This window comes from Pongo pygmaeus, chromosome 6, assembly GCF_028885625.2.
Source record: "Pongo pygmaeus isolate AG05252 chromosome 6, NHGRI_mPonPyg2-v2.0_pri, whole genome shotgun sequence".
Classification (NCBI taxonomy): domain Eukaryota; kingdom Metazoa; phylum Chordata; class Mammalia; order Primates; family Hominidae; genus Pongo; species Pongo pygmaeus.
The window spans coordinates 157,893,712-158,029,846 of NC_072379.2; the positions used below are offsets into that span (position 1 = coordinate 157,893,712).

A 136,135-nucleotide genomic window follows, 5' to 3' on the forward strand; every position below is an offset into this window, starting at 1 on the left:
TGAGCCGAGATCGCACCACTGCACTCCAGCCTGGGTGACAGCGCGAGATTCTGTCTCAAAAAAAAAAAAAAAGAAAAATATTGGAACTAAAACTCTGGAAGAACACACACTGAGTTGTAGTATCTGCGGTCCTTTGTGTTTAGAAAGACAGATACTGAAAGAGTTTAACCAATCAAATAATATAACCTACAGCTTCCAAACAGCAAAGGAAAAAATATATCGAACTCTATCAATCCAAATGTAGGAAAGAAGAGCAAGGAAGCAAAAGAAAAGGTGAAAATAAAACATCAACTAAGATCATAGAAATAAGTGTAAATATGCCACTAATCATCACTAATGTAGAAAGATTAAATTCTTAATTTTAAAAAGAGATTAAATCGGATAACATAACAAATTCCAGCTATGTGTATCTTATTCAAGATATAATTAAAACAGGCTGGGCGCAGTGGCTCACACCTGTAATCCCGGCACTTCGGGAGGCCGAGGCGGGCGGATCACGAGGTCAGGAGATCAAGACCATCCTGGCTAACAGGGTGAAACCCCGTCTCTACTAAAAATACAAAAAAAAAAAAAAAGATATAATTAAAACAAAGCTACACAGAAAGGTTTAAAATAAAGGTGTGAAAAATACCATTTAAGTACTAATTAATGGAAAGCTGGTATGGTAATATTAATATTAGACAATATAGAATCCTAGGCAAAAATATCTGTAGAAAATAATGAAGGGATAATAGGTAATAAATGAAAAAATCCATCAGGAAGATATATTAATCATGAATCTGTAGGCCCTTTACAACCAAACCTTAAAAATATGAAATAAAATATGAAAAACTTACAAGGAGAAATAGATGAATTCTCAATCATCACAGCACCTTTTAACATATTGCAATCAGAAACTGAACTATGAAGCTACAAAAGATTAGTAAAGCTAAGGAAAAGATGAGTAACACAATTAGCTGGATTTAAAAAAAATTATAGGCCGAGTGAGGTGGCTCATGCCTGTAGTCCCAGGACTTTGGGAGGCCGAAGTGGGTGGATCATTTGAGGTCAAGAGTTTGAGACCAGCCAGACCAACATGGTAAAACCCTGTCTCTATGAAAAATACAAAAAAATTAGCTGGGCGTGGTGGTGCGTGCCTGTAATCCTAGCTACTCAGGAGGGTGAGGCAGGAGCATTGCTTGAACCCAGGTGGTGGAGCTTGCAGTGAGCTGAGATCACGCCATTGCACTCCAGCCTGGGTGACAGAGGGAGACTCCGTCTCAAAAAAAAAAAAAAAAGAAAAAAGAAAAAGAAACTTCCTCTTATCCAGAGATGGTGGCGCATACCTGTAGTCCCAGCTACTCAGGAGGCTGAGGCAGGAGAATCACTTGAACCTGTGAGGCAGAGGTTGCAGTGAGCTGAGATCGCGCCATTGTACTCCAGCCTGGGCGACAGAGCGAGACTCTGTCTCAAAAAATAATTTTTTTTTGAACATTAGGCATGGCAGTGTGTACTTGTAGTCCCAGCTACTCAAGAGGCTTAGGTGGGAGGATCCCTTGAGCCCAGGAAGTTAAGACTGCATGAAACTATGTTTGTGCAATGTGCACTTCAGCCTGAGTAACAGAGCAAGACTTTGTCTCAAAAAAAATCCATAGGAAATAAATGACAAAACTCTGATGACTGAAATCAAAGAAGAACTAAGTAAATGGAGAGACAGGATTGATGCTACCATCTTCAAGTATTACTATAAAGCTATAGTAGTAGCAGTGTAGTACTGGTAAATGAAAAGAGCAATTAGTGCAATGGAAGAGAGCCCAGAAATAGACCCAAATAAATACAACCGACTGACCTTGACAAAGGAGCACAGGCAATACAGTACAATGGATGAACGATAGTCTTTACAACAAATGGTGCTGGAACAACTAGACGTCCACATGCAAAAAGTGAGTCTAGACACAGATCTTATACCCCTCACAAAAATTAACTCAAAATGGATCATAGACCTAAATGTAAAATGCAAAACAATAAAACTCCTAGAAGAGAACACAGGAGAAAACCTAGATGACCTTGTGTATGGCGATGACCCAACAGAGGCATAATCCATAAAAGAAATCGTTTATAAGTTGGACTTCATTAAAATTTAAAACTTCTGCTCTGTGAAGGACAATATCTAGAGAAAGAGAAGACAAGGCACAGAGTAGATATTTGTAACAGACACATCTGATATAGGACTGTTATCCAAAATATACAAAAAACTCTGAAAACAATAAGAACACAAACAATCCAAATAAAAAATGAGCTAAAGATCTTAACAGGCCCCAAACCAAAGAAGATATACAGATGGCAAACAAACATATGAAAAGATGCTCCACATTATGTGTTCAGGAAAACACAAATAAAAACAGCGATGTTATACCACTGCACACCAACTAGAATGGCCAGTCTGGAACACTGACAACACCAAATGCTGGCAAGGAAGTGAGCAACAGGAACTCTCCTTCACTGCTGGTGGAAATGCAAAATGGTGCAGCCACTGTAGAGAACAGTTTCCTCCTCCTCCTCCTCCTCCTCTTCCTCCTCCTCCTTCTCCTCCTTCTTTTTCCTTCTTCTCCTCCTCCTTCTTCTCCTCCTTCTTCTTCCTTCTCCTCCTCCTTCTCCTCCTCCTCCTCCTCGTCCTTCTCCTCCTCCTTCTCCTTCTCCTCGTCCTTCTCCTCCTCCTTCTCCTCCTCCTCCTCCTCCTCCTTCTCCTCCTCCTCCTTCTTCTTCCTTCTCCTTCTCCTCCTTCTCCTCCTTCTTCTTCCTTCTTCTCCTCCTCCTCCTTCTTTTTTTTTAAAGGTCACTCTGTCACCAAGGCTGGAGTGCAGTGGCACTCCACTCAATATCGTCATAGCTCACTGCAGCCTCAACCTCCTTACTGGGCTCAAGCAATCCTCCCAACTCAATCTCCTGAGTAACTGAAACTACAGGCATGCCCCACTATGCCTGGCTAATTTTTAAATTTTCTGCAGAGACAGGGTCTTCCTATGTTGCCCAGGGTTTCTTACTCCTGGCCTCAAGTGATCTTCCTGCTTCCTTAAGCCTCTCAAATTGCTGGGATTACAGTCGCGAGACACCATGTTTGGCCCAGTCAGTGGTTTCTTACCAAATGAAATATATTCTTTTTTTTTTTTTCCAGACAGGGTCTTGGTCTGTTGCCCAGGCTGGAGTGCAGTGGCATAAACATAGCTCACTGCAGCCTCAACCTCCTGGGCTCAAGTGATCCTCCCACCTCAGCCTCCCAAAGTTCTGGGATTATAGGTGTGAGCCACCATGCCCAGCTCAAAATATACTCTTACCATATGACCCAACAATTGTGCTCCTTAGTATTTAACCAAAAGAGTTGAAAACTATGGCCATACAGAAAACTTGCACAGGGATGTTTATAGCAGCTTTATTTATAATTGCTCAAACTTGGAAGCAAATGAGCTGCCCTTTAGCAGGTGAGGTAGATAAGTAAACTGTGGCACATTCAGACAATGGAATATGATTCAGGACTAAAAAGAAATGAGCTATCAAGCTATGAAAAGACATGGAGGAGCTGTAAATGCATACTGCTAAGTGAAAGAAGCCAATCTGAAAAGGCCGTATACTGTGTGATTCCAACTATATGACATTTTGGAGAAGGCAAAACTATAAAGACAATGAAAAGATCACACACATGATGCACAGCCACACACGCACCTGAGCACAGACGCACGCACACATACACAGGCAGATGTATTTGGCCCATGAAGACAGACAGCTCCCCCGTCACTGCCGCGCAAACTGCCTCGTACATAGTAGGTGCGTGTTTCAATGTTGCTGAATGAATCAAGAGCACTAAACAGTATTTTGGTTCTATTTTATATTTTGAGAAAGTCAATGAGATGCTTCACAGGTTTACATTCTCAAAGCAAGGGAATATGAGTGGAGAACAAAAACTTCCTTCCTAGCCAAGCACAGTGGCACATGCCTGTAATTTCAGCACTTTGTGAGGCCAAGACAGGAGGTTGCTTGAGCCCAGGAGTTTGAGACCAGCCTGCACACATAGTGAAACACCCATCTCTACAAAAAATTAAAAAATTAGCCAGGCATGGTGGCGTGCACCTGTGGTCCCAGCTATTTGGGAGGCTGAGGTGGGAGGATGACTGGAGCCCAGGAGTCTGAGGCTGCAGCAAGCTGGAATTGTGCCACTGCTTTCCAACCTGGGCGATAGAGGGAGACCTTGTCTCAAAACAACAACAACAACAACAGCAGCAGCAGCAGCAAAATAACAATTCCCCAAAGCTGTTTCCTACACTTGACCAGAAAGAATGAAAAGACTTTACATAGCTGTTCTGCCTTACAAAACATATTTTATTAGCAACTGATGCTAGTATTTACATATTTAGAGAATTATGATGAGACACATCCAGCGCACTATCTCTGGGCAAATTTTTGTAAGAATTATTGCATAATAAGTGATCGAAGAAGCTTATTCTATTATGTTTTAAGTTAAAATATTCATCTAGAGATGGACATGGTAATGCACAACTATAGTTTCAGCCATGCTTCCTTTCGGCCGGAACTGCCATCTTCCAGTAATTTGCCAAAATGACGAACAGGAGGGGAAAGGGGAGAGTCTCCCAACAGATGTTCTCTGGCCTTTTAGAAAACATGGAGTTGTTCCTTTGGCCACGTATATGCGAGTCTATAAGAAAGGTGATACTGTAGACATCAAGGGAATAGATATTGTTCAAAAAGGAAGCTCCACAGGTGTGACCACGGCAAGGCTGGGAGTCTACAGAGTTCTCCAGCATGCTGTCGTAAACAAACAAGTTAAGGGCAACATTCCTGACGAGAGAATTATGTGCGTATTGAGCACACGGAGCACTCTAAGTGGCTTCCTGAAATGTGTGGAGGAAAATGATCAGAAAAAGAAAGAAGCCGAAGAGAAAGGTACCTGGTTCAACTGAAGCTCCAGCCTGCTCCACCCAGAGAAGCTCACTGTGCGAGAATCAGCGGGAAGGAGCCTGAGCTGCTCGCTGTGTGAGAACCAACGGGAAGGAGGCTGACCTGCTAGAAGCTATTCCCTGTGAATTCATGACATCATAGGTGTTAAAATAAAATAAAATCAAAGACCTCTGGACCGTAAAAATGTTTGTCTTCATTGAGTAGAAATGTGGCATCCTCTCCCCCACAAAAATATTTAAACCAAATTTTAATTGTGTCCTAATTATGTAATATCTTTACTATTCAAATTTAATAGATTAAAATCTACTCTTGAAAGTTGTGAGGTGGCTTATTGTGCAACAAATTACTCAATTGGTTAGAAAACAGCCAGATATTATTTATGAAACATTTGTACTGGTTGAAGATAGTTCCTCTAAATCATTATGGAAGGAATTAAATAATTTACTATATTATATATATATAGTTCCAGCTACTTGGGAGTCTGAGAGGGGAGGACTGCTTGAGCCCAGAAGCTTGAGGCTGTAGTGAATTATGATCATGCCTGTGAATAGCCATCACATCTCTTAAAAATAAATCATAAATAAAAAGCTTTCGCCTTTCAACTGAGGGTTGAAGAAGCTTGGAGAATCATGGACAAGTAGAAGGGAATCTTGAGCCAAACAAAGAGGTTGTTTAATAGTAAGCATTGTCAGAAAGGTTACAGAGAAGCAGAGTACCCATCCACTGACGGGGCTGCCTACAGGGAACAGAGGGCCCTAAGAGCCATACCTTTAGTTTGTTTAACTAGAGAAATGGTCATCAACAGCTCTCTTTCAGTGTAGAGACTGGAATTGAACTTTGTTGGCCCTGACTGTGTCTGTGTGGGCCACAGCGATCCTATGCACTTCTCTGTAAGTCTGAGTTAGCCCCGAGGCAGCGCCGTCATCCAGAACCCAGGCCATCTGGCCTGTGCTCCCCACTCAGGTTAGATTTAGATTCCAGGAAGCTGTGAGCATGTGCTGTGTGCATGTGTGTGGACTGTGTCGCGTGTTATACTATTGTGTGTGTTGTGTTGTGTGTCCTGTTATCATTGTTTTGTATGTATATTTTGTGTTGTGTTGTGTATATTGTGTTGTGTTGTCTGAGTGTGTGTAGTGTGTCTTGTGTGTTGTGTATATACTGTATGATGTATTGTTTTGTTGTATTTATGTGGTAGTGTGGTGTGTTATATGCTGTTTTATGAATGTGTGGTATGTGAATTGTGTATTGTGTGTATGTGTGTTGTGAGTATATTGTCTGTTGTGCACGTGTGTGGTGTGTGCTGTGTTGTCCGTGTGAATGTGTGTGAGGTGTATTTTGTTGTGTGTATTGTTTTGTGTGTATTGTGCAGTATGCATGCATGGTGTGTATATATCGTTTGTGTTCTGTGTTGTGTTCTGTATGAATAGGTGTGGTATGTGTTGTGTGCATATTGTGTGTTGTCATTGTCCATGCGTGTGGTGTGTGTGTGATGGTTCTCACGAGAGACTGGGAACTGAGACCAGCCTCTGCTGTGTCTGATCCAAGTGAGTTTCAGACGCCAGTCCCTGTCCCCATTGCAGGAAAGCCTGTGAACACTGGCATGGGGCTGCAGTGTCGCCTTGCCTGGTCTGTGGTGCCCTCATGGTTATGGAAATGGAAGGAGCCAGGCCTGAACGGGGGTGCCGTCCACCGGTGAACTGCGGAGCCCAAGTGTGCACGCTGGGTGCAGGTGAGGCCTCCGCTGTGGGCCTAGAAGTCCTTCCTGCCCACGGGCCTGGGCTTGCAGGCAGAAGACATGGATGCAGCTGTGGTCGTGGGTGTGGACTTAGAGGTGGGCTGGATGTGAAGCCAGAAGCTGGCCTGATTTGGGCCTCATCTGGTATCAATTCTTTGTTTCTGTATTAAGCTTCACTTACACCCAAGTCTTCAGTCAAACCTTGTTAAAAGGCACCATGTTGCCTCTCACAAACAAAATGTTGAATAAAAGCAGCCAGACACAGGAGAACCCACTGAACGTTTCCACTTACATCGAGCTCAGAATCTGACAAAACACATCCACGGGGCGAAGCGTCAGGAGCAGAGTGACCCCTGGCAGGGCAAGGGCAGAACCAGCAGGGGCACGAGAGGGTGCCTGGGGCTCTGACGTTGCTATTTCTTCTCGGCGCTGGTTACACGGGTGTGTTCAGCTTGGAAATTCATCAAGGCAGTGAAATAGGATTTGTGCACATTTCTGTCTGCGCTTATGCCACCATGAATAAAAGAAGAAACTGCACGGCCTCATTGCACTGTGGAGAATGAAGGAGGCCCCAAAAGGCCAAGTGGAGCCCTGGGGGAAGTCACTGGGGATACACAGGCGCAACAGACGCATGACCTTAAAAAGTGGGGGTAGCCAGGCACAGTGGCTCATGCCTGTAACCCCAGCACTGTGGAGGCCGAGGCGGGAAGATCACATGAGCCCAGGAGTCGAGATCAGCCTGGGCAACATGGCAAAGCCCCATCTCTACAAAATATTAAAAAATTAGCCAGGTGTGGTGGTGCATGTCTGTAGTCTCTGCTACTAGGGAGGTTGAGGTGGGAGGATCACTTGAGCCTGGGAGGTTGGGGCTACAGTGAGCTGTGTTTGTGCCACTGCATTCCAGCCTGGGCAACAGAGCAAGACTCTCTCAAATAAAAAAAAAAAAAAAAAAGGCAGGGGAGTGGAGGGCCTTGCTCTTGGACAAATGAGTGGCAAATGCTAGAAGATACTGAATAGCCAGGTATGTGGGGAAGGAATCTGAGGTTGGAGATGGGAGAGGCACCTCTGACAGTTAGGTCGGTGAAGGTTCATGCCTTAATGATTTGAGGATTCGAGTATAAGAGAAAGTGTAACACTGTTGTTGTCCTAACCTAGTGGACAAGGAAGGGAGGTTGCCGCATTATGATAGAAGTTGAGGACAGAGAGTGGACGTGATGGCTGACGATTGTCCAAAGCTGAGGACAGAGAGTGGATGTGGTGGCTGATGATCGCCCAATGCGACGAGCCAGTGCTGTCCTAAGTGCTTTCCAGGGTTGACCTCACTTTATTCTCAGTTCTGCCTTTGAGGTAAGGACTGCAGCGATTCCTGCTTTGCAGAGGAGAAAATGGAGGCAGAGAAGTTACTTGACTTGCTTCAGGTCCCGTGGGGCGGAAGCGGGGCTTGAACCTGGGGGGTCTGACTCCAGAGCCATGCTCTACCCCACTGGGCCTCCGTGTTTCCCAGACTTGAGGTCCTACAAAATGGAAACGTAGGCCATCTAGAGAGGTGTTTCTGTTTAGAGCCTGACATGTATGCAAAGACAAAAAATGACATTATCCTTAGTATTTCTTGCAGGGCACGCTGGCTCACAACAAGTTCTCTTTAAAAAAAAATCTGACCATGCCTTAATTTCTCCTTCACTGTAGACAGCTGTTGCCGACAGGATTCTTGGCTGATAGCCTCTGTGAGCACTTTGAATCCCTCATCCCTCTGCTTTGGCCTCCAGGGTTTCTGATGAGAACTCAGCAGTTCGTACTGCGGAGGCGATGAGTCTTTCTCTAGCTGCATTGTCTTTTCAAACAGTTTAACTAAGATGTGCCTGGGTGTGGCTCTTTCCAAATTAGGGAGTTTTTGCCCATTATTTCCTTCAATGTTTTTACGGGTGCTTCTCTCCCTCCTCCCCTCCTGGAACTCCCACTGCACATATGTCAGGTTCATTTTTCTTTATTCTTTTTGTTCCTCAGACTGGATAATCTCGACGGACCCATCTCCAAGTTTGCTGATTCTTTCTTGTCAGCTCAGATCCATGCGTGAGCTCCCCTAGTGAATTTCGCATTACTCTTATTTACTTTAAACCCCAGGCTTTCTGGTTACTGTTTTCGTAATTTCTCTATACTGATCTTCTCTGTTTTGGTGAGACATCATTTTCATACTTTCCTGTAATGGTTGACATGATTCCCTTATTCCTGTGAACACATTAAAAGTTGATTCTGGGTCTTGTCTTCGTTCACATGACGTCCAGCACCAGGACTTCCTTTGGGGCAGTTTATCTGACTACCTTTTTCCTGTGTGTGGCCCTTACTCTGCTGTTTCTTTGCATGCCTCATCCTTTTTTCATTGAATCTGGACATTTAAGATAATATACTCCAGCCTGGCCAACATGGTGAAACCCCGTCTCTACTAAAAATGCAAAAATTAGCAGGGCATGGTGGCGGGTGCCTATAATCCCAGTTACTCGGGAGGCTGAGGCAGGAGAATTGCTTGAACCCAGGAGGCGGAGGTTGTGGTGAGCCGAAATCGCGCCACTGCACTCCAGCCTGAAAAGAGTGTGAGACTCATCTAAATAAATAAATAAATAAATAAATAAAGATAATATAGTGTGGTAACTCTGTAGACAAGATCCCTCTTTCACTCCTGGCATTGTTGTTGGTGATGGTTGTCACTGTTGTTTCTTTGTGTTTAGTAACATACTTGGACTCTCTAGAAGCTGTGTTGTCACATGCTGCCTCTGAAGCCTCTGCTGGGTTAGCTCACGTGCCAGCTAAGGATTGGAAAGGACTTCTTTGAATACTTCAGACCAGTTGGTCTCCCACCTGCTGCCCTGCATATGTGCTGGATGCCTTCAACCTTCCAGCAGGCACCTCACAACTCTCTCTTAGTCTTCACTTCCTGCTTGCTCAGAGCCTCCATGCCAGCCAGAAATGAGAACTCTTGCAGGTCTTTCCTGGGGATGTGCACAGCCCAGCACATGCATGTGTCTAGCACCCCAGCAATGCTGGAGTTTTACAAAGCCCTCTGTGGACAGTCTCATCCCCTAGGTTCTCCTTTCAAAGTGTTTGGTTGGCCTCTTGTTTGTCCCAACTGCTACCACTGCTTCAGGCAGCTGCAATGTTAAACAACTGCCACCGATTCTTCTGGACCGACCAACCTGGAGATAGAGTTTTCCTGGGAGCCTGAGAGTTCAAATAGTGACAATTCCCTGGGGATGGAACTTTTGAAGAGCAATAAGCTCTTTCTTTCCCCTCCGGAGGCAGCATGGCTGCTGGTCATCTCTGCTATTGTGCTTCTAAGGCTGCTGCTGTATGATTTTTTCCGTATTTTCCAATAGCTATTGGCATTACCGTATACGACACAGAGATTTGTACATCCAAATATTTTCCACATTTTTTTTTTTTTTTTTTTTTAAGTGATGGAGTCTCTCTCTGTCGCCCAGGCTGGAGTGAGGTGGCACGATCTCGTCTCACTGCAGTCTCTGCCTCCCCCGGTTCAAGTGATTCTCCTGCCTCAGCCTTCTGAGTAGCTGGGATTACAGGTGCACACCACCATGCCCAGCCAATTTTTTGTATTTTTAGTGGAGATGGGGTTCACCATAATGGCCAAGGTGGTTTTGAACTCCTGACCTTAAGTGATCCACCTGCCTTGGCCTCCCAAAGTACTAGGATTACAGGCATGAGCCACCACGCCCGGCATCTAGATTTTTTTTTTTTTTTTGAGACTGAGTCTCGCTCTGTCGCCCAAGCTGGAGTGCAGTGGCATGATCTTGGCTCACTGCAAGCTCCGCCTCCTGGGTTCAAGCGATTCTCCTGTCTCACCCTCCCGAGTAGCTGGGACTACAGGCGTGTGCCACCACACCCAGCCGATTTTTTTTATTTTTAGTAGAGGCAGGGTTTCACCATGTTAGCCAGGATGGTCTCGATCTCCTGACCTCGTGATCCGCCTGCCTCAGCTTCCCAAAGTGTTGGGATTACAGGCGTGAGCCACTGCGCCCGGCCCAGATATTTTTTTTGAGACAGGGTCTTGCTGTCGCCCAGGCTGAAGTGCAGTGGCACAATCATAGCTCACTGCAGCCTCCCAACCTCCTGGGCTCAAGAGATCCTCCCACCTCAGCCTCCCAAGTAGCTGGAACTCTAAGTGTGCACCCACCATACCCAGCTAGTTTTTTTTTATTTTTATAGAGATGAGGTCTCACTCTGTTGCTCAGGCTGGTTTCAAACTCCTGGGCTCCACTGATCCTCCTGCTTCAGCCTCCCAAAGCGCTGGGCTTACAGGTGTGAGCCGCCATGCCCGGCCTCCCGAAGCACTGGGCTTACAGGTGTGAGCCGCCGTGCCCGGCCTCCCGAAGCGCTGGGCTTACAGGTGTGAGCCTCCGTGCCCGGCCTCCTGAAGCGCTGGGCTTACAGGTGTGAGCCGCCGTGCCCGGCCTTCCGAAGTGCTGGGCTTACAGGTGTGAGCCGCCATGCCTGGCCTTCTTTGCAGAGTATTATTATTGGGATTTCCAGGTAGACAATCTTGTATCTGAAAATGATTATCTCTTTGTAAAAATTTACAGATAATCTTTTTTCTTTTTATTATATTGCCCAGGAGGTTGGGAATAACAGTAAATAGTTAAAGGCAGACTTCCTGGTTGTTTCCAACTTTCATGTCTCAACTGTTTCTCAGATGAGGATGCCCTTGGCTTTTTCTCTCAATAGTATCCATCACGCTCAGCAGTATCTTCTCCTTAGTCGTCACTAAAAACTGTTAGTAGGTATATATCTTTTTTTGAATGGAAACTTGTTAGAAGAGATGAATTATATTTTGGTCTGCCAAACGTATTTATTTCTTGAGACAGGGTCTTGCTGTCTCACCCAGCCTGGAGTGCAGCAACGCAACCATGGCTCACTGCATCCTCGACTTCCTGGCTCCAGTGATCCTTCTGCTCAGCCTCCTGAATGGCTGGGACCATCAGCATGCGCCACCATGCCTGGCTAATTTTTGTATTTTTGGTAGAGACAGGGTTTTGCCATGTTGCCCAGGCTGCTCTTGAACTCCAGAGCTCAAGTGAACCACCTGCCTTGGCCTCCCAAAGTGCTGGGATTACAGGTGTGAGCCGTCTGCCAAACTTTATACATTTATTCAATAGATATTTGGTTTACCATGTGCCTGGAACAGTGATAGGCGACCAGGTAAAGATTTAAATAAAACTCACATAATCTCTGCCCTTGAAAGGTTACAGTCCATGTAGGAAAGTTTTAAATAAAACTAAATTGTGATTACGTTAAATTTGGTGAATCAAAGTAACACAGGCTGGGATGGTGGCATAGGCCTGTAATTCCAATACTTTGGGAGGCTGAGGTGGGGGGATCCCTTGATCCCCTACTGCACTCCAGCCTGGGCAACAGAGCAAGAACCTGTCTCAAAAAAAAAAAAAAAAGAAAAAGAAAAAGAAAAAAACAAAACAAAACACACGTGACGCTAAGAAAATTCACAGGACACTGAGATCAACTTTCAACTGAGAAGTGACGGGGAGTGGATGTGAGCTGGGCCAGTCATGGTAAGAGCCCGCGTGGAGGTGCTGGTGGGGGGGGCAAGAGTGGAGGTGCTGGGGGAGGCGCAAGTGTGGATGTGCTGGGGGAGGAGCAAGTGTGGATGTGCTGGGGGAGGAGCAAGTGTGGATGTGCTGGCGGAGAAGCAAGCGTGGAGGTGGGGGGGTTGGAGCAGGTGTGGGGGCTGGAGCAGGTGTGGAGGTGCTGGGGGGAGGAGCAAGTGTGGATGTGCTGGGGGAGGAGCAAGCGTGGAGGTGTTGGGGGGAGGAGCAAATATGGATGTGTTGCGGGGGGAGAAGCAAGCGTGGAGGTGTGGGGGCTGGAGCAGGTGTGGAGGTGCTGGGGGGAGGAGCAAGTGTGGATGTGCTGGGGGAGGAGCAAGCGTGGAGGTGTTGGGGGGAGGAGCAAATATGGATGTGTTGCGGGGGGAGAAGCAAGCGTGGAGGTGTGGGGGCTGGAGCAGGTGTGGAGGTGCTGGGGGGAGGAGCAAGTGTGGATGTGCTGGGGGAGGAGCAAGTGTGGATGTGCTGGGGGAGGAGCAAGTGTGGATGTGCTGGGGGAGGAGCAAGTGTGGATGTGCTGGGGGAGGAGCAAGTGTGGAGGTGTTGGGGGGAGGAGCAAATATGGATGTGTTGCGGGGGGAGAAGCAAGCGTGGAGGTGGGGGGGTTGGAGCAGGTGTGGGGGCTGGAACAGGTGTGGAGGTGCTGGGGGGAGGAGCAAGTGTGGATGTGCTGGGGGAGCAGTGTGGAGGTGTTGGGGGGTTCCGAGCAGGTGTGGAGGCGCTTGCGGGGAGAAGCATGCCTGGGGGTGTTGAGTGGGAATGTGTAGGGACCGTCCGTGGAACTGAGAGGCATTGGTTGAGGTACGGTGGGTGAGGGTCCCAGCGGAAGAAGAAACACTCAGCCGTAGAGGCCAGGAAACGCTCTTGGTCTTGAGCAGTGGAACACAGCTGAGTGGGAGTGATTTGTGTCTGAAAGATTCTCCTGACTGTTGTATGGAAAATGGGGCAGGCAGGGGAGAAAAGACTGAGAAATGGAGAGGGACGGTGGCTTGGACTGAGGGGACAGAGTTGAGGTGGATGCATTCTCCAGTTAGAGCTCAAGGACTTGTTGTCTGCACATGGGCTGAGGCAGTGGGAGGTGGCTGGTGCTGTCCAGATCTCAGCTCCAGCACCAAGACAGATGATGGCCAGACAGACGGACAAAGGGTGTGCCTTGAGGTGTCCATGTGACACAGAGGACGGGGATGCAGTGGGATGAACCAGCCCTGAGCTCAGAGAACATCTGTGTCAGTGACATCTGGAAACCAGGGTACTGACGGTATTAAGAAGACCACATAAAAATAAAGTGATCAGAACCAAAACCCACGTTATGCCAGTTATTGAGTCTGGTTGGAGGTGAAGACAGTGTTGGGAAATGGCCAATAATGTGCAAGGAAAATACAGAGGAAGGCGCTACAGAGGCCAAGAAGGATGGCCCAGTCAAGGAGAAAGGAAGTGCCCGGTGTGAAATGCCGAGGGGCTACGAGGAAAAGCGCAAGGGCTCCACTCAAGTCGATCCCGACCACCAGTAACGAACGCAACAGGAAGGGATATTCCAGTATCACCCTCAGTGTTCCAGCGTTCAGGTGTCTTGGCAGTCCCCGCTGCACTTCTCAGCGCCCTAGTTAAAAACACATTTGAAGTCTATTTTTTCTACCCATGATTATCCTTTAGAAGAGCTGTTTTCGACATGCAGAGTGTAATGTGCTGGGCAGAGGAGAGTCAAACTGAGCTGGGAACAACAGGAAGGATGTCAGCTGCTCTGACATAGCTGCTGGGAAAACGCGAGTACAGACAGCAAATGAAACAGTGCACGACGTCTCCTTTCAGATTATCTGACTGTACACTTAACACCTCCCTTCAAAAGACAGAGATAAAACAAATCGCGAGTGAGCTAACATAAAAGTTTTATTGAATACATGCACTGTCATGTGAAATTAGTTGAACAGAAAGGACATTCTCTACTTTTTAACCCCCACCCCCCACCGTTCTCTATTTGCAGTGGGGGGTCCAGCTGGAGGTGGAATAAATGCAGCAACCACAGAAAAAACACACAGCTACACAGAGGCCTGCATTTGGCTTACGTGCCTGAAAAAGAAGAGCCGACCTCTTGATAAAGAATGTCTGTAAAAGGAATTCTTACTGTGCAGAATATATTATCATGGTAAATACAGTTACAAGGCTGCTTCTATTTTATTTATTTTTTGAGACGGAGTCTCACTCTGTCGCCCAGGCTGGAGTGCAGTGGTGCGATCTTGGCTCACTGCAACCTCCGCCTCCTGGGTTCAAGCGATTCTCCTGCCTCAGCCTCCTGAATAGTAGCTGGGACTACAGGCGTGCGCTCCACCACCACGCCCGGCTAATTTTTGTATTTTTAGTAAAGACGGGGTTTCTCCACGTTGGCCAGACTGGTCTTGAACTCCTGACCTCAGGTTATCCGCCCGCCTTGGCCTCCCAAAGTGCTGGGATTACAGGCATAAGCCACCGCACCCGGCCAGCTGCTTCTATTTTAATCTGAACTTGGTAACACCTTCCTACTTTAAGGCACAGGATCAGGATAAGAACCCACATGTACGAGCTAACAGAGCTGCACTTCAAATTTACTAAGTTAATTAATTTTCCCTTCATTGGCTTGGCTCAAGGTAGAAAAGTTAAAATTCCCTTTTCTTAGATAAACTGATTATTTAAAACTGAAAATTAACATTTTGAGAACTCAAGAGCGTCTGACATCGCTGGGATCCTGGAGTGCTGAGTGTGGCCTCGATGGTGGCTTCACTTCTCCACATCTGGGAGGTACTTCAGTGCCTCAGAATCACCACCTTTTTTAAAAGAGAATGGAGACGGCTACTGGAGGCCAAGAACTTCCAGGCACTCAAGGCCCTGGAGACAGCGCTATGGACTCCACTGCCTCAGGGCAGGCACGGTGCTGCTCAACCACTTCCTCTGGGCTTTGTACCTTTAATTGTGTCTACTCTGCCTAAGTGCTTAAATAAAGCATTCCATTAAGCAAAATACACATGGAGCGGATTACACACTGGACTGCAGAACTCAGAGGTGTGGGATGTTGGTAAAAATTACTGGCATGCTACAATTTCCATGAGTGCTGCTGCTTTATAGATAATGACAGAAGACTTTCAACAGACCTGATTTTTAAAAAACCCTCAACAAATCTAATACTATGGGAAAGCAACTAGATTTAATGTTGTTACCTGTCTTCCATAAATACCATAGTTAAATGTTTTGTGTGCATACACATTCATATGTGTCTATAAAGGTATTGATACGCTTCCCAAATAATCCTATATTACTACCATCGGAAATGGTTTATAAAGAGGCTTTACAGTCACATGCCATTCAGCAGGAGAGAATATACTGGTCTTTATGATTACATGAAATATGCTGTGAAGCTACAGACTCCATTATAAGTAAACCCATGGTTCAAAGTGTAAGTTATAAATTGAAACAAAATCAAAATCTGCTAGAAGGGAGGGTAGGTAGACAGCCACGGGCCTCGTTTATAATTTAAACAAAATCAAAATCTGCTAGAAGGCCGGGTGGGTAGACAGCCACCAGCCTCCTTTGTAAATTGAAACAAAATAAAAATGTGCTAGAAGGGAGGGTGGGTAGACAGCCACCAGCCTCGTTTATAAATTCAAACAAAATAAGAATCTGCTAGAACGGAGGGTGGGTAGACGCCACCCGCCCCGTCACAGGCACTTTGGTTTGTTTGGTCACGTGAGTTACCCACAAGTTGTGTAGTTCCATGAAACAAGCTAAGAGCTCCAATTTAAATTACAAAGCTATACTTTCCTTAATATATTTATACATAGTTTTAAGATGTTCTCATGGCTATGGAAGCCATTTTCAGCATACAGCTTATAATATACACTTAATCGTCTACATACATGCATTCTTTCTTTAGACACACACAGCCTATGACACTGCAACAGAGCCTCACCTCACAGGAGGTCTGGGGGACTCTTAAGTACAGAAACCTGCTTTTAATAGTCTAAACAAAATAAAAATTGCATAACAATATCCCAATATTAAGGTTAGTCATGGCATAAAGTGAGGCAGCCTGGGAAGTGGCTGCTGAGAACAGCAGGGGCCGGGCTCGCAGCTGTGGTGCCCCCAACCCTGGTGGCGGCCAGTGCACATCGGCTCAAAGGTCCCACATCCTATGTGTGAGGTCACGCTGGGGGTTCCTGATGATAATGAGATCGAGCTTTCAATTTTTAATGCAATATCCTGTCTACTCATCCCAATCTACCTCACAACCTTTAAAAGGACAACGTGTACCTTCCTTTTTTTATAGGCTGGGAAAACATTGAAAATTAACAAAGCTCATGACTGATTATTTGACAACAGCTTAATTGCTAACATTGAAAGTCTGTTCTTACAGTTTAGGAAAAGTACAAGGTGTCTGTATACTGTTTCATGAGTAAGTTACAACAGCAATTAAAATGAACATAAGACATTTCATTTTTATGTAAGAAATTTCAGATTAGTACAATGTGATTTATGAACCATGACAATTCTCTTAATATCTTATATTACTCAGTTATAGAACATTTTTCCTTATAAGCCCTTCAACTTACTTCTCAATAATACATCCTTATATTTATGAAAATGTTAATATTTTGAATACTTTATTTCATCTTTCATAATGGGCAGAAACATACTAACATTTAATAATCTTTCAGCTTTTCTTTTCAAAAAGAAACACCACAAAATAGGTCACTGAGAACTTTTTGCTGCAAAGATGAAAATGATTATTTGTCACAAGAATTTAATAAGTTTTAGAAGAAAATATATATATTTCCTTGATCTATTTCCTTCTGAATTTAAACCAGCATGTAAAGATTATAAAAAATAGAGTCTATTTACATGGCATAGTATACCTCAGTGATATATAAACAAGGCCATAATAAAGCACAGACACATCCGACTCCTACGGACACAGCTGAGCAGAGTCCACAGACACAAGAGCTACTGCTACCCTATTGCACGTTGTAGGAACTGGCGAAATCCTAGAGGAAATCCAACATAGAAAATTTAATGATAATATTGGCCAAATTTGCCTAAAATGTCAACAATTTTATAAAACTTTTAAGGTATGTATAACTAAATCCATGAAATTATAAAAATAACATTGGTACGTCTGTGAGAGGGTGTGTTCTGGGTAGAGGTGGAGAGCTACGCTGAAGAGCACCCCTCCTGCCTGGTGCGGCTATGTCATCGCCTGAGGCCTCGTCCCGTCTTCCGTGAGGTCATACCTGAGAAAGACAGTGACAGGAAGGTGGTGACTGATACAGGACCAAGTAGGAAAAGCCTATCAGATACGTGAGGGGTTCCGCCACTGTCTGTGGGGGACACTACCCACCGGGCGGGGAAAGCGTTTTTAGCTACACACGGGTTCTCTGCAGCAGGGACACTCACCACTGGGTCCAGCCTTTGGCAAGTTCTTCAGATGCCAGAGCAACCAACACCTGTGGGTTTTTAAAAAAGCAGTTAAAGTAGGCTGGGCTGGGGGCACTGACTCCCGCCTATAATCCCAGCACTTTGGGAGGCCAAGATGGGAGGATCACTTAAGCCCAAGAGTTTGAGACCAGCCTGGGCAAGATAGTGAAACCTTGTCTCTACTAAAAATAAAACAAATTTATCTGGGCGTGCTGACACGCACCTTGGTCCCAGCAACTCGGGAGGCTGAGACAGCAATTGCTGGAGCCCAGGCATTCGAAGCTACAGTGAGCCACAATCGCGCCACTGGACTTCAGCCTGTGCTTCTACAGACCCTGTTTCTAAATAAATAAACAAATACATAAAGTAGGCTAAGGCAATGTCTTTTAGATCTTTTACCACTTCTTCTCATCTCTCTAATCTTCTGTTTTCATCTAGGAATATGTACTCTCCTTTTTTGAAGGCTCTTATTTTTTCAATCTTTTCTACCCCTGTGAGCACCTGTTAAGCTATATCGCTGAGTACATCTAAGAAATCCTTCATGCAACCAGCAGTCTTAAAATTCAGCTATGACGGAATATCAGCGGAGACAACTCACAGGAGTGTTGGCCCACGTGCCCTCCATAGCAGCACAGCTGACGAAATGATGCCTGTGACTCAAATCTCCTCCTCCCCAACTGAACCCTACTTTCATTCTTAAATAACATACACCCACATGCCAAAGTGAAATGTGAATATGGACAAAGACTAGAAGAAATTCAGATAAATAAAGCCAATGAATTTTAGAAAAAGAGCAGAACCGTCAGTTGAGGAGATGGAATTGTAAGAGATTATTTTCCTTCAATGTGATACTTGAACAAAAATTTGAAGACTTAACTTAAAATATCTTCAGAAAGCACAGATGTTTTATTGACTATCTTTACAGCCCATGATTTATAAACAAGCATCGACCTCGTAAGTTCACCCTTTCCGCTTACACAGATATGGTCTAAACACTGCACTGCAGGTAAATGTTCAATTTTACAAAGTGCAGGAACTGATCGAGGATTCGTTTGGCACTTACTTTGCCAAGGAGCCCTTTGTCTTTGGACAGGAAGCCGCCGCTGTTCTTCACGGCAACGTCGAGTGTTCTCCTCTGCACCTCTGGTAACGAAACACTGAAATCAAAGCTGAAATAGGAAACGAGAGCCTTACTTAACTTTATCCATCATTCTGCTGTATTTTCTTATAACTAAAAATGGCATTTCTGCTCATGAGATCATTCCAAATGTCATGTTTGTTTTTTATTATAAAACTGAGTTCTTCTACCTAATGTTTTAATCTATTTCAGGAAGACTCAAAAACCAGCATTTTTTTCATTTCCCACACATAAGAGAAGGCTCTGGCATCCCATAGATGTCTGGGTCCCAAGGTCCCTGGCTCGCTCATGGGTGGGTGAGGAGCGTCTCTGAACATGTCTGACTCCTCCTGGGGGTTAAAATATGGGATAATGTTGACAAAACAGCAATTCCAGAGCAGTCCACTCACTCAGGCTTTCCACTCAGTCTTGTTTAGTCTTCAGGCCCCATTCCCACTATCTCCAATAAAAAAAAGTATGTGCTTGCAGCTTCGCAGGAGGGAGAAGGCCTCCAAAGCACTCCTGATGCTCAGCCGGGGGCTGCACTAAAGCACCTGCAGAGTGTCTCTCCTCGGGGCTGGGGGGTGCCTGCCCCAGGCCACAGAGCTGGAAACCCAGATAGGCATATGGAGTCTCCAGATGTTTAAATGCCTCGGATGGGTAGGAGCACTCTGCACAACCTCATCAGGGGTTGATGCACGCCTGCCAGTTTCTGATGTGTGTTTTACATAAAGCTACTTGTATGAAAGTACAATGAATGAGGAGGATGTTTAAAGATGAAATGTAAACTGAATTAGCAGATAGCGACACCATACAACTGTATTATTATCATTTCCCAAAACACAGGTGGGTTTTGAAGCACTAGGGGACAATTACGTAAGATACCAAAATGGTACAGATTGGCAGCTCTTTAAAAGTGGGGGCCAATTACCCCTGGGGGTGTCTCTGAGACCATCCTGGGAGGTCACCAAATCACCCTGACCACAGAAGCAGACTCCAGCCTCTCTTGAGCCAGACCACTAAAGAGATGAGCAAAAATGCAGAACAATAATACCATTCTTTTCATTATTATGTTTTTTATTTTTGGAAATACAGTTGTTTTTCCAATATGTCATACATTAAGATGTTTGGGGCTTACTGTTATTTTAAAATAAAATTAAAAATATATGTAACCTTAAATTCTCAGTTTTAATTGATAACATAGTTAAGTGTCAACAGATATAACCCCCAAAATGTCAACAGATATAACCCCGAAAAATGAGTTCTTCAGAGCCATCAACAACCTGATCTTTATTTAATCACTAGTCTCCACGTCCACAGGGTTGTCACTTGAATTTACTATATTTAGAGCTGCTACATGAAGGTCAAAATGCTTATTTGTTTTGAGAAGTATGTTTGCTAACATTTGGTTTCTGACTGAACTTCTCAACAGCTGATTTATGTGCTTTGGCCATTCAAAGGCACCCTTTAGGGCCTTCTTAATCCGTCACTTCAACCAGGCAGTATCCTCAGCTGGATACAACACCGTACCTTTGGTCAAACACTGGATTTAATGTTTTCTTTGACACGTGGGTTTTCCTCCTTCCTGATCGCCTCTTGTCTGGTAATAAATACACGCGGACATAGGGGTCAGAGCCGTCTTCAGAGAAGGCAATGAGGTTTCTTACAACACAAACCAGAGAAGACGAGGTATTAGGATCGAGAAAAAGAGAATTAGCAGCACATTCAGAGGTGCTTTAACAAGCTTTGATTTCATGTTTATCTACAAACCGAGAAGCAACAAGGAACAGAATGCGTGAGGCGCTTTTGCCTCCCCCGACGGCTACCTGGTGGCATCTCCCAAACTCCTTTCTTAGTGGCTTTCTCAGCAGCAACTTTGGCCTTCATTTCTCAAGCCCAGAGTTTGGAGGACGTTCTAAGTCCTTGGTCTCTGCTTGTAACAGAGTGACAGTTGTCTTTCCATAATGCTTCTGCCATTTTCCCTCTCACAGCCAAGAAAGCCAGGCCCCCACCCCACAGTACCTACCCCTCCAGACGGGGGCTGCTCCTTTGCAACAAACGCGGTCAAGTGCCCAGCTGCACGGGCCCCCACATTCTTCACTTGCTGACTGACCACAAAGTCTAGGAGGGACTGTTTTGCTAGACTCCTCTACAACAGTATCCCCCATGGTCATTACCTTAGTGGCAAGAATATATGAACTTCTCGAGAGTGATGTATTGAACTCTACAGTTTTATCATCTTTCCAAACGGTGCTAATTTTATTTTCCTATGTTTTCAACAGCTACTTATAAGCACCAAATTTTTATATCATATTTTAAACCACTAATAGGACAGAGAAAATTGCATAAAAGGAAAATAGTTCGTAAGCCCACAGTATCATTGTTAACCAAATGCAATTAAAGCAACAGTCACCTGACTTTATACTTATTAATATAACGAACAAGTTAAAATAAATTTTTCCTGATTAGGCCAGTCATGGTGGCTCATGTCTATAATCCCAGTGCTTTGGGAGGCTAGGAATTAGAGACCAGCGTCTCCATAAAAAAATTAAAAATTAGCCAAGCCTGGTGGCTTCCACCTACAGTCCCAGCTACTCAGGAGGCCTGGCCAACATGGTGAAACCCAGTGTCTACTAAAAATACAAGTTAGTCGGACGAGGTAGTGCACGCCTGTAATCCCACCTACTCGGGTGGCTGAGGCAGGAGAATTGCTTGAACCCAGGAAGTGGAAGTTGCAGTAAGACGAGATTGTGCCACTGCACTTCAGCCTGGAGGACAAAGTAAAACTCTATCTCCAAAAAAAAAAAAAAAAAAATACACACACACACACATTCCTCCTGCTCTAGGCTACACAATTGTACAGTATGCTACTGTGCCGAATACTGCAGGCAATTGTGACATATTTGTGTATTTTTTTTTTTTCTTTTTGAGACAGAGTTTTGCTCTTGTTGCCCAGGCTGGAGTGCAATGGCATGATCTTGGCTCACAGCAACCTCTGCCTCCTGGGTTCAAGTGATTCTCCTGCATCAGCCTCCCTAGTAGCTGGGATTACAGGCATGCACCACCACACCTGGCTAATTTTGTATTTTTAGTAGAGACAGGGTTTCTCCATTTTGGTCAGGCTGGTCTCGAACTCCAGACCTCAGGTGATCCGCCCACCTCAGCCTCCCAAAGTGCTGGGATTACAGGCGTGAGCCACCACGCCAAGCCATATTTGTGTATTTAAACACATAAAAGGTACAGTAAAAATACAGTATGATCTTGGGGACCGTTGTACTTCGGTGACCAAAACGTTGTCATGTGACATACGCAGTGGTGACACCCTTTACAAGCACCGTCTCTAGAAGTTTAATTGCTTTGTCCTTTCTAAATGAAACATAAATGGATGTTTGGAAATCCTAAAGGCAGTGTCTACATCATCCTATCCAGCATCCACACTCAGCAGCACAGCAGCGGGCGCGTGGCGACCCCGGCCCCCACCTGCAGGCATGCACGACCACGATAAGCTTGTTTCTCTGCGAGCTGTGCCGGATGGTCAGCTGGATCTGCCCCAGTGGAGACTGTCCCAGGGTCGTCCCGCTGTGGGAAAAGAGCAGAAAGTCACCAGCTTGCCTGAGACTGGAGAACGTTGTGATTCATTGGTCTACTGTATACAATAAGATAATTTCCATTCATTTAGACAAAAAGAAGTCAAATTACCCATGAACTTAAACATAATTTGAAACTTCTGGGTACAAGTCAAACAGATGAATATTTTACTTGAAGGCTCAATATAAATTAATTATGCAAAACTGACTTTTTTTTTTTTTTTTGAGACGGAGTTTCACTCTTGTTGCCTAGGCTGGAGTGCAATGGCGCAATCTTGGCTCACTGTAACCTCCACCTCCTGAGTTCAAGCGATTCTCCTGCCTCAGCCTCCCGAGTAGCTGGGATTACAGGTACCCGCCACCATGCCCAGCTAATTTTTTGTATTTTTAGTAGAGACAGGGTTTCACCATGTTGGCCAGGCTGGTCTCAAATTCCTGACCTCAGGTGATCCACCTGCCTCGGCCTCCCAAAGTGCTGGGATTACAGGCGTGAGCCATCGCGTCCAGCCAACTGACAGTTTTTTAGTTAGGGCCCTGAGAACTAAAAATAAAATCCTAAGCCCCCATCCCACTCCCACACGAGTAGACCCAGGGAACCCCAGAGAAACCTTAAACACTGAGGTCCTGACCACAACAGGATGGGAGTTTATTTATACCCCTCCCTTAGCAGTTCAGACGCAACAACTGACTGGCATTAATGCTGCAGCAGAGATCCTAAGACTGAAGGAACAGATTCCTTGTGGCAATAAGATACCAAGCTACAAAGAAGACCTGGGGCCATGCCAGGCAAGGGTAAGCCTCATACCCAACACTTAACAGAATAAACTGGGTTCTACCGGCCGCCAGGTGTTTCTTTCTCCAGCAGCTAAATAAGCACTGGCCTCGAGAGCAGCAGTGTTAAAGCAATCCCAGCTTGTCCTGATCCAGATGCTGACTCACTGACCCCTGCTCCACCAGCGCTAACTGCAGCTTTGACTGACGAGAGGCTGATTTCAGAACTTCCTCCTGATAGCAGACCCTGACCACGGACTGCTGCTGGCTGTTCTAGAGAGGCTGGGCACTCTGCGGCATTCACAGCTCCTCCTGGAACCTGCTGAGGACGCGTGCTCCGCACAAAGCTCCTGCCCTACCCTTCCTCCTCTGAGGTGCTTCTGGGCCTGTCAGGCTGGCTGGCCTGCAGGCTGCAACCCTATAAGGAATAGTCTCCTTTCTAAATGTGCAGATCTTATGATTCACCAATTGAGCACCTGAGGTTAAAACCACACAGTGTCCTTATTACAAGCATCAGCACTGTGGTCCTTGTTAAGCAGTTTCTAGCCTGTCCTACCCGAATTTGCATGTCCCGTCTCAAAGCCTCATGCAAGCCACGTGCTCTCCTCCCATCTGATGAGACTGCAGCACCCTTCCTTCCATTTCTCTGCTCAAGGATGGAACACAGACCCCCAAAATGACAACTGGTCTTGTTCAGTGGCCCCTAAGATCATTTCTACTTCCCAAATTGAGCTCCTGAGAAATAGCGGTTCCTTGTTTAAAATTCTATTTCCTTCTGGAGCAAGAGAGAAGGAATGTTTTCTTCTTTCCAAAATAGTGAACATGAGAAAGCATGAAAGAAAAAAGTGAGTGTGGCTCAGAGGAGGGCGGCTGTGCAAGCTCCACAGTCTGCGTGTGCTTTTTCTAATGGCTCAGAAGCACCTTTGCCTCCGTTTCTGTTACTATTTTCTTATTACTCAACACACCTCTCATAACACCACACAGGAAGAATTATTTCAAAGGTCAATTTTGTTTCTTCCACCAAGAGGAAAAGGTTAACATCTGAAGCTTGTGATAACTACAGACAACTTTTTCCTCCTTATCTAAAGAAACCCTTAACACACACCTATGAGTCATGGGGCTTAAATAAGGAGCCAACACAGACATCCGAAGACAAACAAAAGAGACTGGGCAACAGTGACGGGATCTGACTACGCGAAAGAGCAGGTCTGTCCTCACACAATGGGGAGTCTAGGGCTTCTCCGGCGGCCGCAGAGAGGCCCGCAGGCCAGCTCTGAGTCTGTCTTCCTGGCGGAGGCCCAGGCACACAGCAGCATCCCGGCGCTGCCTCCTGTCTTTCCTCCTGTGAAACCTATTACTCCATCACGTTCTAATCTTTAATGACTAAATCCTAGAAAATGGCAGGTTTTATTTCCAAAGTCCGAGATGCAGTGAGCAAAACAGCAACACAACCTGAAGTGCTTTCAGTTAACCTAAGATTACGCCTCCCTCCCCAAAGCATGCCGGCCTCATGCTCTGCTGCGTTTAAACGACTCTCCCCCACCGTGGGGTGGGGGGCGCTTGCTCTGCTGGTGAGAAACAACATGGTGGCACTTAGTTACTTTTCCAGCTGCCTCAGCCTTTGCCGCAGCTCCTGGGTGGCAATGGGCAGTGAGATGTCCGAGGCGATGCTGGGGGTGGGCTCCTTGACCAAGATATGGCCTGGGGAGGCCAGGAGGCTGGAGGAGCTTCTGCCCAGGTCGTGCAGCCCCTGAGGGCCAGCCTCAGGGGGCTGGGCCTTTTCTTCCATACCAGCCTTATCACTGCCCCCAATGACTGGTGTGGATGGAGCTGTGTTGCTGCCGCCAGGGCCTGGAGACCCAGACATATGAGATTTGATGGATGTTTTCCTCCCCTCTTTGGACACAGAGGGACGTTTGACTTGAGCTGAGTGTTGGTGATCTGGAGGCCTTTCTCGCTTTTCGAGATGGAGTACCTAGAGGTGGACATAAATATAAAAATTAAACTTGGTGACACTGGTAACATCCTAATACTGGAACAGCCTGGGATATCTTTACTTGCAAAAATTTCTTTAAAACTTAGCTCAGAACTTTTTTTTTTTTAAAGGAAAGTTTAGGTAACCAAAATATCACTTCTGTGATACAAACACCACTTTTTCCCCTAGAGATGGGGACCTGCTAAGCTGCACAGGCCAGAGTGCTGTAGCTCTCCACAGGGGTAACCATTGCACACTACACCCCAAGCTCCCGGCCTCAAGAGATCCTCCCGCCTCAGCCTGCCAAGTAGCTGGGGCATCGCCGATGCCTGCGTCTTCAGGCTCTGGTGGCAGCAACAGGGCGGTGGCAGTGATACGCCTGGTGTGGAAGGGCAGGCCACCCCCCTGAAGCTGACCCTCTGGTGCCACACAACCTGGGCAGAAGCTCCTCCATCCTCCCCAGGCCACGTCTCAGGCAAGGAGCCCCCCATGGCACTTCTGCGTATTCCTCTAGCCTCTTCTGTTTGCACGTACTTCTACACAATTGTGGGACAACGTTTTTACGTCAAGAGCCCAGAGTCGCGTTTCCTCGACACAAGACCAAATGCCGTATTCTACATAGGGGGTTTCCACCTGGCGTCCCCAGAGGGAGGAAGAAAGTCCAGAACCCCTGCTATCCAGCAAGATCACCCCAACAACCTGGCATGAGTGCAGGAGCAGGGGGTTCCCGCAGGGCCTGGGGTCTCCCAGTTGTGTGAGTACACGAGCTGGTCCCTGGGCTGGCTTGAGCAGAGTCTACACCTTGTAAATCGCTCCACTCACGTGACAGCTTAAAGATTTTTTTCTGGTTTTAGGAAATAACGCTGTGGTGAACATCTTTATGTTCCTGGTCTCCCCACACTTTATATCACCAAACAGAAGTCCGGTTTCTAGAAGAAAGGCCAAGGAGCCTTCAGATGACTGGCTCAGGGTTGCCGCAGCTCCCTCTGGAGAGGTGTGCGACACCTCCAGTCTCTGCTGGGGGCAAGGAGGCTGTTCCCATTGCCCCCTCAATAGAAGACATTTGTAATTTTCTAAAAAAGCTGGCTCTTCATTTTAATTTGCATTTCTTTGATTCATGAGTTTTAGTGTTTCCCCATATGTTTGCCAGTTTTACTTTCAATATTTCCTTAGCTATTTACAAATGAATCGTGATTTTAGACAAAAAATATTTTTTTCCTGTAAGTTCTACTGTCTCGTGGAGTTTTATTAAATTCTCTCTTCTGAACAACCTTTGAAAAGTTAGACTTAGGAGAAAACCTTGTTGATACCAACAGTAACACTTTCCGGGCCAAAGGATAACGGTAAGGTTGCTGGGTTCACAGGAAAGCACTGTGAGTAGCTGTGGGCCTGCTCAGGCAACCTGGAAACGTGGCCTGTTCTATGGCTGAGTCCCAGCCTTTGTCTTCTCCCCAGAGCCCTCTGATACCCAGCAACAATATCTCCTCCCTGCACCGGCGCCCTCCTGCGGCCCAGAGCTGCACCCGACACAGAGCTTCCTTCACCAGCCTCATGCCCGGGGCCCGTGAGTACCCCTGCCAGCACCCGCCTCCCCATCTCCTATGGTGTTCACTGCAGGATGACACGATACCCGCAGTGCAATCTTCATCTTGATGGTGCTGTTTGGACCCGAGTTACTGAGCTGGAAGCGCTGGCTCACGGTCATGTCCTCACTGGTGAGCAGCTGGCTGAGGGGGACCTTCAGGTTCCCCAGGGAACACTGGTGCTGCTCATCTCTGACCTGCAAAACACAGGGTGGAAACACTGGCATAACTAGGATCATGTCTGCAGAACCTTTCTACGTTTTCTAAGCTCCTGACCCTTTGTCCTCAGAGATAGGAACTTAGAAAATGTAGAAAGGGGCCAGGTGGGGTGGCTCACGCCTGTAATTTCAGCACTTTGGGAGGCTCAGATCACCTGAGGCCAGGGGTTCAAGACCAGCCTTGCCAACATGGTGAAACCTCGTCTCTACTAAAAATACAAAAAATTAGTTGGGCATGGTGGTGCGCACCTGTAGTCCCAGCTACTCAAGAGGCTGAGGCATGAGAATCGCTTGAACCCGGGAGGAGGAGGCTGCAGTGAGCCGATATCGCACCACTGCACTCCAGCCTGGGTGACAAAACTGTTTCAAAAACAAACAAACAAATGTAGAAAGGTCCACAGACAATATTAGTCTGTAAGAAAGATATTTTTAAAAACCCAAACATATTTCCGCCATATTCTCTTAAGTAGTGTTTCCATAATGATTAACATGGTACGAAATCTCCTAAGAAAGACACAAAACACTGTTAACAAGCAAAAGATCTGCTATTTCCTCATTATAGATTACAAAGAACGCAGAAAGAAATGATGTAATAATGACAAATGAGAAAAGCAGTAACGACAATAATGACCAATCGGTTGGGAGAACCCTGGGTTAATAGGCAATAGTCTACCTGTCTTTTAACCCCTGGGAAAATGGTGGCAATACACATTCATAATGATGTATACAGTTTCTACTCATGACATTTATGGAGACAATACATTTCTAAGTACCTTTTAAGCCTTCTCTATTCAAAATCCACATTAAAGAAAATTTACAGCAAGGCATTTAAAAATTTATTTAAAAACAGAGGCGGATCTCACTATGTTGCCCAGGCTGGTCTCAAACTCTTGGCTTCAAGTGATCCTCTCATCTCAGCCTCCCAAAGTGCTGAGATTACAGGTATGAGCCACTATGCCCAGCCTGTTTTTCCTGTATAATAACCTTCCGCATTAACTCTGCAACAGGAATTATTCCTGTTAGATGGCTGTAATATAAAATAATTTAATCAAATAGAGTAAGAACTCTGAAGGTTTCTCAGTCTATACAAAAATGGTCAGAGAAATTAACATATAACTACTCAGGAAAACCTAAAAGCTTGATTGTGTATTTCTTTTTAAACTAAACTATAATCACAAAAGCAGCTTTAAATGAAATAACTATGACAATGTTTGTGGAACTTTAAAAATTTTTAAAATCCAAGGTCCAGTAAGCATAGATTATTTTGAGAATATAGAAGTATAAAACAGAATGTAAAAAAGTATCAGGTTGGGGCAAAAGTAATTGCAGTTTCAATGGCAAAAACTCCAATTACTTTTGCAGCAACCTTATAAAACAACCAACACAGAACAATGAGCCAGGGCTGGGCAAGCGGCATGACCAGTCTCCTAGGCCTGGCTGTTCACACACACCTATCAAAAGAGGTTCAAGATACAAGAAGCAAAAACAGAGGCTGAGGAAAAAACATAAATTCAGAGATTTAAACACCATGCTCGGCCGGGCGCGGTGGCTCACGCCTGTAATCCCAGCACTTTGGGAGGCCGAGGCGGGCGGATCACGAGGTCAGGATCGAGACCATCCTGGCTCACACGGTGAAAACCCCATTTCTACTAAAAATACAAAAAATTAGCTGGGCTGGTGGCGGGCACCTGTAGTCCCAGCTACTCGGGAGGCTGAGGCAGGAGAATGGCTTGAACCCGGGAGGCGGAGCTTGCAGTGAGCCGAGATGGCGCCACTGCACTCCAGCCTGGGTGACAGAGCGAGACTCCGTCTCAAAATACAAAACAAAACAAAACAAAACAAAAAACACCATGCTCTTCATACCTGATATAAGAAGTAGTCTGAGAACTAGTAAGGCCCCAGAGGGCCTGAGCAATGCTATCAACCACCCTGACCTACTGACATCCATGAGACACTCTCCAACACCAGGAAGGCACACAGCCTACAGGTGCACGTGGAGCGTGTCCCAGGACAGGCAGTGCTCGGGGCCATAAAGCCGGTCTCAAACATAAAAGGGCTCATGTCATACAAAGTATGTACTCTGACCACTATAGAATGAAATTGGAATCAATAATAGAAAGATTAAAAAAAAAAATCCCCAAACATATGGAAACTAAATAACAGACCAAAATAACCCATACATGGGTCAAAGGAAAAAACTGAAAGGGAAATTAAAGAAATAATAATCATCAAAAGGAGACATCAACCACAAGTCAAAATTTGTGAGATGTAGCTACAGCAGAATTTAAAGTGAAATTTATTGGAGTAAATGCCTACATTATAAAAACAGAAATGTCTCAAGCTTCTTCTTTAAGAAACTAGAAAAAGAGAAGGAAAGACCCAAAGTAAGTGGGACTGAAATAATAATGATCATAGTAGAAATCAATGAAATAGTAAAAGAAAAGCAATAATGACAATTAAACAAAAAATTGGTTCTTTAAGAAAATAAAATCAATAAACACCTTGTAAGACTTATTAGGAAGAAGAAGAGAGAAGACAGGCCAGGCATGATGGCTCACGTCTGTAATCCCAGCACTTTGGGAGGCCAAGGTGGTTGGATGGCTTGAGCTCAGGAGTTCGAGACCAGACTGGGCAATGTGGTGAAAATGCATCTTTACATACATAAATACATACATACACACACACACACACACACACACACACACACACGCCCCTCCAAAACACAAAAATTAGCTGGGTATGGTGGCATGCACACGTAGTCCCAGCCACTTGGGAGGCCGAGGCACACATACACACACAACCAAAACACAAAAATTAGCTGGGTATGGTGGCATGCACATGTAGTCCCAGCCACTTGGGAGGCTGAGGCGGGAGGACTGCTTGAGCCTAAGAGGTCAAGGCTGCAGTGAGCCATGACTGCACCACTGCACTCCAGCCTGGGTGACAAAGTGAGACCCTGCCTCAAGAAAAAAAAAAAAAAAAAAAAAAAAAAGATTAATAAAGCACCAATAATAAAGACAGTGTGATACTGGCATAAAGACAGACATATAGAACAATGGAACAGAAGGAATTCCAGAAATAGACCCATACACATGGGCAACTGAATTTCTAGAAAGTTGCTAAGCTAATAAATTAGGGCAAATAATAATCTTTTTAACAAAGACTAAACAACTGTACAAATGCTGAACAACTACACAGCCATATTAAGAAAAAGAGGCTGGGCACTGTGGCTCACAACTGTAATCCCAGCACCTGGGGAAGCAGAAGTGGGAACATTGCTGCTTGAGCCCAGGAGTCTGCGACCAGTCTGGGCAACACTGTGAGATCCCGTCTCTACAAAAAATAAAAAAATTAGCCAGGCATGGTGGTGTCTGCCTGTAGTCCCAGCTACTCCGGAGGCTGAGGCAAGGGAATCACTTGAACCCAGGAGGTGGAGGCTGCAGTGATCTGTGATTACGCCACTGTACTCCAGCCTGGGTAACAGGGTGAAACTCTGTTCTCAAAAACAAAGAGGCAGGGTGCGGTGGCTCACGCCTGTAATCCCAGCATGTTGGGAGGCCAAAGTGGGCAGATCACCTGAGGTCAGGAGTTCAAGACAGCCTGGCCAACATGGTGAAACCCCAACTCTACTAAAAATAGAAAAAAATTAGCTGGGTGTGGTGGCGTGCGCCTGTAATCCCACGTACTCAGGAGGCTGAGGCAGGGGAATTGCTTGAACCTGGGAGGTGGAGGCTGCAGTGACTGAGATCGCACCACTGCACTCCAGCCTCGGTGACAGAGTGAGACTTCGTCTCAAAAAGAATGAAACATTAAAAAAAGAAAACCCCCCCGAACGGCTTACAAATTCAGTATTAAGAAGACAAATAACCTAATAAAAAAGACAGGCAAAAAAACTGAATAGACATTTCACCACAGAAGATACACAGACTGTAAAAAAGCATAAAAAGGTGCTCAACGTCATCAGTAATGCCACTGAAACCACCCGGAAATACTCCTATCTACCCACTAACACCACAGCACTGGCGAGATGTGGCGCCAGCTCGACTCACATGCACTTCGGTGGGAATGTGACACGGCACAATCTCTTTGGAAAACAATTTGGCAGTTTATTAAGAAGCTAAACATGAAACTGGCAACCTGCTCCTGGGCATTTTACCCAACAGAATGAAGGCATATGTACACACAGTCTTGTATGTGATATTCACAGCAGATTTATATGTAATAGGTCTAAACCGGAAAGAACCCAATCTTTTATCAATGTCTTACTCACAGGTAAATGGATAAGCAAATTGTGGTATATCCATAAATACTACTCAACAATAAAAAAAGACAAACTGTGGGTATCTGCAACAACACAGGTAAACCTCAGAATAATTATCACCAGAGAATACAGACAACTAGAGTACATACCGCATAATTCTCTTTGTATAAAATTCTGGAAAATGTGAACAGTAATCTATAGTGACCAAAGGCAGGTCTGTGTTTGCCTGGGGCTGGGGGAGGTCCGGGTTACAGAGAAAACAAGGGAGCTTGGTGGACGGATCTACCAATTGTCCTGATTCTGGCGATGGATCCCCAGGTGTATACACGGGTCACAACTCAGCAAATTGTATACTTTAAAAAGTCAATTATGTTTCAGTAAATTGGTTAAAAAATGCAAATAAAATACCTCAACTTCAAGGTCCTGGCGCTTGGGATTGTGAATGAAGAAAGTGAAGTTTTCCTCCCACACAGGTTCATTGGTTTTGTATCGAATCTGGAAGAAATATCCAAATTATTAGCTCTGATATTTTCTGTGGAAAAGGGCTACTCATTTTACATGTTTAGAAGCTTAGAATGAAAAATAAAAAGAAAATAAATAAAACAAAAAACCAGAAGCTTAGGTTGACCTTAATTAAATTCCAAGACATGTATTTGCAAGTATGCACTATTATATATCGATTGTGGACGTGTTGAAAAGATAACGACACGGTCTAAAGCCTTTAGAGTGTGTCATGAGGCCCCAACCTGTGCACCCACAGATAAAGGCTTCGTGTGCTTGGCCTGGCCTCGGTTCTGTAATGACTTTTGCACCAACATAATAACTCCTCCGAACTGAGGAGGGTGTGCACTTGGGCACGTCTCTTAAACCGTTAACAATTCAGTGAGTGACGGCCTGTAACTTTGGGCAATTTCTTTCTTATTTTATTTTTATTTTTATTTTTTTTTGGTAGGGGGGACGGAGTCTTGCTCTGTTGCCAGGCTGGAGTGCAGTGCGCAATCTCAGCTCACTGCAACCTCCGCCTCCTGGGTTCAAGCAATTCCCCTGCCGCAGCCTCCCAAGTAGCTGGGATTACAGGCAAGTGCCACCAGGCCCAGCTAATTTTTTTTCTCCTGTAAGGAAAGTAGAACATATTACAGCAATATGTAACAGCAATACCCTCTTTTCAAGTCGTAATTCTAACTGTATTGGTTGAATTTTAAGCACTGTTGGTTTTCTTTTAAACGATATTTATAGAGTGCTCAAGACAAACTGAGGAATTGTTCCCATGTGTCTACTCATAAAATCAAGCAAAAACATATTCATCTATTACTTTCTAATGTTATTTTTGTTTTGTTTTTTGAGACGGAGTCTTGCTCTGTCGCCCAGGCTGAAGTGCAGTAGTGCAATCTCGGCTCACTGCAACCTCTGCCTCCCGGGTTCAAGTGATTCTCCTGCCTCAGCCACCCAAGTAGCTGGGATTACAGGCGCCCGGCACCGCATCCGGCACCATGCCCGGCTAAGTTTTGTATTATTAGTAGAGACAAGGTTTCACCATATTGGCCAGGCTGGTCTCGAACTCCTGACCTCAAGGGATCTCCCCGCCTCGGCCTCCCAAATTGTTGGGATTACAGGTAGGAGCCACCACACCTAGCCACTGAAGTTATTTTTAAAAATGAACAGTATATTTCTTGCTATTTCAAGTAGCTGGTTATCTATATCAAATGACTGATTTAAGAAAAAATAGATCTGAAAAGCCCTTGTCTCGATGCCCACGCTATCACACAACTGAATGCATTTGCAACCCGGCATCCCCAGGTGAGACGGCAACACGGACAGCGCCCGCACGACAGGCACCAAGGCTGAGTCCGGGGCCAGCGCCTTACCTTGCTCTCCTGGGCCTTGTGCCCAACTGACATCTGGACAACAGGATTTGGGTTGCTGCTTATTTTCTTCCCTGACTACCCAAAACAAACAGAAAACAGACAAAATAAACAAACACATTTTAAACGGGTCTTAACTAAAAATGAAATTACTGGCTTATATTAGTAATCATTTTTATTTATCTCTGATATTTAAGGGAATATCTGGGAACAATTTAATGGGAAAACATATGCTACACACACCCCAAACTATAACTACAAAACTTTCATTTGCACACAAATTTTAAAGGTTAGGGTCTGGTATTTTTAAAGCCAACTACTTTGGAAAACTGAATCTTCTAAAAATTCTTAATGTTAATTACCGTTTTCGAGAGTTCTTTTATTTACAAGGATAACAAAAATGAATAAAGTGCAATTAATGAAAACCAAAAACCATGAAAAAAGACAAATGTAAAAGAACGTAAAATTCAGAATATTTCTCTGGTGGGAATAAAAATAGTAGAGTGTCAGATATATGGTTTTATGTTCTCAACTTAGCGTCTTCTGTTTGAGCATTTTTAAGCTTTCATATATCAAATCTTGCTTACCAGCTGCTAAATAATTTTGACTGGAAGAATAAACATCAGTTTAGAATCATATTAAATTAAGCAGATATAAATATGAAGAAAAAATTCAGGACTAGGAAAAACGGTAAGAAGTATACATCAGCACAGATAGTTGATAGGAGAAAATAGTAAAACAGCAGATACGTGTGACATGAGGTTTATTTATAACTTAGCCCCACAAGAAGATGCAGTTAAATATCTGTGTTAGTGGAAATTAATTAGAAGGTCACAAAAATGTTTTTGAGTTAAATAATTTTAGAGTCAAGACTCAACAATACAGCAATGTCAGAAATAGGTGTCAAAATCCTATCATTATTGGAAGAAATATTATTAGCTCAAACCTACTGCAATAATCTATTTCTTGGTTCATCTTTCTGATGTGAATGAATTCTGCAAAATGAAATAAGTACTGTTAAAAAAAGTTTCCAAGGCTACAGATTACTGTGGCAGAGAATACTAATTTTCCCCCTAATTTTCTTTTTCCTTTAATATTAGAACTCCCAAGTTTTAACTGAGCACAAGTCCTCTGTAAATATTTTGTTGGCAAACCTCCCTTGCAGTCAGTAACTAAGTTCTGGCCTCACAGGAGGCTGTGTTCCCTCGGGCTCGGGCTGGAGCCACAGGTAGCTCGTGGCAGACCCCCAGGCCAGAACCCCCGGACTTTAGAGGGAGATCAACTACTGCTACTTCTAAGTCAGTTCTATTATTAGATACAGAAACCAAGGTTGCTCCTTAACTAATATAAACATTTCATCTCTGAAAAAGTGGTCACCTGTTCCTAGAGATTGACTGCATCTTGTCAATTTTAAAACATATACTTTTTTTCCCCAATTTTCTAACATCCCTGAAAACAGAATGAATCTTAAATCGATAATATATACCTCTTTGGGGGAGGTTGGCAGTAGTGAGAGTTGTCACTGCCCTAACCAATTTATTTTGCTTCTATTTTCTGTTTAGGTATACCTGTCAGTGACATGATAAAACTGTTTATCCTAAGTCTAAAATTCTCTAAGTATAAAATAAACACTGTCAAGACTTAGCAGCATTTAAAATCTTAGTGGTTCATAAAATAATGATGTATCTTAAAATGGATGATGTTTTCAATCCTATGAAATAAGGTTAAATCATTAAGTTTTCTACTATGATGCAATATTCAAAATCCATCAGCACAAGTCAAAGGGACAAAGTATAATAAAAATATAAGTGTAAGTCAGATTGTCTCGAACTTAAACCTCAGCTCTATTTATCCCTTGATTATTGAGACCTAAATATTGCATCTATCCGAACCTCAGTTTGCATGCTTACAAAATGGGCATTTTTGGAACCTAGATGAGCTAATTTAATAACATAACAATTATAATATATATTATCCTAGCTACACTGGGCACTTTCATATGTATTATTTTATTTAATGTATTCGATAATTTCATGAAGAGGATACTACTCCTTCCATTCTACAAATAACACAACAGAGTGGACGCAGTGTCTTGCTGGAGGTCACACTGGTTGCTGAGTAGTTGGGTTGCAATTTAAACACAGTCTGATTTCAGGGCCTTCAGCCTTAACGTTATGTTCTCAGGTAGCAAAGAAGAGTGTTGATGTAATTCCTTTCAATGTTCTGGAGGGCACAGTTATTTCAACTACTGTGCTAACTAGTACTCCACAGGAGGAACCCCTAGTAACCCATACCTTATCTCCTTGGTGCAGGACAAAGTGGGGGGTTCGCAAACACCACAATACAAAGCAGACTCTGCCAGTCTCCTGCACTTTTGAAATCTAACTCATTTTTTCCAGATGAGACTGGTTAAAAACAGTTCCTCTTTCTTTAGGATAGATAGAATTTTCTTTAAATAATTACATTTAAAATTCCCCACCTCCCCCTAAAATTTAAGCCTAAAATATTCAAAGAAATTAAAGAAAAAATAATAAAACATTGTCATAAGAAAACTTTTTAACAATTTGCCAGAGCACACACGTGGATCTCACATTTTAGGGAGTGGAGCTTAGTTTTCAATAGACCTCATTAATGAAATTGAAAGCTTCTCAAAAGATCTATCACCCAAACCCAGCAGCACCAAAAGCCATGAAGTTGTTGACTCAGAGATGACCCTAACTCAACATATTGGAAGAGGTGATATTTAAATGTATATTCACAGTTCACAAGGCATACCTTTAAGTCATGATTTAAACATCAGTTAAGATTTTAAGTAGAACTTCTATGTCACAATTTTCACAAATTCAAATCCAATTAAAAAAGATATTTAAATCACCTTAGAGAGAGTTGCCTAAAGCCAACAGGAAAATAATCTAATTTATCATACTAGTACTTTATAAAATTTACCTTCAAAGTTGACTTTGATTGTTCTAACTACTAATTATTAGATAACAAAAGTAGGGTCTCTTCCACTAGACAATTAATTACTATATAAATATGGGAGGTAATTTGCCAATAAACTTATGAGACAAAGTATCATCTCTTTCAATATGTTTTCATTAACTCTGTGACCTGAAGGGAAAACAGTTTACCTTTAAAGCTCTCTGAACTGCAGTCTTCTTCAAGACATCGGGGTTAAATTCTAATGGGTTACTCTTTCAAGTCAGAAGAAAACGAATATGCCAAGGGTTAATAAAACATGCAATGAAGTTTATGTAAGGTTAAAGACATGAAAATTTATGGGAATAAACAAAAAATCTTTAAACAAAACCACCAGAGTTACACAAACAACCAAAATGCCACCTATAAAATTCTTTATGCCCAAGACTTCATCTTAGAATGAACCTTTAATCTATGAATATCAAAAGACAGCTCCTTATCCCCTATGATTAATATTCTTTTACTACTCCACCCTCTTGATCCTTTGTGATTTCACAAATACAAGAGTGGGACTTTAGGAAAGGGTTCTATTTACTATTCTCTGCTGAATAAACCCCTAAAATACCAATCATAATTAAAGGTTTTATTTGAAGCACAATGAATGGGCCACAGCCGCCCAAGTCCCTCTCAGGCCAGGTCAGGTCCTGGAACAGCTGCTGAGACGCACCTTCCCACCCAGCACCCAGCAGAGGAGCTGCTCCTCTCTGCTCCTCATCCTTTTCCGGGGTAGGAGTCAGGCTGGCTGGATCCCCACAGAAGCTTCTTGGGCTCTAAATATAGTCCTATGATTATGGGTTTTATGTTTACTTTTATTGATTTTTTTCCAATTCATTCGTTTCTTGCCCTCAAAAAGGCAAGACTGAGTTGTTCTGCAAGCTCCTTCTAGGACTAGTATTCAAGATTAAATAATTTATCATTTTAGTTGTAATTAACTTCAAACTTGTGACAAGCTGAACTAAAATTTTTTTTTTTTTTTTTTTCTAAGCAAAAGATTTTATAATGAAGAAAGATGAATAACTAGACTCTCAATCTTCCATGACTGGCAGGCTGGGCCAGGAGAGAAGATGGAACATGCGGCCAGGCAGGAATTCACATGTCCCTAAAGCTGCCGGTGGAGCTCTCAAAAGTCCCTGGATCCACTGCATCCGTCTCTAGGTGGAGCCTGGACAAGGGCATCCTTCACACACTTCCCAGGGGCTCATATACAATGAGGATGGGAACTCTGCTGCCCGGAAGGACTGACATTCTTCAGATATCCTACAAACCCTTCCTGAAGCTCACTTTTGGATAGATATGGCCTGTACCAAAGACACTTATTATTCTAACATGCATCAAGTAAAGTAAAACAAGGAGAGAGGCTGTGGTGTGTGAGTAGGGGATGCAGGAGAAGCTGTGTAAGGTAGTGGACAGCTGTGTGGCTCTGTGGATGAGACAGACTAGACCATGCAAGTGCTTCAGGCAGGTCCCCTGTCGGGAGGCCTCTGGAGTTACTCATCTTGCAGCCTTGGGCTACTCACCGTCAGGAGGCAGTGGGAGCCACCTGTGTTTTTTATTTATTTATTATTTATATTTTTGAGACGGAGTCTTGCTCTGTCACCAGGCTGGAGTGCAGTGGTGCCATCTCAGCTCACTGCAACCTCCACCTCCTGGGTTCAAGCAATTCTCCTCCCTCAGCCTCCCGAATAGCTGGGACTACAGGCATGCGCCACCACACCCGGCTAATTTTTTGTATTTTTTTTAGTACAGATGGGGTTTCGCCATGTTGGCCAGGATGGTCTTGATCTCTTGACCTTGTGATCCACTCACCTCAGCCTCCCAAAGTGCTGGGATTACAGGCGTGAGCCACCGCGCCCGGCCTTTTTTTTTTTTTTTTTTTTAAATGACAGCCAAAATAACTTGCACAAAGCTCCTAGCATCATTAGGCCTAAGGGCCTCCACAGTGGTGGCTATTATCCAGCTAGCACTGTTATGTTTAAGGCATTAGTGCAAATACCACTTATCTCAGATGAATTCCACATACAGACTGATGAATCTATAAACTTAATAAAGTGACAATAAATTCACTTTGCACTAGGGTCGAGTGGACAGGAGGCACCAAGCACCCCGACTCTGGGCCCACGCTGAGTTCCAATTCCAGCTCTGCCACGCACTGAAGCTGTGCCTGGGAATCTCTAGTCTGCGTCATCTGGGTTCTTGGTGTTGTCTTAATTTCCTTATCTGTAAAGTGATAATGAGGGTCTGGGCATTAAACATGTAGCACCCTGAGACCCCTGCCTGGTTCCTGGAAAGTGCTCAGTAAGTATGCTGTCATATCAGGCTTAAGATGTCAAAGCTGGCCACCATGAGTCAGGGAAAGTCCTTCTTGTTCCAGCCTGAAATTAAAGCCCAGAATTTCATCAAAAGAAGGAGGGCAAAGTTCTAAGAATCCACATTATGAAGAGGTCGTTTCCAGCCTAGGAGAATTCCTATTGTCCTAAGTTTGCAGGTGGGGATCGCTGGTGGCAATGCACTCCTGGAACTGGAATTCAAGGTGCTTTTGAGTGGGTAGAAAGTAAGAGAGCACTGGGTTGGCAGTCGTCAAAGCCTTCACCAGTGACAGCAAGGGTCTCAGCCCTCTGGGGAAAACTGGGGAAGCACTGATCTGGCTTCATGTTGAAAACCAATGGGTGGGGAAAAAGTTCAAATTTGTTTTACAGAACATCTTAGGTGATGCATATGTTCTAATAAGGAAGTACAGTGTGCAACTTCGATAATGCTGCAGGAAGGCTGATTTTGGTAACCCTCCTGATACGAGGTCAGAGATATTTCCTTTCTGCAAAAGGAAGCAGTTGTAGAATGGGAAAAAGCAACTTGGAAAAGCTATTGGAGATAAACTAACAGTTTACACAGGGGAGCTATCTAGTCACATTTATACTAGTCTATGATGAAATTTTCTGCTAACAATCATCAGAAGCAAAAAATTATTTTCTTGAAAGTAACAGAATATGCTGCTATTATGTACTGCTGACCTCATTTTGACTTTAAAAAGGCTTTAGACATATATGAGGAGACAGCCAGAGAGACCATGGTTACCACTTACTATTGCTATGCCTCTGAACAGCTCACCTAACCCTTCAGGGTCTTGATTTTCCTCATCTGTAAGATAGGGCAAAATACCTGTTCTTCCAATAGGATCACTTGGACACGGGGCAGGGACATCACACACTGGGGGCTCTCAGGGGGAGGGGGGAGGGACAGCATTAGGAGAAACACCTAAGGTAAATGACGAGTTGGTGTGTGCAGCAAACCAACATGGCGCATGCACACCTATGTAACAAACCTGCACGTTGTGCACATGTACCCTAGAACTTAAAAGTATAATTTAAAATAAATAAGTAAATAAATAAAATACCCGCTCTTCAAGTTTTGCCCCCTACCCTCCCCCTATTTAAAAAAATAAGAATAAACTGAGAATGCATAGGGAAATCCTTTGGAAATAGAAATGAAAACTCTACAAAAATGCAAAGCGCTATCACTACTCTATTAAGGGACAACTGGGCCGTAAAAATCTCACTACTATCAATTGGATGAAGTCTGACTTTCTAGGCTAATGACTAAGACGCTGTGGCCCCCTGTGGCCCTGAAGCAGGTGAAAACGGCTCTCTACTGAAAGCACAGAGAACAGCACAGGTATCCAGTGCCAGACATACAGACCACGGGCAACATATGATGAGATGGGAACAAAGGCATGCTCAATTATCCACTCCAGGAAGGTCTTTAAGTGTCTTAAAAGAAAGTGAATCACAAACTTAATATAGTTTTCTTCTCCCTTAGGAGCTCTGGGTAAATCATGTGAGTGAAGGCAAATTTTTATTAAAAAATGGGTGAATTTCTATCTTCATGTGACCATCCCCCAAGTGACTGAGAGTTGATTACACAGCAGGGTTTTCAAAGAAGGCCCTAGTGCTGACTCTTGCCTGTTTCATCAGGAAGGGACAGTAGGCTGCGCATGGTGGCTCACACCTGTAATCCCAGCACTTTGGGAGGCCGAGGTGGGTGCATTGCCTGAGGTCAGGAGTTGGAGACCAGCCTGGTCAACATGGTGAAACCCCGTCTCTACTAAAAATACAAAAATTAGCCAGGCGTGGTGGTGGGTGCCTGTAATCCCAGCTACTCGGGAGGCTGAGGCAGGAGAATCGCTTGAACATGGGAGGTGGATGTTGCAATGAACTGAGATCGCGCCATTGCACTCCAGCCTGGGCAAGAAGAGCAAAACTCCATCTCAAATTAAAAAAAAAAAAAGGGGGATAGATTTTAAAACAGTTTTGTGAAAGTTTACAAAAAAATTTACATCTCACATTGAGATGAACCACAAGAAAATGAATTTTAATCATTATGGCTTTATTTCTCCTCAGGAGAGGTTTTTTTAAAGAGCCCGTAGCAGTTGAGGAATGGAGGGCCACTTCTCCACTCACCAGGGTTGTTCATCTCATGGTAAGATGTTCTCCAATGTTACAACAGTGTTACATTTCACAAAACAAGCACAAAATAAATACACAATAATTAAAATCATGCAAGAAAATAAGAGCATGCAACATCAGTCCACCTCCAGCCAACTGCGTTAGAAGTTCCAGTCCACATTCTGGCAGTTTCCAAACAGACAAAGGAAGAAAGAACCCCGGAGGACTCACAAATAGTGCTCTATAGACTGAGGCGGTATTTTCACAAAACACTAGTCCCGACGCTCGCCTCTCTTTTAAGTAGCCACACCCAAAGTTTCCCTCGTAGATGCTCTTAGGGCAGTGGAGCCAGGGGAGAAAGCAGAGAACGGTGGATTGTGGTCAATGAGCGCACCAGGAGCACCACAGACAGTGAGAGGCAGAGCCAAAGGATCCCAGAGCTCGCGGGACGCCCCTTAATCCAGCGCCAAAGGATCCCAGAGCTCGCGGGATGCCCCTTAATCCCGCGTCGGGCACGCCGTGGCTCTGCAAAGATCCTTTGCCTCTAATGGCAACAGCACATTCCATGTACAAAGTGCCCTTTTAACAGAAGATCAATACATTCTCTCTGGGTTTTTTTTTTTTTATGTGACATTATTCAAATTTCAATTTAATGTGACAACACACACAGTTCTAAAGAGGCCTAATCCTTTGTAGTCAATTCACTGATACTATTCTCTCTACCCTAAAATAGAAAACAAATTCACTTCCATCAGGCATTATGGAAGGCTTTACAACAAACATTACCATGGCTAAAAGCAAACAATTCTACTGTATAGAAATTCTGTGGAAAGATTAAATACTTAATGAAATAACTTTCTAAATTGAAATTGTAATGGGTAAAGTCACAGACTTTAGCCTGGAAGACTGATCAAAGGCTAAGGTAAATAAGAGAAATGTAAGAATTCTTTCAAGAAGTTAAAATCGGTCAAGAAAGCTTCATTGAAATAAACAGTGCAATTATATACAATTACATACAACAAAGAGTACAATCACATCCTCCCAGTATGAAATATAAGTGATCAATCATATCTTAATTGTAGATAACTTTAAATAAAATGCACCGGTGCACAAATATTTACTTCATTTCTGTGCAAAGCTCAAGGAAATGCACAGTTCTCAGAACGTGGAAGGTGCTGGAGGAAGCCAAGGGTGTGCATCTCGTGTACTATGAAGCGTAGTCTGACCATGGCAAGGCAAGACTACAGGGGATTGAGAGGCCGATAACTGAGGTCCAGGATGTGTGTCGACAAGTGAGTTAAACGCTTCTTTGCCTTCTTGTCTATCTCCCTGGTAAACACTGACAAAGGGAGAAAAGACACAGGAAGACGATTTATGTACAAATGCACTTGGGTGGATGAATATTTACTGTGGAGGAGGAATTATGCAATGAACAACTTGGGGAGGAAAGAAACTTCTGCAACGGGCGGCAGCAGTCTTTCTTCCAACAAAAGCGGCTGTGGACACGATGAAATAAAGACTGAGTGCCTAGTCAACAAGTGTATGAGCACTCTAAAATCATCAAACAAGATGACATGACTAAGGACCACACCACTATCCTCACTAGCAGGGTTTAAGGTAGGATGAGGGGAGAGCACACTATGCCTCACAAGATTGAATTAGTAAGATCTTCCTTTTCTATGGTTACAGTTATTACCTATAAAACAACATCTTACATTTTTTTTCTACGAATGAACAATTCTGATACAAACAAAAGTATATGCTTCTAGGCACAGAGCGTCTTGTATCTGGCAGTACGTCATTCCCAGACATGGCTTCCTTTTGTTCTGCGAGAAACATCCCAGGCACTTGGAGGCCAGCTCGCTTGTGCAGCAGCACCGTTCAGCCATCTGATGCCCGAGGGATCGCCAAGGCCCAGCAGCTCATGCACGGCCCTGCGACAGCCAGGATGAATCTGGATTTTGTAATCAGAGCTGCTTCATTTTATTCCCATTCCAAATAGAGACAATTTCCATCCTTACAACTAAGTTTTAATACTTAGTGATTTTCTAGAGAGTTAACTTCTTCTCCTAACCACTATTCATCTTCTTTTCCTATGTACTGCACAAATCCAGCTAAATGTGTAAATAGAAATGTATGCACTCCCAGAGCAAACATTCTCCACTGCCACTCTCCTGCACTCTCTCTGTGCAGGAGAACAGGAGAACCCACAAGAAGAAGAGAACAGGTGATGCAGAGTGCTGCACAAAGCAGTGGTTACAAGCAAGAGCAGCTGCTAGGAAATACGCACCCACAGGTGTTACCACTGTGTTACCTACCGGAAGGTTCCTTGCTGAATCCAAGTACAAGATCAGCAATGCAGAAGAAAGACCATCGTTGGCTTGGTCTTTGTCAGCTTTGATGTCTGTTAGCACCTAAAAGGAAAGGAAAAAGCCCTTAGCAGCCATGTTTCCACAGGATTAGATACTATTTCTATCTGATTGTATCATGTTGATTACACTAAAAATAAGAAAGGTGAGAAACCACCCAATCCATGCAATAGAGACAGAACTAAAACAATAAATGCCTTTTAAATAACAAGACTACTATTCCATATATAAGTCAATTAAATGAAGCACTCAGGTGATTTCTGGCTCTACAAATCCCTGCACCTTAACAAGCTCAAAACTGAAGATCTGATAAAACAGGTATGAAGGACCTATACATTTCATTTTAAAAACTCCATTATCTTAAATTTATCCCTGATGCTACTGTAGTGACTTATTACACAATAATGAAAATTACTGCTATAATTGTTAAAAAATCAAGTAGCAACACAACTGAGAGACCAATCTCAGTTATCAGGAGTAGTTGGTTAGGTAGTTTTCAAGAGCACATGCTTCACAACACCTTATCGAGGTTTGACGCATTTGGCATTAACGTGAGCCACTCCAGTCTCAAGTGTAGCTTCCCCTTGGGAACCTCGTCCAGAGTGAACCACTGAAGAGAAAAAATGTTTACATTCAGCAAAAGTTCTTCTGAATCAAAAATCCAAATTAAACCCAGTCTCTACAAATGTTCCATGCTGCTCACTAACCGCGAGGCATCAACAGTTCTCAGTAACGCGAAGGCTGAGCCTCACCATATCCAGCCCTACGCTCTGTGGATGCCAGTCACCTCACGTTTGGAGGCGATGGCAGCAACAGGGGTGAGCGACCATTCTAAGTGCTTTACACACACCAACCCTGTGACCCCGACAGAAACCCTAAGCAAGTACTAGTATCATTCCTACTTTACACATAAGAATTCAAATGTTTTCTAGTACTACCTAGAGACAGTAAAGTCTTCTATGAATAGACTTCTTTTTTTTGAGATAGGGGTCTTGCTATGTTGCCCAGGCTGGGCTCAAGCAATCCTCCTGCCTCAGCCTCCCCAGCAGCTGGGACCACAGGCGCAGGCAAGCATGCTCCACCAAATGGCCTTTAATGGAATGTACAGGACAAGAGATAATACAACATTGATTCCAAATACTGAATTTCAGTATCAAACGATTTAATCTGTTTGTTCTAATTCATCACTCTATACTAATAAAATAGTATACAGTTGTATCAGCTTAAAAGTCACAGAATAATTAATCAAAGATGCCCTTCAAACACTATATGATAGAAGCCAAGGGCAGGACTGTCCATCCAGTGCCTGGCACACCCAGGAAAACGAGATGTCCCAGCCAGTGAATGCTGAACACTCAAGGGAGGGAAACGCGTGATTATGAAAGCAGCAGAATTCAACACTTTTGTTTAATTTTGCTTCATTTATCTAAATCTTACCCTTCTTTTAGAAGCCACCACAAATGTTTCCTTTTTGATACTTTTTATTCTGATAGCAATAAAATGGTAGAAGTCGAGTCTCCTTGCCATGAGTTCCCATTGTCTCTACAGGCATCTCTCACGTGAGACACCTCACTGGCCGCACTGTGCCTTCTCCACCATTCCCTCCAACCACCTGAAAATCTCCATCACTAGGGGGTGTCTCGCACAGCCCTGCCCTTACTCTTGCAGGGGATCGCATATTTGTCTGCAATGACGTCAGTTTATGCTTTATATCCGTAAGGATTCCCAGCATATGGTAGGGACTCAACATGCACCTGAATGGACTCTTAAATTTATTTCTTTTCATTTGCTATTTCTAAAAGGCCTAAATTCTTAGTATATGTGAAGTAAATGTTGTTCATGCCATACTAATTAGGATTCCTGCACTGTGTGATGGTGAAGGGGTGGTTCGTGGCTCCTCCGGCACAGGGCAGGGACTCAGTCAACAACTGTAAATAGACCCACGCTCCAGGGAAACTTACTTCATCTAAAAGGCGCTCCTTTTCAACTTCAATGAGGTCAATCATAAGACTATAAAAATAACAATACGACAACTTTAGAACATAGAAACACATTTCTTACCGAAACAACTTTAAAACATAGAAAACACATTTCTTCCTGAAACAACCTTAAGCATTTGTCTATGAACAAGCACTCCAGAAATGCAACAAAACGCTAATAATTTATCAAGGAACAGACTATTCTTCCACAAGCTTCCTCCAGCTCATCCCCAGGGTCAGGAGAGTAAGGAAGAATGAGGTGGAGTTTCTGTGAGCTCAGAATACTGAGTTTGGCCCAGCTGAGGTTAGAGCTGTAAAACAAAAACAAAAACAACTCATCTTCCCTACAATGTTATATGCATCAAAGAATGTTTAAAAGCATCTGAACCGTCTTATTTTATACGTCCTCTTGGAACATCTTATTTTATACGTTCACTCACAACTCCAGTAGGGTTGTGCGTTGCTGTGGATTCCTCACTTGCACAGTGAACGCTAACCTCACCTTCCCCCACCCTTGCTCCCAGGCTCCAGACCCACGCTGCATCCAGCCCGATGGACGCCCTTACTCGGTGCATCTGAGAGGAGGCCCATTCCAGTTCCCCTAAACCTCCCGTACTTCCAAGATTGGCACCACCCCCAGATGCAGATACAACTAGATGGGATGATTATACTCCCACTTCTTCTTGTAGCCTCTTCTGCCCCCCACAATCTATGTCTACACCACCTTCTCTCTGTCCTGGTCTATGACACACTCTCCTATTTGGTCTGCCAGTCTCTAAGCTCAGCCACCAACAATCCAATCCACACAGCGATTTTCCTAGAATGAGCACCTGATCTATCCCTGTCTGGCTTAGAATCTCTCAATTGTTCCTAGGAGTCCTAGGAAGTCTCATGAACTCTGAAGTCAGGCCACAACATGCCATTCTTGATGAGAGATGAACCTCTCCAACGTATTCTATCCCTACATCTTTTTTACCACAATTAATTCAGTCAAATAACTTAATTAGGTTAAATTAATTAGAAATAATTGATATTAACAAATGGTCAAACAATAACCATTTTAAAAGTTTATTTTTAAAGCTATACTAGTTGTTCAATTGAAGTGAACAAATCAGTATTTATTTTCCCAATGTGAATTACTATATCCTGACAAAAATTAACCCAGCAACTCAAAAACCTTAAAAAACCCATTTTTGCCATCTGGAATAGAACTGTCCACTAGAACTCAGTATGGGGGCAGGTTCTGCATGTAGCTTTAAGCCTTGTAAACAAAGAGAGTGCCACTCAGATAGAGTTTTTAATTTATTTAACTTTAATTAACTTAAGGCTAGTGGCTGCTGTAATAGACAGCACAGATCTAGAAGACTCACTTCTCTTAAATGTGAAACTTTTAGGAATAAAAATGTTTTAAGAAATCCAAGGTGAAACAATTGTTATATCTAAGAACCATTTAATGAAAATATATAGCAAGTATACAAATGTATTTTAAAACATATTTTTGATTATTAAAAAAAAAGACTGACCCCATGCCCTCCTCCAATAACCACAAAGGGTTTTATTTACCTTCCTAAAAAGTCATCCTTGTCTGGGTCTTCATCGAAGAGCTCAATCTCTAATTCTTGTCCAGGATGTTCATACACTAAAGCCTAAAACATCAATGATTAGTAGTTAAGTGCTTTTTTACTAATATAGTCATACACTGAGTATGATGATATGATGATTGTAGTAAATAAGACCAGGTACTTTTCTCTGGTGGTAAATCCTTTTTATTTATTTATTTATTTATTTATATATTTATTTATTTTTGGAGATGGAGTCTTGCTCTGTCTCCCAGGTTGGAGTGCAGTGGCGCAATCTTGGCTCACTGCAACCTCCGCCTCCTGGGTTCAAGTGATTCTCCTGCCTCAGCCTCCTGAGTAGCTGGGATTACAGGCATGCGCCACCACGCCCGGCTAATTTTTGTATTTTTAGTAGAGATGGGGTTTCACCATGTTGGCCAGGCTGGTCTCAAACTCCTGATCTTAAATGATCCACCCACCTCGGCCTCCCAAAGCGTTGGGATTACCGGTGTGAGCCACCGCACCCAGCCGGTAAATTCTTTCAGAACACTTATTTTTTTATTGTCAAGTCACACACACCTCTTGATGACGGGAGGTCACTGAAACACCTGCCACATAGTAACAGTCTACCGTGCCTGTTTCTAGGGATCCTGGATTGCGTCTCAATAGATCAAGTTCAATCACTCCAAAACAAGGTCATGGTACGTCACCCACAAGCTTGGTGCAAGGCATGAGACAGACCAAAGATCCAGGACACATCCCTCTAGTCCTGAAGTGGCTCCACTCAGATGCTATCTTGGAATAACCACAAGTTATCTGCTTAGCACCACTCAGGGTAAGAAACTGGCAAGAGACCAGACTGACAAAGGAGTGGGGCAGAGGAGATTGGTGGAGTATAAACCATACGACTGTCCTGAAGGGCAATTCTACAGATACGTCAGTCCTTTCAAACTGGTGGAGTATAAACCGTACGACTGTTCTGAAGGACAATTCTACAGATATGTCAGTCCTTTAAAAACTGGTGGAGTATAAATCACACAACTACCCTGAAGGGTAATTCTACAAAGATATTTCAGTCCTTTAAAAATGTGTAACTTTTGATCCAGCAATTTCACTTTAAAGAGCTTTATCTGGGGAAAACTTGGCTGAGTGAAGAAAGAGACACTCACATTCTACTTGTACAGCACTGTTTGTAATGCCGACCTGAATAGCCTAGGCCTCTCTGGGTAAACAGATGAAGGCGTCTATTCGATGGAATGGTTATTAAAAATCATGCAGATCTCTATTCATTGACATGTGAAGATGTCCTAATTTAAAAAAAAGCTTGCAAGGCGGTATATAACTAACCTCATTTTTGTGTTTACTGCATTAATAACCACACGTAACATTTTATACTTAGAAAGACAAGCTACTCACATTATGAAAAATATTTTGCTGATCATTTAGTATGATAGCATTATGTAATTAAGGTTTAAAACATTACTTGTTGGCATGACAAGAATGTTGTGTAGTAAGGAGAGAAGGTACGACACTTTTTAAAGATGGGAAATTAAACAAGGAACATTTAAATGATGGCCTAAATTAGCCACACTCCCACGTGACTGTGCTGGAATGAGAGCTCGGCCATCCCGCTCAGGGTTCAGCCCACCACCCCAGCAACACAGCAGACATGACACCCCACCTCATAGACTTCATTCCACTTTGGACTGAGGTTCTCCTTGATGACTCTGCTTTGGAAGATTTGGTTGCCAACTCTAATGATTCCATAGGGGTCTGACTTTCCCTTGACAAGTCCCTTAAGGTAAGTGTCTTTCCCCTGAAGATCCTGAGCTTCAATAAAATGTATCCTTAGAACACCCTGAAAAGAAGAACAAACTGAAGTTTAGACCCTTGGCTGGCTTGTTTAACTAGCATGGAAGATAGCTACGCGCCTGACCCCATCTTGAGAATTGGGAGTGCTGAGGGAATAAAGACCCTCTTCTGGTGCCCAGTACATCCCAGCAGCGGGGAAATGCAAGTGTGTACAGGAGAAGCAGGTGCTGAGAAAAACAAGAGCAGGGCAAGGCAGCAGTGCCTGGGTGAGGCTGGCTCAGAGGAGAACAGATGGGCTTCTGGAGGGACAACCCCTCCACAGAGACACAAGGACAGACAGCCCCACGCAGCCCCAGAGCGCGCTCCTGGCAGAGGGACGCTGAGTGCAGAGGACCCAGCACAGTACCATGCTTATCTCAAGGAGGCTGGTGACACAGGCCACCAAGCTGTACTAGATCCTGCTGCTACAGTGTGTAATAACATGAGAGGTTGTATGAGACCTGTCATTAAGCATTAGACATGTAGTAACTATGCTGTTCCATTTTCAGAATAATTCTATGAAATATTGTCATTAAACTTATTTTAGAGAGGAGAAAACTGCAACTTTGAAATATGTATTATTCATAGACTTTAAACACAGTCTTGGCCAGGCGTGGTGCCTCATGCCTGTAATCCCAGCACTTTGGAAGACCGAGGTGGGTAGATCACTTGAGGCCAGGAGTTCAAGACCAGCCTGGCCAACATGGCAAAACCCCATCTCTACTAAAATTACAAAAAATTTAGCCAGGCATGGTGGCGCATGTCTGTAGTCCCAGTTACTCAGGAGGCTGGGGTGTGAGAATCACTTGAACCCAGGAGGCAGAGCTTGTAATGAGCTGAGATGGCGCCACTGCACTCCAGTCTGAGTGACAGAGCAAGACCCTGTCTCAAAATAAATAAATAAACGAACAAAAAAACCAAATATAGTCCTTTCCCGAAAATATTGTTTTATTGATAAAATAAAAAAAAATTCACTCTTATTTCTTCCAAGGCAAACAAAGATGCTCAAGTCACCTTTTGGTAGGAAGCATTCTGCCCCCACACATCCTTTTTTAAAATTACAGAGTGATGGCCAGGTGCAGTGACTCACGCCTGTAATACCAGCACTTTGGGAGGCCGAGGTGGGCGGATCATGAGGTCAGGAGATCGAGACCATCTTGGCTAACACAGTGAAACCTCATCTCTACTAAAAAACAAAAATTAGCCGGGTGTGGTGGTGGCTGAGGTGGAAGAATGGTGTGAATTTGGGAGGCGGAGCTTGCAGTGAGCCGAGATTGTGCTACTGCACTCCAGCCTGGGCGACAGAGCAAGACTCCATCTCAAAAAAAAAAAAAAAAAGAAAAAGAAAAAAAAGAAAAAAAATTACAGAGTGATATTCCTCATTCAATCAGCACAGGAATGCATGTCCCCCAACAGAAGAACACACTTCGAAAACTTGAAGCAGCTCTTGTTTATATTTTCACATGTCTAAAGTTGAGATAATCTGGCCACATCTATTGACAGCACTGGCTGGTAAGCCCATAGCTAAGGGCAGCCAGATCCAGGCTCAGGTGCTCACCTGTACTCAGAGCATAAGAGGCTTAGGTGCAGAGGAGCACGAGGATTTCTACATGTAAAGGGATTCCTGCATTTCCAGAGGTGAGAGTCAGAAGTTAAAGAAAAAAGACATTCTTTTCTAATATACAGCATCTCATTAAAGCTGTTGAATGCCAACGATATAACCAATTTGAGCACCAAATTAACTGGCATATTGTTACTCTTAAAAAATATAAGGATACCTCTGCATGTCTGTTAAATTTGTGCACCATTATTTAGATCTAATTAAACCAGAAAAAGGAAAAAGGCATCAGGAGAAAGCGATCTACTTCTACTTCAGCGAACAAAAATAAAAACAATATATCCACTGAAACAGGACCAACTTACCACGCCCTGTTTCAGTAAAAATAACGTGGTGTGCACTGCTTACTACAGACACCACCACGGTGGTAACGCTCACTGGCTTCTGGAGTCCAAAGTCCAGACAGACTAAACAGACATGGGATCCAACACTTGAGTGACTGAAAAGCTCCTTAGCCCATGAGAGATCCTTCACTCCACCCACCCCTCCCATAGTCAGCAGAAGGATTCTCACGTTCTTGACTACTTTGCAGTTACTTATTTAGTTTGCTCAAATGAAGGTGACATCAGTATCTGCAACCAGCTCTGTGTGCTGGGTACTGTCCCATTTTACAGATGACAAAACTGTGGCCCAGCCACACCAAATAATATGCCCGTAAAAGCAAAGCTACAGCTAAACTCAAGAGCTGCGACGAAAATCTAGTTTTGTTCTTTCCATTTTATCCAGGTCATCTGTTGTATAAGTGCTTCTTCTACCAGGTTACTCATTAAATGGCTTCAGAGGCAACGGAATTCTAACATCTGAGAGAAAACATACAAATTATTACATGAAGCTCTCATCATGACTGCCAGGAAAACTGGTGCCTGTTGCTGAGGGCTGTCCATTTTAATAAAAACAAATGCAGTATGTGCTTTCTGAGGTAACTAAGATGTCTGTGCCATGTACCTCTGCAGATTTAAATCCCTATCGGCCCCTCTGAGGAACACAGCTATGGGGTGAGAATCATCCTGCTGACTCCATGACAAGCTTTAGGGTCAGCGCACATCAGTCAAGTCTCTTAAGGAAAGTGACGGACAACCAATAGTCAATGCATCAAGACCTGTGTGGCAAGCCGGCTGCTGGGGAGAGACAAAGAGTCACAGCACCCAATGTCACACCCACAGGCAGGCAGGTCTCCAAGATCTGTTTTTAAATGTGAATGGATGCCGGGACATGCTTACCTTTGGTACAGGAAACCGCAACTGAGCTATTTGAACTTCACTGACAAGTGGAACGGTGATTCGATTGGGAAGCACCAGATAGTTTGATATTATATCCAAAATGATAGTATCTGATAAACCACTGTTAGTTGGGAGACAAAAAGAGCAAATGGACTCTCAGACATGTGAATGCTTCTCTCACCTTTGACAACAGACTTATCACGAATATGATGTAATGTCCCATTTATTTACAGAGTAGGAGTTATCTCATTCCTCCAGTGCAATATTTACAACCCGCATTTCAATTCTTTAGCTATGATACCACTATGGTGACTATGATACGGAATTTATTTATAGAATACAAGGAAAAATTCTAGTTATTGCACAAGTAATGTGGTTTTTGCAATTAAAATGGCAAAAACTGCAAATACTTTTGCACCAACCTAATACACTTCATAATTTCCTAAATAACATTTAATGTATTCCTACTTCATCATAGATTTTATACTTATTTACTAAAATACACCTCATTGACTTTTTTAACATAAAATATTTCAAACATACATATAAGTACAGAGAATAACATTCATTGGCCCATTCATGTTTATATACACATCCCATTTCTCCGTTGTTGTACACCAGTCCCCACTGAAGGAGAACTTACTTTGTTCTCTCTTATCCATTATCCAACACTTTGAGTATTGGACACATTAATAATTTTTGAAATACTATACATCACTGCACAGCAAACTAAGTAAAGTGAATAAAATTGCTTAGGCTAAAGGAAAAAATATACTTGATTTTTTAATGAAGCAGAGTTTTGCTCTTGTTGCCCAGGATGGAGTACAACAGCATGATCTCAGCTCACTGCAACCTCCGACTCCTGGGTTTAAGCAATTCTCCTGCCTCAGCCTCCGAAGTAGCTGGGATTACAGGCACGCACCACCACGCCTGGCTAATATTGTATTTTTAGTAGAGACAGGGTTCACCATGTTGGCGAGGCTGGTCTCGAACTCTTGACCTCAGTTAACCCACCTACCTTGGCCTCCGAAAGTGCTGGGATTACAGGCGTAAGCCACCACGCCTGGTCAAAGATGTACTTTTAATACATCTTTTTTGGCTGGGCATGGTGCCTCACGCCTGTAATCCCTATACTTTGGGGAGGCTAACGTGGGAGGATTGCTTGAGCCCAGGAGCTAGAGACTAGCCTGGGCAACATAGAGCGAGACCCCTCATCTCTATTTAAACAAACAAACATATATATGTCCTATTTTTTAGGGTAAACGTGAGAATTAAATAATGCGTATGTGGCAGCACTTTTAAACACATTTATAAACCTAAGTTTCATTGCTGTATAACACCTTTACCTGAACTGTGAAGTTGCGAAAGTACTTTGCTTCTCACCAGTAATGTTTTAGATGCTAAAATTATTAACATACATAATTACAAACAAAAATATCCAATGAGACCGTGATAATCATCAGCATTCAACAAATAATGTCCAAGCACCCACTGCAAGACAGTATCCACGTGTGATGACCCAGCACCTCAAGGACTTTTCAGTTTAATATGGGAAAAAATTTTTTAAAATCCCCAAAAGAAAAATCATATGTAACACTACTCTACTTATGAACAGATCAGTTATTCAGACAGTTAATACTTCCACAGAGATTCGGAGGGCTTCAGCCAGCAGACACTGGCTGTGTGTTCACCACGCAGAGGCAGGACCCACCCACCTTTCTCACACACAGACTCCTGGCCTCGGAGGCCACAGCAGCTCTGACGGAGCTCCCTGGCGGGGCTCTCCTCGCTGCGCCTCCTCACCCCACTATGCCCCGCATGTCCCCGAACTGTGGATGTGGATGCTGCTCCCCTAGGTCTCCACAGAAGCATCTCTCGAAGTGGTTACTTTCTTGGGAGTCACTATTTCCGTGTGTGTCCTTTGGAACCACGACTGCTCATCACCCGTATTTTGTTTCCACCATAATCTTCACCCTTCTTACACCTTCAACACTCAGCTTAGAGCCGCTTATCAAAACACAATGGATATTTAATAGGGATAGCCCAAAGTTATGGTGTAGTGAAGGAATTCAGGCATTATTCTTACTCTATAATGTCTGGGGTTGCTTTTTGTAATCAATTAATACAGCATGTGGATGCTCATTTTATAAAGCTTGGGACAAGATTTCATTATGTTAAGTTCATGGTTATTTATTTATTATTATTTTTTAATTAATTTATTTTTTTTGAGACAGAGTCTCATTCTGTTGCCCAGGCTGGAGTGCAATGGCATGATCCTGGCTCATTGCAACCTCCACCTCCCAAGTAGCTGGGATTACAGGCGTGTGCCCACCCCCAACTAATTTTTGTATTTTTAGTAGAAATGGGATTTCACTATGTTGCCTAGGCTGGTCTCAAACTCCCGACCTCAGGCAATCCACCCGCCTCAGCCTCCCAAAGTGCTGGGATTACAGGTGTGAGTCACCGCGTTCAGCCTCATAGTTATTTAATATTCACTTCTATAACCTAAGGGTTGCTATAGCTGTGATTTATCTGATAGAAAGACTGAGTGAGAACTAGTAGCCCCAATTTTATGTACATATCTATTAAATTTCAGTACATAACATTTATGTAAACATAATTATATAAAATCTACATAATTGTGTATAAATTATATATACCTATATATATAAACTTAGAAGAGATATTTTTACATTTACCTTTTATACAACAGCCTGTTTTTTGAATGGTGTTTGTGTATTTATCTGTTAGATAAGTATATATTTTTAATGACATAATTATACATATATGATTATATATATATATATATTTTTTTGTTTGTTTGTTTTTGTTTTTTTTTTTTTTTCTGAGACGGAGTCTCACTGTCGCCCAGGCTGGAGTGCAGGGGCGCGATCTTTGCTCAGTGCAAGCTCCGCCTCCTGGGTTCACGCCATTCTCCTGCCTCAGCCTCCCGAGTAGCTGGGACTACAGGTGCCTGCCACCACGCCCGGCTAATTTTTTTGTATTTTCAGTAGAGACAGGGTTTCACTGTGTTAGCCAGGATGGTCTCCATCTCCTGACATCATGATCCACCTGCCTCGGCCTCCCAAAGTGCTGGGATTACAGGTGTGAGCCACTGCGCCTGGCCTTATGATTATATTTTTGTATTACGTATATAAAATCTACATATAAAACAAGAGAAGCTGGGTGCAGTGGTACAAGTCTATAGTTCAGCTACTTGGGAGGCTGAGGCAGGAAGATCCCTTGAGCCCAGGGGGTTGACACCAGCCTGAGAAACATAGTGAGATCTATCTCTGAAAACAAAATGAAAAATAAAAATAAAATAGCTAGAAATGACTACTGTATAAAAAGAGCCTACATATAAATTATTAAATAGAATGGAGCTATACATGTATATTTATCTCTGTATTTACCGTGTATGTGTGAATGACTTTTAAATAAAATGAATCAGGGGATCAACTTCCCCAAACTGTAGGCTTGCCGGGGCAGAACACATTCTCTGACTCTGCCCTTTCAGGTGGCCAGTATTAATACAACGTTATTTACAGAGTAGATGCTCATAATGCTGTTTTATTTCAGTCCTCCTATGATACTGAAGGGAGGCAAAATCAAATACTTTTTTCTACACTGATGTGTGTGGATGTTTGTTCCATTTGGCTAAACAGTATCTCCTCCCCCTATTTCTAGAGAAAGTTTTTGCTTTGGGGGATGCCCCCATTCACTGGAATTTCCATTTCTTTGCCTTCTGTAGGGGTGTGTGTGAGACTGAAACCTGATCATCGGAGTCGCAGGAATCTGACCAAGGGTGGCCCTTGCACACACAAGTCGGGCGGGGACCTAGCGGGAAAGGCGACTAAGTCCGCAGACTAAATGCTTGTAGCTGCAGGCACAGCAAGAGCCTGCCTGAAAACAAGCCCACGAAGGACACGCTCACCCTGCATGGGTGGGGAGCTGGCAAGAGAGCTCTTATGTTGCCCAACACCAGCTCCATCTGAAACCCCTCAGAGGACACGCCAGCTTTCCAGCTGCTGAGCAGGAAACAAGCACAGCTGTGTCCCATGCACAAGCGGCTGTGGCTAGCTCAGAGCAGGCAGTGGGCACCCATTGTTGGAAGAGTGAATAAACTGCTTTTTGAAAATACTATTTACTGGCCGGATGCAGTGTCTCATGCCTGTAATCCCAGCACTTTGGGAGGCCAAGGCAGGTGGATCACCTGAGGTCAGGAGTTCAAGACCAGCCTGGCCAACATGGCGAAACCCCATCTCTATTAAAAAAATACAAAAATTATCCAGGTGTGGCAGCGCACGCCTGTAATCCCAGCTACTTGGGAGGCTGAGGCAGGGAGAATTGCTTGAACCTGGGAGGTGGTGCTTGCAGTGAGCTGAGATTGCACCACTGCACTCCAGCCTGGGCAACAGAGTGAGATTCCATCTCAAAAAAAAAAAAAAAAAGAAACTTACTTATTTACCTACTTAAGACCACTTGAGTCAGGTTTGTTGCTTGCAACCAGAATCTTACGAACTCTTTAACCAATCTTTTAAAGTTGTGCTTTCTTTCCGCAGATCTTTTAAAGATCACAGCATTTTTCTGTATCCAGTAAACCACAGCACCTAAAAAGGACTTTTATTATGACTGTGCTTCAGATAATTAAAGTCCTAATTTTTCCCTAATAATGAAACAAAACTCTTTAGAAAGGCCATTTCAGAGGCATAAACAAATATATGAGAATAAAAAAATAGTCTGAAACCAAGTTTCATAATTTTCTAAACTATTTTAGGAAAAACAAATCACACTAGAAAATATCCACTAGAAACATATAACTTTAACCCACAGGTGATATGTTTTAACTTTCAAATAAAACGGTAAAGCCAGCAAAAGCATTTAGAGGCTGTAATTTCGAAACTTCCTATTTGGAGGCGACCAACAGGTCTGCCACCCACAGCCCCATGCACTGTTTCAGGTAATGGCACCATGGCAACTAGAATGACTCCTTGTCTCTGAGCAGGGATGCACCCTCTAGGGCCTCAGATGCTTGTTATGGAACATTTTTCTCCTGTTTTAGACACTAGATCGCTACGGAATAATGAAGGGACTCCCAGTGAAATGATACGGAACTTCAAGTTCCTCATCTCTCACACTCAAGAGTCCTGGCGAAGTCCACACTGTCCCCAACCCATTTCAAAAAGGAATGGAATAAAGGTTAAAAAAAAAAAAAAGGCGGAAAGGGTGGGGTAGCCATAGGCTGGAGAGACCTTGGAAAGCATTTCCTTTTAAAGTTTCCTTTATTGTTTCCGAGAAGATAAAAAAAAAAAATTTGCAAACTGGTTTACAAAATATTAAAAGGCCTCTACTTTTCTAACACACCAAGGCCAGGAGGATACCGTGTGGTGAACAAACGCAAATGAAGACCGAGTGCTCAGCTGGCACTCCGGAGCCCTCCCACCCTGGCCCATCGCCTCCCAGCAGCTCCCGGCGGGCAGAACAAAGCCCCTGTACCCTCTGCTTGTTTCTCACGACAGCCTGTGGAGAAGGCACCCATTCACCTGGCAGACGCAGGTCTTAACCATTCTCACACTATTGTCAAGACATCCAAAATGCACAACACGCCGTTGAACGCTAAGCCTCCGGGACCAGACACGAGACTTACTTCAATCCAGGGATATCCAGAAGATTCGTCAGTCCTGTCCAGTTAATTTCTAAAAGCTGTTTTAAAACAAGGGCAAAATATTAAGTTCCAAACAATTTCCAATTATTGAATCAGGTGCACACAGGCTTCTTTCTTTATAGACAAAATGAGTTAGTACACAACACAGACCCACACCCTTCATCCTTTGTAATATACCAAGGACATTTTTCTTTGGTGGTACATGGAGACCTGCCTCTTTTTGTTTTTTGATAATGTCACAGTTTTCGCTAGTAAAATCATAAAATAATTTATTTACCCACTCTCCTATGGATGGATACTTAGAATTTTGACAATTTCTCTTTACTGTAATTACAAATAATGAGTCAGGGAATGTCTTTTTACATACATGTTCTTGTATACATATGCAGACTAGCATTCAAAAAGTGAGATTTTGGGATCAAAGGCTTATGTTCATCTTTAATGTCAATAGATGGTACCTACCTGCCCTCCAAAAATACTGGACCCCATTTACATTCCCACCCAATGTGTATGAAAATGTCCTTTTCACATACCTCACCAAAAACAATACTAAAACCCAGCCTATCTGGCAGTTAAATAATGGCCTTTATCATTGTTTTACTTTGTATTTTCCAATTAGCAGACCATGCTCTACCCACTCATTCGACATCTGTGTTTACCTTAGAATAATTCCCATACAGTTAGCTAACATTCCATTAAGTAGATGTGGGTTAGTGAAAACTATTGATTAGAAATACTGCTTTTCCTAACAAAACAGCACATAATAAAATTATTTGTGTTCTATATTTGTAGAAGAAATTCTAAGTAAAATCACATGATCTCAATCACCCATATAGTTGAGTAACAAAACTGCTTTTTGGTTGCAATCCCTTTTTGGTTGCGAGCAAATATAAAGTGGAAGAGTCAAGATTCTTATAAATAGAACAAAACTTAAAAACAAACAAACAAACAAAAAACAATTTTTAAGATCCTGAAAGGCTAAGATTTCTCAGTGTAACAGAAATGAGATATAAATATAAAATATTAGGAAGGAAAAAATAGGCAACTAATCTTCAAACTGGATTGCAAACATCAGTATCAACCTATGCTTTACCTCCCCCTTAAAATAAATGTTTTTGCCTAGTCCACCCACTGAACCACCTAGTTAAACCTCTACATTCTAAATCATATGAATATATTTATAAACACTGACTTAAGAGCTCATTTTCCTTTCTCTTTTCTCTTACACAACTTAAAAAGGAACAGGTACTCCCTGCCACAACAAAATATTCTGGTCATACAAAAATACCTGTTATGAGGAAACTAAGATTTAAAAGGGCATCACAACAGGATTCTATCATTTAGTTCTGAAGGTTGTTACTTCTGATCACAAATCTACATCAGGAAATAACATATCAAAGATACAGCACAGAATCTTGCATTTGACTCAGGTTAAAATGCAAGCACCTCGCACAGCGCACCATCAGAGGACACCCAATGGTGACTGCTCCATCCAGAGCCATGACACAGGAGCCACATGAACTTCAGGAAAGGATGGCTGTGTCACGGAAAGTGGCAGGTAAGCTTCTGAATAAAATCAGATGAGGCCATTGTAGTTAAAAGAACAGTGAAGAGAATATAATTCAAAGATGCTATTTAATAAAGAAATAAAGAATTTTTCCTATACAGGCATGCCTCAGAGATATTGTGGGCTGGGTTCTAGAGCAGTGCAGTAAAGGGAATATTGCAACACGTGAGTCACACACATTTTTTGGTTTCCCAAGGCATACAAAAGTTATGTTTAAACTATAGTCTATTAAGTGTGCAATAGATTATATCTTTTAAAAAATGTATGTACCTTTATTTTAAAACACTTTATTGCTAAAAAATGCTAACGATCACCTAAGCCTTCAGCGCGTCATAATTTGGCTGGTAGAGGGTTTTGCCTCAGTGCTGATGGTTGCTGACTGACTGGGGTAGTGGTTGCTGAAGGTTAGAGTGATTGTGACAACATCTTAAAATAAGACAACAGTGAAGTTTGCTGCATTGACTGACTCTTCCTTTCAAAAAAGATTTCTCTGTAGCATGCCATACTGTTTGATAGCATTTTACCCACAGAACAGCTTTCAAAATCGGAGTCATCCTCTCAAACCCTGCTACTCCTTTATCAACTAAATTTATGTGATATTCTAAATCGCTTATTGTCATTTCAACAATGTTTGCAGCATCTTCATCATGAGTAGATTCCATCTCAGGAAACCACTTTCTTTGTTAATCATAAGAAACAATTTCTCGTCCTTAAACTTTGATCCTGAGACTGCAGCAATTTAGTCCCCTCTTCAGGCTCCACTTCTACCTACAGTTCTCTCACTATTTCCCTTCCACCTGCACTTCCTTCTTCCACTGAAGTCTTAAACCCCTCAAAGTCATCCATGAGAGTTGGAATCGACTTTTTCCAAATTCCTGTTAATATTCATATTTTGTCTCCTCATGAATCACTAGTGTTTTCAATAGCATCTAGGATGGTGAATCCTTTCCGGAGGTTTTCAACTTACTTTGCCCAGATCCATCAGAGGAATCACTGTCTGTGGCAGCTATCGTCTTACAAAAAGTATTCCTTAAATAATAAGACTTGAAAGTTGAAATTTCCCCTTGATCCATGGGCTGGAGAATGGATGAGGTGTCAGCAGGCAAGAAAACAGCATTCACCTCCTTGTACATCTGCATCAGAGCTCCTGGGTGACCAGGTGCACTGCTGATGAGCAGTTATATTTTGAGGGACTCTTTTTTTTCTGAGCAGCAGGTCTCAACAGTGGGCTTAAAATATTTGGTAAACCAGGGCGTAAAAAGGTGTGCTGTCATCCAGGCTTTGTTTTTCCAGGTATAGAGCACAGGCAGCATAGATTTAGCATGATTCTTAAGGGCCCAAGGGTTTGCAGAATGGGAAATGAGTGCTTACTTCAACTTAAAGTCACCATCTGCATTAGCTGTGACAAGACAGTTAGCTTGTCCTTTGAAGCCTTGAAGTCCGGCACTGACCTCCCCTCTCTAGCTGGAAAAGTTCCAGATGGCATCTTCTTCCAGCAGAAGGATGTTTAATATACACTGAAAATCTGTTGTGTAGTGGAGCCACCTTTATCAATGATCTTAGCTAGATCTTCTGGATAACTTGCTATTTTACCTTGCACTTTTATATTATGGAGATGGCTTCTTTCCATGAACCTCATAAACCAACCTCTTCAAACTTTTCTTCTGCAACTTCCTCACCTCTGTCAGTCTTCAGAGAAGTGAAGATAGTTAGGACTTTGCTGTGGATTAGGCTCTGGCTTAAGGAAATATAATGTATGGGCTGATCATCTCTCTAGGCACTAAAACTTTCTCCCTATAAGCAAGAAGGCTGTTTCCATATCATTGGTGTGTTCACTGGAGCAGCACTTTTATTTTCCTTCGAACATTTCCTTTGCATTTACAATTTGGCTATTTGGCACAAGAGGCTTAGCTTTCAGCCTGTGCTGGCTTTCAACATGGCTTCTTCACTAAGCTTAATCATTTCTAGCTTCGCTTTTTTTTTTTTGAGACAGAGTCTTGCTCTGTCGCCCAGGCTGGAGTGCAATGGCGCCATCTTAGCTCACTACAACCTCCGCCTCCCAGGTTCAAGTGATTCTCCTGCCTCAGCCTCCCAAGTAGCTGGGACTACAGGCACACACTACCACGCCCAGCTAATTTTTGTATTTTTTTTTTTTTTTTTAAGTACAGAGGGGTTTTCACTATGTTGACCAGGCTGGTCTTGAACTCCTGACCTCAAGTGATCCGCCCCACTTGGCCTCCGAAAGTGCTGGGATTACAGGCGTGAGCCACCTAGCTTCTGACTGAAAGTGAGAGGCGTGCAACTCTGTCTTTCACTTGAATACATAAAGGCCACTGCAGGGTTGTGAATTGGCCTAAAATTTCAATATTGTTGTGTCTCAGGGAATAGGGAGATCCAGGAGAGGGAGAGAGAGGAGAACAGTCAGTCAGTGGAGCAGTCAGAAGATACAACATTTACCAATTAACCTGGCCATTTGATATGGTTTGGCTCTGTGTCCCTACCCAAACCTCTTGTCGAACTGTAATCTCCATGTGTCGAGGGAGGGACCTGGTAGGAGGTGATTGGCGTGGGCACAGTTTCTCCCATACTATTCTCATGATAGTGAGGGAGTTCTCACGAGTTCTGATAGTTCTAAAAGTGGCTGTTTCTCCTGCACACTCTTTGTCCTGCCACCATGTAAGACGTGCCTCAATTCCCCTTCACCTTCTGCCATGACTGCAAGTTTCCTGAGGCCTCCCCAGCCATGAAGAACCTTGAGTCAATTAACCCTCCTTTCTTTATAAAATGCCCAGTCTCAGGTAGTATCTTTACAACCCTCCTTTCTTTATAAAATGCCCAGTCTCAGGTAGTATCTTTACAACCCTCCTTTCTTTATAAAATGCCCAGTCTCAGGTAGTATCTTTATAACCCTCCTTTCTTTATAAAATGCCCAGTCTCAGGTAGTATCTTTATAGCGGTGTGAGAATGGACTACTCCGCCATCTTACACGGGCATGGTTTGTAATGCCCCAAAACAATTACATTAGAAACAACAAAGATCACTGACCACAGATCACAGTCACAGATATAATAATAATGAAAAAGTGTGAAATACTGCGAGAATTGCCGAAACATGACACAGAGCCATGAAGTGAGCACACGCCGTTCGCTTCACAGCACGGACAGGCTAATTTTTCACAGGGCTGCCATAAACTTTCAACTAGTGAAAACACAGTATCTACGAAGTGCAATAAAGCAAAGCACAATAAAGCGAGGTGTGCTCACGAACACTTTCATCTTAAATGTCGCGTTCATATTTTACACGTCAGTCTTGTTACTTAAAGAAAAAAACCACCTAGCATAGTCTTAATAGCATTAAGGTAGAATTGTTTCATCCAGGAAGTTTTGGGAAACAGAATTAACAACTCTTTTAAGAGCATTTTTCAATGTCATCTTTCAAGGGGAAGTCTACAACATAGAATACCTGAAATTTATGTTATAATGAGATTTTAATATGGCTCCAAGTAGCTATGTGGTATTTTTGGACTTGTTAAAATATTTGGGTGAGACACGGGACTGACTTTAGAAAAAGTCAGTATAAAGCTAATTTTAGTTGGTGATTTTGGACCTGTTAATATATTTACATGAAACAGACACTGGCTTTAGTCAAGTTACTTGTATTATGGATAAAAATGTAAAAAAACAAAAATATAAATGTAACTAGTTGCAGGCTATTAAAAAAATGTACAAAGTGGAAGGAGGAAAATAATAAAAGAATCTCCTCCTATTCCTGAAATTTCACGTTCTATACTATTATTCCATGTGGCAATCTGAAAACCATTTCCATCTGCAGTGTTAACATCCTACTTACTTCACTAGAACTGCAACCCAGAATGATGGCACTGTCTCTCCAGCTAACTGACTCATCAGCCTTTTGTGGGATGCAATGCTCTTCCTCACCAAGATTCCGATCCACAGAGTACAAAACATGTTTGCAGTTGATGCAAAAAACCTACTTTTTTATGTCGTGTATAAAGGTGCTATGTAAAAACGACATCACACCGTGTGACTGGCTTCACCTTTTTTTTTTTTAACATGCTCCCAAGAAAAGTATCCACTTGTTTAGATTAAAAGTTATGTTTCTGTTTGAAGGAACAGAAGATGTAACTTTACAGCTGACAAAACCGCTAGCCTCCTGTTACATGAAGACTTTAAAGGCCTGGGAGGGTACTGACATAAATGTTTTGCTAGACTTTAAATGATAAAAACTGCCCAAATTTGGCAAGTAAAACCTCCGTAAATGGGTGGTATTAATGCTCCTCTTGTAGGCAAACTATCTAGATAAAACTTCCTTAAGGCTATCTAGAAACCTGAAAGATGGCTTCTTGCCTATTAAAATAAAACATCAAAGGCATCAAACATAGGAAGAAGTTTCTATTTATAGCAAAGAGCATAAACGGTTATTGGAGTAAGCTCAAAAACAAAGCAAGAGAGCCAGGTGTAGTGGCACAAGGATTGCTTGAGCCCAGGAGTGTGAGGCTGTAGTCGTGTGCTCCACTCTATGATTCTTTCTGCGAATAGTCACTGCACTCTAGCCTGGGCAACACAGCAAGACTCCACCTCAAGAAAAAAAGAAGCCAAACAGACATACATTTTGAAAATTACATATAAAACTAGGCTAAAAAGTGGATCTTCAAATTCAGAGTTAGTCCTAGAACTGAGAAAATCATTTATTTCAGTTTCACAGTTAAGTAAACTGAGATCTAGAGGAAGTAATCTTATCTGTAACTTTTTGCCTTTCACTACTAGATAATCCAAGGACAGAATGAAATCCTCATCTTTTCACTGGACCCACATGGGAAGAAACGACTGATTTTTAAGGACGGCTGTGCAGACGGTGCTGCAGCCCCTTCTGCTCTAAACCATCCAATCTGCTCCTGTCTCTGATATGCCTCATCTTGCTCACTGACTTCTCACTTGCTTCTAAGTCTCTCTACGTGGAATGACCAGCAGACAGCCCCAGCCCATATTTGCTTCTAAGCCTAGCTACCTTGACTCGGGTATTTGCTTACAGAGGCTATGCAGAGCTTATGAACAGAGGGTTCTTGGCCCTGGGGTGGGGAGGGGCAGTCCTCTGCTACACAACACTGACAGGCACAAGACATTTAACTGGTCAGCATCCATGTTGGTTTCTGCCACTAAGGGCAATAGGGGCCCCAGCCCCCATTATTGTAACATCCTAAACATCCATTTCCGAATCTGTCACTGAGAATGACTACCTACAAAAGAGACCATTCAAGAACAAAGTTTCTAAACTGTAAAGTACAATTTGGGAGATTTTAGACAATAAATTTCAATACTAGAAGCATCCCTACCAAAGTTTCCATTTTAATGATAAACTGGCCTTTATTTTCCTCACCAGTAACACGGGAACAATCCCATCCTGTGAGGACTAAGTCATACAATGCACAGAAGCCACGCGCCTGGCTCCAAGTCCATTGCCTGCGTCCACAGTCATCACCTGAGGGCTTCCTTCCCTGGAAATCCCTTTGGGCAATTAAGATCTTTCTCACCACTATCAAGGACTACCACATGTGCCATGTAAGCATCACAGCAAACATTTACCCTTTTACTTTTGAAGTTCTGTCCCACTTTAATCTCAGATGAGGAACCATCTATAATCAAAGCACAACTGACCAAATATAAACCAAACAAGCAGAGACTATTTCTGACCACTTGTCTTAGAATCATTTCAGAAAAACAACTTCATTACTTTGTCTAAAACAAAACCTCAAAAAGAATATCAACTATCAACGCTGGAGTATTACAAACACAAAACAAGGAAGTTTTAGTATAAGCTTGTCAGGCAACAGAGGGCATGCCCACGTGGGCCTTGTTGAAAAGACTGAGATACATTTCAGTACTACTGAAGTTCAGAGAAACTAATCGTCAGGGAGGCAGGAGCAGGAATTGTGGAAGGAAAGGACTCAGCTGGCTTTTGAAAGGAAGAGATTTGAACGCAAGAAAGAAGGCACCAGACAAAGGGGTCCCTACGTTCAAGGCACTGAAAGGGCTGTCCCTGAGCACGGGGAACAGTGAAGCAGCAAGAGCCAAAGGCTGCAATGACGGAGGGAGCAAGTGGGAAGAGAGAAAGGAAACACGTGTGTATGAGTGAGAATATGTGTGAGAGGAAAAGAGTGTGAGAGGCTAGGTGTGAATCTGTGTGAGAAAGAGGGACAGAAAACTAATGTGAGAATGAGCATGAGAAAGAAAATAAGTGTGACAATGTGAGAAGGAGTGTGTGAGAACATAAGAGCAAGTGTGAGAACGAATGTGAGACAGTACATGTCAGAAGTACGAGAGAACAAGAGTGAGAACAAGTGTGAAACGAATGAGAACAAAATGTGAGAGGTGTGAGGAGTGTGAGAGAACAAGTGAGAACAAGAGTGAGAGTGAACAAGTGTGTGTGAGAACAAAGTGTGAGAGGTGTGAGTGTAAGAACGAGAACAAGTGAGTGAACAAGTGAGTGTGAGAACAAAGTGTGAGGTGTGAGTGTGAAAGAACAAGTGAGAACAAGTGTGAGTGTGAGAACAGTGTGAGGTGTGAGTGTAAGAACGAGTGAGAACAAGTGTGAGTGAATGAGTGTTGAGAACAAAGTGTGAGGTGAGTGTAAGAACGAGTGAGAACAAGTGTGAGCGTGAACAAGTGTGAGTGTGAGAAGTGTGAGGTGTGAGTGTGAAAGAACAAGTGTGAGTGAACGTCTGAGAACAAAGTGTGAGAGGTGTGAGTGTAAGAACGAGAACGAGTGAATGTGAGAACAAAGTGTGAGGTGTGTAAGAACGAGAACAAGTTTGAGAGTGAACGAGTGTGAGAACAAAGTGAGGTGTGTGAAAGAACAAGTGAGAACAAGTGTGAGTGAATGAGTGTGAGAACAAAGTGTGAGAGGTGAGTGTAAGAACGAGAACAAGTGAGTGAACGAGTGTGAGAACAAAGTGTGAGGTGTGTAAGAACGAGAACAAATGTGAGTGAACAAGTGTGAGAACAAAGTGTGAGAGGTGTGTGAAAGAACAAGTGAGAACAAGTGTGAGTGACTGTGAGAACAAAGTGTGAGAGGTGTGAGTGTAAGAATGAGAACAAGTGAGTGAACGTGTGAGAACAAAGTGTGAGGTGTGTAAGAACGAGAACAAGTGAATGAACGAGTGTGAGAACAGAGAGGTGTGTGAAAGAAGTGAGAACAAGTGTGAGTGAACGACTGTGAGAACAAAGTGTGAGAGGTGTGAGTGTAAGAACGAGAACAAGTGAACGAGTGTGAGAACAAAGTGTGAGGTGAGTGTAAGAACGAGAACAAGTGTGAGTGAACGAGTGTGAGAACAAAGTGTGAGGTATAAGTGTAAAAACGAGAACAAGTGTGAGTGAACGTGTGAACAAAGTGTGAGGTGTGTGTAAGAACAAGTGTGAGAGTGAACGACTGAGAACAAAGTGTGAGGTGTGAGTGTAAGAACGATGAGAACAAATGTGAGTGAACAAGTGAGTGAAAAAGTGTGAGGTGTAAGTGTGAAAGAACAAGTGAGAACAAGTGTGAGTGAACGAGTGTGAGAACAGTGTGAAGTGTGAGTGTAAGAACGAATGAGAACGTGTGAGTGAACAAGTGTGAGAGAACAAAGTGTGAGAGGTGTGAAAGAACAAGTGAGAACAAGTGTGAGTGGAACAGCAAGTGAGAAAATAAGAGAATGAGTGTGAGAACTCGCGTGAAAGTGGGAGCGTGAGAACAAAGAATGAGTGTGAAGGAACAAGTGTGTGACAAATGAGAACATGTGAAGTGGGTATGTGAGAACAAAGAAACGTATGAAAGAACAAGTGTGAGAACAAGTGTGAGAATGGGTGTGAAAACGAGTCTGCAAGAGAACAAGTGTGAGAACGAGTATGGAAGCTCAAGCATGTGTGAGAACAAGTGTGAAAACGTGTGTCCATGAGAACAAATGTGTGAGAATGAAACCGTGTGAGAACAAGTCTGTGAGAGTGAGTGCGGACAAGTGTGAAACAAGTGTGAGAGAAAACGAGTGTGTGGGAAGGACAAAATGGGTGTGTGAGACAGGAGGCTCCAAAGCCCAGTCTGAGGTCCACATGGGGGCACCATGGAGAAGCCACCAGCAGGGCCTGATAAAGGCCTGGCTTTAGAAGGCACCTTTGGAAAAGCAACTAAAATTAGCGTGCCCCGCCTTCCCCACGGACACGTGCCTGAGGACGCTGGGAGCCTCGCCTCTGGAGGACTGAGCTATTTCAGGAAACTGAAAAGCCAGTTACACAGGCATTTCCAAAGGACAGGAAGTCACCTCTGAGCTGTTGTGGCTCTTCTATGAGAAGCAGAACGTGTACGGCACTCCAAGATCGGAAAACAATGTCAGGTTTCAACTGGAACGACACAGATGTATCCACCTAGGCTGTAAGAATGGGCTTCAGGGAGCCCTGTTCAAACACTGCAACCCTCCTACCCCCAGCTGGTCCAGGGGTCGTATCCGACCCAGCTGGAATGGCTCACGAGCCTGTAATCTCAGTACTCTGGGAGGCCGAAGAGAGAGGCCAAGGATGCAGGAAGACGCAAGGCTTTCTCTGACGTGCTGGCAGGCATGCTATTCCACATGTGGACTGCAGAACCAGATGAAGCTAGTCTCAGAGGGAGAGGAGAGCGAGCAGAGGTGGAGACAGTCACGAAGGCTTTCGAATTCCTGGTTCCGTTCTGTTCCTGAGACTCAACTGCAGTCTCCTGTACACATCACGAGACATCAATATATGCTATTTTTATGTTTTAAATAAATTCCTCTCCCTTTTATGCCCATTTGCTTAAAGCACATCAATTTCCGGAGTCCTTGGCTAATAGGATTCAATTTCTTCTCATAACAGAAGACACTGTTTCCATTTTACAGAGGAAGAAATGGAACCTGCGGTTCAAAAGATGCCAGCAGCCAGCACCTCTGCATTGGGCTGGAAGACCCCGAACGTTGGTGGATGAACATGTTCGGAGTAAGCCTAGGACCATTTCTGAGGGAAGTTTTGGGAAAGACCTCCTGGATCCCCTCTAATCGAGGGATAAATCTCAACAAGACTAAGGACTCTGAAACACCCTAAAACTGTATGCTGCCCAACAACTACCAAGTGAGAAGGATTCCCTATGCATAGCCAATGGCAAACACCAATTGGTTGAGTTCTTACCAGAACATTTATCCAAACTTTTCTCCTTACTGATAATTCACCTCTAGTGGCCGGGCGCGGTGGCTCACGCCTGTAATCCCAGTACTCTGGGAGGCCAAGGTGGGTGGATCACCTGAGGTCATGAGTTCAAGACCATCCTGGCCGACATGGTGAAACCCCATCTCTACTAAAAATTGAAAAAAATTAGCCGGGCGTGGTGGTGGGCGCCTGTAATCTCAGCTGCTCAGGAGGCTGAGGCAGCAGAATCACTTGAACCCGGGAGGTGGAGGTTGCGGTGAGCCGAGATTGCGCCACTGCACTCCAGCCTGGGTGACAAGAGTGCAACTCCGTCTCAAAATAAATAAATAAATAAATAATCACCTCCAGTGTCAGGACTAAACCTACATTGTAGGAGAAATATTTAATTTCTTAAAATATGAAGACTACTATCTGTTAGGTATTATACTAAGTAGTTTACATTCATTGGCATTTAATTTTCAGATTTAATTGTGTGAGGTAGGTATTACTGTCCTCCCATGTTACAGATGGGAAAACTGAGGCTTAGAGAAGTAAGTTGTTCAAAGGCTACAGTAAGAGAAAGAACTAGGAGTGGAAAACCAGGCTGTCCAACACACATGTCTGTCACTTAACCACGGCACTGTGCTGCCTTCTTCACCTACACTCCAACTTCATCAATTCAGCAATATTTAGGGTTTTTTTCCTTCAACAAGTTCTACATTATAAAAACTAAACAAGCCAACAAGTAGAAAAACGTATAAAGGTTTCGTACGGGTTTCTAAATCATCCAAATAGTGAAAAGAAATTTTAAAAACCCACACAATAAAAACCCTTCTAGAAATATCTTTCACCAGGATGAGGAGGAATTACTTGGCAGCCAGCAGTAACTCTGTTCTCATATTTTCCAGTAAAAGAAACAGAAAAATTTCCTTTTCACTGGAGTACATGTTTGATGACTTTACTCACCATATAAGGAAATGAGTGACTCTGAACTTCTCAGCCCTATCCTTCTTTTCTGAGCACTAAATTTCATTTGGAAGTTAATATGTTATTTTAAAAGTAAAGTCATTGATGGAAGATCCAAACTAAGTAACAGCACTATTAAATTTTGAAGAAGATTTAAAGATATGGATTTCGTTACATTCTGAAATGAACTTTTTAAAAAGGTCTTTCTCTAAATTGTTAAAAATGTCCCTGGCTAAAGATGGGTAAGTTAAAAATACTTAGCAATTTGTTAAGATTACTGAGGTTTTTTTGGTCACTAATGAAGTTCGTTTCTTAAACATACAGGACTTTTAATGACTGGTATGGGAAAAAAACACATTAATTTTAAATCTTACGAATCTCTTAACTTCCTGAATAGTAAAATTTAATTTTAACAGTAAAATTGGACAGAGATGACCTAGGAGTTTTTGGATGTTCCCATGTTTCGTGTACTTAAAATCGATTCAAAATAAGCCCATTATTTCAGTAATAAAATCAGAACAATTATTTTATTCATAACAGAAAGTGATGACACTTAATTCTTTTGTTTTTATACAGAAAAAGTACAAGCTGTAGTAAACTTAGTTTATGACAGGTGTAAATAAACCCGTATTTTAACAGCCAAATGACAATTTTTAATAAGTTATTTGAATCAAATTATATGAATTAATATTCCTACTTTAAATTACAAATGATGTTGAAGGTACTTCCATAAAGGACTCATCAATGGCACATCTTGCATGATTCATTTGCCAAACTCTAAGGAGACAGTTATGATCCTTGCTTTCAAAGAGCTAACAATAACTGCGCAGAAATTGCTGAAACAAAAGGGGCGAAGAAAGTTTCACAAAAGTGAAACAAAAGGGGCAAAGAAAGCTTTCTGCGGCAAAGAAAAAGGCACAGGGAGGTAGTAGTGAGGTGTGGGTTGATACAGACAACCATATGGGCAGTGTGCACGGACCAGGAGCACAATGAACATGGAGGGCAGCAAAGGGAGACGCTGGACAGAGGCTGCAGGAGCCCAGGGAAGGAGGAAGGAGTTTGTCTGGTCGGAGTAACAGTTCTGTTGTCTTGGTTTTGTGGGAAATAACAAATAGTATTAACTACTTTAAAACAGCAACAACAACAATACAGTATAGGTTCAGCAACCCTAATCTAAAAATCCAAAATGCTTCAATATCAGAAACTTTTTGAGTACTAGCATCATGCTCAAAGGAAATACTCACTGGAGTCTAATGCAAATATTATAAAACCTGAAACAAATCTGGTCCCAAGCATCTCCGATAATATTCAACCTGTATAGAACTGTAGGTACAGTTCTTTAAACACACCCCAAACGAGGAAGGAGATGCATGCTAATGACAGCAGCCCTTATCTCTGGAGGGGAGAAGAGGGAGGTTTACAGATGAGTCTTCTCAACAAAGTGTTCAGGAACATGAGCGCTGTATCAGACTAAACTGGATCTGTATACAGGCTCTTATTAATTGTGTGACTTGGAAAAACAAGACTTTCAAAATCTCAGTTTCTGAACAGTAAGAGAAAACAATGTTAATATTTAGCTATAGAGTCATGAGGATTAAATGAGCAAATATGTATAAATCATATTCAGTGAGGTGGTGAATAAAATGTGAGCTAAGACCCACCCTTCTGAAGAAGTCCATGTTTCCAAATTTTTGTAACATTTTTATAATCAGGAAAGAGAGCTGTTTATCAAGAGATAAGCTCTCAGTTAAGGCACAAAGAAATACAGAAAACTCCCACAGGATTCACACAACAGTAAGGGACAACAGTGAGTTGATAAAATTTTGTTTCTCCACTTTATATATTCTTCCATGGGTATGTATTTTTGTCACCAAATGGGAAAATAAAAATGAAATAAATATTGACTTACTGGTTTCCTAAGGAAGAAGATAGACAAAGCTCCAACTAAGGGCATATCTCCAATCAACGGTTCCAGGATCACCCGCATGGTGCCATGAATCTAAACTCAAAGAGGAAACCAAAATATGTAATAGAAAACATTCTGCAGGGCCGCTTAACGCAAGGAGTTTGCATGCGAATCTTAGTAACTTTTGAGCATGTGACTTCTTATTTATCTCAACTATGACCTACAGCTAAAAACTGAACGTCAAAAAAATTCCAAGCTAAAAAAACTTCCTAATTTTATTTCTGAATACAGCTTAGAGAACTTTAGAAAACTGTAAAATTAAAACAAAAAACTTACCTGGATACTTTTCACACCAGCTCTACAAAAATATCGTTTGATCTCCAAATCAATCTCACAATTTCCTACAAAACTAACAAAGAAAAAATTCTGCATTACATGATGTGAGTGAAATGAACCATTCTCTTAATCATTATAGACCTGCAAGATGTATAATCTGAATAAAATGATAGTAAAGCAACCAAATCAGATTGTAGGTAAAAACCCTAAAATGTGGCCCATCAGATTATAGTATTTTACTGCTCCAGGTGTGCAGGCTGTTATCAGATCCAACACTGCTATGACATTGGGAGGAATACTCTCAATCAATCAATCAATGGCTGTGGTTGTTGTTGGTCTTATATATAAAAAACTTCACTAAATATAAATGTCCATGTTCAAAAGAAGATGCAAATAACAAACTGCAACTTCTGAAGCAGTCTTTTGATGCAATGTAGTTTTCTTACCTTATAAATCTGATGTTTAAACATTAAAAAGTTTAATTCTATTTCACACAAATAAATTTCACACCTTGCTTCCCAATCATGAAAAATCTCACAGTGCCCTAGGCCTCTATAACATCAAAGACTAGGAACAGTGTATCTGTTTGGGGCCTCAATTTTACTCAATGATTAAGTCATTTCAAATATTAATATGAAACAAACATAATGCTAAAGGCAAGATTTGCATCATTTTTAATATAAACATGAAATGTCAAATACTTTTTCCATGGGTTAGTGTAGGACCTGACCCCAACCCTTGGCTCCTGGAGGTAGGATGTCACACTCCTACCTGACAATATTTGTTGTTAAGTTTGATAAATGCTAGAAAGTGAATGTCTAAGCAGATAAGCAAAATAGTAACAAAAGGAATCTGGGATAAGTTTCTTCCAATATTTATTGCCCTGGTGTTAAAGCCAATACCTACAGATTCCTCTCACTGAGAATTACTCTCCACCTAGTTGGTAAAATCACCAATAACCTCTTGCGAAACTATTAAAAAAACTTTCCTTTTCTTCATTCTATGACTTGACCATTTTCTTTTCTTTTTTTTGAGATGGAGTTTCCCTCTGTTGCCGAGGCTGGAGTACAGTGGTGCAACGATGACTCACTGCAACGGCCGGTATCTGGGTTCAGGTGATTCTCCTGCCTCAGCCTTCCGAGTAGCTGGGATTACAGGTGTGTGCCACTACAAGCACTAATTTTTGTATTTTTAGTAGAGTTTAGTAGGGTTTCACCGTGTTGGCCAGGCTGGTCTTGAAATCCTAACCTCAAGGGATCCACCCACCTGGGCCTTTCAAACCGCTGGAATTAACAGGCATGAGCCACCGCACCTGGCCTTGATCATTTTATTTTCTAATACTTTTCAATTACTCCTTCCCCATCTCTACTGCCTGCCAATTTAGTTAAAGTGCTTGTCTGGAACTCACAACAAAGCAGAATGCATATTTGTTCAGAGACATAAATCTGAGCAGGATACTTGGCATATGTTATGGCAACTAACCATGCAGCCAGACTGCACCTTCAAAATGGCATCCACTGACTGATGAACTCAAACTCGCTCGGTGCTGGGGACACTGGACAACAGCACAAGGCTGCTACCCTCAACGAAGCCTGGTATCAGCCCAGTGGACCGTCCTCCTGGGGCACAGCCTGACCTGAGACATACGTGGGCCTCCTCCTTTATTCCACTGATGACAATGGTGTTTGCCCTAGCACCAAATATTTTAAAGAGGCAGATTTTTCCATATTAAAGAAAGTCTATGCTTCTTTCTGAAATAAAGGTAACTTGGTACCAACTTTGTACATTCACTATATTTAAATACTTTGTAAACTCAAAGATGATCATTTTAATAAAATGATCCTTAGTAAAGGATCAAAAACAGCACACAACTCTGAGCTGCTAGACACCACATGGTTGTTCTGAGTGCACAGTACTCACTGGGCACCACACACAGTGTGTTGTGAGGCCCCACGTGGAGCAGGAAGCCCTGAGCAAGCTCAAGAAGAATGAGAATGAAGGACAAGAGAAGCCCACTTCTGAGCCACAGCTGCGTCATTGCCCTCCAGCCTGGGTGACAGAGCGAGACCCTATGAGGGGTGTGGGGGGAAGGAAGCCCATTTTTATTATGCTAGGCATGGTAGTTGGCAGATCTTCAATTTCTATTTTTTTCCAATGTAAAACACTGTATTAAAATACACAAAAATTTGGCTGGGCATGGTGGCTCACGCCTGTAATCCTAGCACTTTGGGAGGCCGAGGCAGGCGGATCACTTGAGGTCAGGAGTTTTAGACCAGCCTGGCCAACAAGGTGGAAACCTTGTCTCTACTAAAAATATAAAAATTAGTCAGGCGTGGTGGCATGTGCCTGTAATCCCAGCTACTCAGGAGGCTGAGGCAGGAGAATTGCTTGAATCCAGGAGGCAGAGGTTGCAGTGAGCCAAGATCGTGCCATTGCACTCCAGCCTGGGCAACGGAGTGAGACTCCGTCTCAAAATAAATAAATGAATTAATTAATACCCAAAAAATCTCCCCTCATAATCAATTTTTAAGTGCACAACTCAGTGGTATTAAATACCCCAAAAAATCTCCCCTCAATCATTTTTAAGTGTACAACTCGGTGGTATTAAATACCCCAAAAAATCTCCCCTCAATCATTTTTAAGTGTACAACTCGGTGGTACTAAACACATCCATAATGTGCAACCATCACCATCCGTCTCCAGAACATTTTTCAACTTGGAAAATGAACACTCTTCCCCCATTAAACACTAACTCCCCATTCCTTCTGCCCCCAGGCCCTGGCAACCACCATTCTGCTTCTGTCTATGAGTTTGAACCTCACACAAGTGCAATTATGCAGACGCAGTCCCTTTGTGTCTGGCTTGTTTCCTTCAGCATAAGGTCCTCAAGGTCCAGCATGTGGCGGCCTGGAGCAGGAGTCCCGTGTTTCTAAGGCGTATAGGCCACATTCTGCTTATCCATTCATCGGCTCACGCATCCTTGGGCTGCTTCCGCCTTGTAGCTATTGTAAAAAATGCTGCTAAGAATGTGGGTGTGCAAATATCTGCTCAAGTCCCGGCTTTCAGTTCTTTCGGGTATGCACGCAGAAGCGGGATTTCTGGATCACCTGGTAATTTTATGTTTAAGGTTTTGAGGAACTGTTTCCACAGCAGCTGTTAACATTTCACATTTCTACCAACAGGGCACAAAGGTTCCAATTTCTCCACATCTCACCAACACCTGTTATTTTCTGGGTTTCTTTTGACAGTAGCCTTTCTAATAGGTGTTAGGTGGTATTTCATTACGGTCTAGATTTGCATTTTCCTAATGGTTAGTGATGGTCAGTATCTTTCCATGTGCTTACTGGCCATTTGTGTATCTTCCCTGGAGAAATGTCTATTCAAATTCTTTCCACATTTTTGAATACGGCTGTTTGGTTGTTCTGTCGTTGAATTTCAGGAGTTCTCCATATATCCTGGATGATGACTGCTTATCAGATTCATGATTACAGGGACTGCATTAAACCGGGGATTGCTTTAGGTAGTAGTAACATCTTAACAATATTAAGTTTTCTAATCCATTAAGAGAGAATGTTTTTCTATTTATTTGTATCTTCTTTGATTTCTTTCAGCAATATTTTAGTTTTCAGTGTGCAAGTCTTTCTCCTCCTTAGTTTATTCCTAAGTATTTTATTCTTTTTGATTCTATTACAAATGAAACTGTTTCCTTCATTTTCTTTTGGGATTGTTAATTGTTAGTGTACAAAAATGCAATCGATTTTAGTGTGTTCACTTTGTATCCTGCTACTTTGCTGAATTTATTTCTTAGTTCCAAGAGTTCTTTTTTTGGTGGGATCTTTAGGGTTTTCTACATATGAGATCATCTCAACTGTAAACAGAAAGATTAATTCCTTCCCCTGGGTGCAGTCGCTCACGCCTGTGATCCCAGAGCTTCGGGAGGCCAAGGTGAGTGGATCGCTTGAGCCCAGGAGTTCAAGACTAGCCTGGGAAACATGGTGAAACCTCATCTCTACAAAAAAATACAAAAATTAGCCACATGTGGTGGCATGCACCTGTAGTCTCAGCTACTCGGCAGACAGGCTGAGGTGGGAGGATCGCTTGATTCTGGGAGGTCGAAGCTGCAGTGAGCCAAGACTGTGCCACTGCACTCCAGCCTGAGTGACAAGGCAAGACCCTGTGTCAAAAACAAAAACAAAAAAAACCAAACAAAAACATACATACATATATATAAATATATATATATATATATAATGTCTTTCTTCCTTTCCAGCCTGGGTACCCTTTATTTCTTTCTCTTGCCTAACTGCTCCAACTAGAACTCACAATAACGTGTTGAAGAGAAGTAGTGAAAGAGGGCATTCTTGCAGTGTTCCTGATTTTGAAGAAAAAGCTTTCAGTTTTTTACCACTGAGTATAACATGGGTTTTTTTTTTTTTTTTTTTTGAGACGGAGTCTCACTCTGTCCCCCAGGCTGGAGTGCAGTGGCATGATCTCGGCTCACTGCAAGCTCCACCTCCCGGGTTCACACCACTCTCCTGCCTCAGCCTCCCGAGTAGCTGGGACTACAGGCACCCACCACCATGCCTGGCTAATTTTTTGTACTTTTAGTAGAGACGGGGTTTCACTATGTTAGCCAGGATGGTCTTGATCTCCTGACCTCGTGATCCACCCGCCTCGGCCTTCCAAATTGCTGGGATTACAGGCATGAGCCACCGCGCCCGGCCCACTGAGTATAATGTTAACTGTGGGGTTTTCTTATATGGTTTTTATTATGTTGAGTTAGTTTCCTTCTATTCCTAGTTCATTCAGTGTTTTTATCATGAAAGGGTATTGAATTTTGTTAAATGCTTTTTCTCCATCAACTGAGATAATCACATGATTTGTTTTTTTCCTTCCTTTTAATGTGGTGTATTACATCGACAAATTTTTGTATGCTGAATCATCTTTGCATTCTGGGAATAAATCCTACTTGGTCATGGTGTAAAATCTTTTTAATATGCTGCTGAATTCAGTTTGCTAGTATTTTGTTAAGGATTTTTTTAAATCAATGTTCATAAAGAATATTGGTCCACAGTTTTCTTTCTTTGCATTGTCTTTAACTTCTTATTTAACACATTTTATGAATGGCAATTATCAAGGCTGTTAGAAACTGATACCCAGAAGGTAAATAATATTTGGATGTCTAACAAGAATTTAGCCGAATTCCAATCAACAGCAGGTAAGACATGTGCTCACTGTATCCTCCACCTTACAGGTACAGCTAAGTGACATTACACGCCATTAACCATGACACAAATATTAACAAATAAAAACTTACCTAATCTGAAGGTCCAAAATAATTTGCCTTTTGTCTACATTTTCAGTGTATACCTTAACACCATTGATCCTGAGGGGCTGAAATAAGAAGTAGCTTATTTTAAAATACAGAGGTTAAAAAAAAAAATCAAACCATGTAACATACCATAGAGACAAACAGAACAAGCTTTAAATTTCAGACTACAACAGGAATTAAAATTCTGCCTTCATAACAGAGTGTGGCTTGATTTTTGGCTATTTAACCTGTTCCTCAGCTTCCTCCCCTGTGAGCTGCAGAAAACAATGGCCTCTGTTTCATGCGATTACTGTGAAATTAGGTGACAAAATAAATGTCAAGACAGCAGTGCATGCCTTGCCCACAGCAGTTAATAAGCACTGGGTATGATTGCTGTTGTCAGCACGTGTAACAATACGTATGTGCTCTTTTCAAGCTTCTTACTCTCGTCTCTTCGCATCTAACTTGACCCTTTCCCTCTACTCCATCCTTACTACCATGTTTGAAACATAACTTCATTTATTCTTTATGTCTCATAATTTTTCATTTCTTAGGACTTTCAAGCCCAGGCGTGGCCGCTCAGGTCTGTAATTCCAACAGTTTGGGATACCAAGGCAGAGGACTGCTTGAAGCCAGAAGATTTAAACCAGCCTGGGCAACATGGTTAAAACCCTATCTCTACAAAAAGTAAAAAAATTAGCTAAGATGATAGCGCACGCCTGTGGTTCTAGCTACTTAGGAGGCTGAGGTGGGGCGGTTGCTTGAGCACAGGAGTTTGAGGATGCAGTGAGCTAAGATTGTGCCACTGCACTCCTGACTAGGCAACAGAGTGAACCCCCATCTCTTAAAAAAAAAAAAAAACTGGGCACAATGGCTCAAAGCTGTAATCCCCGCACTTCAGCAGGTGGAGGCGGAAGAATCACTTGAGCCTAAGAGTTTGAGACCAGCCTGAGTGGAGACCCCCATCTCTACAAAAACTCCCCAGGCATGGTGCCGTGCACCTGTAGTCCCAGCTACTCAGGAGGCTGTGGTAGGGGGAATCCACTGAGCCCGGCGGGGTGAGGTTGCAGTCAGTGGTGATCACGCCACTGTACTCCAGCCTGGGTGACAGAGTGAGACCCTGGCTCAAAAATGAAAGAAGCACCTTACCTTTAGAGTACTACTGCTTACTTTGACAAGCATGAGTGTATTAAAATCACACCTCTCGACGAGCTGTCGAATCAAACTCTAAGCCTTTACTTGAAAGTCTAGCCACCTCCTATGCTCCCAAGTTCCCAGGCTTTTTCTTTATGGTACTAGCTAAGCCATGTACAGACTGCACTAAAAAACACAATCAACACACTATGCTAATAAGTGAAAATGGGGCAGGCATGATGTGCATCAGATAACACACTCCCCAAATGACGTGGAGATGAAGGGACCAATCCCACTCCAGATGACTGGGCATTACCTAATGAAGGACAAACACCAGAAGGCAACATTGCCCAGGTGCCGGGGGTCTTGGTCAGCACACGGTCTGGCCAAGGACCCTGCACAGGACTCCACATGCCATTCTATCCATCCCTTCACCAGAAAGCCTGGGTTTGCCACTTGTAAGACATTGGTACAGTAGATGAAAATGCCAACACTATCTTTATTGAATCAGCACTCCTCTTAATACTCTTGCTATTCTCCAAGGATCTTATTCAGCTGGTATCAAACTTAAAGTGTGTGATGGAATTCGAACATAATTAAATTATTCCTAAAACAAACCCAGCTGAGATTGGAATTTTAAATATCCACAAACATGAACATGCTGTAACTTAGGACATAACAGGCTAAATGTGGCCTTTGGCCTGACTCTACAGCCCTGGAGCTAGTATGGTTTTCACCTGGCTAAAGGGTTGTAGAAGAAGGGAGGGAGAGACAGCAGGACAATGTGCCACAGAGACTTAAGGTGGAGTCAGAGCTAAAACATGTATGACCTGGCCATATACAGAAAGAGCATGCAGCCCCTGCTTTACAGCATTTAACTTGTCACTGGGATTTTAACCTGCACTCACACGGCACTTTAACTTGTAATGGTGTTTTTTCCCATCTGTGGTTACCATTTTAGGTGTTGAAGGTAAAGTCAACACTGAAAGTGTCCTACAGGTGTCCTGTGTAGAGACATGGACTCTTGCACAGGATGGCCACGCCTCAGGCATGTCACAGGAAAAGCGGCAGCACATACAGGCAGGTGTCACACTTAAGGCTGCACAGGAGGCACTGGGTCTGGAGTAACTGCTTCTGAGACAGAGCATTCTCTGCACACAGAAAGTCAGCTCTGATGGAGAAAGGCGGCCAGCAGCCTGGAGATCATGGGGTGTACACTGGTGTCCACTAACAGGTGGCAAATACACAGTGGCCATGCCAGACCCTCCCACAGCCACATCTATCACAACCCTGAACCGCACTGTACGGGGATGTCTGTGTGCTGACTCTGCTGTGCGTGCAACAATGTGTGCGGACTGTGTGTGTGTTTACAAGAACTATCACGTTCTGAGTCTTTAGGCATAGAAAACAATGTTACCTTGGACTGTTGCTACTTATTTAAACACTGATTTAAAAATAGAAAAAGAAAAACTTCCCATGATCAACTAAGTGTACTCTTGAGGCTTTTACGAAAGGTGATATTAGGAAGTATCAGCTTTCCTTTTTATATGTGACTCCATTAACAAAATCCATCTTTCCTTCCACCTACATAATGAATGTTGTACCTAACATACCAGCATTAGAGTCATTAGTAGTTTTGTTTTTTAACATACCGAGAGGGGTAAACACCTTAAACTTGTCAATTACTGCACATTTAGCATGAATTCACATATCAAACTCGCTCACAGGAGACTACTTAAAACTAGTGCTTCCGAAAAGGGCGTGCTGACAGAAGAACATGGAGTAGAAAGACACGTGGTGGAGAAAAAGTCAGTGTTAAAGAGAAGCCATGAGACGGAGGCTGACATGGCCAAGACGGCACCGCAGACAAGAAGGCAGCAGGACGGCCTCCCGGCAGATGGGAAGGGGCAGTGCGGGTGAGAGGGAAGCAGGACGGTCTCCCGGCAGAGACGGCAAAAAGGCACCGCAGCGGGAGGCAGAACCTGAGTGACAGACGGGAAGGGGCACTGCAGGCGAGAGGGCAACAAGACAGCCTCCCAACAGACAGGAAAGGGCACTGCAGGCGAGTAGGCAGTGGGAAGGCCTCCCGACAGAGACGGGAAAAGGCACCATGGCTGGAGGCAGAGCCTGAGTGACAGAGACAGGAAGGGGCACCACGGGCGAGAGGGCAGCAGGACAGCCTCCCAACAGACGGGAAAGGGCACTGCAGGCGAGAGGGCAGCAGGAAGGCCTCCCGACAGATGGGAAAAGGCACCGTTGGCTGGAGGCAGAGCCTGAGTGGGAAATGCAGGGGCACCCAGTAGACCCTGGTGAACAATTTTCTTCAGAACATAATTTGAAGCTGTCTGTTTTTTGAAATAGGGTCTCGCTCTGTCACTCAGGCTGGAATGCCGTAGTGCGATCATGGCTCACCGCAGTCTCGACCTCCTGAGGCTCAAGTGATCCTCCTGCCTCAGCCTTCTACGTAGTTCCGACCATACACGTGCACCACCACACCCAGCTAACTTTTATATTTTTTTGTAGAGACGGAGTCCCACTTTGTTGCCCAGGCTGGTCTCAAACTCTTAAGCTCAGGACTCCCAAAGTGCTAGGAAACACAAGCATGAGCCACCGCTCCCAGTTGAAGTTGTTTAAAAAACATATACCCAGCTAGTTGAGAGGCTGAGGCAGGAAGATCACTTGAGCCTAAGAGTCTGAGGCCAGGGAGGGCAACATAGTAAGGCCCCGTCTGAAAAAAAAAATTTTAAAAGAAAATATGTTTCTCGGCCGGGCGCGGTGGCTCACACCTGTAGTCCCAACACTTTGGGAGGCTGAGGCGGGCAGATCACGAGGTCAGGAGATCGAGACCATTCTGGTAATATGGTGAAACCCCGTCTCTACTAAAAATACAAAGAATTAGCCGGGCGTGGTGGAGGACGCCTGTAGTCCCAGCTACTCGGGAGGCTGAGGCAGGAAAATGGCGTGAACCCGGGAGGCAGAGTTTGCAGTGAGCCAAGATAGTGCCACTGCACACCAGCCTGGGCAACAGAGCGAGACTCCGTCTCAAGAAAAAAAAAAAGAAAATGTGTTTTTTGTGTTTTCACAGCAATCTGACTGTGTGCACATGTGAGGATACTTAAGAGAGCACTGACCTGCTGGCCCACGTCGACCTTTGTGAAACTAAAGGTGCTAAGGTGGGTGTTTGCTCCCCGCACGGCTGGTTCTACAGTTTCTCGAAACAACTTCTCTATAAATTGGCAAATGAAAGGCCACATGTGTTTTACAGTCTGGAAAGGAAGAAGAACTCAGTTTAAACAAAATGCTATAATGCATGACACACACGAGTGCTCATGAGAAACTCTCACAACAGACCAAACCTGGTTGTGAAAATAAAGGGCAGGAGGATCTTCTTGTTATGCAAAATCAACATGATCTAAATTCTAAAAAGTTATTAGAAAAACCAACTACTGATTAACCAATATGTTGCAGGAACTAGTTATTCTGGTTAAATACTCTGTTTAAGTATGTCAGCACATTTAAAGATTTCTAAAAGTCCTGTGGTTTCAACTTGGTGCTGAAAACAACAATAATATTTATATAGTTCTTCAACTGTAATCCCAGCATTTGGGAGGCTGAGGTGGGTGGATCATCTGAGGTAGGAAGTTTGAGATCAGCCTGACCAAGATGGAGAAATTCCATCTCTACTAAAAATACAAAATTAGCCAGGCGTGGTGGCGTGTGCCTGTAATCCCAGCTACTCGGGAGGCTGAGGCAGGAGAATCACTTGAACCCAGGAGGTGGAGGTTGTGGTGAGCTGAGATCATGCCATTGCACTCCAGCCTGGGCAACAAGAGTAAAGCTCCGTCTCAAAAAAAAAAAAAAAAAAAAAGATTGTTATTGATTATTGAGTTTCCTGTAAGTTATTTCTTTCTTTGTCATGTTTTTTAAAACTTATGATTGTTATAAAATAGACTTGAGCCCTGGCTGTTCAGAAAAGACGACACATGGCCAGAGACACAAATATGCACATGCCTATACTTTTCTCAAGTCAAAGAGACAGTTCTCATTCTCTGGAAAGGAAAGAAATGCATGAGGTCTTTGGGGACCAGAAGCCAACCCACTAAAGTCAAAACGAGCTCAAATGTTACCAACATGCAAATTCCCAAATATGGAAAGATGGTATCTCATCCTCCAATTCCACTGATAGATGGTAGCTGGTATACTCTAATCTTACCTTATTTAGCCATTCTGCTCTTTCAGTGTCTGGAAAATGAACCTAGGAGGAAAATACACACATATGACTTATTAACTCCCAACAACTGTAAATAAAATGTCAAGCAGGCAATTTCATATTCTCATCATATGTCCAATTTCATATTCTCATCATATGTCCTATGTTTACATGATGCTTCTTCAAAACACTCTGCTCTAAAGCTTTGGAAACTGGTCTCCAAGGAGGGAAAGTGAGATGCATGGCACCCCAGCTCTTTACATTCTGAGAACACAACGAGCAGAAAAGTTGAGTTTGGAAAATGCCATCAGAGTCTTCTCTGCACCCCACTGTCCAGAGGAAATTCACTGGAATCTGAAACATCATAAATTATACAAAACTGACCTCTACCTTTTTAAAAAAACATGTTTCTAATTTGTCAGTAGTATTATCATCATGTCCTGGCAATCTAGGCTCAGAGCCCTTACCCTTCCCAGGCCAGCCGTGGTGGCCCAAACCTGCAAGTCCCAGGTACTCAGGAGGCTGAGGCGGGAGGATCCCTTGAGCCCAGGAGCTTGTCTGCAATGTGCTACAATCATGCTTGTGATTAGTGCTGCACCCTAGTCTGGACAACATAATGAGACTCCATAAAATAAAGTAACAAAATATAAACGAAAATAAAATTCACTCTTCCATTTCGCTTTTCTCTTTTGGCCCAAACCAGCCAAGAGACACTTTTCCTTACTTGGCTCCTCTCCATACCATCATCTCCCACCTTCACCCAGATGGGGATCCCTCTTACAATTCTCCAGGTAGGGCCTGGATACTGGAGAAGGGTTTGTACAGGAGAAAAGAAACCTATTTAGGGCCAGGCATGGTGGCTCATGCCCGTAACCCCAACACTTTGGGAGGCTGAGGTGGGTGGATTACTTAAAGCCAGCAGTTCAAGACCAGCCTGGCCAACATATTCTTGCAAACCTCTTTTCTATGCATTTATAAGCATGTATAACTTACATTAGAACATGTTTCTATACACACTTGCATATATGTACGATATTTTTAAGACTATGTGGCCTCTTAATTTTTTTTTTTTTTTGAGACAGAGTCTCATTCTGTCGCCAGGCTGGAGTGCAGTGGCGCGATCTCGGCTCACTGCAACCTCCGCCTCCCGAGTTCAAGTGTTTCTCCTACCTCAGCCTCCTGAGTAGCTGGGATTGCAGGCGCCTGCCACCACGCCCGGCTAATTTTTGTATTTTTGGTAGAGACGGGATTTCACCATGTTGGCCAGGATGGTCTCGATCTCTTGACCTCGTGATCCACCTGCCTCTGCCTCCCAAAGTGCTGAGATTACAGGCGTGAGCTACCGAGCACGGCCAAGGATATTTTACTTTAGCCCCAATGGCAGAGAAAATATTTTCTTTCTCTTTTTTTTAATCCACAGACAGGGTCTCACTCTGTCACTCAGGCTGGAGAGCAGTAGTTCAAACATGGCTCACTGTAGCCTGGAACTCCTAAAGTGATCCTCCCACCTCAGCTTCCTGAGTAGCTGGGACTGGGACTACAGGTGTGTGCCAACTGGCTAATTTTTAAAATTTTTTAGAGACAGGATCTCACTATGTTGTCTAGGCTTGTCTTGAACATCTGGTCTCAAGCAATCCTCCTGCCTCAGCCTCCCCGTGTTGGAATTACAAGTGTGAGCCACTGTGCCCAGTCCACTTTTTTTTTTAATAGGTTTCTTTTCTTTTTTTTTTTTTTTTTTGAGACAGACTCTCCCTCTGCCATCCAGGCTGGAGTGCAGAGGCACGATCTCGACTTGCCACAACCTCCACCTCCCAGGTTCAAGCGATTCTCCTGCCTCAGCCTCCCGAGTAGCTGGGATTACAGGTGGGTACCGCCACACCCTGCTAATTTTTGTATTTTTAGTAGAGATGGGGTTTCACCATGTTGTCCATCACTGCCTCACTGTAGGCATGGGTGCCGATCCTTGCCTGTGTGGTGACATCAGCACCCCCCGAGTGGCACAGAAAGCACATGCAGTGAGGCAGTGATGGACAGGAGCACGGGAGGAGGCGGCACCCACGCCTGCAGTGAGGCAGTGATGGACAGGGGCACGGGGGAGGCGGCACCCACGCCTGCAGTGAGGCACTGATGGACAGGAGCACGGGAGGAGCTGCCTGTAGTGCCCCATTCTATTCTGGAATGAATAGAGAAACCCTCTGCCCAAATAAGCTTTGAATACAAGTGAACTGGCTTGTATTAGAATTTAACTGGTTAACTGGCTTGTATTAGAATTTACACAAAGTGGCTTTGAAAATCGAGCTGTCTCTTAGTAGTGTTATCCCAAGGCATTCAACAGTTCTGAGGTTTTTCATCTATGAGTGATTATTCCAACGTGCTAAAGAAAAAGAGAAAGAGAATATATCAGATTTGAACAAAGCAAATCTGTTATGAAATTTTAAATTCTGTTCACTAAGTCAAAAATCTGCTTCTCACTAATACATATTCATAAACATTTGCTTATTTTGCATAAAACAGAATCTAAAGTAGCAAAAACATCACAGAGAAAGACTGGGACATACAGGGATCACAGAAAACACAGTCCTCAATCACACAGGAACACAGGAACACAGATTCGGTTTTAAATCTTATCTTTCAACTTAAAAAAAAGACTCAAATCTCTTTTAAGTTCTAATTATAAAACAAATTTCTATATTTATATTATCTCTATGAACTAGAAATAATCATTGTACGATTATTCACGCTTCTATTATATTTGAGTTGACATCACCCGCAAAAATCTCTTTAATGTTATCTTTTAAAAGAACAAAGGCGTATTTTAGATTCTAATACGCTGCTGCTATTACCAAAGTTGTTTTGTTTAGAAAAATTAAACCAAATATACAAAGATAGAACATTTAACTGTGCTCCAGGAACTCTACATACAATATTTTGTTTAATCCTCACCAGAACCTTTGAACAATTCGTGGCTCCATCTAACAGATAACAAAATGCCTCGGGGGAACAGGTAGAATAAAGAGATCCAGACCCAAAGGACTCCAGAGTCCTTCCTGTTATGCCCTGCTGAAGTATACAGGATGGAATTGACATAACTGGTCAAAATTTTCCTGCCAATTAAATCATATTCTTCCTATATCCAAACACAAAAAAATTAACAGCTAACATTTAAAACAAAAATTAAATAAAAGGAATGTCTTTCTTCAAACAACATTCCCCTTGAAGTCCAGTATTAACAATCAGAACTTGCATAGGATTTTACTGTTCATAAATTCCATGTCCTATGCACGATATAAGCATTTTTTTTTTTTGAGATGGAGTCTAACTCTGTCACTCAGGCTGGACTGCAGTGGCACGATCTCAGCTCACTACAACCTCCTCCTCCCAGGTTCAAGCAATTCTCCTGCCTAGGCCTCTTGAGTAGCTGGGACTACAGGTGCCCGCCACCACAAGTGGCTAATTTTTGTAGTTTTAGTAGAGACGGGGTTTTGCCATGTTGGCCACGCTGGTCTCAAACTCCTGGCCTCAAGTGATCCGTCTGCCTCTGGCTCTAAAAGCGCTGGGATTACAGGCATGAGCCACCACACCAGGCTGATATAAGCTTTTTTAATTACAAAAAAAAGTACAGCAGGCACTTGACAGGGAATGTAGAGGAGTTATTTTAAAATTCCATTAACATTAGTAACACTGAAACATGCAGTATCAATTCTGCTGACTCATTCCTTTCTAAAAATTAAAAACCTAGAATAAGTTTAGATAGGTAATGTCTGAGAAAATATGAAGAAAGATGCTATACCTGAGGCATTGCTGATTTAATACCTTTAAATAAAATTTGAAAGATAAATGGATAAAATGATTCTTTTAGAAACAAAATGCCACTAAACATGAAATCATGAACTTGCCAATCAAGTTCATTTATTCAAGATTCTTCCTCATTCCAAGAAGAATTTGAGCTTTGCTCAATGCTGCGTAACCCTTTAGGCACTATTTTAAAAAGAAAAAAACAAAACACTCAAAATTCTTACTGGAAGCAATGGCTGGTTGCAGGGAAGAATTCTCTCCCTCTCTTAGACCACAACTAAAGGGGAAGGAAGAAGGAATCTGAGTCCCTGGCACAGCAATCGAGAGTGTGCCCTGGGGCAGGCCCCACCAGCATAGGTGGGGGCCAACCTGCCGTTCCCGGAGCACACCTAAGTGAGAGGGTCACCCATTCACTGGCCATCTGAAAACACCAACCTTCCTACACCACATGGCTAGTTCTACGTTAAGCCTATAAAATAAACACCATCTAAGCAGGTAGCTTTGTTTCCTTGTCTAAAATCAACACAGTCTCAAAAATGGAACAGGTAAGGCAAAAAGGACCAGAGAACCTAGGTTCTACAAGAACATGAGACACCTCTTCTTTATCAGTTACATCACAAGAGGAATCGGAAACTCTGGTTTCTATAAGCCTTTAGGCAAGCAATACACCTTTACTTGGAAACACTCAGCATACTACAGGTTTACTTAAACAGATGTGGCCTGCGTTCAAATACTTCAGTCTGGAGAAATACTAAAAACGTTAAATATTTAAAATGTTTTATATTGTTCTCTCTGAATATGAATTAAAGTCAGCACAAATGGTCAAAAAGACTTGCAGAAAGTTAAAACTGCCCAGAAAATTTTGGTTCACACACAGCACAACAAAAGGGAGTCCAAGGTTCTAACACACACAGAATACCTTCTTGGAGCAGCCAGGACTTGGGGACTGCTGAGAAAGGTGAGGCGCGTGAAAAACCCAAACTGCCGAGAAAGGTGACGCGCGTGACAAACCCAAACTGCGGAGAAAGGTGAGGCGCGTGACAAACCCAAACTGCCGAGAAAGGTGAGGCGCGTGACAAACCCAAACTGCCGAGAAAGGTGAGGCGCGTGACAAACCCAAACTGCCGAGAAAGGTGAGGCGCGTGACAAACCCAAACTGCCGAGAAACGTGAGGCGCGTGACAAACCCAAACTGCCGAGAAAGGTGAGGCGCGTGACAAACCCAAACTGCCGAGAAAGGTGAGGCGCGTGACAAACCCAAACTGCCGAGAAAGGTGAGGCGCGTGACAAACCCGAACTGCCGAGAAAGGTGAGGCGAGTGACAAACCCGAACTGCCGAGAAAGGTGAGGCGCTTGACAAACCCGAACTGCCGAGAAAGGTGAGGCGAGTGACAAACCCGAACTGCCGAGAAAGGTGAGGCGCGTGACAAACCCGAACTGCCGAGAAAGGTGAGGCGAGTGACAAACCCGAACTGCCGAGAAAGGTGAGGCGCTTGACAAACCCAAACTGTTGAGAAAGTTGAGGCGCTTGACAAACCCGAACTGCCGAGAAAGGTGAGGCGCTTGACAAACCCAAACTGTTGAGAAAGTTGAGGCGCGTGACAAACCCAAACTGTTGAGAAAGGTGAGATACGTGAAAAACACAAGCTGCCGAGAAAGCTGAGGTGCGTGAAAAACCCAAGGCCCCATTCAGTGCTTTCCAAGAAAGCTGGTGTCCTGCACTGGAGGGAAGAGAAGCCCTTCTGTGGGGCCTGGGGAAAAGCAACTCAGAGCCACCTCTTCATATTATCAGATTATCATGAGAAAAAGTATTAGGGACAGTATTGCTGACAGTGGACGAGACTTCCACGCACACGGCGCTTAAATGTTTAGAACTGTAAGGCACGAGGATCTGATGGAGTACTTGTTAGCTCTCCACATCAGTGGGGATCTCTGCTCATCTCCACAGCTGGGCTGCTGAACTTAGCAGTAGAGTGACTTAAATATAATTTGGTACCAACACAAATTTGTGCCTTCTGATCTTTGTATAATCAAATGTCTTTACTAATCTCCCAAACTATCTGTCCCTCCTCAAGATCCTCAAATCCTATCTGCCCGTCGAGACTTTGGTCAGTATTCATGGGAACAGAAAAAGCAGGTCAGAAATCTTAATTAAATGGTATTTTTTTCAAAGATATTAGGATGTTTTATCCAAATAGTTGCTTCTACAAAGAAAGCAGTCAAGGTTAAAAAGGTAGAGAGGAATCTAAAAACATCTGTCAACCCTATAATAAACTGTCACAATATGGTCAAATTACTACCTCCAATAGTAAAAGGAAATTGCACAAGATAACCATTTTTATCTATTTCTAGTCTACATAAAAAGCAGGCCATCAATTAATTCACACAGTAAATAAAGCAATTGATCTTTTCCAAAATCCACAAGCTTGTAATTTTCTCTGTGGTTTATGGGCTTTGATTACTGCAACAGAGTAACTGGATACCCCAATGCTTTGGTGCAATGACACTGCTTTAAAATCCATCTGTTTGAGGTCATTTCTTAACAGAAAACATTTTCAAAATTCTCCCCAGGTGCTTTTTACATTAATGAGAAATTTCACTAGGAAATCCGAAAAGACACTAATATCCCTGAAGTTTTTAACTGAGACCACAGGTAGTGATCACGGTCACTCCTTGACTTTCTCACCACAAATCAAATGGTGTTGTCTACCAGAGCTATGGCAAATTGTTGCTTTCTTATGTCACCTAAAACTCTTAACAGTTTAAAATAAAGACTCTTGCCACGAAAGGAATGACGGCTGAGTCACAGCTGTGGCCACCATGGGCCCCAGGGACACAGGGTTCTTTTGGCCTGAAGGAGGACAGTGGCAGCAGAGCCGGCGCTGATGCACACTGCGTAGGAGGCACTGGCCTAGAGAGGGCTTCCTCACTGTTTGCAACACTTCATCACTATTTCTTCATTATACAAGTGACCATTATCTATTCTGGTAGATCAGAAAACAGAGTAAAAGAAAAACTTAAAAACTAGGTTCATCCCAGCATACCTTTCATAACAAAGCTGTCTAAGTCACTTGAAATCCAAGTCTTAAATTCCTAAGAGAACATACCCTGAATTTCATGTTATATCTGACATATACTCTTCCTCTATCCATTTATTTTTTAAAGGGGTTAAGCCCCCTTTTAGTGCATGCGTGAAATATTAGGAGAATTTAAACCAGGACTAATATTCAACGGCAGAGTCAAAATAGGGATGCCTCACAGCTTCTACTCAGGAGAACAGGGTATCCCTTCATGGAAACACTAACGTCAACAGACTTATTTACATATAAACACATGTCCGTGAAGAATATTTTTCAAAGATTTGAAGCATATTCTCACAAAATTCTGAAGTCCTTTAGACATTTTCCTGTCTCTGCTAAAAGAAAGAAAAGTCACAGAATTATTTGATAATCGTGATTTAAGCTGAAGTTCTGGCATGAGTTACATCAATATCACAAATTAAAATGAGTCCAAGAATAGGAAATCTGTCTTCTCATCTCCTTCACTAAAACACCTAAGACAATCCGGTTGTTTTTATTTTAAATTTAACTCAAATGAATATTAATTCAAATATACACGCTTATGTTTTGACTGGAATGGATTAAAAGATGGGCAATTGTAGCACTGAATTAACTGCATATATTCTGTATACTATTTAAATGAATCCAGCTTTGTGTGACTATATACATAGTATATATAGTTTATTCTAATATATATATGAGAAACTACATGAGATTGTAAAAACAGGGTTATCTGAAACCCCGTCTCTACTAAAAATACAAAAAATTAGCCGAGCGTGGTGGCGGGCGCCTGTAGTCCCAGCTACTCGGGAGGCTGAGGCAGGAGAATGGCGTGAACCTGGGAGGCAGGATTTGTAGTGAGCTGATATCGCACCACTGCACTCCAGCCTGGGCGACAGAGCAAGACTCCGTCTGAAGAAAAAAAAAAAGAATTACAGAAGTGACTGGAATACTAAAAATCTATCTACATGGATTCAGAATTAACATCGGATTTAAAATTTATCTGTGAATTTTACATTTTCAAGAAATAAGTTTATATATCTCCTAGGAGCTTAACTTTATTCGCATGCAGATAGTAAATTATAGCGATTTATGAGAAGGAGGTCGGAAATTTACCACCCTAAAACTTACTGTTTCCTTTTTAATTATTTATTTGCACACAATGAAGAAACAGTAAATAATCAGACATGTGAAAACACTAGTACTTTTTTCCTGAATATGATCATTACCTTCACTGGATGTTTGATACCAAGGTTCCAGAACATCTTTCCCAATTACAGCCTGTGTGCCTCACTGCTGTTTGCTGTTACACATTCCCCATTAAGGGTCAGACAGGAAATATCTGGGGCACTTACGGGCCATGAGGTCTCTGTCACTACTACTCAACCACAGTTGGTGTATGAACTAATGAGCACAGCTGTGTTCCAATAGAACTTTAATATGGTCACTGAAATTTGAATTTCATAACATTTTCACCTCCTACAAATTACTTTCTTCCAGCCATTAAAAAATGTAAAAGCTGTTCACTGGCCACAAAAACAAACAGGGGGCCAGGCCATGAGCTGAGGCTTGCTGCCCGCTGAGAGGGATGCGCACACGTGCAAAAGGATGGCGCCACGGGTAGGGCCGTCCAGCCTCTCTCTCCAGAGAGCAGGCCCCACAGCTCAGGCGCAGCAAAATGTCTGCCAAACATTCCTTTTTTTATTAGAAATACCCCCCAAATCTTAAAATTGGGGTAACTAAAGTGTTTGAAAACTGAACCCACTGACCTCCAATTTGTTACCTATTACAGAAATCCCCTACTTATCGGCAGTTCCACTGTCTGTGATTTCAATTACCCATAGTCAACCAAAGTCAGAAAATATTAAATGTAAACTCCAGAAACAAACAATTCGTCAGTTTTAAACTGCATGCTCTTCTGAGTAAGGTGATGAAATCTCACTCTGTCCAGCTCGAGACACGAGCCCCGTCCGGCACGTTCGCGCCGAGCATGCTCCCGCCCACTCACCTGTGCTGTCTTGATCGTCAGCTCAAGTGTCGTGGGATCGACGTGCTCATTTCAACTCACCTTTATTTTACTTAATGGCCCAAAACACACCAATAGTGATGTTGGCCATTCAGATATGCCAAAGAGAAGCCATCAAGTGCTTCCTTTAAGTGAAAAGGTGAAAGTTCTCAACTTACTAAGTATCATACACTGAGGTTGCTAAGATGTAAGAACAAATCTTCCATCTGTGAAACTGAAGAACGAAAATAATTTCATGCTAGTTTTGCTGTCACATGTCAAACTTTAAGATGGAAAAGGCATTAAATTTGTGGCTGGGGCCTGGCACGGGGCTCACATCTGTAACCCCAGCACTTTGGGAGGCTGAGGCCGGCAGATCACTTGAGGTCAGGAGTTCAAGACCAGGCTGGCCAACATGCGAAATCCCGTCTCTACTAAAAAAAAAAAAAAATTAACGAGGTGTGGTGGTGGGCACCTGTAGTCCCAGCTACTCGGGTGGGGCTGAGCCACGAGAATTGCTTGAACTCGGGAGGCGGAGGTTACAGTGAGCCGAGACTGCGCCATTACACTCCAGCCTGGGTGACAGTGAGATTCTAACTCAGAAAAAACAAAACAAAACAAAACCAATAAATAAACAAATAAGTTTGTGGGTAGAAGACAAAACAGATGTTCTGATTGACAGCAACTGGGTTTGGAACTATCCTGTTTCACTGGGGGTCTTGGAAAATGTCCTCCACAGATAAGGGGGGCTACTGTAGTAAACTCTGGATCACATTAAGCCAATTAAAAAATGGGCAAAAGTGGCTGGGCGTGGCGCGTGGTGGCTCACGCCTGTAATCTCAGCGCTTTGGGAGGCCAAGGCGGGCGGATCACGACGTCAAGAGATCAAGACCATCCTGGCCAACATGGTGAAACCCCATCTCTACTAAAAATACAAAAAGTACCTGTGCGTAGTGGCGTGCGTCTGTAGTCCCCGCTACTCGGGAGGCTGAAGCAGGAGAATCACTTGAACCTGGGAGGCGAAGGTTGCAGGGAGCCGAGATTGCACCATTGCACTCCAGCCTGGCTACAGAGCGAGACTCCATCTCAAAAAAACAAAAACAAAAACAAAAACAAAAACAAAAAACCAGGGGGGATGAGGGGGGCAAAAGTATTTGTATAAACGCTTCTCCAAAGAAGATATAAAAATGGCCATGAAGCACATGAAAAGATGCTTAACATTATGAGTTAGAGAAATACAAATCAAAATCACAATGAGGTATCACTTCATGCCCTCTAGGATGGTTAAAATATAGACAGTGTTAAGTTTAGCTTAAAGCTGTCTCCTTAACATATTTTAAGTTTCAGCCTGAAGGTTTCCTAACTGGATGTGTGAAGAGACCGTAGCGTACTCTTAGGCCAATCACCAGGTTTTGGCCAATCACAGGCAGCCAGCTGTTCAAACCACGTCCAAATAAGGCAAATGCAGAACTATAACTTGGCTGTTTCTGTAGCTCACTTTCTTTTTTCTCCTCATAAATCTTCTTCCACTACATGGATGCACTGGAGCCTCTTTGAACCTATTCTGGTTCAGGGACTGCCCAATTTGTGAAGAATTCTTTCCTCAATTAAACTATGTAAAGTCTGAGATTTTCCTTTTAACAACAAGTTTTGGTGAAGACGTAGGGAAATCGGAACTCTCATTTGTTGCCAGTGGTAATGTAAAATGATGTAGCCCCTTTGAAATCAATTTAGCAGATCCTCAAAATATGTAAACATAGAGGTACCATATGACCCACTCTACCCACACATATATATGCAACAGAAAGGAAAACACACATCCACACAAAAACCTGTAAATGAATGCTCATAGCAGCATGATTTATATTTGCCTAAAAGTCAAAACAGCTCAAAGGATCATTACTTGATAAATGGCTAAACAAAATATAGCCTTTTCATACAACAGAATTATTTGTCAATACAAGGAAATGAAACACTAATATATGTTACACTATCTAGTAAGTGAAAGAAGTGGGCCGGGCATGGTGTGTCTCACATCTGTAATCCCAGCACTGTGGAGGAAAGCTAAGAGGCAGGAGAATCACTTGAGTCCAGAAGTTCAAGACCAGCCCAACACAGTGAAGCCCCATCTCTACAAAACATCTGAAAATTAGATGGGCATGGTGGCACATGCCTGTGGTCCCAGCTGCTCAGGAGGCTGAGATGGGAGGATCACTTGAGCCTGGGAGGTGGAGGCTGCAATGGGCCGTGATTGCATCACTGCACTCCAGCCTGGGTGATAGAGTGAGACCCTGTCTTGGAAAAAAAAAAAAAAAGAAAAAAAAAGGCTCATCACAAAGACTACATATTGTAATATTTCATTTACATGGGATGTCCAGAAGGTGTCTTCCTATAGAGACAAAGCGAATTACTGGGTGGCTAGGGTGGGTGTGACAGGGAGAGCAGTGGAGGGGTCTGAGGATTGAGGGCTGATGGGTATAGATAGGGTATACATAAAAGGTTCTACTAAGAGATTTTGGTGATGGTTGCACAATCCTGAGAATATACTGAAAAACAGTTAATTGTGTAGTTTAAATGGCTGGATTGTATGGTATGTGAATTATAGCTCAATACAGCTGTTAAAAAAAACAAAAGGGGTAAGGCACAGTAGCTCAAGCCTGTAATCCCAGCACTCTGGGACGCCAAGGTGGGAGGATCACTTGAGCCCAGGAGGTCAAGACTGTGGTGAGCCAGTTGCACCACTGCACTCCAGCATGGCAACAGAATGAGACTGTCTCTTAAAAAATAAAAAATAAAAAATTAAAATTAAGAAAAAAGAAATGAATATCTCCATCTATAAAACACATACTGCTTTTACCATGGCCCATTTATTTTAATCAGATACTTCGCCAAATCATAACAGAACCAAGTAAGTAGAGCCAGAGGACCCAAAGTAAATCAGTAGCCTAATTCAGAGCTCCTTGTTCGTGGCTTAATCAACCAACAAAGGTACCCAGTGAGCTATCTGGTCCTTAAAGAGCACATGGCTCAGCTCAGTGATAAATGAGGGGCAAAGCCATTCCATTGTGGGTCCCAAATTATCTGCCAAACTAGTTAATCACTGAGAAATACATCAGAACTGAAATATTTGGTGAGACCATAAAGATGAACCATGCGCATTCACAGGAACACACAGGCACATGAACACAAGCTCCCGCACATGTGCACAGGCCGCCACAGCTCACACACACACCTGGAAACACTGGAAACGTTGCAGGATTCAGGGGAGGTGGAGACTACAGTGTGGTGAGTCAACTTTCTATGGCTGTTCTCCTTCAAGGTTGTGCTACAAGAGGTTGAGAAATCCAGAGAAATGTGGCTGAGATTCAAAGAAGCCAACAGGGTTTATGGACGTCTCAGGAGATCCGCAGGAGAAGAACTGGAGTCTGGGTCAGCTAAACAACCAGAACCTGAGGGGCCAAGATCCCTGAAAGAGGAAAGTGGGAAGAAGGGTACAGTCTCTTTCAAGGGGAATTTGCTAAATTCCTAAGCTACCTAGGGCAAGAAGCTAGCCTTGAAGGAGCAAAACAGAGCTTTTGGCAACATGTTGTACTGAGAAAGCACAAACTGGACTTTGGGACTGACCAGGCACTTAGGAAACACTGCAGACTCCCAGTCACAACATCTGGAGGACTGGGCCTTACAGCAGAGAGTATCAGAGGCAGCCAGAGCTTCCCCCTGCCACACAGCCACAGGCCGGCTCAGAACCACCCTGGAGAGGGCAGCCTGTGCCCACTCGGCCTTCCAGAGGATGGGGGAGCCTCTCTGGAGGAGTACACGCTTCAGAGCAGGGATGGGCTTGGGCTGGCTCCTGCTCACAGCCACTTCACTGAGACTGCTAACTTCTGAGGTGTGAATATTCCCACCATGGCCAATTTCAAGCTACCGAACGACCTAACTGAATGTGGACGTGGAAGAAATGCACGAAATCATGTAAAGGTGGTACTAGTCAGTCATCAGGTAGATGTAAGTCAGAGCCACAGTGACTCCCACTTTACAACCACTAGGACAGCAATAACAATAAAAACAGAAAAACACAAGTGTTGGCAAGGATGTGGAGGAATTCAACATTTATATGTTGCTGGTGAGAATGTAAAATGGTACAGACATTGTGAAAACAGTTTGGCATTCCTCAAAATGTTAAACATAGACCCAACAATTCTATTCCTAGGTATATACTCAAAAGAATTGAAAATGGATATTCAAACAAAAACATGTACATGAATGTTCATCCCAGGACCATTCACAACAGCCAAAAGGTGGAAACAACTCGAATGGCCACTGTGGATGAATGGATAATCAAACTGTGGTACTGGAATATTCAGCCTTAAAGAGATGATACACTGGTATACGCTACAATGCAAATTAACCTCAAAACTAAGCTAACTGAAAGAAGCCACACATAAAAGATCACACACATATTACATGCCTCCGTTTACAGGAAATATCTAGAACAGGTAAACCCACAGATACAAAGCAGATGTGGTTGCCATGGATTGGGGGAGGGGAAACAGGGTGTGACCACGAATGGGCACAAAACAGGGTTCCTTTTGGGGCAGAGAAAATGTTTTGGAACCAGAGAGAGGTGATGATTACACTACATGTAAAGGTACTAAATGGCACTGAATTGTGTCCTTTAAAATGGTTTTATGTTATATGAATTAATTGCAATAAAACTGAAACAAATGAGCTATCAAGCAATGAAAAGACACAGAAGAACCTAAAATGCATATTTCTAGGTGAAATAAACCAATCTGAAAAGGCTAATACTTTATAATTCCAATATATGACATTCTAGAAAGGGCAAAACTGTGTAAAAAGATCAGTAAGCACAGGCAGATGGAGAGGAAGAGTTGAATTGAAGCACAGAAGATTTTAGGGCAGCGAAACTATTTCGTATAACATTGTAATAGCTGATACATGCCATTATCCATTTGTCAAGATCCACGGAATGTACAACACTGAGAATGAGCCGTACTGTAAACTGTGGGCTTCAGGCTAGTATTAAATATATCAACGCGGGCTCATTAGTTGTGACAGACATAGCAAAGGAAGTATTAAGAAGGGATGTGGGGGCTCTGTATTATCTGCTCAATTTTTCTGGAAATCCAGAATTGTTCTAAAAAATGAAGTCTATTAATTTAAGTAAGTGAAACGGAAATAAATACCTTTCCAGACAAAAATTGAGAAAATCCATTGCTAGTAGACTTGCAGTAAAAGAAATACTAAAGTAAGCTTTTCAGGCAGGAGGAAAATCATCCCAGACAAAACGTGTTAACAGTAAGAAGGAAACAAAGACCAAGGGAGAGCACCTCTGTTCCTCGTCCCGATGACTCTCACAGATCAAAAACGTTTTAAAAATTTTAAAAATATACGTTCCTCATCCCGATGACTCTCACAGATCAAAAACATTTTAAAAATATATGTTACTCAGGCCAGGCGCAGTGGCTAACACTGTAATCCCAGCACTTTGGGAGGCCGAGGCAGGCGGATCATGAGGTCAGGAGATCGAGATCATCCTGGCCAACATGGTGAAACTCTGTCTCTACTAAAAAATACAAAAAATTAGCCGGGCGTGGTGGCGGGCGCCTGTTAGTCCCAGCTACTCGGGAGGCTGAGGCAGGAGAAAGGCGTGAACCCAGGAGGCGGAGCTTGCAGTGAGCCAAGATCGCGCCACTGCACTCCAGCCTGGGGGACAGAGCGAGATTCCATCTCAAAAAAAAAAAAAAAAAAAAAAAATATATATATATATACACACACACACACATATATGTTACTCATCCAGATGACTCTCATAAATCAAAAACGTTTTAAAAATGTTACTCGTCCCGATTACTCTCACAGATCAAAAACGTTTTAAAAATATACATTACTCGTCCCGATTACCCTCACAGATCTAAAACATTTAAAAATATACGTTACTCGTCCCGATTACTCTCACAGATGTGAAACATTTAAAAATATACCACAGTCTGGCTGTCACCTCCTAATGTATTTAAGAATGCTAACAGTATATAAACTTAAAACGCCCAGAGAAGCTCCCACTGGCTAACAAGGTGGTGGCTCATTCACTTGCGCTGGTTTTGCTCTTCTGGAAACAGTAACCTGCCACCACCCTGGTGTCTCTGGTGCCTTCTGCAAAGCACAGGTTTTATGGGCTGGGCCCAGCTCCCAGGGCACTGAGTATGGCCAGGCGGGTACACCTGACTTGTACTGGGGTGACTGCAGAGTCTCTCAGACCTTAGCTCCTCCTCTGAAAAGCGGAAATGACAAACAATTCTCTTGGGGTTGTAAAAATGACTAGATTAGATAGTGCCAAATTCCCATTTCCTCCCCTACCGCCATCGAGAGAGGAGACAGCAGAGAATGCACGGCAATGCACAGACCTCACAGGTCAAGGGCTGCCTGTGCTCACCTCTGACATTAGCAGAGCTTGTTTCCTTACCTGTAAAACAAAGGTGGCGGGTTAGCTGTGAGGTTTAAATGACTTCCATGTAAAGAGTTAGAAGAGAGCCTGCAATGAGTGCTAAGCACATTCACCATTTGTTTTCTCACGAGTTTTCTGTTACACTCCTCCGAGTGTAGAGAGGCAGCCTTTGTGAAGCTATCCACACAATCTTCCTCCTCTCGCTTGCCTGTCTCCTGTCTCTCCAGGGAGGTGCTGGCTGCTGTTGGGCTGAGTCCTCTTGGAACTTCCTTGGGTTTCTTACACCAACATTAAAGACTGAAGTAATCTCCCACCCCAGCCCCAGCCTCAAACTACTGCTCCTATTGTTCCAGCATCATTTTTACACCCTGGGGTTGTAGTTCACATTCCTGGCTCACTCATCTATCTTCCTTCCTCCCCAAAGCTATTCCCCTGACATTCAGGCACTCCTTCCCCCTCATGCTTAGATCTGTGTCCCCAGTGCCTCTGGATATCCCTGTCAAATGTATCTTGCTAAACCCCCCTTTTAAATTGGGACACATCCCTCTAGTGGATATCTGGATGCTGCCCTGTGTCTAGGGATCAAGCCCAACACTTCCACTTGTGTAACTGACGGTGCTGCTTCCTGTGGTCATCTCAGTTCCCACAGTTCCTAACCCTTCTTTCCACTGCACAGCTCCTCCTCATCCCATCTCTGAAAGACCACATCCAACCTCAGACACCAGGACTACAGCCAAAAATGGAAAAAAAACCTTAGTATTGAATCCAAGATGTGATCAATTATAAGCTGCACCATCACTTTATGTGCCACTAAGAGCACAGTCCATTAACAATGATACACCCCTGTAAAATAAATCTGATTTCTGAGATGTTACGGCACGGGGAAAGTGCTGGAACTAAGCCTTCCTGGCTCCTGAATACTCCAAGAAACAGGGTAGTGTGGGAAGCTGAGTAACAGCCCTCAAAAGATGGTCACGTCCTAATCTCTGGAATTTGTGAGTGTCGCTTTATATGGCAAAAAGAACGTTGCAGATGTGACAAAATGGAGGATCTTCGGTGGTGGAGGATTATCCATAGAGGCCTAAATGCCATCTCCAGTATCCTTAAAAAGGGAGGAAGTCCAGCCTGGGCAACACAGTGAGACTCCATCTCTACAAAAAATTTTTAAAATTAGCTAATTAGCTAGGTGTGGTGGTGCAGGCCTGTAGTCCCAGATACTCGAGAGGCTGAAGTGGAAGGGTTGCTCGAGTCCAGGAGGTCGAGACTGCAGTAAGCTATGATCACACAACTACACTCCAGCCTAGGTGCAAACAGCTCACTGTAGCCTCAACCCTTGTCTAAGGAAAAGAAAGAAAATAGGGAGGAACAGAGATTTGACAAAACAGAAAGCAGAATGGCCCCATGAGGATGAAAGCAGCTGCCAGCTCTGAAGGGAGAAGGGCCTGCAGCCATGGAATGTGGCTGAGAAGCAAGAAAAGCAGGAAAAGCTTCTCCCCAGGAGCCTCCAGAGTGCACACTCTGCCCATCCCTCAGTTCTAGCCCAGAGGAACTGATTTCCAACTGCTAGCCTCCAGAACCCTTAAAAGATAAGAGTGTTGTTTGAAGCCACCAAGTTGATGGCACTTCGTCACAGGCGCCCTAATGCACCAACCATGTCATCCTTTCCCTCCTGCTCCAGTAATGACATTGACATCTACAGAGCATTTCTTTTAAAACTTTGCTTCACACACAGCACCATTTGTGATTAAGTAAAATCAATTCTTTCTACTAGTTACCGGATAAATTCCAAGATCTTTATATGTGCGAAAAAATAAGTAGGAAGAGTATTGTTACTTTGTATTGGATTATATTTGGAGTTTTGGTTTCAAAATTCTAGCACTCAGATATTAAGGTAGACGGTGTTAACAAATTTTAGGTACGCACTTACTAGCCATTTAAAGATTTGTAGCACAAATGAAATAAATCAATGATCTCAGTAGGCAATTCACTTCTAATTGTGTATGAATATCAACACCAGCTTTATATAACATTTTACAAATTGGGTACAAAGTATAAACCAAAAATACAATTCTAAGCTCCTAACTATTTGAACGGCTCCTCCTCTCTGCCAGGGGCATTCCAAAGTTAACCTGTAAAACTACTTCAGGCCACAATGAGGGGGCGGGGCGACGGACACACCTCATTACCATGACACAGACCTTAAGACTGACAGGAAACATTAACCATCTATTCTCTCTGAAGCCTGCTACCTGGAGGCTTCATCTGTACAATAAAACTTTGGTCTCCACAAGGTAATCCAGACATTCCTTTCTATTGACTCCGGGTCTCTAGACAGTAACTTAACCAATTGCCAATCAGAAAAATCTTTGAGTCCAGCTATGATCTGGAGCACTCCCCACACCAACCTGCTTCCAGGTGTCCCACCTTGCTGAACGAATGTACCCACTTCCAGCTGTCCCACCTTTCTGAACCAATGTACCTGCTTCCAGGTGTCCCACCTTTCTGAACCAATGTACCCACTTCCAGGTGTCTCACCTATCTGAACCAATGTACAGCTTACATGTATTGATTGATGTCTTATGTATCCCTAAAACTTACAGGTCAACCTCCTTGGGCACATGTCTTGAGACTATGTCACCAGCATCCTTTAACCCTGGCAAAATAAAACACTAAATTGAGACTTGTCTCAAATACTTTTGGTTTACAGATTAAACTAAATGCTTTAACAAATATGTAACAAAGTTTCATAAGAAAATGGAAGGTGACAGTATCATTCAGATTAATAATTTTAGCAATTTGATACTGGTTCTCGAAATATGAGCAGCATAATAAAAAACTAGCATATAATAGGTACTCCAGTATAATACTTATGGCATGAAGTTAGATAATGTTCTCCCAAATCACTGGATTTATTTTCTACAGATCTACCTTCCTCTGGGAAACTTAAAACATATTAATCCCTCAGACATAAAAAGAAGGAAACAACTCCACATATAATACACGTTAAAATTAAACTATTACAAGTGACCCCGAAATAGGATGTGCACTTTCAAATTCCCAATTTTTAGTCACTAACCAGCACTTATTCACAAAAGGAAGTTAATGAATATTAGAATAATTAAATGTTATATGTACAAAATGTAAAATTAACTATCATTATCTATGGCATCAGGGTGACTCCTGGAAGCGGAGTCAAGAAAGATTAGCCATGTCCTTGGAAAAATATTTGTTTTAAGGAAGATACACAGCAAATCAAGGCAAGGAAGAGGAGTGACACGGTAGGCTCCTTGGATATTATTTTAGATATATACAGAGAGGAAGAGAGAGAAAGTGAAATTTTAAGGCATACATACTTGCAAGTGTTAATAATAACAAAGCATTATGGTAGATAAATTCTTAGCAACAGCGTAAACAAACCACAGTGGAACAGAAACAAAGAAAAACCCCAGGGCTCATCTGTTCCATTTCAGCAGAGGTGGGGGAGGGAGGTGGCAAAGGCCACACCAGGACTTGCCTGCATGCAGAGCACTGGTCATAGCTGGGCATCTCCGGGCCTGTGACTCAGACGGCTGACCTGAGGACATGCCTCGCTGCCCGCCCATGTCCAGTGTGTTCACTGGCCTCTCCCCATTCCAGCCTCACAACCACAGCACAGAGTCAGGCTCAACCCCCCTCAAACCAAAGAGGAAACAAGGTTCTAAGAGTTGTACCTGACTCACCCAAGGGCAGGGAGTTAGGAAGGGGTGGGTCTCAGGGCGCAACCCACACCCACCAGAGCCAGAGCCTGAGCTGTGGGCTCTGCGAGACGGTGGGAGCCTCAAAGCTAACCAGAGGCCGGTGGCCACACCTCAGCACACCCCACAGAAGGGCAGCCCCACTCACACAGGCACTGGCCACATGACTGGTCATGTCCCGACAAGGACACACCAATTCAACAAATCATCACGGGAACCTTAAAGTAGCCATCACTCAATTGTGCTACACGAAACCACTGCAGTTAAAAATACTTGTAACTGTTAGCAAACTTTAATATACCAACACAGCACAGGGGAAGAAAAGCAATCTGAAGTTGTGACTCATTATGGAGGGAATGCTTTCTTCCAAAGGTTATTCAGACAAAAAGAAATAGGGATAAATCTTCTGTCTTTTAACATCATACCATGCAAAAACAAACACTGCCTTCCATGGCCAGACTTTTGCTTATAAAATTATCATGTCAGTCTAATGAGTTCAAAAATAATTCATATATCCTAGACACAGATCTAATAAATAGCTCAAGTAAATAAGTTTTCATAACTTAAAAAGAGCAGGAAATTAAATATCTCAAATTCTATTTTTAACTCTTCCCATTATATCACATCTCACAATCTAGTTTTCAAATGTCTATCAGACATAACTTAAATAAAGTCTGGTAGTTCCATAAGACAGATGATATTGCAATAGTCAAAGTCATATTTCTGAATAACAACATAATATCCATAATATAACATTTAAGAAAGGAGGATACTACACACACACACACATATCCAAACATATCATTAAAACATTAACAAAATCCACCGAAATGTTGCCAATGTAATGTTATCACTAGTTAGTAGAATTGCAGGTAACTTTTTTCTTCTTTATTCTTCTCCAAAGCTTATTCTTCAATGAGCATACTTTCTTCTTTAAATCAGAAAAAATGTTTTTGAAACCTGTCCAGCCATAACATAAGAAATGAAGAAAAATACAACTACATGTTCATTAAATATAGAAAGATAAAGGGGGACTTCACTGTGTAACTGAACAAATTAAAAAAAGAAACTCAGTTTCAATGACAATTTTACAAGTAATAAAGAAAGCATAATGAAAACCATCATATTAGTATTTCCACATCTGCTGTTGGTGTGGTTATCACTAATTCCAGCACGCAATCACCAAGCACAAAACTGAAGCTGTTATCCGAAAGGACACTGCTGCTGCGATACACAAGTGCACGTGGGATGTGCTTCTTACTTTGTACTGATACTTTCATTTAGACACTGCCGTAATCCATTAAACCCCATTCAATTTATACTTTTCTACCAACTACCATTATGGATGGTTTGGTATTATGGATGATCCTTTAAATATATTTTTTCTTGGATTTTAAAAAAGTGAACATGTATTATTTTTACTAAAAGAATGGGGGAGAGTCTAGAGAGATATTAACCAACGGATAAAACATTTCAATTATAAGGAATAAGTTCAAGAGATCTATTGTACAACACTGTAACTATAGTTAGCAACAATATAATATATTCTTGAAAAAGTCACTAAGAGTAGATTTTCTAGTGTTCCACCACAAAAAATGGTAAGCACGAGACACAATGCATTTGTTAATTAGCTTGATTTAGCACATTCTACAATGTATACATATTTCAAAACATGTTGAACACAATAAAAATAATACTTTTATCAGATAAAAAAATAACAATAGCCAGGTGCAGGGTGCAGTGGCTCACGCCTGTGTTCTCTCCCAGACCTTTGGGAAGTAGAGGCGGGAGGATCGCTTGAGCCCAGGAGTTCAAGACCAGCCTGGGTAACAGGGAGAAACCTCCCTTCTACACAAAATTTTAAAAATTAGTGAGACGTGGTGGCGCATGCCTGTAGCCCAAGCTACTGGGGAGGCTGAGGGGGGAGCGGTGACTGAGCCCAGTAGGTTTGAGGCTGCAGTGAGCCATGATTGTGCCACTGCACTCCAGTCTGGGCAACTGAGCAAAACCTTGTGTCAAAAAATAAATAAATAAAAATAATTGAAAAAAACCCACCAATTCATACTATGACTAATGCTAGGATTAAACAGATTTGTTGTGTTGTTGCTGGCTAGTAAATTTCTGAGTTTAAGGCCTTGTCTTACACATATTTTGTGTCACTAGCACCTAGCATAGTACCTAGAACATAGCAAATGCCTAATAAATGTCCATAAATTCATCAAAACTCATTTTTAATCCTTACATAGAAATTGGACTAGTTTCTTAAAATGTGATCCAGGAAAAAATTCACAAAAATAAATAGTTTGCTTTAACAAACATTATAGAACTTTAAAAACAGTTAAGAAAAATAAATGAAGAAAAAAAATCAGTGACAGGGAGAAAGACTCTGGAAAAACCTCCATAAATAAAACATGCTTTATGGAAAAAATGATCCCATGCAAAAGACAACTACTAACATATTCACCATCTGTGTAAGAACTATGCCCCACCCAATTCCAAAAGAACAGGAGGTGACTCAGTGTTCAAAGAACAATAAGATCATTGAGAGTAAAAGAAGATCATCTATTTGAAGAAAAGTGCGATGGGTACTCCCGGCTATTACAGTAGTACAGGGCCCAACAATCCAGCAATAATTTTGGCTGTGAGTTTTCTGGTAGCTACAGCAAGAATAAAAGCATACTGCATTACACAGTAGCTTTCCTTTTCTGATTTCACAAGCTTAGATCTGAACACATCACTACTTTCACCCCCATCATGTCCAAACTCTGTCTTAAAAGCATGACAGTAATCACAGCCATGTCCCTGCATCCTGCAAATCAGAACTGCCCTGAGGGCCTGGGCCAGCCATCCAGAAGGAGCACTTCTACTCCTCCCAGGTCGTGGGGACCTGGGCTGCAGTCTAGTGGGACCACTTCCATTCCTCACTGCTGGGCCCAGAGTAAGTCCCAAGCTGAGTGCAGCCTTCTACCAGGTGGAGGAGTTACAACTCTATCAGAACTTCCGTGCATTTCCCTCCAGATGAGACAGCCCAGAAATCTGCCTTTGCAACTGTTCTCCACACGGCTGCTCGCGCTGTTGCCACTGAACATAAGGCCATGCCCTTCAATAAGAATAGAATCTCTTCCCTAACATGTCCGTAAATTTATAACACACCCCCTTACTTACCATCAAGCCCTCCCTGCTCCTTTCTTCTGAACCACCGTGACACTGGAGCCATCACCACAGCCCGCCTCCCAGGTGCTTGTTCTAACTACTCTGAGAAGAGTGTAAATATGAAGACAGGATGACTTCTTACACTTTTGTTGGCACAAATAATCTGCATATAGTGGATCCTTACATCTCTAAATGAAGAAATAAAATTCCTCCGAGACAGAACTGTCATGAAAACTAAAAAAAGATAATGACTTGCCAAACCATAACAAAACGCAAGAGATGACAAAAGACCACAATGTATTATATAATATATGATGAAATTATGTTCTGATAGAATGTACCCAGTATGAAACAAACCAATCCATAAGCTAAACTACTCAAACATATGTGATGATTATATACTGATACCTTGAATCACAGTTAAGACTTTGGAATAACTCACAGAAAAACAGATTTCGGTTTTTTATATTTTTGAAGCATGATTTCTATTGTTATGCAATTAAAATTAATATTTGTTTAAGCCAATATAGTATAGCATCAGTGTTTAAAGGACTATTATAGGCCTGATGTGGTGCCTCACACCTGTAATCAGAGCACTTCAGAAGTGCTGAGATGGGAGGATCACTTGAGCCCAGGAGTTTGAGACCAGCCTGGGCAACAACATAGCAAGACCTCGGCTCTACTACAAGTATAAAAAATGTTCAAATAAATTTATAAAATTAAAAAATAAATAAAAATAAAGTAATATTAGAGCTGAGTACAATGATTCACACCTGTAGTCCCAGCTACTCAGGAGGCTGAGGCAGGAGGATCCCTCAAGCCTAAGAGTTCGAGGCCAGCCTGGGGTAACACAGTGAGACTCCAGCTCAAAAAATAAATAAAGTACTGTTAGGTTTAAGTTAAAAATATTTACCTAGTTTTTAAAATTCATATACCTAACCCTTTCATTAACTATCCTTTAAAATGTAAATGCCCCCAAACTTAAGTTAGAACAACATTCCTTAAAAACTTTTACAGTTTTAGCTAGAATTCCGTAAGCAAAGGTGTACCTCACTTTCCACCATAACTGACCACCTTTTCATCCATTATTAAAAGAAATCCAGGCCAGGCGTGGTGGCTCACACCTGTAATCCTAGCACTTTGGGAGGCTGAGGCAGGCGGATTGCCTCAGCTCAGGAGTTCAAGACCAGCCTGGGCAACATGGTGAAACCCTGTCTCACTATAATACAAAAGAAATTAGCTGGATGTGGCGGTGTGTGCCTGTAGTCCCAGATACTTGGGAGGCTGAGGCAGGAGAACTGCTTGAACAGCAGTGCTATTGAGATATAATTCACATACTCGTCAATTCACTCATTTAAAGTATACAATTTGATGGTTTTTAGTATATTCACAATGTCTACTTCAAGGTTAAAGGCTGTGACCAATGTGGAAATCATGAAAGCCTACAGAAAAGATCACAGGTTCATTAGGTCTAACAACAACACTATTCCACAACTGATCTTCACAGGATGGAAGTTTACATTTATGAATATGTACTTATAAAATATATATTGTGTTTTAAGTGTATATATCCATATAAACTATTTATATTTCAGTCCTAGCTCTATATCCTCCCATCCTTAAATGTAGAATGATGGTAATATTAATCTTAAGTAGAAATTTTACTAAATCCACAACATATAGGCTGATGGATGCATATATCTTAAATTTAAATCTATTTTTTAGCTTAAACTAAAAACCAGATATTTACTGCTTTATTTTTAGCCATCTTGGGGCATTAATGTTCTAACTGAAGGAGGTTCTCAGACCACAGAACTGAAGCAACAACGGTCACATCCTTTCCCTACTGTGTGGCACCCGCAGTGTGGGTGTGAATAAGAAACCCAAGCAGCATCCTCATCCTATCTGCAGCTACGATAAGGACTCCAACACTTCCTCAACCACATGACCACTCGGATTCAGGTGCTAAAGAAACACTTGTTTAAAACAGCTAAATTTTGGCTCCTGAATTAGCTATGCCAACTATTTTCAGTTACAAGACTTCACAACATTTTATTAAAGTACTAAGTCAATGATTAACACTGAGAATAAAAAAATAAATATTTGCCCTTTCTTTACATGAGACCATAGTGCATTATTTTCTTCTGTTCATTGGTTCTTAGACTGTACATACCATATTTTTGCTAGAGTTAAATTTTCCTGAACTTCCCAGAAAGGCAATGGGAAGAAAGCTCTCCCCAGAGAAAGTTTGTATACAAAAGTACAGAACAACATAACCAAGGAAGCTAATATGCTTTAATTCTCAATAATCCAAGTATGAGGGTAATAAAAGACCAACTGTCAGAACAGTTAAGTAGTATTATCCATGACAGTATTATCCATGGCAGCCATACAATCAGCATTTATTGGCAATAGTAAAAGCAGGATAGAGTCAGACTTTATCCTATGAAGAGATAATATTTTCAAATAAATAAAAATATTAATGAAAAATTGCCCTTATTCATCTCTATAAAAACTCTTCAAGAATCTTCTTCACAGCCCTGAGCATGGTGGCATGCAACTGTAATCCCAGCTACTTGGAAGGCTCACGTAGGTGGTTCGCTTGAGCCCAAGAGTTCAAGACCAGCCTGGGGAACACAGCGAGAACCTCCTCTCTTTAAAAAACAAAAAAGGCTGGGCGCAGTGGTTCATGCCTGTAATCCCAGCACTTTGGGAGGCCGAGGCTGGTAGATCACCTGAGGTCAGGAGTTTGAGACTAGCCTGGCCAACATGGTGAAACCCTGTCTCTACTAAAAACACAAAAATTAGCCAGACGTAGTGACGGGCACCTGTACTCCCAGCTACTTGGGAGGCTGAGGCAGGAGAGTCGCTTGAACCCGGGAGGCAGAGGTTGCGGTGAGCTGAGACCATGCCACTGCCCTTCATCCTGGGCAACAGAGTGAGACTCCGTCTCAAAAATAAATAAATAAATGAAATAATAAATAAATAAATCTTCTCTTCTGCACCCAGAGTAGTCTAATTGTCCAGGGCCCATTAACACAGGGTAGACACTTAAACAACAAAAAGCCCTGTCCTCAATTCATCCAGCCTGCCAGGCCTTTCCCCTAAGCAGTTGGAACATAACTGTTCACGGGAAAATAAGTGAAGAATAACAACACTGTTTATATTAAAGCTGTAGGACCAAACTTACAGAATTATCACAGTTAAGTGAGAGCCATCTGTCACATCCTAATAGCCTCAATCAGGAACAGTACATATAGTTTGTCAAAGTATTAATACTCTTATCTCATTTCCATATCCAGCTTCAGTTTTTACTCAGTAAGAAGAAGAAAAGCTGTCAGTGAATATATACAAAGGTGAGGTGAGGAAATTAGTATCTCCTTAATTCATGTTTTCCTATGTTTCCACTCTGCCATGAATTCACGGTCGTCAACGACACACTATGAAAACGAGTACAGTCTTTGGGATGTACAAATACATCTTGTTCAAGGCAAAATACCAGTCCAAAGTTCAGAAACCCCAAGCATCAATGTATGTATGGTAAAAATCAAGGTACTAGTAATATTGGCCAGGCATGGTGGCTCACACCTGTAATCCCCAGGCTTTAGGAAGTCTAAGTGGGAGGATGCCTCGAGGCCAAAAGTTTGAGACCAGCCTGGACAACATGGTAAGAACTCATCTCTAGAAAAAATAAAAACAAAAACAAACTCAAAGTGCAAGTAATACTGAAATCTTAACTTTTCTTATTCATAGTTTCTTCTATTATTGATGTGCTTTGACCACCCCCACCACCCCTGCCGCACAGCAGAATTTCAGGCACACTTCGAGACCATGCAACCTGCTGGTTTTATTATGAAAATAAAGTATATTATACTTTTAATAAATATCACAAAACAGATACATAAGTATAATTTAAAAGATAGTTTTAAAATCTCTAAAACTGTGAACATAATCACTGTCAAGTTTCATGTGAATCCTTCAAGAAGTGTCTTAAGCAACCTAGGCACACTGAAGTTTATACATGTGGGATTATGAGCTCAAGTACAAATTTGGAATACACAAGTAAAACATTCTGGAGAAAATATAAATTCTTCATGAGGTGAACACCATGGTTCACCAGTTTAAGTCACACAGATTAAAAACTCGAAAAGAATCTTTGGCTAAATTACCTTTGTATTTTTTCAAAAAAAAAAGAATTTCAGGCTGGGTGAGGTGGCTCACACCTGTAATCCCAGCACTTTAGGAGGCTGAGGCAGGTGGATCACGAGGTCAAGAGATCGAGACCATCCTGGTGAAACCCAGTCTCTACTAAAAATACAAAATTAGCTGGGTGTGGTGGTGCACGCCTGTAGTCCCAGCTATTCGGGAGGCTGAGGCAGGAGAATGGCTTGAACCTGGGAGGCGAAGGTTGCAATGAGCTGAGATGGCGCCACTGCACTTCAGCCTGGCAACAGAGTGAGATTCCGTCTCAAAAAAAAAAAAAAAAGAAAAAAAAAAATTTCAGTTCTTCAATAGGGCAGCAATTTCATCTGTACAGTCTGTGTGGCCGGGCGCGGTGGCTCACGCCTGTAATCCCTGCACTTTGGGAGGCCAAGGAGGGCGGAACACAAGGTCAGGAGTTTGACACCAGCCTGGCCAACATGGTGAAACCCTGTTTCTACTAAAAATACAAAAATTAGCTGGGCGTGATGGCGCGCGCCTGTAATCCCAGCTACTCGGGAGGCTGAGGCGGGAGAATCGTTTGAACCCTGGAGGCGGAGGTTGTAGTGAGCCGAGATCATGCCATTGCACTCCAGCCTGGGCGATAGGGAGAGGCTCTGTCTCAAAAAAAAAAAAAAAGAAAATCTGTGTTTCACAAAGATTTTTAACAAGCAAATTTGATATTAGCCAATAACCAAGTTATCTATGAAAGTCAGCATCATCACTTCCTGCAAATTTCAGCATTGATTACGTTGCTGTTTTGGTAATGGATGCTAATGGACTCTATTTTTAGCTACTTTTTAGTATTATGCATCTTAGTGTAATATAGACACAAAACGTCACTTTAAAGTCCTTTTCCATTTCCAAAGTGCACCTCTTCTGTTCTTAGTTTTTCCCACCTCGGTTCCTCTTAACTTCCTTTTTCTACACACTCCTCGGTTTTTCCCGCTGCTAGCTAAAAGCTGTACCATGCCAGTTACCTTGGTTCTCCAAATATGACTGTCCCTCATGCTCACCACGCATCAGCAGAACTGTACATTCCCAAGCTCCTTACATTATATTCTTACTCCAATTGCAATCTGTCATCACAAAGTAGCATCTACTACCTTCTTCCTGTCTTGGGCACGCCTCCTTTCTAATTCTTGTTTGCCATCTGTGTCATGCCTTACTTCTCAGGTGTCTCATGACTGGAAACAGGGACCTTTTCTCCTCTAAGAGAAAATGACCCTTCCGAAACCCACTGCTGGTCACCTTCACCCCAAAGTTTATATTAAGCCTAATGGAAGCATCATTAAAATCCTTTCTTGCAGTGTGAAACTGTGACGCCAAGTCATGGCTAAGAAAGAATTAGGGAATGACCAGAAAAAGATTTGAAGCTAGCTCTTCGTGTCTATAGTCCATAAATATATGAGGTAGAGAAACGCCCGGTTAAAAATAAAATAATACCATGACTCTTGCTATTGCTGCAACTCTTCCAAAACTTCCTGCCACACACACACACACACACACACACACACACACATTCACACTGGATTCAGGTCGATCCCATATAAAAATGCTCAGTCTCCCAATTATACTTGCAAAAAACTGAAACAATCTTTCAATTATCTAATATCTCCACATCTTTCGAGAGACACTCACTGCCCTTGAAATGCGTCAGAAACAACCAAGACACGACTGCGTCTTCTCCCGGTGGAAGAAAAAGTTAACTTCTCCCCACCCCGATTTTCATTACGTTTTTTTAAAAACAGAGAGAAGGAAAAGCTGAAGCCACCCGGAGCATTTCCAGGCCGGCAGGGCGTTGGGAATGAGCACGAGAATCGCGCTGGGCGCTCTGAGAGCCGAACCGGCCGCTCAGGCCCCTAAGGAGACCCCGCGGGCGGCACCAGGAGGAAGCGCGCGCTCCGGGCAGGGCCGCGGCCGAAGAAGGGGCGCCAAGCCCGGTACCTGCCGCTGGCGCTCGGGGTCTGCAGGCCGGGGGAGGGAAGCGGGCTTTGTGAAGAGGGGTCTCCGGGAAAGCCGCGCGGGACGGCGAGGGGAGGCTTCGCAAGGGCAGACGCGCCCCGGACCCGGAGCCTGGGCGGGCGGGGAAGCGGAGAGGAGAACGCCCGACTTGGACGGCGGGAGGGCACGGAGCACTCAGGACTAGCGCGGGAGCGGCAAGCAGCGGGCGGCGGCCCCAGGCGGACAGGTTCGCAGGGACTGGGCCGGAGGCCGGGGTGGGGCTGGGGTCTGCACTCGCCCTAGCGGGCAGGTCGCGAGCAGGCTGGGAGTCGGGGCCGGGGGGCGGGGCGGGGTCTGCACTCACCTAGGCTGGCAGGTCGTAGGAACCGGCCCGGGGGCCGGGGCTGGGGTCTGCACTCGCCCAGGCGGGAGAGAAGCGCCTGCCTGGACCGGGGTGGGTGGGGGACTACGAAGGCGGGAGCCGGGACAGGGCTGGGGTCTGCCCTCACCCAGACGGCAGGTCGCGGGGAGAGGAGCGCCTGCCTGGACGAGGGGAGATCGGGACTGGGGGTCAGGGGTCGGGACGGGCAGGGGTCTGCACTCACCCAGGCAGGCAGGTCGCAGGCGCGCACCCCCAGGCGCACGGCGCGCTCCTCGTCTTCCAGCAGCGCCAACGCGCGGCACAGGCGCAGGGCCTTGAGGCCGCGGCTGCGGCGACACCAGGCGAGCAGCGCCAGCGCGAGGAGAACCCAGCTGAAGCTGAGCCCCAGGTAGCCCAGCGCATACACGGGCAGCAGCAGCGCGAAGCTCCGCGCCAGCTGCGCCAGCAGCCCGGGCAGCTCCACGCTCAGCACGCCCCTAGGGTTCTCAGGCGCCGCGCGGCCCCCAGCCTCGCCGGCGCCTGCCTCCGGGCCCTCGCCCCGGGCGCCGCTCATCGCCCCGCCGTGCCGCGCTGCCCTCCCGGCCGAGGCGGGCTGGGTGCTCGCGCTGATCCCGGGCGGCTCAGCCCCGCGCCAGCGCCCCTCTGAAGGGACGCGGCTCCGCCGCACGCCCGCCTCCGCCCGGGACGGCGACGTCATCACGCGGGGCGGGAGCGGCGTGGCCCTGGGGCTGGCACGTCACCGGGAGCGGGCGGGGTGGATACTGACGTCACCGCGCGGGGCGGGCTGTGGGCCGGGTCGGCGAGTACTGGAGTGGGCGGGGCAGGCGCATGACGTCATCACGCGAGCGTTGTGTCTCGGCTGGCGGTAGCCGGGGACCGGAAAGGAGAGTGCTCGTTGCGTGGGCCAGGTGTGCCGGCGTCCTCCCGAGCCCCACAGGGCACCCTCCCCACTCGCCTGTGGCCTCGGAGCCCGCGGGCGGTTCTGGCTCGGCGTCGCGCCCCGAGGCGGCTTCCGGGTGTGTGGCTGCGCTCGCCAAGGCCCGGGAAGTTGCCGTCGTCAAACCCAAAGGCTGACCGCCTCTGGGAGCTGCTGGCAAACGTCGGGGTGCGCGGCCGCTTAGCGCAGCCGTGGTGGCGGTGGGATGAGAGGGCGGCATCCCTGTTTGCGGTAATTTCGCGGCCACGAGGACGGGTGACAGGGCGCCGCCCGCCGGAGGTCGGACGGACGTCGCTGGCGGGAGTCCTCCAGTATTTTTCGGTGTGAGGTTGCTTAGCCAGTGTGCAAGGTTGTGGCTTTTGCGGAGTCTCTCGGGATGGTCTTGTTATCTGGCATTCCGGCGTGAGAACGCTGCCTCTGGGGCCCTTCCCACCCTGCTTGTCAGGGTTTTAAACACGAACGACTCCGTTGTGACCCTGACAACTCTCACACAGTTCAGTTGGCTTTTAAGATGCCTTTAATCCCAAAAGTCCTCCCTGAGGGGTCTGGTAGTGCCGGGCAAAGACCACCGCAAGCGCCCAAGGGACGCTGTTGACACTCGGGAACTCCACCCCGGGCACGACGCAGCTTCGCCGAAGGTGTTAATATTGTGGCCAACTATTAATAGCTGTTTCAAACGACTAATTTTGGGCCTTGCCTGTGATTCCTGAGGTCACTTTTCAGTTAACTCAAAAACACAACTGTTGATCACTTTATTTTCCAGTGAATTCAATCGAGTTAATTATATTTGTTCTGTAGTCTCTTTCAAGGAAACTCCAAGCCAAACAGCAGCAAAGATCATCCTACTTGACTGTTTTTGAGCATATTCAGTGAATTCCAAGGAAATTTTTAGTGAATTTGTAACAGAGTAGGGCACTGGCAGGTACTGAATGAATAAACAAATGCCCAGAAGAAGCAGGGTCACCTTTACATAGGAATCTCTCTCCCCTCGTTCCTGCGTCTGCATAATTTTGTGTGCATATGTATGTGGAGATTATATCACATAGGTAAAACATTGCAGAGTCTAAACGCTCAACTCTAGGCAAGGGCAGTAAACCCCAAGCAAGGAATGGAAGGGGTTTCCCTTTTCTTACTCTTCACAGTCCCTGGTTTGCTGCAGCAACAAATTATATTATATAGATTGTAAATATGCAACCGGTTAATGCTCCTAACACCACCTTTCGTTCAAAACTAAGCCTCAACACAAAAGCAAGTAATTGACTTGTTGACACAGAAAGGAGCCTGAGCCTTTCTTTTGCAGCTTTCCTCTACTGGAGAATTGTAGGATCACATCCTACAAAGACTTGCATAAACGTAAGCCACGCAAAAAATTCTGTAATCCCAGCACTTTGGGAGGCCGGGGAGGGCAGATCACGAGGTCAGGAGATCAAGACCATCCTGGCCAACATGGTGAAACCCCGTCTCTACTAAAAATAACAAAAAATTAGCCGGGCATGGCGGCGCGCACCTGGAGTCCCAGCTACTCGGGAGGCTGAGGCAGGAGAATTACTTGAACCCAGGAGTCGGAGGTTGCAGTGAGTCGAGATCTCGCCACTGCACTCCAGCCTGGGCGACAGAGCGAGACTACGTCTCAAAAAAAAAAAAAAAAAAATTCCTGTGCCATGTGCCATCCAGTGGTTGACCCAAGGATGTAAACTAGATTGAAGAGAAGTTCCCATGTTGCATACCAGTCAGCCCAAGTGTCCTCAGCTTCCCTCTGTGTGAGCCCCGGGTTTCCAGCCCCTCCCTGTGGTTAATTGCCTGCAGAAAGCAGATCCTAAGGCCCTGCCACAGCTCAGTCTTACAGGTGTCTGGTCTGACTGCAGGTCCAGCTCAGCTCTTAGATTTTTGCTAATATTATACCCCTCAATCTCCTGTGACCTTTCATGACCCCTCCATCCTTTCCTTCTTGTAGACAAGAAAAAGTCTTGTAGACAAGGAAAAGTGCTGCTTTCTCTGGAGTGTCATTCCGAGTGCTCCGGTGCACAGCTGCGAAGTTCCAGCCTTCCTGCTTTCAGAGGAAAGTGCTATCTTGTGCTTAGGTTCAACTCTTCCTGCTTTTGGGTCCTCCCCAACACCTCTAAATACGTCTCATTATGGAGGGTGGGAGCACGTGCTCTGCATCTCTTCCATTTGGAGGTTATACCAGCAAATTAAATATACTGGGGACAGTGAAAGCCAGGTTTCTTGCTGTTGGAGAAGGTAAAAACATGGAAGAGGGAAGGCTAAAAAGAACACTGAGAGATTGGATTGGAACTGGAAGTGGTAGTATGAACTCATTTTTTAAAAATATGTATATACAGATAGATATAAAGATAGCTGTATGTGTGTGCACACATGTGTAGGTATATGTGCATATAAACACAGAAATAGTTTCTAGTTCTGTCTGCTGAGTATCTAGATGCAATGGTACCCCAGTACTAGTGATCACCGCTAGCGCCCAGATCTTATCTTCTAAATAAGGTTTTCCAACAAAAGGAATCAGGGCTCTTTGGAGAAATGCTTAATTTCAGGGCTGGAGTGGAAGTACAAGATGATCCTGGAATAATTTTGTTGTTAAGGAAGTGAAGAAGTGCTCAAAGATTGACAGGAGATCAAAGGACATGGAAAGTAGCTGGAGGGAGTTCTTGCTGGCGAAATCTAGGACAATTTGAGCAACAAAACAAAGAATGATATTGGCAGATTACCACTGAGTGAGCAAAATAGAAACGCATGAGTTGAGTCCACACTGATGTAGATCAACAAACCAGTGATGAATGCAGGGAAAATAATAGTGGAGAAGGGGAGGTTCTTCTTTACAGTAGAATGTGAACTCATAAATGGAGAAGGAATTATGAGAATGGAAATAACCATTTACCAATCACTGTAGTGGGGTTGTTGCAGGAGTGAGCTATCAATGGAGGCTCAGGGTGGTAGGTGGAGATTTGATGAGGAATGAGAATAGACATCTTTCTTCAGCATACTTTTCCATTACAAAGAGGAAAATTGAGACTTTCTGGTGGGAAACACCAGCAGACACCAGTGTGGCCAGGTAATGAGGCACCTGTCACCAGTGGAGAAAAGTTGAAACTGAGTCCCCGTGCAGTGTGCTGAGAAGAGCACAGCAGCACACCTGACACGTTTCTGCCAGAAACCACGGCCTCAGTCTAGTCTAGGGAATATCAGACCCAGAAGGAAGGCCGTTCTGTTTTCTTTATTACTGTCATGAGCCAGGAACGGTGGCTCATGCTTTGGGAGGCTGAGGCAAAAGGATCACTTGAGGCTGGGAGTTCGAGACCAGCCTGGGCAATGAAGTAAGACTCCATCTTTACAAAAAAAATCTTAAAATTGCCCTGGCATGGTGGCACGAGCCTGTAGTCCCAGCTACTAAGGAGGCTGAGGCAAGAGTATTGCTTGAGCCCAGGAATTCAAGGCTGCAGTGAGCTATGATTGCACCACTGCACTCTAGCCTGAGTGACAGAGGGAAACCCCTTCTCAAATAAATAAATTGTCATAAGAGACAGGATAAGACTAAGAGTTGTTCCAGATCATATGAGACTGAAGAGACATAACAACTCCATGCAATGCATGTTCCTGGGAGGTCCCAGACGTGGGAAAAGAAGTGTGGACACAGTTGGTGAAGCTTGGGTGGGGTCTATGGATTGGACAATGTATTGATATTGATTTCTCCATTGGGAAGGTTGTGTAGTGGAGGTGATCCTTGTTTTTAGAGTATTTGAGGGTGCCGTGGTTTGAATGTGTCCCTTCCAAAATTCAGATGTTGAAACTGAATGGCCAAGGCCGGGTGTGGTAGCTCTCTGGTAATCCCAGCACTTTGGGAGGCTGAGGCAGGAGGACCGCTTGAGCCCAGGAATTCAAGACCAGCCTGGGCAACAATGGGACCCCATCTATACAAAAAATTTAAAAATTATCTTGGCATGGTGGCAAGTGCCTGTAGTCCCAGCTATTCAGGAGGCTGAGATGGGAGGATCATTTAAGCCCAGGAGATCAAGGCCGCAGCGAGCTCTGATCACGTCACTGCACTCCAGCCTGAGCCACAGAGCGAGACCCTATCTCAGAAAAAAAAAAGAAACAGTGGTCAATGTGCTGGTATAAGGAGATGAGACCATGAGGTGACTAGGCCATGAGGCTCCTCCCTGTGGATGGAGGTAGTGACCTTGCAGACGAGGCTTCTGGCCAGGTAAGCACTCAACACTCCTCCCCTCACCAACAGGGTGCTGTCTTGGAAGCAGAGGAGCCCTCACCAGACATCAGACCTCTTGGTGTCTTTTTTTTTTTTTTTTTTTTGAGACGGAGTCTCGCTCTGTTGCCCAGGCTGGAGTGCAGTGGTGCGATCTCAGCTCACTGCAATCTCCACCTCCCGGGTTCACGCCATTCTCCTGCCTCAGTCTCCCTAGTAGCTGGGACTACAGGCGCCCACCACCATGCCCAGCTAATTTTTTGTGTTTTCAGTAGAGATGGGGTTTCACTGTGTTAGCCAGGATGGTCTCCATCTCCTGACCTCGTGATCTACCTGCCTCGGCCTCCCAAAGTGCTGGGATTACAGGCGTGAGCCACCGCGCCCGGCACCTCTTGGTATCTTGATGTTGGATTTCTCAGCCTCCAGAATTGTAAGAAATAAATTTCTGTCCTTTATAAATTACCCTATCTCAGGTACTTTGTTATAGCAGCATGTGGGTGAAGGATTACCTAGGTGCCAAGGCAAGAGACTGAAGGCACAAAATGTTTCAGTATAATAAAGAAAATAGAATAAGAATAGTTATAATACAAATTAGATATAGAGATGAGCATGGGCATTATCAGTCATTAGTATAAACATTATTAATCATTAGCTTTTACTATTACTCTTTGTTGTATTAGTCGTATTACCAAGGAATAACTGGCGGGTATAGGGTCAGGTACTGAAGGGACATTGTGAGAAGTGACCTAGAAGGCAAGAGGTGAGCCTTCTTGTCACACCTGCTTAAGGGCCGCTTGAGGGGTCCTTGGTCAAGTGGCAACGCCAGTGCCTGGGAAGGCACCCGTTACTTAGCAGAACATGAAAGGGAGTCTCCCTTTCTTTGGAGGAGTCAGGGAACACTCTGCTCCACCAGCTTCTTGTAAGAGGCTGGATATTATCCAGGCCTGCCCGCAGTCATCCAGAGGCCTAAACCCCTCCCTGTGGTGCTGTACTTCAATGTTCACACTCCTCGTCCACTTTCATGTTCCTTTCGTACTCCTGGTTCCTCTTTGAAGTTTGTAGTAGATAGCGGTAAAAGAAATAGTGAAAGTCTTGAAGTCTTTGATCTTTCTTATAAGTGCATAGAAGAAAATGCTGACGTTTGCTGCCTTCCCTCTCTACTTCGGCTACCTAAAAGGGAAAGGCCCCCTGTCCCATGATCACGTGACTTGCTTGACCTTGTGAATCACTTGGACGACTCACCCTCCTACCCTGCCCGCTTGTCTTGTATGCAATAAATATCAGCGCGTCCGGCCATTCAGGGCCACTACCGGTCTCCGCGTCTTGGTGGTAGTGGTCCCCTGGGCCCAGCTATTTTCTCTTTATCTCTTTGTCTTATGTCTATTTCTTACAATCTCTTGTCTCTGCACACGGGGAGAACACCCGCTAAGCCCCGTAGGGCTGGACCCTACAGCAGCACAAAATGGGCTAAGTTAGGAAGTGATGAATAATCATATTTGAAGCTCTTTCTCAAATGATTCAGAAAAAGACTAATGATAATGAATGTCTGTATGTAGATAGATGATAGAGAAAAGTGGAGCAATGTGTGAGGCTAGCAGTGGGAATCTGGGTGGTGGAGATAAGAGAGTTTTGTTTTTGTTTGTTTGTTTGTTTACTTTTTTTTTTGAGATGGGGTCTCGCGGCCGGGCATGGTGGCTCATGCCTGTAATCCCCGCACTTTGTGAGGCCGAGGTGGGTGGATCACCTGAGGTCAGGAGTTCGAGACCAGCCTGGCCAACATATTGAAACCTCATTTCTACCAAAAATACAAAATTATCTGGGTGTGGTGGTGCGCTCCTGTAATCCCAGCTACTTAGGAGGCTGAGGCAGGAGAACCACTTGAACCAGGGAGGCAGAGGTTGCAGTGAACAAAGATCACGCCATTGCACTCCAGCCTGGGCAATAAGAGCAAAACACCATCTCAGAAAAAAAAAAAAAAAAAAAAGAGGTTTTGCTATGTTTCCCAGGCTGGTCTTGTACTCCTGGGTTCAGGCAGTCCTCCCACCTTGGCCTCCCAAAGTTCTGGGATTACAGGTGTGACCCAGCACACCCGGCCAGAGACAAGGGAGCTTTTTATACTTGCATATGTTCTCTAAGTCTGAAATTACTTCAAAAAATTATTTTTAAAGCCCATATTTCCATCAAATGGCCAATTAAAAATGCATATTTGATTGAATCTCTTCCCTGGTTATAAAATATTTCCTTTTCTGAAGGTATGAAGTTAAAGCTCCTTAGTGTGACAGAGCTTTTCAAAATGCGACCGGACTTGTCTGGCCGCTATTCCAGCCACTTTCCTATGTGGTGTCTTGCTGCCAATTATTCTCAAATCGTGGGATATGGTTTGGATGTTTGTCCAAATCTCATGTTGAACTGTGATTCCCAATGTTGGAGGTGGGGTCTGGTGGGAGGTAACTGGATCATGGGGGCGGATCCCTCATGAATGCTTTTGCACCATCCCCTTGGTGATGAGTGAGTTCTCACTCAGTTAATTCACCTGAAATCAAGTTGTTTGAAAGAGTCTAGGACCTCTCCCTTCTCTCCTTTGCTCCCTCCCTCACTATGTGACATGCCTGATCCCACTCTACCTTCTGCCATAAGTAAAAGCTACCTGAGGTCTCACCAGAAGCTGAGCAGATGCTGGCACTATGCTTGTACAGCCTGCAAAAACCTGAGCCAATTAAACCTCTTTATAAATTACCCAGCCTCAGCTATGTCTTTACAGTGACGCAAAACGAACTAACATACCATCTCTGTGCCTGGACCATTCTTCTTCTAGTCCTGTTGGTGAACTCCTGTTCACATTTCAAAGTCCAATGTGTGTGTGTCCACCTCTGGGACAGCTTTTGTGGAGTCTTCCTTCCCCTGAGCAGTCATCTCTGTACCTTGTGCTCATCACTGTGATCACCTTTTCTACTGAATACAGCTCTGCTTCTTTGGGCTTGTCTCTTTTTGGAGATGCTGGTCCTCAGGAGCCCCAGTGGCTGCCCTGTGCATATGAGGGGGATCCCCAGTGTTCTTGGGGAAAGTTTGAATTTCATGGTACATATTAGAGTCCCCAACTAAGGCCATATGTCAAGTCCCAAGCTCCACTTTAGTTTTTATCAGTCATGGAGATGATATTTTGCATGGCTTAGCAAATGCCAAATGCATGGGTCCTCCACTTGGGTCTTCTAAGGTGAAGTCAAGGTGTTGGCTGAGCTTGTTCTCACGTGGAGCTCAGGATCCTCTCCTAAGCTCATTTAGTGCATTGGCAGAGTTCAGTTCCCTACAGGGCTGTAGGACTGAGGTCCCACTTCATGCTGGCTCTTGGCCTTCCATGTGGGCCCTCCACAGGCCTCTCACAACATGGCGTTTGCTTCGTCTTCTTCCAGGACAGCCCATGTATTCTCTCTGACATGTTGGCTTTGGTTTTTTAAGGTCAGGCCCGCCAGGATCATCTCCCTTTTGACTAATTCAAAGCCAACTGATTAGTAGACTCATCACAGGAGTGACAGCCCATCACATTCACAGGTTCTGCCCACCCTCAAGGACAGAGGACTATCAAGAGCAGGGACCACAGGGGAGCCTTCTGCCTGCACAACCTCGTAATTGGTAGAGAGAAGAGAGGAGCATTGACTGGCCCTCTGAAATTCCAAAAAGTACTTCAATTATGGTTTTTCTGTAATAGTGGATAATTTATAAATTTATAAAACAGGGTTATAATTTTATCATTCCATACATTTTCATCTTTCCTAAATGCTTATAATTCAGGTAATAATGTACAATCACCATAATAATAACATTATTAATAACTGTATTAGTCTATTCTCACATGGCTATAAATAAATACCTGAGATTGGGTAATGTGTGAAGAAAAGGTTTAATGGGCTCACAGTTCCTCAGGCTGTACAGGAAGCATGGTGGCTTCTGCTTCTGGGGAGGCCTCAGGGAGCTTCCAGTCATGGCAGAAGGGAGAGTGGGAGCAGGCATCTTATTGGCAGGAGGAGCAGGACCTAGAGAGAGGCGGAAGGAGCCCCACACTTTTAAACAACCAGGTCTCACGAGAATGCAGTATCGTGACACAGTACCAAGGGAATGGTACTAAATGATTCAGGAGAAACTGCCCTGTGAGCCAGTCACCGCCCACCAGGCCCCACCTCCAGCCCTGGGGATTGCAATTCAACATGAATTTGGGCAGGAACACACATCCCAACCGTGTCAGTAACATTTACTGAGTGCTTGGTTTGCACTAGGCACCATGCTGGATTCCTTACATAATTACTTAATCTTCACAGTTGCTCTATAGGGTGGCTCCCATTTTTATAGAAGAGGAAATGGGAGTACAATGTAGTAAAACAAATTGCCTTAATTCACACAGCTACTGAGAGGCCATTGGGGTTATGGACTCAGGCAACTGGACTCCACTGCCACTGTTAGGCCAATTCGAGATCCTGCCACTTTGTATAATTATCTTGCTTGTGTTAACATTGTAGGTAGGCTTTGTGTAATACTGGGCATGCAGACATTATGCTAATATAACTCCATAACACCTGACTGCAAAACCTAAAGAGGATGCTAATATGACTCCGTAACCCCTGACTGCAAAACCTAAAGAGGATGCTAATATGACTCCGTAACACCTGACTGCAAAACCTAAAGAGGATGCTAATATGACTCCATAACACCTGACTGCAGAACCTAAAGAGGATGCTAATATGACTCCGTAACTCCTGACTGCAAAACCTAAAGAGGATGCTAATATGACTCCGTAACACCTGACTGCAAAACCTAAAGAGGATGCTAATATGACTCCGTAACACCTGACTGCAGAACCTAAAGAGGATGCTAATATGACTCCGTAACACCTGACTGCAGAACCTAAAGAGGATGCTAATATGACTCCGTAACTCCTGACTGCAGCAAAGAGGATGCTAATATGACTCCGTAACACCTGACTGCAAAACCTAAAGAGGATGCTAATATGACTCCGTAACACCTGACTGCAGAACCTAAAGAGGATGCTAATATGACTCCATAACACCTGACTGCAAAACCTAAAGAGGATGCTAATGTGACTCCATAACACCTGACTGCAGAACCTAAAGAGGATGGGAAAGGAAGGTGATTGCTTTGTTTTTTTTTTTTTTAAAGAGATGGGGTCTCTGGCCGGGTGCGGTGGTTCACACCTGTAATCCCAGCACTTTGGGAGGCCGAGGTGGGTGGATCACGAGGTCAGGAGATTGAGACCATCCTGGCTGACACGGTGAAACCCCGTCTCTACTAAAAATACAAAAAAATTAGCAGGGCGTGGTGGCGGGCGCCTGTAGTCCCAGCTACTTGGGAGGCTGAGGCAGGAGAATGGCATGAACCCAGAAGGTGGAGCTTGCAGTGAGCCGAGATAGCGATACTGCACTCCAGCCTGGGTGACAGAACGAGACTGTCTCAAAAAAAAAAAAAAAAGAGATGAGGTCTCGCTCTGTCACCCAGGCTGGAGTGCAGCCTCAACCTCCATCTTGGCTCGAGGCAGCCCCAGCCTCCATCTTGGCTCGCGGCAGCCCCAGCCTCTTGGGTTGATCCTCTTGTCTGATCCTGAGCAGCTGAACTACAGGCACATCTCACCACACCCGGCTAATTGAAAAAAAAAAAAAAAAAGAAAGTTTTAGTGGAGACTGGTCTTACTGTGTCGCCCAGGCTGGTCTCAAACTCTTGGGCTCAAGCAATCCTCCTGCCTCAGCTTCCTAAAGTGCTGGGGTTACAGGTGTGAGCCACCTCACCCAGAGGTGGTTGACTTTTGTGACAAAGTTGCTTGTTATTGTGAAAAAATGGTTTTTGGCCAGGCGCAGTCCCAGCACTTTGGGAGGCTGAGGTGGGAGGATCAAGACCAGCCCGGGCAATAAAGTGAGACATTGTCTATAAAAAAAATTAGAAGTTAAGAAAAAATGGTTTTGGCCGGGCTTGGTGCTCATGCCTATAATCCCAGCACTTTGGGAGGCCAAGGCAGGTGGATCCCTCGAGGTCGGGAGTTCAAGACCAGCCTGGCCAACATGGCAGAAACCCTGTCTCTAGGAAAAATGCAAAACTTAGCCGGGCGTGGTGGTGGGCACCTGTAATCCCAGCTACTTGGGAGGCTGAGGCAGGAGAATCGCTTGAACCCAGGAGGCGGAGGTTGCAGTGAGCTGAGATCGTGCCACTGCACTTCACCCTGGGTGACAGAGCAAGACTCCATCTAAAAAAAATGGTTTTGATTGTTTCTATCATAAATTATATATCATGCAATTATAAACTAGTTTATAGTCTAGTTAGGGAGATGGAAATTAATGTTTAACATTATACAAAAGAGGATCTGGGAGAATGTTTACACACGAATCAGATATGGGCCCCAGTGGGGGAGGTTTTCAGTGGAGTGGTGCTGGGCTGACCCTCCAGAGACTAGTGGGCCTCGGCCTGTTGTGAACTGCAGGGAAGCCCTGCTCCAGGACAACAAGAGCCTGTGCTGGGGCGGTGTGGCCAGAGAGAGCTCCGTGCTTCATCGGGAACCACAGCCAGCCCACAGGCTGGAGCAGAGAGCAATGCCCACGGAGGCCACAAGCCTCCTGACTGTCCCTGGGTTCCACTCCCTCTCCACCAGCCCATCCTGCAACATGCAATTACAGCGTGCTTTTCCCATTTCAGTGACTTACACTTTAAATTTTAATCTTTGTATCACAACATTCAAGGCCCTTTACAAATGGGATCATGCCTACTTTTCAGCCTCATCTCCAACTGTCCCCCAACTCCCAGTCACAAAACACATGCCGTGTACCGTAGATTGTAGGTCTGCAAATATATATATATATATATATATATATATATATATATATATTTTTTTTTTTTTTTTTTTTAGACAGAGTCTTGCACTGTCACCCAGGCTGGAGTGCAGTGGTGCGATCTCAGCTCACTACAACCTCCACCTCCCGGGTTCAAGCAATTCTCCCCCCCTCACTCAGCCTCCTGAGTAGCTGGGATTACAGGTGTGTGCTACCATGCCGAGATAATTCTTGTGTTTTTGGTAGAGACGAGGTTTCACCGTGTTGGTCAGGCTAGTCTCAAACTCCTGACCTCAGGTGATTCGCCTGCCTCAGCCTTGCAAAGTGCTGGGATTACAGGCGTGAGCCACCACGCCCGGCCCCAGATAGTATTTTATTTAGTTTTCTATTTCTAGCATTCTGTCACTTCCTAGGGCATCAAATGAACTCCGTATGTCACCTAGTGAATAAATAAAAATGATGGAAGAAATATTATAAGATAGAATGTAACTGATTGGGAAATGAGCTATTCAGAAAATAATTGTTTTAGGTCCTTTTCTAGTCATAAATCCATTTATTCAGCAAATATGGTGGAGCACAGTGAAAAAGAAGACAGCGTCACAAAGCTCTGTGGATGTGGCGCGTTTGGGAAACTCTAGGTTGCTCTATTTAGCAATGAGGGAGTGCCATAGAAGTGAGGTTGACGTGAGGTTCACATTTTAGATGGTTCTGTCTGCTGGAGTGGGGAAGAATGGGCAGATTTAAGGTATAATTCAGAAGTCCTCTGATGGGAGCTTGTGACTGCTGGTGGAAGCTCAGGAAGCAGATCTTAAGAACTAGGCCTGGGGCATCCACGTCGTGTGTGACATTTCCAGATCCTGTGGCTGGCAGGGTATTTTGTTTGTTTGTTTGTTTTGAGACGGAGTCTTGCTCTCTTGCCCAGGCTGGAGTGCAGTGGCGCCATCCCAGCTTACTGCAAGCTCCGCCTCCAGAGTTCAAGCGATTCTCCTGCCTCAGCCTCCTGAGTAGCTGGGACTGCAGGCACCCGCCACCATGCCTGGCTAATTTTTGTATTTTTAGTAGAGATGGGGTTTCACCATATTGGTCAGGCTGGTTTCGAACTCCTGACCTTGTGATCCACCCGCCTCAGCCTCCCAAAGTGCTGGCATTACAGGCGTGAGCCACCGCACCCGGCCGGGGCTGGCACTTTTATTCCTCACATTCAACCTGACATTCAACAAAGAGTAGGCAGCTCTTCTAGTGTCACCGTTTCCTCAGCTGACATAGTGTGACCTCCTGGTTAGGAAGGTGGGCTTTAGCATCAGCCCGTCCACCTGCTTCTCTGAGTGACCTTGGGCAAGCTAATTAGGCTTTCTGGCCTGCAGTCTCCTCATACACTATGGCATGAGAACTAAGTGAATTACCAATGGCCAGCACTGAGTTTGGTGCCTTGCTTGGAGCAGTCGCTAAATAAATGATAGCCGTCACAGACATCACCTTTCCTACCTTCCTTTTCGCTCATGTCAAGTGCTGATGAGTGGAAGTGAAGAAGGTCATAGTGACGTGTCTGACACCAGAGTGCAGGAAATGAGAAAGGCTTGTTGATTCTGCTCTTAATTTCTGTAAGGCAAAGAGCTGAGTTATTGGCCTTTGTGTCTGAAGCAAGTAGAAAGATATGAAACTGTAAACTGATTCATAATAGTATGTGAGTTAAAATAGTGTCTGCAAAGCAGACACCATATTGTGTATCTGTATTTTCTGTCTACAGAAAGACCATGAAATCAAAGCAGAGAGTATTAGTAGATGTCCACTCAGATGCTTCTTAACACAGGATTTGAGATTCTACTCTCTGTGAGGACAGTAAGTGGAATCTTCTCTAAGTAACATCCACATACTGCAGCAAATGCAGATTACACAAACAGCTGAGTATCAACAGGACCTCTGCTCCACCTTGCTGAAGATTGGCTTTTTTTGTTTGTTTGTTTTTGAGATGGAGTCTTGCTCTGTTGCCCAGGCTGGAGTGCAGCGGCACGATCTCAGCTCACTACAGCGTCCACCTCCCAGGTTCAAGTGATTCTCCCACCTCAAACTCCTGGGTAGCTGGGACTAGAGGTGTGCGCCACCATGCCCGGCCAGTTTTTTTTTTTTTTTTTTTTCGAGATGGAGTTTTGCTCTTGTTGCCCAGGTTGGAGTTCAGTGGCATGATATCAGCTCACTGCAACCTCCACCTCTCAGGTTCAAGCAATTCTCCTGCCTCAGCCGCCTGAGTAGCAGGGATTACAGACACCCACCACAACGCCTAATTTTTTTTGTATTTTTAGTACAGACAGGGTTTTGCCATGTTGGCCAGGCTGGTCACGAACTCCTGACCTCAAGTGATCTGCCCACCTCGGCCTCCTAAAGTGCTAGGATTACAGGTGTGAGCCACCGCACCCAGCCTCATTTTTGTATTTTTTGTAGCGATGAAGTTTTGCTGTGTTGGTCAGGCTGGTCACAAATTCCTGACCTCAAGTGATCTGCCCACCTCGGCCTCCCAAAGTACTGGGATTATAGGCTGAGCCACCATGCCTGGCCAAGATTGGCTTTTATGTTTAAGCTGTAAATTACAAACTAAAACGTGACAGAGGCATATCTCAGTAGATTTAGGGGTTTATTTTGCTGAGGTTGAAGACAAGCCAGGGAAAAAGAGGCACAAGTTACAGTAAGATCTGTGTCCTGTGCTTTTTCCAAAGAGGGTTTTGGGAACTTTAATATTTAAAGGGGAATGTACAAGCAGGAGGGGAAGAAAAAAGGAAAGAAAAAGGAGAGAGGGTAGGCAGTGAGGCAGTGGTTACATTCCTGTAAGGCACTGGTCAGTGTGAATCTACTTTACATGTGGAAAGAAAGGAATTGCAGGAAAGTCAATCATGCATTCTTCTCCAGCTCAATGGATCTATATTTTGCGTGAAATAAAGTAAGCATGTGAATTACAGCCATCGGTTTGGGAACAAAAGGAAGGCAGTCTCTCTCCCCTCTCTTTCTCTCTCGTTTTTCTTTCATCTTGCAGGAAGTTTTCGCCTGACTCAGTTCCCAAGCTTAACTTTCCCCTTGGCATAGTGAGTTTGGGGTCCTGAGATTTTCCTTTCACAAAGGGAAATACATTTGAGATATGGAATACTTGTCTTAATGTTTCTTTCCTCTCCTCTCTTGTGTTCATTAACCAAAATGCAAGAATCTCAATCAGTCTGGTTTACTAAGCCAGACCTGGAGGGCACCTTTGGGAAAAACGTGGGTCATAGATGCAGATGTTGCTACTGACCCTGAGGAGGTTTTCAGGAGGTCTCATGTTTACTCATTTCCTTGAAGGGGGAGAGCATGTGGGAATTGGGGTGGGTGGGTGATAAGGAAAATGGTCACATTCTTGTGAGACTTCATTTAGTGCTAGTAAATCTACATTTTATACAAGATAAGGTGAAAGTTTTAAGAAAAAATGCAGTAAAGGAAGAATCAATTATGTGATCCTCTCTGGGGAGGTGGAGGAACAATTGCTCTCATTTTTTTTCTTTTTTTTTGAGATGGAGTTTTGCTTTTGTTGCCCAGGCTGGAGTGCAGTGGTGCAATCTTGGCTCACCACAACCTCCACCTCTAGGTTCAAATGATTCTCCTGCCTCAGCCTCCCGAGTAGCTGGGATTACAGGCATGCACCACTACACCCAGCTAATTTTGTATTTTTAGTAGAGATGCGGGTTTCTCCATGTTGGTCAGGCTGGTCTCGAACTCCTGACCTCAGGTGATCCACCTGCCTTAATCTCTCAAAGTGTTGGGATTGCAGGCGTGAGCCATTGTGCCCAGCCCAATTGCTCTCGTTCTATCTTTGTTCTGCACCTGGGAAGATCAGCTTGTGTAAACCAAAAATAAAATTCTAAGGCCCCCCAACCATCTAGATGGACCTCTCCTCTTGGCCAAGGGCATTCCAAAGTTAACGTGAATAATTCTCTTTCTCTATTTTCTTTTCTGCTTGCTTTAAATCTGCTGTTACTTTTCTTCTGAGATAAAAATCACTGTTTGGATCCAACTGGTTTATTGTTGTTGTTTTACAAACCAGTAAGTTTGTATTAATATCTCATGGCTAGAGTTCTGAAGTAAAAGCTATAGGATTTTTCTTGTATGGTGAGTGTGTTGTGTATTTTTGGCCACAAGATACCAAATTGGTTTAAAGGTAAAGAGTACTCATAAATTAAATAGTAAGCCCAAATGCTTCTCAAGTTCACATGACTTAAGTAAAATCTGTAATCAATAAGTTGGCTTTAAAATTATTGGTAAAGTAATGTTAGAAATGGAGGAACTGGCAACATTTTTGTTTGCATTTATTGATCAAGTGGTTTCATACTTAACCCTGCAGAATACTATAAGGTGTCAACATTTGCCGTAAGGGTTATAAAACTCTAAATCAGGCCTAAAATAGAATAATTGTTGCTTGTGTAATTTTTGATAAATAAGACATTTAATATTGTTGGTTTAATGAAAACAGCTAAATCTCAAGTTACCGGTAAAATGCCCGTATACTTAACCTTAACTTTATTACTTAGGTAAATGCCTGCAATTCATAGACTATAAAGATGGTTAACAGGGAAATAACTTTAAATGATGACTGTCACAGTTTTCATAAACAATCTAGATAAACTATTAAATAAATTAATCAGGTAAATGTAATGGAACAAATGCTTGTAAACAAACTTGTCATATAATTTAGAATCTAAGGTTATATTAAATAATGCATGTTAATTAAATGCCTAGGATTTCCAATTTAAAAATTATAGAAAAACATTTAAAAATATGTTCTTATTAAATGGTGAATATTTTTTGTCTACTTCAAAGGTTATTTAAAGGTTACATATGAAACCACATAGGCTGGGCATGGTGGCTTATGCCTGTATTTCCAGCACTCTGGGAGGCCAAGGCAGGCAGATCACTTGAGACTAGGAGTTCGAGCCTAGCCTGGGCGACATGGTAAAACCCCATCTGTACAAAAATACAAAAATTAGCTGGGCATGGTGTTGCGCACCTGTAGTCCCAGCTACTTGGGAGGCTGAGGCAGGAGAATCGCTTGAACCTGGGAAGCAGAAGTTGTAGTGAGCTGAGATTGCACCACTGCACTCCAGCCTGGGCAGCAGAGCAAAACTCCATTTCAAAAACAAATAAATAAATAAAATAAAACAAGGTAAAAGGAACCAAGAAATAAGAGAGTTATAAAGAAAGTTATAGATATAAAGATTTTTTTTTGGTAAGAAGATAAAAGAAATTTTTTATGAAAAAGAATCTTATATGGTGAATTTTTGTCCTAAAATACAATGGTTGTTCAAGAAAGAGGGATATTTAAGACAAACCATAAAGTTCAAGTATGTTGGGAATAGTCTATGTAAGTAATACTGTTACTAAAAAAAAAAGGAATTTTTTAAAGTTACATAATTAAATTGGCTATAATTAAAAATAAATTATAGTCTTTACAGAAATTGGACTCATTAAAATACATAATATAAAACTAAAGAATTGGTTAGAACAAGATTTTTTGAAAATATTGAATTACTCTTAATGCAAGAAGTCCTTAATTTTTAAATTCTATAATCTGTTGCTCTTTGAAATGTTCTTCGGATTGATAGCTCAGAAGTACAACTTCTACTGCACCCTGCTGCTTCAGCTCTTTTGAGAAGGCCTGGGATGGTAACTCTCTCCTTCTCCTTTTGTTGGCTACTTTACCTTTTGTTGGCTTTTTTAAAATTAATAATCTAAGGTAAAGGAGAGAATATTTGAAAACAGGAAAATGAAAAGATCTTTTGGATCTTCCTTTTTATGTCTGTAGTATCTGTATGTTTCTATGTGTCATGTGGAAGTCATAGTTCACTACCAAACTATGTGAAAGAGTTCTTATTAATTGACTTAAAGAAAAGTAAGTGCTTATCAGACTCATAAAAGCTAGCTCTGATGCCTTTTGGTTCACATCACTTTAGTAATATTTGGTAAGATTAATTTGGTAAATTTAATCTCAAAATTCTGTCTTAAATCTTAAAGTCATGTAATGTTAAATTAAGTAACCTCAGTTTTTTTCACTGGGAATTTGGGTTACTAAGAATTAAAAAAGTAGGAGAGTAAATGGTGTTTCTGGTGGTTTATACAAACACCAGGATGTGGTTTTTGCTAAAGAAAATGTATTTTTTTCTAGTTTAGAGACTATTTAAGTCACTTTAAATAGTGACTCTTAAACCTTAAACTCTTTAGCATTTCCTTTAAAATAAAGAAAAAATTATGTAGATGAAACTAAATGGATACAGAAAAAAAAGGCATGGAATGAGAAATCTTTGCCTCTTGGGTGGCCGTGTGGTCACCCTTCTTAAGGAGCTGCAGCTGGGCTACATTCTGTTCCTGAAGGTAAAAGCTACCAGTGGGATTCAGAGACACATCATACTCATACTCCCAGGGAGTTAGCTCACTGAATGCATAAGGGAAATTTAAAATAATAAAAAGCAAAATATTCATCCCTTGGTTATTGTGTAATAGCTAAAATGAAAGTAAAAGAGTGCTGGATTTGGCCTTAACACTGGGCCGTGCTCTGATGTGGATCTGTCTCAGCTCAGTCACTAGCCTCAAAGCTACCTACAAAAGGAAAAATTAAGCCATGGCAACAAAAGTGACTTCTGAGACCTGTGGTTACTAAGAAGACAGTCAGTGTGGGGGAAGGGCAAAATCAAGTAACTATTAAAACTGGTGGGTATGATGTAAAGGAATTGTTCCATTTTTAGATTGGGATCATCAGCTTCTTGAGAAACCTTTATTGTAATAGATTGTAAAAAAACGACTTTATTGGACAGTATCCAATGGACAGTATCTTTAGTTTTAAAGACAGATATGGACAGTATCTTTAAATGCTACAGAATGAAAGAGCATGATTGGGTTGAGGTAGGACCCACAGCTCACTATTAAACAATCCCTGAGGGATATATGTGATCCAACTGCACAAGAGGTTATTCCCAAGAGAATGAGCAGCCTAGTGGACTGGATAATTGCCACTATAAGGTCTGTTTGCCCTGAGAAGGGAACTGCTCAACTCTCCCTATAAAACACAGAGTGGAGCACCCCAGATGAAGCAGCTGATATGCTTTATATGTAAACCATGTGGGACTGGATTTATGATGACTGGGATATTCTCCCCCTGAATATGTCTATTATCCAGGTCATGGTAAATATTGAGGGTAAAAGGGCCCGTTTTACATGGGCACCTTGGGTGATATTACTGTTTGAGAAGCCTTATCAAATTTTCTGTCCCCCATGAGTCTTACTGATGATGCTTAATTACATATTAGGGCAATTACCAAAAAACAAAATGGCAAAGGCAAAAGGGAGTTAAAGGACTCGCCCCAGAAGGGTGGTGGGAATCTTTAGATGGTTTTTAAGAAATGAAATAAATAAAATGAAAACTGATTGGGTTAAAACAAAGGTCTTTACAACACCATCAAAAATTGGGTGGACCAGGCTGGGCGCGGTGGCTCACGCCTGTAATCCCAGCACTTTGGGAGGCTGAGGCAGGCGGATCACGAGGTCAGGAGATCGAGACCATTCTGGCTAACACAGTGAAACCCCATCTCTACTAAAAATACAAAAAATTAGCCAGGCATGGTGGCAGGCGCCTGTAGTCCCAGCTACTTGGGAGGCTGAGGCAGGAGAATGGCTTGAATCCGCGAGGCAGAGCTTGCAGTGAGCTGAGATCGCACCACTGCACTCCAGCCTGGGCGACAGAGTGAGACTCTGTCTCAAAAAAAAAAAAAAAAATGGGTGGACCAAAGGGAAACCCTGTTTTTCCCCCAGCATTAAAGGGGCCCACACAAGTTTTCTGTATTTGCCCCAGATTGGAGAAATTTTATGAGAAATCAAAAGGCAAAGGTTAAATGAGAAAGCTTACATTGAGGCACGTTAAGATAAAGATTGACAAAAGCCCTGAGTCCCTTGGCTCAGCTCCCTGTTGGGAACCCAAATCCCTTTTTACTAGAAAAGGTAAAATGGTCTGTGGGTAGAGAAGAAAAGTTCCTGGGATGGGAACATAAACATGTACAGATTGATGGGACTATGAAATTTGAGATGTTTAAATAAGTTTTATGAAATGTAGTTATGACTCTTACCTAAATGTCATATGAAAATGGATATTGTATCTGACTGAGGAATGTTTTCCCTATCTAGAACTATCAAACTGAAGGCATGTCAGTCTGCCCTTTGAGAAATGTTAATTGTGTTACAGGATCTTTGGGGGTTTCATTTTCTGGCTGGAAACCTCTGTGGTTGCTGTGCCTTTGCTCAAGATCTTTTCCTGCATCTGGGAAGAATGAGGTACACAGACAAGTGAAGGGTGAACAACACTAACATGAGCTTTATTGAGTGTTACAACAGCTTGGAGGAGACCAACAGTGGATAGCTCCTCTCTGTAGGCAGGTCATTTGTGGAGTCTTTAGTTCTCACAGCGAGGAGGCCCTGGAGAAGGCAGCTCCGCTCTGCAGTTGGTCGTCCTGATGTCTGCAGCTCTCAGCGGAGAGGAGGCTCTGGAGAGGGTGACTCCTCTCTGCTGTCAGTTTGTCTCTCTGCAGCTTTCAACAGAGAGGGTACTCCTCTTCCTCCTCTGGCTGTCCTCTGCCCTGCTCTGGCTGAGCCCAGGGCTTTTATGGACCTCAGAGGGGAGGAAGTGCATCCTGATTGGTCCATGGGTGGCCAAGGGCAGCCCCAAAGAGGCACCATGAGCCCCCACTCTGGTCCGTAGGACTGGCAGCCTGGCCTCCAGCCTTCAGGCCCTCCCTGGCCTAGAGGTGGGGCCTTACTGGGGGCCTGGCCCCTTTTGCCTGGGAATCAATCTGCCTCCCACTGCCATTCATGGCCCCAACCCCTGCTCAGAGATTGGAGCAGGCGCTAGGAGCAGAGACAGGCCAGGCAGTGGGAGTAGACACCCCTGAGCCTGCAGAGCTGGGGAGTGGGGAGGGGAGATCCTTTCTGGGGCTCCTGAGGGTGCAGGCTACAGAGACACCTGGGTCCTGCACCTGGGAGGGTGGCCACAGCTGCACCTGGGAGCTCCCGCCCCACCAACTCGGAAGGGCCCAGGGCTCTTGCTTGTTCTCAGCTCCTGCCTGCTCCAGGAAGTGGTAGGCCCAGGTCTACAGTTGCAGGTCCAGCTGCTGCAGCTGCACCTAGGAGGGCAGATCCTGCCTGTTCCCGGCCACTCCCAGGCAAAAGCACAGGGAGGCACAGATCCACAGCCACAGTTTGGGAGGCTGCGGGAACACCCAGGGAGCTCCCGTCCCAACTCAGAAGGGATGTGGCTCCAACCAGCTCCACGCAGTGTGCAGCCCCAGCCAGGCCTTCCTGCTGCAGCTGGTGTGATGGCATTAGCCAGTGCTACGAATTGTACATGTTAAATGGGAACTAGTAGGACTGCCTGAGCCCGCAGAATGTAGGGTAGAAGCCAGGATGTTGCTCGGGACAAATCCTCCACTTCATAGCCCTCTGTGGAGCATTTACTGGGGCTTATGGCAGAAACCTGTGGGCACTTCCCAATGACGACTGCTGGACTTTGGACCAGAGAATTTCCGCTTGCTATGGAATGTTAACTGAAGCTATCCCTATGCTAATAGGAATATGGTGCCAAAAAAAGAGTTCCATAATAAAATAAAAATAGTTTACATAGGATCTTGTTGCCTGGGGCAACAAGGAGGAGATGCTTATAAGTAGGGAGCCTCTTTTTCCCCAGGACTTTAACTCTATGAGGAGCTGCTGGAGTCTGCGGAGCCTCATAAACGGCTCTCATCTAACAAGAGCTGCTTGGTTGTGAATGACAGTTTCAAGAGGAACAAATGACATCTAGTTTGGCAGTCTGCTGCTCTAGTTAAAGAAGAGTCAAGGAAATCTTTTCTTTTTGAGTTATTTATAGTTTAGAGCAATTGGGTTTTGTGAGCAAATTTACCTTTCTGAGTTTGACTAAATTTGCAAATTATTTGTGATTTTATGATAATATAGTTATTCACATACATTTAGTAAGAGTCTTTTCTTTTGAAACAGGATAATTGGAGACACTGGTTATTTTATCAAGGCTTTGACTAGAATAACATATTTTTGGCTGGGTGCAGTGGTTCACACCTGTAATCCCAGCACTTTGGGAAGCCCAGGCAGGTGAATTGCTTGAGCTCAGGAGTTCAAGACCAGCCTGGGCAACATGATGAAACCCCATCTCTACAAAAAGTACAAAAATTAGCTGGGTGTGGTGGTGGCTGGTGCCTGTAATCCCAGCTACTCAGGAGGCTGAGGCAGGAGAATTCCTTGAACCTAGGAGGCGGAGGTTGCAGTGAGCTGAGATCGCACCATTGTACTCCAGCCTGGGTGACAAGAGCAAAACTCTGTCTCAAAAAAAAAGAATAACATATTTTTAGGTAAAGTTCTAGCAAAGCCAACTTAAAAAGAGTGTATATAGTCAATTGGTTCTTGCTGCACTTTATACAAATCATCAGGCCAACTATAATAAGACTAAAACGTATTTTTCCACACAAATTGATCTTATTATAATGTCTCTTTATTAGAAAAGGAGGGCTAGAGAGAAACTGAGTCAAAGGAAAAGTGTAACACTTGTTACTGATGACAGTCCTGACTTCTGTTTTTGAGTGCAGATTGAATCATGAATCATCTCTGGGCTGCAAGAATCCTCTAAAGAGCACCAGGCTATAATTTTTATTCATATTCATAGTTGGTGCCCCAGCAGAATAGGTTCTTTCTTCTGTTCTGACACACAAATACTCTTCTGATTATCAAATTATTAATGTTATTTATCTCTTCTTGTTTTACTTCCAAGGAAACCAGAATCACGGAATTCTAAAGAGATGTGGCATTGGCACTCGGGCATTCCACTGTGCCTGATCTGTTTTTCACAGCCAATGCCCTGCTGCTAAGACTATATAGGCACCCTCCCTCTAGGGCCAGGGACTATAGCAGAATAGCTGGGCGCCTGAGATTGTAAGGGCTGTTTTTTTTTGTTTTTTTTTTTTTAGATGGAGTTTTGCTCTTGTTGTCTGGAGTGCAGTGGTGTGATTTTGGCTCACTGCAACCTCTGCTTCCTGGTTTCAAGCGATTCTCCTGCCTCAGCCTCCCGAGTAGCTGGGACTGCAGGTGCCTGCCACCACGCCTGGCTAATTTTTGTATTTTTGGTAGAGACGGGGTTTTACCATGTTGACCAGGCTAGTCTTGAATTCCTGACCCTGTGATCCGCCCGCCTCGGCCTCTCAAAGTGTTGGGATTACAGGCATGAGCCACCGTGCCCGGCCTGTAAGGCTGGTTTTGAGGGAGAGAATTAGTTCAGACCGGCTGGGCGTGGTGGCTCATGCCTGTAATCCTAGCACTTTGGGAGGCCGAGGTGGGCGGATCACAAGGTCAGGAGTTCGAGACCAGCCTGGCCAACATGGTGAAACCCCGTGTCTACCAAAAATACAAAAATTAGCCAGGCATGGTGGGAGGTGCCTGCAGTCCCAGCTAGTCGGGAGGCTGAGGCAGGAGAATTGCTTGAACCCTGGAGGCGGGGGTTGCAGTGAGCTGAGATCGCGCCATTGCACTCCAGCCTGGGGGACAAGAGCGAGACTTCATCTCAAAAAAATAAAAGTAAAAAATTTTATTAGCCATTTTAGGACAAATTACTAAAGGACGATAAAAAGCATTGCAGCACAACAAAAGTCTCTAAAAATCCTTAGCTTAAAAGGTTTTAACAATGCTTATGTTCTGTATAGCTAATTGCTATAAGTCTGTAACTAAAACCAAGATTACAGTAGCTCATTCAGGTTTGTAACCTTGCCCTCGGCTTTTTGTTTGTTGGCTTTTTACTTAAATTTTTAAGGGTTAATGAATGCTTGTCTGTGTCCATTCCCATTTGGCCTAGAACATTTTAATTGGCTACAAGTCTTTTGACTCTAAGTCTCTTGGCCATAGGGTGTCCCACCAAGAGACAGGACAGATCCAGGGCAGGCAGCCATGTCACCCTGGCAATGCTATGGAACAAAACAAAAGCTTGGTGGCCACTGGTGTTGCCTCTGACAAATGTTGGCCACAAGGGGAGGATGTAAACCAAAAATAAAATTGTAAGACCCCCCCAACCATCTGAATGGACCACTCCTCCTTGGCCAAGGGCATTCCAAACTTAACCTGAAGAACTAGTTCAGGACATGATGGGAAGAGGGAGATGGACATGCCTCGTGATACTCTCCTCCCTTTTGGAATCACGGATGGAACAGGCTTCTTTAAGTCTGGTAAGAAGCATTTACAGTTGATTCTCTCTGAAGCCTGCTACCTGGAGGCCTCATCTGCATGAGGTGAACAAGGTTTTCTTGTTCATTATCAGTGTGAAGTTGAACAGTCTTTCGTTTTAGACCTTAGTTTTTATGAGCTGGACTTGTAACTGCCCAACAGGTTCTCCTTGCCTGCTGCTCAGACAGAGCTGATTTATCTAGATAGGGAATTGCAATAGAGAAAGAATTTAATTCACGCAGAGCCGGCTGTATGGGAGACCAGAGTTTTGTTTTGTTTTTTTTTTTTTTTTTGAGATGGAGTTTTGCTCTTGTTGCCCAGGCTGGAGTGCAATGGCGCGATCTTGGCTCACTGCAACCTCCCCCTCCCGGGTTCAGGAGAGTCTCCTGCCTCAGCCCCCGAGTAGCTGGGATTACAGGCATGTACCACCACGCCCAGCTAATTTTGTATTTTTAGTAGAGACGGGCTTTCTCCATGTTGGTCAGGCTGGTCTCAAACTCCTGACCTCAGGTGATCTGCCTGCCTCAGCCTCCCAAAGTGCTGGGATTACAGGCATGAGCCAGCATGCCCAGTCCAGAGTTTTATTATTGCTCAAATCAGTGTCCCCCAAAATTTGAGGATTGGAGTTTTAAGGATAATTTAGTGGGTAGGGGGTGTTGAGAAGTGGGGAGTGCTGATTGGTAGGATTGGAGATGAAATCAGGGAATCCAAGCTGTCTTCTTGCGCTGAGTCAGTTCCTGAGTGGGGGGCCACAAGACCAGATGAGCCAGTTTATCCATCTGGGTTGCACCAGCCGACCCATTGAGTGAAGGGACTGAAAAATGTCTCAAGCACCAATCTTAGGTTTTACAATAGTGATGTTATCCCTAGGAGTAATTGAGGAGGTTTAGAATCTTGTGGCCTTTAGCTGCATGACTCCTAAACCATAATTTCTAATCTCATGGCTAATTTGTTAGTCCTCCAAAGGCCATCTAGTCCCCAGCAAGAAGAGGGTTTGCATCATTCTCAGCAAACTATCACAAGAACAGAAAACCAAACACCGCATGTTCACACTCATAAGTGGGAGTTGAACAATGAGAACACATGGACACAGGGAGGGGAACATCACACATGGGGGTCTCTCGAGGGGGGCTGGCGGGGATAGCATTAGGAGAAATACCTAATGTAGATGATGGGTTGATGGGTGCTGCAAACCACCGTGGCATGTGTATACATATGTAACAAACCTGCACGTTCTGCACATATACCCCAGAACTTAAAGTATAATAATAATAAAAAAAGAGAAGGGGGTTTGTTTTGGGAAAGGGCTGTTATCTTTCTTTCAAAGTTAAACTATTCTACGACCAGGAATGGACAAGGACAGCTCGGAGGTTAGAAGCAAGATGGAGTCAGTTAGGTTAGATCTCTTTCACTGTCATAATTTTCTCAGTTCTAATTCTTGCAGAGGTGGTTTCAGACTAAAGTTGCAGATCTGAAGTTACAATTGGTGTGTCTTTGTTTAAGTGAGGACACACATCTTGAAAGGTCTCCAGGCTGGCAAAACATTTACACCTGGGAGACTGGTGGGGGCCGAGGTGCACGGCCCTGCCTTCACGGGGGCCTAGCTGGCAGGAGTCTTGCAGCCTGCAAAGTAACAGCTGTGCATTTGGAAGAGGGTGTTGGGCGACTCGGCTTGTAACCACCCAAGGGGTTCACCTTGCCCGCTGCCTAGACAGAGCCGATCAATATA

At 43.6% G+C, this 136,135-nt stretch overlaps 1 protein-coding gene across 7 annotated transcripts; it reads right to left on the reverse strand.

Annotated features, from left to right (window-relative positions):
- Positions 1 to 14,181: 14,181 nt before the first annotated feature.
- Positions 14,182 to 110,837, reverse strand: ESYT2 (extended synaptotagmin 2). 7 transcript variants are annotated; one of them, XM_054495217.2, is made up of 23 exons: positions 110,380 to 110,833; positions 81,423 to 81,464; positions 80,341 to 80,475; positions 76,082 to 76,158; positions 70,765 to 70,837; positions 70,432 to 70,521; positions 56,787 to 56,842; positions 51,140 to 51,260; positions 48,132 to 48,308; positions 46,455 to 46,537; positions 44,874 to 44,922; positions 43,433 to 43,522; positions 42,862 to 42,957; positions 36,257 to 36,319; positions 33,129 to 33,203; positions 31,672 to 31,758; positions 26,832 to 26,981; positions 24,828 to 25,201; positions 22,349 to 22,447; positions 20,399 to 20,530; positions 18,815 to 18,920; positions 17,731 to 17,780; positions 14,182 to 17,567 (listed from the first exon to the last, which is right to left on the reverse strand). In XM_054495217.2, the coding sequence occupies exons 1-23, from the start codon at positions 110,707 to 110,709 to the stop codon at positions 17,522 to 17,524; spliced, it is 2,601 nt and encodes an 866-aa protein (XP_054351192.1). In that variant the 5' UTR covers positions 110,710 to 110,833; the 3' UTR covers positions 14,182 to 17,521. The 7 variants fall into 7 exon arrangements, with proteins under 7 accessions (XP_054351192.1, XP_063524127.1, XP_063524128.1 ...); XM_063668057.1 differs by lacking the exon at positions 110,380 to 110,833 and adding an exon at positions 100,258 to 100,567; XM_063668058.1 differs by lacking the exon at positions 110,380 to 110,833 and adding an exon at positions 100,463 to 100,563.
- Positions 110,838 to 136,135: the final 25,298 nt, after the last annotated feature.

What these genes read in the sequence shown, in the direction of transcription:
- ESYT2 (XM_054495217.2), bottom strand. Translation starts at nt 110,709, where the DNA reads ATGAGCGGCGCCCGGGGCGAGGGCCCGGAGGCAGGCGCCGGCGAGGCT. An exon ending in ATGCGTCAAACCTCGATAAG is followed by an intron (nt 42,958 to 43,432) that starts GTGTTGTGAAGC and finishes CTTTCCTTTTAG; the next exon opens with GTGCTAACAGACATCAAAGC. An exon ending in ATTCAGCAAGGAACCTTCCG is followed by an intron (nt 36,320 to 42,861) that starts GTAGGTAACACA and finishes CTGACTTGAAAG; the next exon opens with AGTAACCCATTAGAATTTAA.